Source organism: Colletotrichum karsti (assembly GCF_011947395.1).
Source record: "Colletotrichum karsti strain CkLH20 chromosome Unknown Scaffold62, whole genome shotgun sequence".
NCBI classification, from domain to species: domain Eukaryota; kingdom Fungi; phylum Ascomycota; class Sordariomycetes; order Glomerellales; family Glomerellaceae; genus Colletotrichum; species Colletotrichum karsti.
The window spans coordinates 108039-247893 of NW_024065962.1; the positions used below are offsets into that span (position 1 = coordinate 108039).

The following is a 139855-nucleotide window of genomic DNA, read 5'->3' on the forward strand; positions in this document are numbered from 1 at the left end:
AATCTCATCTGCCTCTTATGAAGAGGATGTTCGTGAACGTTGATATTTTAGCTATCGACGTTTGAGCTTCTGCCGCCCCAAACGTATTAAGCAGCTCTGTGAGAGCCTGAACACCTTTGCCCTTGTGGAGACATTGCATCGGCCCCTTCAGGGTTCGGCAGGTCACATCATTCCACATATTGACCGGGGCAGATGACGAGAATAAGCGCTGCGGCAAGGAGCGAATTGCCAGAACGCATGTCTTTCGAGGCCCGAAGGCGGGAGATTGTCAACCGTGAAGTCATGGATACTTGGCATCGATCGGCGTGGACAGCAGCTCACGGGCGGCAGGGGGTGTAAGATCAAAGTCGGGCTGCTTGAGGCAGGACGATTTCTGGCAGCCTTCAACGCGGTATTGAGTCCGCTCTCTCACGGCAACACCCCATCCTCCCAGCTTCATACCCGATTTCAGGCGAGACTTTCACGCCGCACGCTTTCGCACATGAAAATAGTAAGCCTTGGTGCATTGCGGCACGAAACCCTCAGCGTTGTGTCGAGGAACCATCAGAAAATGTGGGTTTCAAGCGGTGTTACGTAGCATGGTGTTTCGTATCCGCTGAAGTTGCTTCTGTCGGTCCGTCTGCCACTGCGCGCGCCTTGCAGGATCCGGCAGGGCCGGCGCCAAGTACCGCCGACCTCTGACAAGTCCCCAGAGTGGGCGCGTAGCTTACCTAAGGAAGCCGTTTGAGCCTCTAGCCCTCTTATTGGCTGGAGCCAGCCCAACTGTCGTTGGTCGACGGCCTCTGAGACCAACCCCTATTGGCTGACGGTTAGTCTTCGGCGGTCCGCTTTGCTTCCTCCAGAGCATCTCTGGAGTCAAGGCACCCGGTGCACGAATCGCACTTTCTCCTATCACTCATCACCATCGTCAAAGTATTCGACCCAAAACATAGGAAGATATCGATTCATGCGTGGTACCTGGGGTGACCCAGACAACAACACCATACGGACTGGAACCAGCAGAAGGGAAAGGCCGCGATCGCGGACATGCGACAAGTAGGAAAAGGAAGAACCTGTCCTTCTGCCCAAACTCACGAACCCACCGCGAAGCAGCTCTTACATACTCCGGTCTTCTAGTGGCATCACCACGAGTACCAACTATAAAAGACCGCCCCCTCTTTCTCGTACGATCATCGCAACCCAGGCCGATACGTACATCCCTTCATCGACTTACCGCCATTCTAGTCGTCTTTGAAGTGAAGGCTTGTCATCGCCACCATACGACCCAGGTGTTCAGGCGGTCCGCGTTCCGCGACATCTCGAGACGCCGCAGACTCGTCATAAGACAAACTTCACCACCCGACACCTCCAGTCATCCGTACTTCTCGACTATTGGTCCAAATACTCACCCGAAAGGTGGGAGACGCGAGAGAATCAGGATTCCCCCCCATACTCATCGCCCACGAAGACAGACGAAGTGTGACACCGAAACATCACCGAAAGAGTCATCAATGCTTACTGCAGATCTGCAGAACTCGACCCAAGAGACACACACCGCATCTTTTTAAAGAACGAGAACATAGGGTGCTAACGCTCACTACGCGACAGGCTGCAACGCCGACACCCACACCACAAACCGGGTCGCAAGTGTCTCTCAACAGACGAATTCTAACGGACTACCTACTCCATCCCTCCCAGCATCGCGACGTCTGTTGATGAGTCGTCAATGGGACGTATTTCATCTGTCGACCCAACCACTGCGACCTCTGCCAAACTTGGAGCGTATATAGGGTTCTAAGTTGGGCTCTGTTGATCGCAACAACGCAATGAAGGATTGATAGTCTCGGGCACGCATACCGCTCCGAGTTCTGAATCCTGCCTTCGAATGTCTTCGAGATCATGAGCCCTTCGAACGTCATCGAGATGATGAGCACGAAAATCGCCAACCATCTCGGGGAATTGCTGCTTATCAACGGCGTATACGTCAAGATCGTCAGAAACGGACAGAGACAGTGCCTCTACGAAGCGGCTCAAGAACATACGTTTCTGCGCAATACAATGCAGTTACCCTTGTTGTTCTAGCTCGCCATGCCCAACGAGTACACATTGATCCATTGACGAACTTCAGCAGATTTCTGGGACCGATTGACTCAAAAGACTCAGGATCACGTCTTTTATGCTGAGATCACCGGCCATCAGGTCTCTCGTCTTCATCGCCCCCGCCGCCACCCCACCCTCATCGGCGCCCTCAGGGACACCGGTCCCATCGCTCGCGACCCCTCCAGCGACGACGAACACCAATACGTCTGCAAATACTCGAATGACGACAATGGTGTCTAGAGAAACAGACCTCCCCGCGCCAACGTCCTCCGCTCCAGTCTACACACCTCCGGAGTAGTCGAACGATGCGAGACAAACAAACGCAATATGCCGTGCAATACGTCGCTCAATACGTCGCGCAAACCTTCGCAGCAACCCTTGTTGGTTTGGTCAATATCTCGCCATACCCAACGAGTGCACATTTAAATATTCAGGGGATGCGAGACGATACATCCCAACCCATGAAGGAGGTGGCGAGGGCATGACCGGTGCAATTGCAGTCCCGAAACTCGACTCTCTTCAGCTCTCATATAAGAAACTCACGATAATTCAGCAAGCCCGCTCCATGAACTACCACAACGATGACCCGTGCGAGACCAAGCTTCTCAGCGGCTGGCGTGGAGGAATGTAAACTCCGTCCCTACAGCTCTGCTGCTAGATACCAAGGTGTCTGCAACCAGACACGCTCTTCTGTGGCGACAACCACCCTCATCAACCGCGTCAACAACTCCTGCGGTATTCCAGAACAATACGTGAAAGACAAGACCTACCGCGGACAAGGCCGAGCAGCGAGATACGTCTCCAACCGTGATCGATGCCGACGAGGGCATTACAACGGACGTTGAGCACCCCCGGGCGGACCGAAAAGGTGCCGTCGAAAACTGGCTTCTAGTCTATCAATCACTCCGCCGACGAGAGACAGGCAAAATACGCACGATACCAAGCTGACCGAGCCACCCGAGACACCTCCTTGGATTACGCCTTCTTCCTTGCATGGCAAGAAGGAGTTGAAGCACTGAACGATGCTGAGGACGACGCTGCCGAAGTTGAGCGATATTTGGCATCATATCAACGAAATTTCTAACGGACCCTCTGATGAATACGCTAAAGACGCTGACGATGACGAGAGCTGTGAGACCGCTCTCCAAGTTACGCACTTCTTGCAGGACCAGGCCTTTCACCACTCCATCACAGGCCTAGTCCATCACAGACTTAGTCCATCACATGGCTGGACCCCTTCAGAGAGTACCTACATCCCATGTGTCTGTGACCTATCAACTGTTCTCGCTCGACGACTTTTTATACTGACGGCCAGATATCGGTGCCGCAGGAGTGTCAACAGGAGGCGAAAAGTCCTCCAACGACTAGTGCCCAATATTCGAAATACGGCAGGAGCTGCTCAAGTCCGCTTCGGTCCAGCAATGACTCCTCTCTCGTCCAGCGGCAGTGCTCATACCCTGTTGGGAGTATGAGAAGTCGACATCCGCGCCGGCCATCTCCCGGGCTCCCGAGCGGGAGACTCGATCCTCCGAAGAAACAATGCCGGACCGACCTCGCCGTCGCCGAGGCCGGCCCCGGAGAAACCCTGGCTCAGAGAACGAGTGTCGGAGCGGCGCAGCAATATGAAGCACACGCCTGGAATAGGAAGCAAATGTGACACTTCATGACATCTTCCCTGATATTCCCACGCTGAGATGTCGAAGAGAACGGAGCATGGAGAAGAAGTGTCCCGTTTTCCAACATCATATTGAAACCAATACACACGTCCTGCTTTCCGATGCCAAAGTTTCTCTTCGTGATAACGGGCACCTGTGTCCGTAGTTCAACAGGACAGCAGACGTCTTGGGGAGTGCGATTGTTGAACTGCCACTTCCAAACATAGCACGAATCTCAGACAGCCCGAGCCAGATTCGATTGGTTCGCTAACCAGACATAGAATTACCGGCTCTACGAGGCTTCTGGTGCTGCAGAAGGGAGACTTGGCGAACGTAGAGAGAAGTCCGTCGTCCGAAATATTTCTTCTTCTGTAGGAGTGGTATCGTTGGTTCGATATGTGTCCATGGAATCTTCCGATTTCTTCCTGTACGTCTCATTTATCACAGCTGATCAAATTCGTCACGACAGAATGGCGATGTATCTGACGCGCCAGGGGGGAAGGATTCTCGGGTAACTTCGTGTTGTCTCGGGGTGAACTTCGCGACGCTTTCTCCGCTGCAGCCCATTTCAATGGAATGATCGAGGACCCAGCCGAGTCACCGGCGGCTTGCGGAAGGCAACTTGCCGCCGCAAAACAAAGCACTCCCAACCCTAGACTCAAGTCGCTCCCAGAGAGAACGCGGGACTGAGAGGTGACGGAGGGTATCGGCCACCTACTGATAAACACCGTCGAGGAGAAGCCGATACACAGTCCAGGTCGCCGCGGGGCGTGAACCACAAAGAATGGGTTTCGACATGGACGTTGTCATTAAGATCCTGAGCTGGTTGTAGTGTGTTGGGCATGAAAGCCAGCGCGGGACTGCTATTGTACGCTGCAGACCTCCCCGCGTGCGGCGGATGTGTGTCCGTATTCCTGGTCCGCCAAGTTCCCGCAGCCTTCTCATCGCATCTGCTGTTCCCGCTGCCTCGGGTCCGTCGAGACTTCCGCACTCCATGTCATGCGCCGACTGCGCTCATGTCCTTCTCGGGGGACGACTCTCCCATATCCGCCTTGCTGTGCCGACTGTGACAGACTCTCTCGTCACATCTTCCGCCATGTCCAAATTACTCCCGCCCCGTTCTGCGACTCGCGCGCGCTCTTCTTTGCGGCGGACGCGTCTGAAGTTTCCTCCGTTTCTTCCGCCTTGCGCCCATTTTGTCCGCGCCCTTCTGTTCTTCGCTTAGCCCGGGCGTCAACGAGTCTGAGCCCCGTAGAAACATGTGATCGGCGCCTCGGTCGGGGGAGGGGGTCCCCTGGTGCCGGTCGAGACGGCGGAAGGAGTTGCCCTTGATTTCTGCCTAGAAGACACCCAGATGCTGCTCAAGGGCTGAGAACCTTCGTGATGATGGTCGAGAGGCGAGAGACGCCGTGATTTCTTGCGCGGTGCCGCCAAAGGAGTGCACGGAGGGGCTGCCGCTGAGATCGAGGACCGCGTCGTACAACAGTCACGGACAGACTGGGCATTTGTGGCACAAATGCGGGCACCGGTCGGTCCTCAGCCTGCTGCAGCTTGGGATACATGCGGTATCCTGTGTTGGGAGTTAGTGACTTGATGAACTCTTGGGCACTTAAGGGAAACATCTTTGGGGAATACTTATGGGGTGTTGAATATCATGTCTGACGATTGGCTGCCCAGGTTGGCAACTCGTTGACCCCTTGGCGGAAAGCCTCATGTCGCAAGGCTGCAGGGGAAATTTCCCCCGTGACGGCTTTTGCCGGTAGCCGTTTGCAGTCCGCTCCTACCGGTCGGCGCCGAATTAGCCGAATTGAGCCCGTTTGCCGGGAGAGCAGGAGCGAAAGTTCTGCACTTGCCAATCAAACGGTGGTACATCCGGCAACGGAAGAGAGAGATGAGAAGCGAGACGTGCGTATTTCGGTACCTGTCTATAAGGGTGGCTGCATTGTATTGCGCGGCGTATTGCATTTGTTCGGTACCTGTCTACGGGAGGCAGGGAAAAGCAAGTGGAAGGAAGAAGTTGGCAGTAGCTCAAGGCAGCGAGACGAACTTTGTGGTGTGCTGTGTTTTGGCGGGTTCGTGATGAAGGTAACGTGCCTGTTCACCACCAGACAGAGATCAACGTAGCAAGAGGCTTCCCCGTTCGCAGGGGCACAAGGAAACATCTAACAAGGTTCATAGTCAAAATAATGCAGCTGCACTGCAAGGGAAACACAGATGAGAGTCTCACAAGATACACCAGGTTGAAGGCCTGCAACTGGGTGATACCGCTGGAGACATCCGAGTCGACGAGGGTCTCACGACAGCCTCCCAAATCCATGTTAGTAAGGGTATGAACGGCGATGCATGAGGAGGTCGGACAGGCGGCGAGAGTTGAGCAAATAATCTTAGATTGGTTGAGAACATCATCCTCAGCATCAACAGACCCCGGGTTTGCTACTTTTGCGCTTCCTTCCAACGCCGGTATTTGCAAGAGTTCTGGAATTCCCAACGACACCCATGAGATGTTCGAAGAGACCTCGTCGACGCGAGGGACTGCGTCATTACCGTATAGGGCGGGTGTGGCAGTGTCTGAGGCTTGATATGCATTACCCACAGTCTATCATCAAGCAGCACCAAGGAAAGGGGCCGACCAGCAAACCAACCACAGCAAGCCAGCCTTTCAGCGCCAAAAACCACCCGTGAATGCCTTTCTACGAAACGATGATCAGGTCAGCTAGCTCGACCCGGGATATTGTGCTTCGCATGGTCATCGACCATTGCATGAGAAGGGACAAATTGGAGACGGCGCCCGCAACGTGTGAACTAGATGGGATCTGGAAAGGAAAAGCCAGCGTGTTTGGTTCTTCTTGTGAAGCATCAACCTCATCGTATGAGCTGTCACGGTGGGAAGTTACCTCTTGTAGCGCAGCAGACCGGCATTTCATGGGGAGGGAAAATCACTGTGAAGTAGGAAGGGTACATGCAGAAAGGCCATGTCTATCTGCGCCGTAGTAGAAGAGGTTCTTAATGAACATGATGTGCCTGCAGTCGTTCTACGGAATGGTAGATCTTGGAACGAAGCAAGCAGAGATCATTGAGAATCATGACGATCATATCCATAAGGCACAACGTGATGCGTTGCGGACGCTTGAGAAGGATCACGTTCGCGAGCGGGCGGTTCTCCAGAGTTAGGTGTCCATGACATAGTCTCGGTTGATTATCTTACGATAGGAGCCATATATCACTTTCTTCTTCCACCCCTAGCAACAGATATTGCCCCTCATCCATGTCAAGCCAATCTTTATGCGGAAGCGGATCTCAGTCAACCGTCTTCCTAGTCTGAACAGCCCCCGAAAACTGAATATGAGCGACACACTGCCGGGTCACAGTAGAAGGACTTGACTGTCAAAGCCCTCAAACGTACTGAAGCCTTCAAGGGAACCATATATCATTCTCTCAAGTATGCAAGATTCCAGTCATCCGGGGGTGGGGAGGGGCGAAATGTTTTCATTGTCTTGCAGCTGACCCTCTCCGGCTTGACTTAGTGGCATCGTCGTGGGTTTCATGGAGACATAATGTCTTCTTAAAGGACATTCTATTCGCGTCCGTAGCTCCCATGGGTACTCCAGACAACTTCATGCTGTGCCAGCCCTCCCCGCCAATGCCGTCGTCGTCCACATGCTACCAGGAGGCATAAATAGCCTCGCGCATGGTCTCTAGAATCTCGACTACGTCGGCCGTTAGAGTCGCAGTCCGCCCGGAAACGAGGATGACCTCTTCCCATGGCGTTGGTGGATCCCGGCCCGTGATCGCAACATCGATATCGCCAATCCGGAAGATCACATTCCGGACGGAGCAACTATGAGACGCTGAATAAGACGGATGGCATTGGGCACGGACAACAAAGCCTGCCGGAGATTCCAACGTGAAGCTCATGTTCCCGATAACTCGCCACATGACGATGTCAGAGACGCCGGATGGGTTCTGATTGTAGTACGAGACAGGTTGGATGCTCGCGAGTACACATATCGACGGCCGCGTTGAAGACCGAGACCTTGGTGGGATCTGAGACGGTCTCCCGGTTTCTTGCGAACAGGAAACGCCGAGGAAGTCAGCACAGCAGCCTAAGGCTAGAAAGAGCGTATTGTCGGTAACGGGGTGGCGGGGTCGCCTGTTGAGGGATAGATTCCGAGAACGAGATTGCGCACACCGAAGAAGACACCGAGGAAACGGAGACGATGTTGAACAATAAATACATGAACAAGAGAAGCGCCGAAAGTGCTCGAGTGAAGAGAATGGGAGACAGAGGAGTTGTAGAATAAAACGACGAAGTCGTAGAATGTTAGACACCTACGTCGCTTCGGTGAGAACGAGGCGAATGGGCCTTGACGTGCCTCGTTTTGGGGAGGATGGGTACTACTTGACACTTTCCGTCATCGTCTCGATTGGGTCTATGGAACTTGGTGACGTGATATTGTGGGTGACTAATGGACTTACTGCGGGTTGATCTCCAGTTAGAACCTCGCTACATCACGATGTGGAAGGTGGCCGAGAGGTTTAGATTGTTGACAAATATTCGGCGGTGACATCACCACGGTTGGTACGTATTGAAAGGCTCCTTGATGGTGCCAGTCATCATACAGATGCAAGTCAATACACCGCGAGGGTGGAAGAAGACACGTGTGGGGGAGAATCAGACAGTTACCGTAAGGGATTTCGTAGCAGCATCAAAATGGGTGAAGAGGAATGATAGAGCGCGTGACATGGCAACGTGAGGGGACATGACCGTCAAAGTGTCCTGTTCCATGGCACGCACAGCTTTTTCATCTCCTTGCCGGAAGCATATTTGAGAGTAACATGATCAAGACGAATTGACGTGGAGATGACAACCGATTCTCTCCTTACTCAACTGTACATCCTGTCTTCATTCTTCGGTCCGCGTAACCGGGTCCTAGCAATGGTGACCACAGGGCTGAAATCTTTTCTCGCCGTCCATGGCCCCCGACCGGCTTGTGTACGAACGCAACATCAGTCTCGTCACTGGCCTTATCCTCCGTCTTATTCTCGGCTCCTTGTTGGCCTCCTTCGCCGCCACGTCCTAGACCTCCTCCGTGATCTCCTTCTTGACCTCCTTCTTGACCTCCTTCTTGACCTCCTTCTTGCTTTCTTTCGACATTGAGGAACCTTTCCTGTCAGCGTTTGGGTGGGCCGCTGCTCTCTGGCCCCCTATAGCTCTTCGGTCCTTTGACGACAACTTTATTGCATGCCGATGTGTCAATAGACCGATTCCAACGCGGACTTCTCCATCCGATGATCTGAACTCTTGTTGAAGATGGAATGAATCGACGGTTCCCCCGCTCCAATGAACAGATCGAGAATGCATGGTTTCAGGACCAAAACAGGAGCCTTGGTAGTCTTCTTGCCACGGATCTCCAGGCCAGACGCTGGTAATCGTACTTCGCCCCCATTGCCACGTTTCCTCTTGCTTCCGGAGCCAGAGTCACTCGTCGTAATGCGGTGCTCTGTCACCTGTCTCTTGGTTACTAATTGCTCCAAAAAGTCTTGCCCTCAGTAGTCCTCCAACAAGGACACATCAACCAAGAGATCAGCCAGGAGACTCACCAGTTATTCAATGCAAACCCCAGTAGATATCCCATGAAGTCCGGCACTTTACTGCAAGTAGCCATCATGCGCCTTGTCTCCAGAGACCTTTTGCAGTTGTTCAATCTGAAAGGTCGTATTTGGAGAAGGTACCGCCGATCGTTGCCTGTAGCTCGCCTCTGTCGTGGAGAAACAAGATTGGCGAGCATTCAAAGCTGCTCCCAGTCGAAGAAGGTAGGTTCGAAATTGCTCCTCGAAAACGGGCTCGGTTGGTCGGCGACCACTGCTCTGAGCCCCGGAAGTTGGCAAGAGTCTCGAGCTTCCCCACCCAGCATGCCAGATACTGCAGCTGATGCCGACGAGTAGGAAGGACTTGAGATGCGAGGATTCCGGACAGGCGTAGAATAATCCGGTGTATGGGTTAGCAAGAGAAACCGCTTAATTTGCAGACCAGAAAACGCACCCTTGGTCGACAATGTTGGAGAATGCGAGTTTCGGGTAAGTCGGACATGACTCCAAAAGAGACGGGCATTGGCGCCAAGTGTGACATGCAATTCTGGCAATGAGGTGTCTCGAGGGCGGTTCAAATCTCGTTGCATGGGCCTGGGGCTTCGTGTCCAGAAGTGCGCCGCAGCGACTGCCTTGGAAGCCTCTCAAGAAAGTCTCTCCCTCGGGACTTCTGGACCACAACTCTCATTGCGTGCGGCAATTCCCTTTTCAAGGAGGGAACAAGCTTGCCGCGGATGCGTACGTCTGTCGGGCCATTGTTGACAACGGCATCGGCGAGACCTTCTCAACAAACGCTTGCTTGAGGGTCCCCAGTGGCATATCTCTCGCCAGTTCGACCTTGACCGTGCAGGCGTCGATGTCGAAACAACAAGAAAGCAGGTGCTGTGGGACCAGATGCGCGTTGTCGCCCTAACCCGCCTCCGAAAGCTTCGGCACACTGAATTCTCTGCCTCGCCAGCTACATGGGCATGTCATGCGGAACAGTTGTAGTAGTCTTGAGCGAGGCGGATCGTCAGCCGACTGCGGCGTGCGGCTGGTGGTATTGTTGGCGGACGTGGGTGCTGATGGTCAGGTTGTTGCGCCTGCCGCGGTGGAAGCGGAAGTGGAGGGATGAGCTTCTGATGTGCCGGGAAGTTGCCGACATTCGAATTGCGGAGACAATGCGGTCGGCGCAGTATCGTGAGAAGAAGGTGCAGATGTTTCCCGGTTCGATTGCTCACGCCTGTCGTTGAGTGATTGGGCGGTCATGTTACATCCAGCGGCACAGGAGTCCGCTGTGCAGATGCGTGAGCTGGGGTGACCGACAGACGGCTTCATGCCCAGTTCGTTCTTCTTCCAAGAGCAGCCTTCCCACGCCCGAGATCATTCGAGAACAGGTGGCGTTTTGAAGTCCCAAGTTGCGCCGACTCGCCAGTTTGTCTCCCCCTCGGTGCTCTGTGCTGGTGAATAACAGTCTTGATCCCGCCCTTCTAGATCGAAACTGTGTCGATCTCCAGCCATGTCCTTCCCTTGTTCGAATGTTCTCGCCGTGTGTTAAACGGTGACCAAGACAGTTTCCAGCTTTCGTTGACCTGGCGGAGCGACTCATTGCAGGCAGTGTCAGGAGATAAGGCCATGATCATGTTAGAAAATTGGCTTCGCTGCGTCGGCGTTGGTTTTGGAGTTCAGAATCGTGTCCTTGGTTGCAATGGAGTATAGCGGACAACCGAGATTGGCCAGTGGTGTGCCGAATGGCGTTGTTCATGGCATGGCGAAGTCTGTGCATCATCGCGGCGGAGGGTTGCAACCTGCTTCTAGAGAAGCTCAAGGTAAGCAGCACCTTCGCCCGTAGTTTCGGCAGGCCTGTGTACTCGGCATTCCAGTTTGACTCAGCCTCTACCACGGCTAGTGAAGCTCTCGATTGCTGCGGAAGCACAAGCATCTTGACCGCGATGCCGCCTGATGGTGGTTGCTTCGTTGCACTCCGCTTCCCAGGTTCCGTCACAGAAAGGGGAAAGGGTGGATTGAAGTGACGACGACGATTCAACGAGGTTGAAGATGGGCAGTTTCCCGAGTTGATCCCCTGGACAAGATCAAGGGGTTTGCGTTGTTTGTGTGCCAAAACGGCAGGATTGACGCAGAGAACAATGAGGCATGAGTCCCGCGAAGGCATCATCGGCGTAGTGTTCCCCACAAGAAATCGTAGTGTCTGGCACGTTCGGTGACGGCTTCCCATACTCCACCCGATCACCGTCCGGGACGGCTCGTCGTGTCCTGCGGCACCAGTACAAGATCGTATTACCCGTAGCCCAGCGCAGAACCATCGTACAGTGTGCCCCATAGTCCACACTAGGTTCGTCCGCTTGCCCACCTCCCAAAACGGGGTTGCTCATGTCCTGCCGAACATGCGTCCGGGAGCGATGGCAGCGCTGAACGTAGAGAGACCAACAAAGGCCTGTGGCAGTCAGGGACGCCTCCGGTTCTTGACAAATTGCACAAATCCTTGTTCGAGTTGAATGTGAAGTACGTCTCAAGCCGCGGTCGTGCGCGCGAGCTCAGACGGTTGAGCTGTTGGATGATGTTCCCCGTAGATATGTGGTATCGAGAAGATGTCTGCCGTTTTGACGCCGAGACGAGGAGGATGGGGTTTGCTCCAGGACAGACGAGGAGGTCGGGGTCCTCTTCACCAAGAATGCTGAGACCGAGGACACCACAAATGTTGGTTACGACGACGGTAACGACAACGGCGCGGACGGCGCGGACGATGGCGAGGGCGAGGATGAGGGCGAGGACAATGAGAATAATAAAGAAAAGGATGTCGACGAAGTTGCTGACGGTGACGCCGACGATGCTACCAACAGGGCGGCATCGAGAATATCCCGAGGATCTCTTGCCCCTTGCGAACGAGACCTGGGTCACTTTTCCTCTGTCAGCACCATTCGACGACGAGGATCGGGGATCATACTTGTTCTGTTGCGGGCAACTTGCCGTCGCCTAGTCAACGACTGCCAAAGCCACCTAGCTGACCTCCACCGACAACGCCAGCTGGCTGGACGCAAAGTCGGCCTTGTCTTTCCGGGAGACTAGAATCGAGTGCAGAGAGGAACCATCTGAGTTGCTGCGTGGAAGGTTGGCGGCTTCATCGCGTCAGGCTCGGGTCATGTCCGACATTGGAGGCTCGGTAGAGGTTCGGCGGTGCTCAGGATCTTGTCGTGGTAAGATAGAAGATCGGTAACTGGATGGTGGGCTTCGTCTTAAGGGTAGCGACAGCGGCGTGGTGGTCGTTGGGGTTGGGGACGATGTCACCGCGGTACAGCAAGGAAGTGGCCATGTACTTGCCGTGGCGGGGGGCGTGGTTGACTGTCTGTTGTTGGGCTCGAAGCAAGATATGAGAATCCCCGGTGTGGTTGGCCTCGGCGGCGACCTCGGCGGCAGAGATCGTAGGGGCGTAGGCGTCGAGAGAGAAGTGAATGCGAGGGTGGGGGACCAGATCGGATTGGAGGCAGGGAAATATTATGGATTGTTCTGCTTTAGACAGTGTATCTCGTTGAAGTGGGATGTGCGATCGTGGTCTAGTCCAAGGAAGGGTTAGCGAGGGGCTGCGTTCGGCGGCGGGATTTCAATTTTCAGTGCTGGAGTAGAGTAGAGGTATGACGCCTACAACCTTGGTTCTGGAACGACGGCGTCGATAGAGAGTCGCACATCTCTTGGCAGGCCTTGCCGTGTCAAGCCGGAACTTTGGACGGCGCTGGAGAGAGCAAAAAACGCAGGCGTTTGAGGATGACGGATGGCGTCGGGAAAGACTTCCGGTATTTTGTGTTCGTTGTGTCGTTGCTGCGAGGCGACGCGAAGAAAATCTGCCCAGTGTGGTAAGAGTGAGAGCTGAGGTTGCCGGAACGTTGGAAACAGGGCTGCAAGTCGGAGAAAGCTCCCAGGAAGGCAGGAGCTCGATGACTACCTGAGGGGCTATTTCACTGTTTGGGGTGATTCAGTTACGCAGAAGCGGCCCGGAAGCTAAAGTCAGCTATTTGCATAATTCCAGGAATCGTACGGCAGTTCCCGAGGGGCACTGCCTCAAAGATCGACTTTGGGGACTACGCGCACCGTGGCAGAATCGCCTTTTGTTGATGCAGCCCACATGGCTACCGCTCTGCGTAGCTCTGGCCCAAAAGGCGACGTGCGCGCGCTTGGGAGTCGTAGGAGGCAGTTGCAGTGGGCGGTCGCAGTGGGCACCTCAGCGAAAAGAAAAATCCATGACCGCAAGACGGGACCCAGCTGCCGTGACCTCGTTGCGAGGTCACAGCTCCTAGGTTCCTAGGCACCTCGGTACCTCCAGATTGCGTGACCTGAAAATCAGGTCACAGCTGGGAGTATATGGTCCGTGCGCGTCCGTGGGAGCCTTAGTCAGCTTTTTTCTAGCCAATGGTCAAGCTTGAATTTCAGCGTCTATACCTTATTAGGCCCATCACGCATAAGAACGGTCATGGGAGGTGTGCATGACCGCTAAAGCAATGGCAGAGGGTGTGACCACTAAAAATGGTCACAGAAGGTCCAGCGTCCATGACCGCCAAAATCGAATTATCGAATTTTGAGCCAGTGCCCCTCGCGAACTCCCGTAGAATCCCCCGATGCAGGAGCGGACAAATTCACTTAAGCATCTCGGGCAGAGCTGAGCAGCACGCATCTTGTGAATACGCCAGCGAAATTTACGTGCCGCCCGACGTCTCATGCGGGATGCAGCGGCGGAGAAGGCAGAGCTGCAATTCCAGGGTGCAGTTCGTTGCGCGGGAGGGGAGGCTTCTCGATCCTCCGTTGTGGCCACGCGATCGACGTTACTTGCACCTCACGAACTTGGGATACTTTCCTTCCCGGGAATTCATATTCCCCAAGAACGTGAATGCCATCATTTACAGCGTGCTGAATCATGTTCAAATGAATATTGAGGTTCTTATCGGCCTTGACCTGGTCGCGTTGGTGCCGGCCCACTCGCTTTTCAATCAGAGGCGTCGTGAATGTGAGCTTCCACCAGCCTCGCTTCGAATTGAATGGCTGCCACATCTGTTCAACGTGGTAATTGACTCATGCTGAAGGAGACTGAAAGCCAACGGCGAGACGTGTGAGCTTCAAGCAATTCCAAAAGAACCATAAAGATACCCTCTTTTACAATCTCGCGACCTGGAGAGCCTCACATCTTCATCATGAACAGAGTTTGACGGCTGGCGTGCCGTCTCGTCAACTTGATCGCCTACCCTCCCAGCATTCCATGCCCTCTTGGCATCGTGTTCCCGTCTAAACATCCCGTTCTCCGTGAGCCGACTTTCCATCTCTTCCTAATCTTATGATCGATAATGCTGCTGCGGCGGGTTGCGGCATAAGGCGCCGATTGCCCGAACAGACGAAGGATACTGAGGTCGCCCCCACCCAAGTCAAGGTCGGCTAAACCAAGGGCAGGTCGGCCTAACCTACGGTCGACCAAGCTCACCTGAGATAACCTAGGTCGACCAAACCCAAGGTCGACCAAATTTAAGGTCGACCTGAATAAGGCCAAGGTCGACCCAAATAAACCTAAGGTCGACCCTGTTCGAGATCGGTGATGGTCGTGTTCGACTGGCAACAGGTGAGGACAAAAGCGCAAGACGAAAAGGGATCGATTCGAGGCATTATTCCGGAGACGGAGCGAGTCCCGGAATTCAACCATTTCTGCTCGTACACGGCCACGACTTCAGGAGGGAGCCGAGTCCTGCGACATCGACCTCCATATCCTCCAAGCCCGCAATGTGCAAAGGCTGCCAGGCAGTCACGTCAAACTTTATATTAAGATGTGAACAATATGCATTGCTGCTCTTCTATCCGCGAGTCCCATCTCACACGAGAATCGCAGTCCCGGAATTTCCGCACGTCATGACAAGGTGCTCGCCTGAGGATCTTGTCGGAATCATCACCTTCCTTTCAAAAAGCTTTACGAAAAGCAAGATGAGGTGAAGGTCATCCCAGGACACGGTTCCACGTCTCATACATAAGCTTCTCTTTTCGCTTGCCGTGCTTCACTGGAACAGCTGGTATTTGAGAGGAGGACCGATACAGTTCAGGATATTCATGTGCAACTCACTCCAACGTCAAACTCGGTCGGTTTTTTTCAGGATAGCTACCAGTCAGATGATGAGATGAAGGCCGTATTGTGGGTTTTGAGAAGCAAGTTGGAAAGACCGAGCAGAATTGGCATAGAGTCCACGCTTCTCTGAGCGGGCCCGGAATGAAAGCTACCCAGGCGGACTTCAACGCCCGTAAAAGGGGGAGCAGGGTTCAGGAATATCTTCCCAACCTTAGAGTCAGCTATATCGAGAACAACAGGGAGCTGGCTTCACAGTTTGCAACTTCCACGATTCCGTGATTCCCAATGCGTGGATGTGGATATTCCCGTGTCTTTCCGGCTTTTGTTGAGAATACAACCGACTGCCATCAAAACCCACTGGATTCAACGACAGCTTGCCAAATGTGGTAGATGTACCTATGGAAATGAAACGGGCTGTCAATAACATGCCTTCGGCGCGTCTGGCGATGTGAGATCTCGGTGAGCAAACCAGCAAAGGCAGGATGCGCGGCTCCACAGAACTATTTGATACTTCACACAGCCTCAATCAATGGATCAAATGCGTTCGAACCGGCCTTCCAGTCAATCGAGGTGGAAGTCGATAACATACTCTAACGACGTAAGTGCAAGGACCGTAGTACATGGAGTGAAGAGTTCCGTCCGATGAGAGGCTCCCTGGGGGTTTCCTTGACCGATATCGAATTTTGTGATGGGCTCAGTTATGGATAATATGGGTCTGGAACGGTGCCATTCATACTCCGGTCTGGACTCAAGTTTGATTTCTGACGCTCGAAACATTGCGCAGTGTCAACTCCCGGCACTTGATGTGGTGTTTAGGTCAGCGTTGCCGTAAGTGCAATCAAGTTAATTTTGACCCACAAAATTGCTATTGATAAGATTTTTCTTGGAGTTTTTAGTTATTTAGGTAACTTATAAATAGGTTAATTTAAGTTACTATATAAAAATATGTGACCTATATAATGAAGCTATTTATAATATACCTAGCAATCTAAAGCTGTTATTTAGTAGTATAACCCCCCTTTTTATCTAGTTTTTTAACAGCTAGAGCCTCTCTATAGTATCCAGCTTCATCCTCATCCTCTACGACGTGAGGGTTAACTTTATAGTACTAAAAGCCCTCTTATAGTTAGCCGCTATTGCCAGCACGGTGAAGACGTTAATTGCAAGCCGGGAGAGCGCCGGGAAGGTCTCTAAATGGTCCAACTACCACCAGACGGGATTAGAGGTCTTCTCTAGAGGTTGATGGAGGTATAGATTGAGCTCATCCATCCGGGGTAGGGTCTACTGGCGCCAGCTATTAACCCACTACTGGAAGTGAGTGTCATCATCATCCCAAGCCTCATAGTCAACGGCAGGGCTAGTAGGGCTGGGGATACCCTCTTCCGCGCCATACTAATAATACTACTTATTAAAGTACTCTATGAGGGTGTTCTAAGCCTTCTCGACCCATCCCTCTTAGTGGTCACCACTCCATACGTCTCATAAATAGGAGATCCCAAATGCGGGATAGAGGATAATCGCACTAGAAAGCAGTAGGGAGTCCCCTAACCTATTATAGTAGTAAAAGAGCTTCTACCACAACTGCTCAATACTACTATAGAGGAAGGTTTACTACTGCTCGTCAAGAGAGTCAAATTGCAAGGCTACCTAAGAGACTAGAGATGCCCAGTCTTTACGTACGTAATTAGGGAGGGCTTATTAGTTATACTAACTACATTGAGGTCGTCCTAAATAGGTTTATAATAGCTGCAACTCCTCAAAAGGATTATTAGGAGAGATTGTGGAGTTATAGTAAGTCTTCTAGTTGATGAGGTGTAAAAGGAGGTATTCCAAGCCCATCGTGACCTCCCAAAGTCAACTATGCCTATCACCAACCCCCCAGCCCTTATACCTCTTTGTCTAATAATAAAAAGGCTCTAGGATCATACCTATCTCAGCAAGAACCTTCTAGTCGTTAGAAGACAATAGATCCGCTTCTAGGATATGCTTTTTAACGTTATTATTATTATTATTTAATAGTATAAAAGACTAGATCTTATTCTTCTTCTTTATAGCCCTCTTAATTATAAGGTACGTACTGTTCTAGCGAGTGTCGTTATTCAGGATAAGCTGGGCCTCATGAGACGACTTAGAGAAGATCTAGAAGTCAGCAGAGTCGCTATTAATCTCAGCTATAGCCTTCCGGTACCGTTTAGTCCGTTGCAGAGAGGCCCAGACGTACTTAATAATGTTCCGGAGCCAGCCAATAGGCCCAAGCCTCCACCAGAGGTCAAGATTATCATCATAATAGTTAATAAGCCAGTAGTAGTTAGATTTGGCCTCAAGAGTCTCCTTATTGGCGCCAAATAAAAAGGCCTGGGCTGTGAGGTTGAGTATATAGCTATAGCACCTCATACGCCGGGCCTCCACATCCTCCTCCGTTATTGCGGGATATATATCCCAGTAGAAGACCTAGAGGCAGGTATTATTATTAGTTGCGTTATTAGAGATAGTTACTCCAATCCGGTCCTAGATCCTATATTGGTTAATAACGTTAAGGAGGGTCTCTAAGAGGGTATTACTACTATAGTCTCTATAGTGTTAAGAGAAGCCTAAGAGGTATAACTATAACGTGCTAGTAATATCAATAAAATAATATATAACCCCTATAAAGGCGTAAATATTAGGCAATAACTATAGATTAAATGAAAGGTGTATTTTGGATGCTGCTGAGTGGAGCTCCGACTTTACGAGGGCCTCTCCGCGCTGCTAGAAGTTGTGGAGATAGTCCTAAATAGACGTACAACTCTATAGGACCTCTCTAGCGACCTCTATACTATGGTATTATAGGATCTATTGGAGGAAGGTATTCTCAAAGTGGGCAAAAGGGAGGTTAGTAGAGATAATAGAGGCGACGTAGAGATCCCGTAGAGTTATGATCTTACCCTTAGGGATATTGCTATTATTAAGCTATACCCTCTTATATAGAGGAGGGTCTAATAGGGTTATTAAGGAGTTAGCGTTAGAATCCTTATCTAAGAGGGTAGAGATCCTATAAATACAATAGCTACTTTAGCCTCATTAGAGTGGACTTTATATTAGTAAGAAGCTTAGGATAATATACTACATTAAGTGCTCTAGGGCGGTAGAAGTAGTAGCGGCGCTAAATACCTTAGGGGTCCCTCTAGTATTGTATTGTTGGCAACTCTAATAGGAGGCTGCGGCCTAGCCCTGAATAACCTTAATGAGGAAGTCGCTATGCTCTTGAATCTAGCTGGATTGACCCTAGCCTCTCCACTACGTCAAGTGCTACTTAAGGATATACCTCTTACTACTAACAATAATAATAGGTAGGTTATTAATTATAGGATTTAGAGGGATAATAGTAGTAAGGGCTATCTCAATCTATATAGAGATCCACTAGCGCGGGGCGCCTAAGATTGCATACGCGTTAGCAGTAGAGGAGGAGGCAATAGTAGTAGTAGATATTATAAAGTTTAGTAAGGTAATAGGGGTAAATAATAAGTAAGATATATAATAATATAAAACTTTTATAATTCACGTTTAATCGCAACGTTAAATACACTATTTAAATTGCCGTAATTACATCTACCTATTACTAACGTTTCAGAAAAATAAGCCTTTATCTAGTATAGTGAGGGTGGTCTGAATAACCTTAATAGTATATATGATGATAGTGAGGTTAGTAATAGTAGTATGTTTTAGTAGCTGGGCATGCCTAAATAAATAGGGTAGGGGCTAATCTATAGCCTCCTATTAGCTAGATCTATATATATATAAGACATCAAAGTATTCAATAATTCTGAGGGAGGAGGGATTGCTTAATTAGGAAGTAGTAATGGTATCACTTTAGTTGATTAACTTATATTGTTTGTTGAATAGTTTGTACTTATGGCAACGCTGGTTTAGGTATATGCCGAGGCGTTTGCGGGGGATGGACCGATCCGGCGTCCGGGTGGATCGAAGCTCATCTCCACTCGGTCTAACCGCCCGTATCCCGCCCCCGGCCGTTTGCCCCACCCGAACCCGGGAATCAAGACTGAATTCATCAAAATGAATGGTCCCACCCAGATTCTAGAAGCTCGACTGGGGAAAGGGGCCTACGGTCGTAATGCTAGGCTTGCTTTGGCATCTCTGCTGTTGCATTTCCATGAAATGCGTGAACACGCCGTAATCGGGGCCTTCGGAGGTGAATCCGTTGGGCACTGGAACAAGAAAAATGCAAGATGACCTTAACCTGGCGCCATAACCAACTCGGCCACCCTTCCAATCGGATTATTGGGCACTGGAAGCTCCGAACAATTGTAGGATCTCACTACAACGGAATTCCACATGCATGGAGGACTAACTCATCGGCCAATCTTGAAGAGGACCAATGGCAGTCCTTACTGAAGAAGACAAAAGCAGTGGATGTCCAGGCGCCCGGTCGTGGCAAAAAAAAAAAAAAAGAAAAGAGAAAAAAAAAGGGCCGCTCTGCTGCGTGGTCCCCCAGCCCAAAAAAGCGGTCTCTCATTTTGACGACCGAGCGCGGGACGAGATTGGCCAAACATCCTACAGGGCAAACAACATACCATGCCCGTCTCCAAGTGATCAAAAACCTTTTCGTCTCCGCGGTTTAGCATCTGCAGAAGAGCAAATTTGGAAATTCCTCGACACCTCAGACGTGAGGAAAAGGCGAGATCAAATTCGGCGGAACCACATTTGCTTGATGCACGATTCCAGGCGCCTTCTGCAAACATCTGGGATGGAGGACGGCATACCCTGCCATCACAGGCAGGGGAGACAGCAAGATCTCATCAGGGGGACGGACTCCACCATCTTCTTGACCGCGCCATGGTGATTCTTTGAGCTATCCTGGTGTGATTGGCACGTTTTACCAATCACAGTCGGACTGTGATGACGGCCGGAGGACTGCATGATGGTGGGTGAGTCCATCCTCTCGGCAAAACGGAATCTTCGAATCTGGAGCTTGTCTCGGGATGTTTTCCGGCTGGACCCAGAGTGACGAGACCTGAGGCTAGGGAGGTGTTTGTCGAAATGCCAAGCTTGCGTCTTTCAACTTCCGCGACCGCTACTTGTCTCGAAACTGGAGGGCAGCCACGCGGCCTGCTTTCCACGCCCTTTCGCTGTCTTGATGAGATGTTTGCGTCTCGGATGGCTTGTGGATATTGATTCAGGCTGACGCCACGGACTGACAAGCGACCAGGGAAGCCCGTCAGGTAGATGTTGGACAATTTGGCCAAGCGTGCATCGAGCGGGTTATGCATGCATCAATTGCCGTCCTCATTGGATCAGATCTCGGTCGAGATAGATCGATCGAATCTGGGTCCTGGACACGATCCCGCATAGTCACGTCACTGGGAGGCACCCGAAACATGAGAATACTGCCACTTCTTTCTGGGGTCGCGTCCTCTCTGGCCGCTTCAAGCACTGCCGCTGGCCACCAGAAATAATCTCACGACCATCGGCTGTCGGGCGATTGAAGTTGATACGGATGGCGAGTTCATGTTGGGCTTGATTGCCTGGTCGACTTGTCTCTGGCGTGCGGCGTGAGTCGCTGACATGCGGCACGGGCGGGGATCGCCGGCACCAGTATCCGTACCGCCTCATCTTGCTGCTATCCGGGCTGGGCATGGCATCGGCCTGCGTCCCGAAGACTTTGCTTGCACAGCCAAGAAAGCAAACATGCCGAATCGCTTACTCAAAGCGGTATGCCGGGCGTCGGGCGAAGTACGGGTATGCGAGTTTCTGGACGGGAGGTGACGGTTGGTTAATTTCCAGGTTGCGCAGCGCGGTCGGGCCAAGCCAACCGTTAGTGCACCGTTCAGCCGCACCAACAGAACGAGACACTCACGCAACCTTTGACGGCATCGCAAAAGTACTCTTACGATGTCGCCATGGTCAGTCGTATCCTTATTGGGACGCGCGCGTGATGCCGAGCATGCAAACAACCGTGTTTTCCTTTCCCCTTTTCTTCTTTGTTGGCGCGGTTGGTCGGTGAAGCGGTTGAATGCGCAGATGAATTGCCGCTCCAGAGGGCGGGATGAGACAGCGGGATGAGAGAGCTCTGCCACCGCCACCGCAACCCAGCTAACAAACAAACTTGTGCTTGCCCATACTTGATCCGCATCGGCAGCCGTCTCACTTCTCCTGGTTGTTTGTCGATTGCTCTCGCATTCGCTGCGTTTCGTTGCTCGGCGTACTGCGATTGTCGCGCACTCGCGCTGCATCCAGTGACGGCGCTTCTGCTTACGGCCGACCACTGCCCCGAGCCCCAGTTAGACATCGCCTCCGTCCTTCCGTATTACAATATCTACGTGCATTGAACAGTTCCGAACCCTAACAGCATGTTTCCTCAGCCGTAATTCAAACCCGATTGAGTCGCATCCATGGGAAGCTGCCTACCTCACTCCTGGGCACCAAGGGCCGGCTGAGGTGGATGTGAATCTCGTGAAAAAAAAATGGTCTGCTGGATTTCAGAGGTGCGGGATGGGTACATTTCGGCTGAATTTTTCCAGCCAATGGATAAGCCCCGATAGCACCGCACACAAGGGTCCGTGCTTATCTCCGGCGGTAATGATGGGAGCCCGGCAATAGTGAATTACCTATAGCGAGTGGTCCGCTGATGTGACCACTGTACGACAGCGCACACTGCCTAAAGCGTGGGGTTGAGCCGTTCTGCGCCCTTGAAGGCTTCAACCTGGAACTTGGAAGTTTCGAGGACCAGTGAAGCGCGCCACCTCAGCCATGAGATGGGTTTCATACATTGTGTTGCAGCGGCTTAGCCGTGCTTCCCTTCATCAAAAGTCGCTTTATTACTGCTGGTGCATACCGACTTTCTGGACATGCGGCTTGTCTGGTCCTAGTCGGCCGCATGTTCCGTATCCCCTCTTGACCGAGACGCCGGAGCGGCCTCCGGACACGGCCTTGTTGAGTCGAGTGCCTCACTCATGAAAGGATATCATTCACCATCAATTTCTCCCATGACGCCTGGCCCTCTCCTTAATAGACATTGCTATTGACGAGAAATGGGTTCCTCGGTCATTGCCTTGATTGCCCACGATTGATTGAGTTGTAGCGAGCCCGGTGCCGGGTCATTCTGAAGGGCCGGGGCCAGCTCGAACGAAAACTTCGCGTCACCGGCGAAAGCTGTCTTCTTCCACTACCGAAGTTCATGCAATGCTCTCCGATACGATCATCACAATCATCACAGTAGTGGCAACCTTAAGAGAAGGATGATGATCTCGCCACGCAATATCACTACCCCTCCTGTCGCCGCCGCCGCGTTTCTCGCCGTACACATACGCCCATCGGCCAGCAGAATCCGTGTTTCGTCTTTCTTTCAAGATCTTGGCATCTATTAATGACGGTCATGGACATTGGAGCCGCGATTCTGTCCATCAACAGGCCCATAATCCACCGCGAGATTCCCGGTACCGCAGCCCTCGACCACGGTCTCTCACCACACATGTTTCTCACCACCCAAGTCATCGACCGCCAGCGATCGTTATCTCTCGCCAAACACCTCTCATTCTCAGGTATCCACGCTATTACTCCGATTGGTTTTTTAAATGTGATTTTACACGGACTTGATACTTCTCTCCCGTATCTGCGGTTTACTTGGGATTTGTTCACATAAAAGCTCCCGACATCTTCTACTACGTGAGAGTAAACGCGCAATATATCCAAAGAATTTATCTTTTGACCACCATCTCTCGTCCGTTGTCGAAGCTTTCGCATTCCCTTCATCATATCGATGCAGCACCCCTCTCACGTCTACGAAAGATCTCACACAGATTCCATTCCTGCCAACTATCGGCATGGCGGCCATTTGCCAGAAAAGTTCACTCTTCACGTTCGCCGTCTTATGAAACCTGAAGACCGAAAGGAACGGCACGAATAATGCTCATGTATCTGTTGACAACCCGTCAACCGAAGACAGGACATCGAGCACGCCTTGAGCAGCAGGCACACAAGGTGTGGCTTCCTAATGTGACGTCTTGTGACATGAATCGGACGAGAGCACTTCGATCTGGAACGTAAACTGCCATGTATTGGACTCTAGAGAAGAGCTGGGACAACATCGATCCAGTTCGTTTATTATGTAGCCATGTCTCTCACGTGGAGCTGGTAGTCAGAAGCGTCAAGTCGACATAATTCAACACAAACTTTGCAGCCCAGCTCAAGCGAGGAGGGACACATGCAGGAAAAGTCCTCTGCATCATAAGATAAACTCACAAAACCAACATCAGATACAATCTTCCCTCACGTTTGCAAGGTTGTTGAAAAGTGATGCGCCAAACGAGCCGTGAGGAGCGCGATCTTGCACTAAAGGTGGCCCTGGCCGGTGCCACACCCTCGCTCGAACCAAAGATACCCTACCCGGCACCAGTGACACATATGTCTCCCTTTGCTGGAATGCAGACAAGATCTTTCCCGCGACCGTCTTGGCCAAGACAATGCCGGAAATGCCGGAAGTGGGTTCTCGGAAAGACTGCCCACAAAATGGCGCTGTCAACGCATCGTCGTCTCGTCTGGTGAAGGGATGGCCAACTACGAGTTCGCATCTCGCGTGAGGCTGTCTTTCATTCAGTGTGCATAACAAGGTCAACTTGAACATCTTATTACTCCGTTGCAATACGGCCAAGCTATCGGTGCCACACTTGCGAAAGGTGCACGGCTCTGTCGCATCGAGGGTGGCAGCATCCGACCCCGGCAGACTTGGTCCTTCTATCCAATGCGCCCGAATTGCCACGCGCCTCGCGACATGTTACGAATACATCATGAGTGAGCAGGCAGTAGATACATCATGGTAAAACCTCCCCATCCCAGTACTTGGAAGCTTCGACAAAACGCGTTCATGGTGTCATCGTGATTCAAACGCCTCGATGTGTGTCGGATGTCTCGTGGCAGCCCCTCATTACGCCGTGAGCAAGGCGTCTGCAGCGTTCCAGACATGATTTGCCTCGAACCTTTCTCTGCTGTCGACGGAATCGCTTGGTTGTATGTCGGCTGTGAAGCCGGGCTCCGATGGCTCGTTGAGATGCCTCGGACCTGCGCCGCATTGTCACCATGTCCAAGGGGGTCTCTTGAGGATAAGCACCTTTATCGGATAAGACGGCGCGATGTATGGATCAACAACAGCTTCGAAGATGCCAAGGGTATTCCGGTTAAACGACATGATTATTGACTGGCATGACGAGAGACGGTTAGCGTGCGACCTGAGTTGTGAGGCAGTCCTTAATGTGTGGAGAAACGAGGCGGGAATTCACAGCAGCTTCAGAACAACGCGACTTGTTGATAGATGGTTTGAGGGTGATGAAGGCGAGTAGATGAATGGATTTACCCCCACCGACTGAGTTTTTGGAAGTTTGGGTTTCCGAAAGCGTTGGCGGTCTCCTGGAGTGGTTGTTGATGATGTTGTTAATTGAGTAGTTGGACTTGATGTTGCCGAACGTTTCCCGCCAGTAGTAGCTGCAATTGACGAGACTTCCTCAAGGACTTGCGGATCCCGTAGGTCGCGGTGGGCGAGGTCGCGTTCCGGACTCGGTCATGTCGCTGGAGTCGCCGTTGGAGGAAAGGTACTTGCAAGCTACTTCGAAGCCAGTGTAGGTATGGAAGAGTGCTGAGCTGGCGCTTTGTCGTCGAAGCGGACGCGGGGTATAAAAGTGTGCAGCATAATTGGGGAGATGAGAAAACGCTGGGAGATCCTTGGATGACCAAGGCAAGGGTGGTGATGTGGTGATTCTTGCGGTTGTGTAGGAGTCGGGTGGTCGATACCTTCGGGAGGGAGCTGAGGATGCAGTAAATGTCAGTCAAGACACCCCCCTTATTCCCAATTAATTAGCCTGGACTCACCATAGATTATTGATTTTTTTAGGAGCACCCATCACTTGGAGAACCGTCAATTCATCTACGCCGGCGATGATGTAGGTAAGGCGATTTTGATGATTATCGTTATCGTTATCGCGATACCGATAACGATAGCAATAACGGTCACCTCGACTTCACCGTTTTCCCTTCCAGCCAATGAGCAGCTCGGATGGCTGAGGTCCGGGTCATGCCTGCCGTCGGCGTCAACGCCCGTCCGTCCCGTCATTTACATGACCGATCCCGAGATTCAATTCACCATGACAACCGCGCCCAGAAACGTAACTCAATTCGCCAAATAAGCGAGGCGCGTCTCGTCGTTCAAAAAATAAACTGCAGGTCTCCGGTAATCCAACTCTTCTCCATCCAAAATCACCATCTGCAACCCACCGTCAAGTCAACGTAATGTCACAGCTCACCCTCTGCGAGGCCGAGTGCTAATGTTCCCAATAGGATGGGCAGAAAGCTTTCTGAAAAGAAGCAGGTCCAGCTGGCGAACGCCAGGCAGTCCCGGCGCCTCAAGGCTACAGCCCGCCAGAGAGCGGCTGAAGGTGAGTATCCTGGTCTAACGTCGAGATTGAAAGCTAACCTGACCAACAGCTCACACGCCTCCCGTCCAAAGCCCCGAGGGAACACGAACCGGCCCACAGCCTGCAGTCCCGCTCCCTGTTACAGCCGCCCCCGCCCGCAGGTTCATCCCGGGACTGGTCCAGATGGATTCCAACGCCTCTAGGACCATGGCAACGAAGCGCGTACCGAACTTCGACGGCGCCGATGGTTTACTGTAGAGCTGGGACCAGGCGGCCGAAGAGTGGATTGGGAGCGCGTTTCGCGGAGAAGGCTAGAGTGCGACAAAATCTGCGGGAAATGGAGGAGGCTTGGGGGAAGGCCCCAGCTAATGTGGCCCTCGATATGATAGTCGGAGAGAAAGAGAACTCGACGTGCCGCTGCGACGCTGGATCTCGGATCTTGGCTCCGAACTTCTGACTACGGAAACATCCCATCCGGTGCGAACGTCGTGACGCGGGTTGAGTATGGATGGAGGAAGCACCTGACATGCTGTTCCAAAACTCTTTTAAGTTACTGAGAAGTCGTGAACTGCGTCGAATTGGGGTGTGAAGATGGACTTGTACATGTTGTCGTCAAACCCCGTTCAATCGGGATTGCCATGCCTGCGTGAACATTCACATGTCTCCGTCATATGTACGTCCCGATCAGTCCAAGCCGTCCGTTGCATCGTGACCTTGGACAACTTCGAGCGCGGCCATTGTGCAAGTCAAAGCCGCATCCCGCTGAAGCCCGGATGATGCATGGTGGAGTCACCAGACTGAAGTCTCCTCAAGCAGTTACGCCGAAGTCCACGCCACGATCCCCGATGTTCGTACGGCCAGGCATGGCCGTACGCCGCCGGAGATACCATGTGGCGCAATTCTACCCAACCTTGTGCGGTACGGCTTCGGGCCTGCCATTCTGTTTCGATGCGACATGATCCGGCGGATGAAAATCCATAGCAATTCGGCGATGGCACATAGGATCGTTTCTGAGACTCTCAGAGACCACATCTCATAGACAGTCACAAATTCACGTTGTAGTTCATGTCATCGGGGAAGTCGTTGCATCTGCTTTGGCAAAGCCGGCTGGTAATGGATCAGGTAAGAAAGGCGCACCAGCCGAGAGAACTCCCACCAAACACGCACATCTGTCTGGGTTATGGTTGAAGCAATACGACGCCGTATATTTACGACGGTTCGCTGGATCGCGCTCGCGCTCGTGGCCGTCATATTCTCGTCATCTCCTCGTCATCTTCTCGTGATATCCCCGTCATGTCCTCGTTATCTCCACGTCATCTTCTCGTGATCTCCCCGTTATGTTCTCGTCATCTCCTCGTCATCTTCTCGTCCTCTTCTCGGCATCTTCTCGTTCTCTCGCTGACGGCGGTCCGCTTGTCTGGACCCGAGGCGTGCGATCATGCCTTGATTCTCGGCCAGACTCAAAACAAACAACGGGCGGTGGCGATGGTGCTGTCCGACGCGGACTTCTCGGGGGCGGGCTCCGGAGTTCACTTGAAAGACGCACGCGGCCGGCTGGCGCCGGAGGAGGTCATCTGCAGCGGCGGCAGGTTTTGGTCTTGCATGCCGAGGCGAACTCGCTTAGATGAGCGGCAAGACCCAGGATTTGTCTGGTTGTCATCATTATCATCTTCTTCATTACTGGCGGTCTAGCCTGCTCCGGGCTTTGCTTGGGTGGTTGGGAACCGGCCGACTTGCAAAGGCCTGCGTTGAAAGCAGTATCACGTACATCGGCCGGGAAGAGAATGGTGACGAATGACGGTCTGACAGGCCGCGCTTCAGAGGTTAGCGGCAAAAGAAGAGTCACGGATTCAAACTGGGAGGCAAACACTTACGGATACAGTTGGTGCTCTCTTGTTTTCCCCATGACACGATGACACGGAGCAGGCACCATAAATCAGCAGACAGACAGGCAAGCCCACTTACACCATCCACGAGAGAGCAGCCAGATTCATGTGACGACGACGCCTTCTTTCGGAGCATCTACCGATATCCTTAAGAAAGGAAAGATCAAGTCACTGAGGAAGTACTACTGCTTCCCGTGCATGGCCAGATGACTCAAGATATTCCTGACGCCAACATCTTTTCTAGCAACTGATGACAACTTGGGTAAACACCTCGGAGGTTTGACGTGGTGAGGATGCTGAAGTATCTTCCTGGCCTTGGTGTCAAACATCATTCCACCGACGAATACGCACAATCCGATCCGATTGGGCTTCCGGTACCTCTCGCGCATTTGAGTCTGCTGTATGCCCAGTTGTCACGCCGACATCGAGGCCTTCGACGCGTCCGTTCAAGACAACAGAGAGAGGTAGGTGCCGTAGATGGAGATCCGAATGGCGCATGAAAGATGTTCGGTTTTGGACACTGACAGAGGCGGCCAGTGTGACTCTGATGCAAACATTCGAACGTGAAGAACGTGGATGAAGGTCCCAGTTGTTATTGAAAATGGTGGCGACGCTTTTGCGTTGATGAGAATCTGGGATGTTCAAAGGAAGCAGTTGTGACGGTGCCTTGGATGCCCGTCCTTCAGCCTCAGCCTCAGCCTCACCCTCTCCGCCATGTCAAAAGTTCTCGCGAGGTTATGGCGCCGTTGTTCCTTCCCCGAGCATCAGTTTCCTCTTCCTCGAATGAATGGATCCATCTAGGCAAGCGCCAACTGAGTGTTTTCGGGCAACTGCAATCGATGCAGCGCTCTTTCCTCTTCTAACTCGGTTCCACATCGCGGCAAACCCGGCGACTACCTTCTGTCAGACTATCCCCCGCTAAACCAAAATCTTTTCCACAACAACCACCCCAATCTTGCCAATTTAATGCTCACGTACTTCTCACTCTCTTCACAACTGCAACTTACGTCGCATCAAAACTCCGGTCTCAAAGGGAACGACTACCACAAGCGATCCGTTACGCTCTAAAATGGCCAATACCAAGTCTGCCGTGATGGACTCCTCGTCGGCATCGCCCTCCGAAGTGCCTGCGCGACCCGATACAGTGGTCGATTCGAAGCCAACCGCAACAGGCTCCTCTTCAGCTGCCTCCGAAAACGACCAGCCAAAGCCAGAGGAGGTGGTATTCAAGGGTCCCATGATCGACCTCGTTATCAGGATCCGCGATCTTGCCCACCGGAATCCCAACGACGCGCTCGCCATCAGCGGCCTGGAGTCTCTGGCCCGTGGAATTCAGTCCCTTCAAGATGAAGCTGACAGGTGCGAGAAGAAGCCGAACTCCGACTCTCCGCTTTCGAGCCGGGATGGAACGAACTAAATCCTGAACATATCGGGTAAGCTCACGCTAAAGAGTCATGGATTCGGTCATCGCTAATTTGTGTTCGGTCCCATAGGAAAGACGACGGATGCCTCATGCGTCGGCGGCGACATTCAACTACATGAACCAATCTGAAGTCGAGAAACTCCAAAGTTATACACCTGCATGTTGTGGTTGGAGCAGGTTTTGCATTGTCTATGGCGTGAAGGAGATGGCCGGAATTATCGGAGGGAACCAGGGCACTCGGTTGGGTCAATGCCCGACACCATTCGACGCCGTGAGACCTCGAAGCCCTACATACATATGTGCTGGTTGGAGCCAGTTCGATGATTTCCCCGGTATGAGGGAGATGCTGCGCATGACAGGAGGAGCCCACGGAGCTCTTTGGCTACCCTGGGTTGGCTTTGGTGGACGTTGTTGCGTGAAACAAGCCTTTTCTTGTTGAAACGCGCGATCGACACTCTTTTACTAGAAGCGCTTTCGACATCGGTCAGTGGAGACTCGGGATTCTTCATCAGAGTTTATGGTATCACCTCTAGATATTAACAAGAAACGCAAGTTCAAATAACTTTTCATTGTGCTTAGCAAGGGCCTGGCATTGGAAAACGCACGAAAATCGCACTGACGAATAACGTGCCGCTCAACCGGTCAACTCAATTTGAGGCACAACTTGACAGGCGGGGTGACGTGAGGCTAAGTCGCGGTGTAGGCCCAGTCCCTTTCCTGAAGTTGGTTTCATCTTTTGAAAAAGCCTAGCTTCGATTCAAGTGTAGGCGACATTTTTCCAGCCGACGAGGCGGGGCTGAAGCCGACCCGTGACCGGCCCGGGCCCGGAGTGCGCGGGGCCGAAAATGGGTCACTAACTGAGCTGTTGCGCTAGCCTAGAGGAAGCATTCTCGGCAGACTTTACGATCGTCACGTCAACCCTCATGCCCTCTGCACCATGATCGCCTTGAGGTAGGACGGCGCAAAGCAGCAGGTGCTCCTGGCTGGGAAGCGAGCGCACAAACCTCGGTGCTGGACGAGGGCAAGCTAGGAGGGAAACCAATGTATATCCGGCTTTACGAGAGACGTGTCTCGTCGGCAAGATGGGAGGAAAAGTGCGATTTGGGCGGGCTACTTCGAGGTAAGGAAGCTTCTAGGCGACAAGATGGAGGAAGTCTTCGCGAGGGAGGTCCATCTGCGCTTTTTCTTGCAGCCCGGCTGATACCAGAGCTACAGGAACGGGGAGCGTTGGCATTCATCTCGACGAGTCACCTCCATACAAATCAGCACTCGTTTCCATGGACTGCGACCAAGTCCCGACGAATTGACATGGGTGTAGACGATCGCCGGCGGGTCAAACAAGAAAGCACTTGAGCGAAAACATTCAAGACGTATTGGACCTCTTGTCATCTCTCCCACACACATCACCACTGCAGAACCAAACATCCCCCCAGCTATGTTCCTAGACAGAGAGCACCTGCAGCCAATGAGCATCACCAAGCTCGCGAAAATGCCCCTCACTCGCCCATCGCCTCATGACCTCCGACGCCTCCTCCTTCGCCGCTTCGAACGACCTCCTCGCCCGCTCCCGCTCCGCTCGGAGCAACCGCACACGCTCCAGCAGCTGCCCAACAGGCTCGGCGGCCCCTTGTCCCAAATCACCCTGCGCGTTATGGAGGGTGGCGAGCATCATGTCCAACGCAGCCGCGTCGGCGCCCGCGGGCAGCAGCTCGCGAAGTACGGTGGCGTAGAGGGGGATTCTGGCCTCGGGGTCTCGGATGGCGTTCAGGGCTGTGTCGACGAGGTCGCTGCACGCGGCCATGTGTGCGGTAGACCTGTTTGTGAGCGAACGCCGGCGGCTCATCATATCTTGAAGTGCAAGGCCCAGAGGTTTGTTGTTCATTGCGGGTGCTGGGCGTGGCCGTACCGGCGGCTGGGAGGGTGGTTGTTGTGGTGCCGGCGGGATGTTCTGGACGACTCGGCCGGGGATGTCTGCGGGCGGCTGTATGCGAGGCGGTAGGCTGTGGCGGAGTCGGTGGCGGACGTCTCTCTGCGGCAATCCCGGGGCCGGGACCGGCAGGTTAACCGGTGGATGTTGTGAGGCCGGCTGGTCGTTGAAGAGGCTTCCGTTGAGGCCCTGTGGCGGCGGTCGTGGGCGGGGCGGCAGGCTGCGGCGGAACTGGTTCGTCACGGCTCTGAACGGTAGCTGTGAGTGCCGCAGGCCGTGGCGGATGTCTGCGCCGGCGATGTCTCCGGGCGCCGAGACCGGAGAGACCGGCAGACTAATCGGCCGACCACGAGGACCTTCACGCTCGGAAACACCCGCAGGTGCCCTCGCCGGAGAGACCGGCGGAGTGACGGGAGGGGATACAGGTGGCGCTCGTCTCGGCGGCGTTGCAGGGTCTCGCGGACGAGGCAAGGCGTTTCCCCCTCCGTTGGCGCCGCCATCGCCTCTGCCATTGCCGCCGTGGTCCTCACCCTGTCCGCCACCCGGTGCATGGACGTGCACGATGCCATCGCCGCCGTTGCCAGCACATTGACAGCCCTCGCAAACAGTCCTGAGAAGTGTTCGGCGGAGCTCCTCGGGCCAAGTGTACACCGACCTTCGCAGGTCCGCGTCGAAGCGCCTCTTGAACCCGTTCTGGGCATTGTTGATGAGTTTTCCGAGGTGGTACTTGAGGGAGGAGGCGATTTTGCCCTCGATCGCGGGCCACTCGGTCTGCTGGAACCAGTCGACGTCGACGTTGAGCAACTGCGCCAGCTCACGGAGCTTGCTCGGGGACCTGACGACGAGTTCGTCGAAGCCGTTCCTGGCGAGGAAGTAGTTGATCACGACCTTGTCCTGCGCACGCCAGGTGACCTGGTTGCGATCGCCGATGTTCTTCAAGACGAGGTCGCCGATGACCTTGCCGCGGAATAGGTAGCTCATCCGATCCTGCGCCGGTGTCAGTCAGTCAGTCTCCTGTCGTGCGTGTTAGTGTGGGGGTTGATTGCTCACGTGCGGCTCGACGCCCGGCGGACAGCGCGGTTCCGAGAGGTGTTGATCCATGATGGCAGCCAACACAAGAAGGCGAGATGTCGAACACGACCGCCGTGTTACAAGATGGAGGAAGAAGGCAAAACCCTAAGTAACCCTAAGTAACCCTAACCCTAAGGCACAGTCTGCAGACCCGAGGTCCCCGAGAAGGGACGGCTCGAGATGTTCTGTTGATGCTCTTGGCGCCGTTGGGTCGGAGCCGTGGGAGCAGCTGCGGGATTCGGAGTCAGTTCAGGTTGTGCTCGACGAGACGAGTGGAGAGGAGGGCTAGTGGTCTTCTCACCCTGAAGAGGCACGCTCTGCGAACTCGAGGTCCTGTAGGGGACCTGGGGCAGGATGTGCCGCTGATGCTGGCATTGTTGGTTGTTCAAGTTGAACGGCGACCGACTTGGGACCGGGCGAAAGGGCGCGGGCTGTTCGTGCTGGCGGTACTCCATCGACCGCTGCCGCCGGTACTGATCAAACGCCTCGCTGTACTTCTCCATCTTGTCCTGAAGGAGATCGGAGCGGACACCGCTTACGCTCTCGGGCAACTGGGAGTCTGCGACGCTCGAGAGATCGGTCGCGTGGAGAGCGGGGTTTCTGTCTTCGTCAAAGTTTTGCAGCCACGCGTCGTAGGCTGGTGCGAACGAAGGGTCGATGGCAGCATTTCCGGGGTAAATTCGTCGAGAAAGCAGTGCGTTGAAGTAGCCCTCATCGCTGTCGAACTGGCTGCGGAAGATGGGGTCGTCGGCGTTGGAGCTCATGGCTGCTGGCGATGGCGGTGACTGTCGTTTGTCGATGTCTTTTTTCTTCTTTTTGGTGTTGTTGAACGGTGAAGTTGGCTGGCGAGGAAAGCGCGAGAGACCGGTTCAGTCCAAGGGAAGCTGCATGGAACAGGTAAGCCAACATAAGACAGGACAAGATGAGCATTGAGCGGGGGCTTTACCTTACGCGAGCTGTTTTGGGTCTTCCCTCCGTTTGATCCGTTTGATGCCCGCGACGGTTCATCCGAACCCTCCATGCGCGCTCGTCGCCGTCGGAGGAGGAGGTGCTCCCCTCTGGACCCGTTCGACCCAGTTATCGACGGGTAGAGACTGTAGGGCATGTGTGCGAGAGGTTCGTGATGCAGAACAGCTCATGCACTCAAGCGGTTGTCCACGTCTGCGGCATCATCGTTCGCAGAAGTGGGTTCATCGAGACGAACCACGCCGACGCCCAGAGGAGAGAGGGAGGGCTCTATATCAGGGACGGACCGTCCGCGTCGTGGTTCCTCTGCTCTCTGCATCCGTCCACGTTCCCGCTGCTCTTGCTGCGAACCACTGCCACGCATCGGTGCCTTGCCTCCAAGCTCCTGCGAACGCAACCCACATCATACACGCGGATGCCCTCATGGCTCCTCTAGGACGTAAGTGCGCACAACTTCCCGAGATTAAAGGACCTTCACTGACATTTGCCCTTCAGCCATGAGATGAGGTCTCTTCCGGCGTTGCTGGTTCGACCGACGGGATGACGGGATCGCGAGAGGGAGAGGAAGACGCCAACCCACAAACAAACAAGCAAACAAACATCACCACCACCACCACCCATCCGCCTTGGCATGCCTCATCCGCCATGTGCACTCCGTCTTCTTCTCCCTCGCACGTCGCGTCTCTCAATCACACACACACACACGCACCGCAACCTCCGACGCCTCGCTCGCTGCCCCCATGCCACCACCACCAAGACCGCCACCACGACAGATGTCCCTCGTCCATCCAGTCCTGCACCACTACTCTTGCCGGACTTCGTTTGATCCCTGCGGGCGCGCGGTGGGGATCAGATGGAGCCTGGCGGAGTCTTCGTGGCAGGAGCTGTTGGAACGAGACGCGACCGTCGTGGTGCGCCGCGTCCGTGGGGGCGTTGCTGAGTGATGCGTCGTTGTTGCGTCGAGCTCGGTACTGACACTCTGGTGTCTGGGTGGATGCAATCTGGATTTGGGAGGGGGGAATGATGGTCATGATCGGGTGTTGTTTGATTGTATGTATTACCGGTGTCCGTCGGGTTGACGCGGCTTCGGGAAGGGTCTGGCCAGCCCTTCTCGATGCCTGCTGATCCTCGCCACGGATTTGTATCTGGTGTGGTTGGGATGAGAGCGTCGGAGTCGAGTTTTCAACGTCGAAGTCGAGGGTTCAATGTTCGAAGGCGATGTCCCTTACCCCTTCATGAGAAAAAAAACCAAAAACCCAAAAGAAAAAACCAAACCTCCACCACCACAAAGGGGTCAAGGGACATCGCCAAGGGTGATTACGGTATGATTTGTTTGTCGCGCGTGACGGGTAGCTGCATGATGCAAAGGGGGTTGCGGCCGCTTTGCAAAATTTTCTCAGGTCACGGTCTAGACAGCAGAAACCGGGTGCCTGCATAAGACATTCACAAGTCTTCGTCATTCATAACTCTTACGGATCAAGTCATCCATCCTCCCCGCGTGTCGCCGTGCGCAAAAGTGTTCCCTCCCGTGTTTGCATCGTTGCGTTTAGGTCATCCCCTTCAGCCACCTTCGATAACGCGTACTGAAAGTCCATCAAGTCCCGCATCCACGGGTGTTGACGCAGCACCTCTTCGGCGTCAACGTCCTCGTCCTTCTCGAAGACTACCGGCGTGCGCGTCGGAAACGGAGGGAACGCGGACGACAGATGAGCGACCCCGTCCGCCAGCCTCGCAGCCGCTTCGACGGGGTCCATCGTATAGCTCGTATACGACACCTGGAGGGTGACCGTCTGGGGCGTCCCCGCCGCCGCGGGAGAGGCGCCCTCAACAGCCACGTCCCAGGCTGATGGTTCCATACCCTTGTTCAAGGCGCCGAGGTACTTCCACAAGTCCCTCCCGAGCGTGCACGCGCTGACGTGGCCCAGCGCTGCCCGTGCGAGTGCGCGCTCAAAGTCTTCCAGGCTGTCCAAGATGACGGACAGCTTGACTGCGTTCGAGTCGATGGTTGCTATGTATTTATCCATGGCGGAGCTGGACGGAGCATCTCCCATACCGAGGCTGTCCCGGAATATGCGTCTCATCCGGTACATCGGCGAATCGGTGTGGGTCGCCGTCGCCCGTGCCTGTGGAGACACGGTCGGCATTGGAGTGGGGTGCGCGGAGGCTCGGCTGTCCGGGTGGAGCCGCCGCAGTCCCGGAGCGAGCCCGTGTTTCTGCAGCAAAACGGCGAGCCGCCGAAAGTCCGCCCTCATCTCAAACATGTGCCGCGCGACGGAGACAATACTGTCCTCGACCCCAAGTTTGTGGTTCGTGATTTCGGGACACGAGTCGATCGGATGCCCGTCGAGACCGCCTTTGACGCTCCATCCGGGATCTCGCATCGTCTCGGCGCGCCGGCGGGTGTGCCGATCGGCCCAGTCGCCCAGGTACTCTCTGGCCCTCTCGGTCACGTCGTCTGGCACGTCGGTGGTGTAGGCCGGCAGCAGCGCGCGAAAGCTCTCCTCGCAGGCAAAGTGCCACCCGCGAACCCCGTGTGCATCCCACTCGCAGAACTTGCACGACCGGACCCAGTCTGCGTCTTCCAGGGTTTTGTACACCCAGGCCACCCGCCGAGTCCCCGAATCGGGATCGATTCCGTTGTGAGTGCGCCGCAACGCGTTGAGCGTCTTGTTGGGCCAGTCGTGGAGCGTCTCGGCGCCGACGGAACGCCAGTGGGACTTCATGATCGTGGAGTGCCAGATGAGGGAGCTGCACGCCATCTCGGCCTCCTCGTCGCGGTGGCCTTTCTGGATGCTCGTGATGTGGATCGTGGTCTGGCAGAGGGCTTCGATGAGGGAGGAAACTTCGTGGAAGTCCGGGTCTCGTTCGACCTTTGCGTAAGAGAGGAGGTCTTGGACCGACGAGATGCGGAGGTGCTCGAGCTGGAGGATTTGACGGTGTAATGCGAGGGAGACGTTCTTCGCCGAGACATTGTGACGGAAAACGAACTCTGGTGATGACTGTGGTGGTCGAAGCCACGGCGTGAAGCACGGCGTGAAGCACAGCGCGGCCATCCCCAATCCCACCAGAAGCATCATCCCCATCCCACAGAAGAATATCGAACCGTATAGCGACCCCAAGCGTTGTGACAGAGACAATACTGCAGGTCCCTCATTCCCATCTGGTGACGCCTCTCGATCCGAGATGGAAGCGTCATCTTCCTCCTCCATCTCTGGTCCCCACGGCGTGGTCAAGTCCATGATGGCCCCCAGCTCGTGGATATAACATGGCGGCGTCGGGGTCGGATACACCAGCGACGTCTTGAAGCATGTCGTGTCGTTCGATCGAAAGTGGAGGGAGATGGGCTGCGCATCATCGGGGGCGAAGTCGTCGTGAAAGCAGAGCTCTAGTGACTGCAGGCGGCTGTCGTTTTCGGAGGCCTCGGAGCCTCGGCGGTGCGATCGCGGTGCGTATGGGACTTTGAGGGAGAGGCGGAGCATGGTGAAGCCGTCTTGCGGATGGTCGCATGGCTCGGCGCATGTTCGTATCAGATGTGACTCCATGCTGGCAGTGTCCGGCGAGGTGAGGCGCGCTTTAGACTCGGGATGCCGTCAGTGGACATGCGTTCGCGAGGTTCAGTTGATTGAGAAGGCAAACAAAGGATTGCACGTGCGTGCCAAATCCGGAAGCGCAAGGGTGCCACGGAAACGACTGAATACAATCATCGCCAAGAGCGGCTCGTTTATTCTGTTTGTTTGCTCGCAAGTTTGCTAGCTGCCCCCTTCTTCTCCATGAAACACGGGAAGGCATTGAGAAAACACATCAATTGACAGTACTAATAATAAATTACCAAAATTCAAAGCGTGAGTCAAGTCGAGAACGTGACTGAAGTCCAGAACGTGACTCTAGTCTCCTTGACCTCCTTCATCGACGTGTCCGGGATGTTCCGCACGGTATCGTGCATCCACTGCCTCGAATTCCGGGACTTCTCGACCATCTTGCCGACTTCGCTCAGCCGCACATTGACAAGCTGCTTCCTGGCCTCCTCGACGCCATCGGGACCGAACAGCGCGCGCAGCCAGCCCAGGAACCCCGAGGTTCTGGCCGGTTCCTCGGCGGCCGGTCGCTGGCGCATGTCCTGGAGGAGACGCGCTGCCTGCGCCGACTCCGTCTCGAACTGGCGCGTCTCGTTCGCTGTGACGAGTACGTTGTGAACTCGTATCGTGTTGAGCGACGGGTGGATCTGGTCCCAGATGGAACTCCAGGCCATCGGACCGGTGAGACTCCCCTCGTTCCGGGATCCGACGTTGTCACCGCCGCCCGCCAGCACGTCCCAAACTATGCTCACGCTCTTGGGCACGTTCCTCGGCTGTACCGCTCCGATGGGGATCTTGCTGAGGTAGTCCATGCAGTTTTCGAAGTCTCTGAATTCGGGCGCGAGACCCTTGGGGATGAACACCACGGGCAGAGCCGGGGTGAAGGCCGGTGCTGGCGAGACCGATGCGGTCATGGTGAGGACGGTGTTCGTGCCGAGGGGTTTGGCATGGATTTTGCTCGTGGTCCAGACGGCCCAGGAAGTGATGGTTCTTGTGATGCCCTGCCCTAGAGACAGGACGAAGGATAATGGGATTGCTAGGTTGGATGCGTCCCAGAGATGGACTGCGATTCCGAACAAGGCGGCCAACACAACGAGGACGATGACGACGATGATGAGAGCCCACTTGATCGGTCGCCAAATAAAGCACAGAACAGGACTGCTGACTCCATGCACGTAGATCCAGACGACGCGAACGCATCCCCCCATCAATCCGGCAACGTGCCAGACTTCACACAAGTTCGATGCTACCGTCTCGGCTGTCCAACTCCAACCGTCGCTCACGCGGCGCCGGATCTCGGAGAAAGCGGGAAACGACCAAGATGAAGCCACTTCGTCGCGGCCCCGGGCCGTTTGGTCGACGGTGCGCGTCGCCGGGGGGACTGTCTGTCGATGCTGCGGCTGCGGGGAGGGGGTTGGGCGGTTCTCGGCAGCGTTCGGCGCGGACGAGATGGCGGGTGAGTTGTTTGCATTCAGGAGGCGAGGCATCGAAACGCCCCTGCGATTCAGTTCCTGCTGCAACCTGAACGCTCGCTCAAATCTATCCGCCATGGTGTGAGGTTGGTGGTCTGGCTGAGATAAGACCTTGAACGAAGAGGTAAGGAGAGTCCAGAGGATATGCGAAGCTGCAGTATGAGTTGAAATCTCTTGATACTTATGGATCACAAGTCCGGAGTCATCAAATACTTAGGAACCTCGGTACGAATTATCTGGAAGCAGGTGCTGTCACATATCATGTCACACTTTGGTGGCTTTTCTGGCTATCTGGCGACAACACTGGGCCAAAGAGAACAATATGGGAACGATGCGTCAACCCATCACAGCACTCCCCGCTTCAAAGACCATCCGGCTAGAGACGAAACTGACAAAAAGGGTCGAGACTTGGCCTGAAACGACGCCCTCACGCGGCCACTTCCGGACGTGCCAGTACCTTCTGCCATTTTCGCATATATCCTCGCCGGCCCGCGGGAGCCAAGTTGGAATCCAAATCCCATCCCACAACGTCGAGACCGAGATGAAGACGACCAGCATGCTTTCACGGCGACGCAGCACCGGAAAGACCTACATCATCGTGGCAATCGCTCTGACGATATTCCTCCGCGTTCTCCATTTGTACTTCTTCTCTTCCACGGACAACCCGAAACATCTTCCAGCCTCCTCAGACCACATGAACACGATCTACCAAGAAGAGATCAACCAAGAGGTCGACAACATCTGCTCCGCCCTCGACTCGCTCTACAACCTCTACGGCCGCCGTCCCACGTCCTTCCAAGATCCCTTCACGTTCCTCAAGCTCGACCCCCGCGCGCCGCCCTTCCACCCGCCCGAGTTGTCGGCGCACCCCGGCGCGGCAAACCACGCCGAGGCGCACAGGGCGGTGACGCTCGCCATCGCGCGGATGAGGAACTCCGTCTGGGCGAGGCACGCCAGCGGAGACCCCCGGGCGGCCGTCGTGCTGGACGTGACGTTCGACATTGCTCACGCTCTCGAGGACGACGCGACGCGGATCCGGTATCTCGTGGACGTGGAGCCCAAGTTCAGCAAGATGGCGAGATATCCGGACGGGAAGTGGCGCGTTGCAAATGAGTTCTGTGGGGAGTTCTGGCGCCGGGTGGGATGGCGGTGAGGCGCGTTTGCGTTGGGGGAAAGTTGCAACAGTCAGTGCTTTGACATTGGCGGGGATGGAGAGAAAGGTCTTGGTCGATTGTCCGTTTGAAGTATGAGTGGCTATTGGTAGAGATAGAGACTTGCCGCAAATGGGTCGAGCTTTGGTAGTTTCGAGAATTGTCGATTGGTATCTGGCAGAACTTCAGCAACCAGTGTCTCGGATACGTGAAAACCATTCGCTCGGCTCGGCTTGATCTGACCAGCATGAACAGGAAGTGGTCTGAAGTGGTCTTGGTCCATGAAAGAACTCCAAGACTCCCGAGACATTGTCGAGTGTCACAAATGACATGCCTCCCGGTCGCCTGCCGAAAGCTCGCACCATGAAGCCGTACATAAGCATCCCAACATCAGAATACCAAACAAGGCAGACGTCTCCACGGAGACGTCCCCGTATCACCACGGCTGAGGCCTGAGATTCGATTCCCTTGACGTCTCATACTCGCATGCCATGCCAGAGACGCCAAAACGGCAGGCCAGCAACCGGAGAAGAAACGATCGCCTACCTCTCCGCACCGTTGTTGCGAAGTTCAGTACGTGAAGTCCCTGACGAGTGCGACGGAAAGCTAACGTCGGGTGGGACAGGCAGCATCGACCGGCTGGCGTCCGAGCACAAACGCGAGATGGCCTCCAAGCTGCCAACCGTTGACAAGGAGGCGGTCGCGCGAGAGATCTACCGATTCCGGAACCTTCTCCTCGAACACGACGAGCAGAGCATGAAGCTGGCGGTCATCGACGAAGTTGACCCGGGCCATGAGTATCTCAAATATCTCGGCTGGGATGTAGAGGTGGCCGGCGAGGAGGGCTGGAAGAAGTCTTGGAACGCCCACCCGGAGAGCGTAGGGCAATTTGGGACGTATATGCGTGGGACGGTCAAGAGATGGAGGGACACTTGGGTTGAGGCACAGGCGGAGGAGAGGCAGGATGCTCAGGGCCAGGTGACAAACACACCCGGAGAGAACGATCAAGGGGCTGACGGATCACAGGATGCTGGAGCTCAAGACCAGGATGCTGAAGGTCAAGATCAGGATGCGGCCACTGAGGAAGTCGAGATTAGCGACCGACTCTCTCACATGGACTTGCAGAGTGAGGAGCAGCAGCGAACGAACCAAGTCCCAAGTCGAACGGTTACCGCAGAGGCCGCTACACCGGGGCCGTCGCATGCCGAGGAAGATGCGGAGACGCCGCCACGTAGACAGTACTCGGAACAGGAGAAGCGGGAGTTTTGGGATTGGTATCGGAACGTTTTGCGACACAACCATCCGAAAGCGAGGGATGAACAGGAGCATCAGGGTGGAGCGTCTTCTGGTTGATAATCGGAACTCCCGGCCACGGACGATCTCGACTTATGTCTAGGCAACATAGCAAGAATCTAGGCTTTTCTCGCGGCATGCACCAGATGATGTTCTCAGCTGTGTACTTTTCGGGGAAAGCGGACGTGGTTCCCAATTTCCCAGCGACGTTGCCGCTCGCTGTGAAGGAAGTTTGAACCAGCCCAGTGCTGGACACTGGTAGGCAGAGGTATTCGCGCAGGGGGCAGTCAACATCGGCAATATGGACTGCTTGGATGACTAGTTGCACCTTGTAAGCCCGGTGGTGCATCAACTCCATGCGGACGGCACCGTTGCCGAGGAAAGTTCAAGCTGCGCCGGCGAGTGCGTCGTTCTTGAAGGGTGGGGTCTGAGATGATGGCAACGTGTCTTCAGGGAGTTTAAGTTTTCCCTCTTTGCCTTCGGAGAGGCCGGGAGTGTTGTGGCTGCAGACAATGTAGACGAGACGACAGGGGCGTCTTTGGTTTGCGGCGACGAGGGACCCTCGAGAACTCAACGGCACACTCAGTCGTGTATTGTAGTGGACTTTTGCGGGGGGAAGCGGCCATGGGACGGGGCGGACGGCGTAGAGATGGAGGATGCTCGCGCATGGTTCACGGAGTTGGCTGTGTTGGCAGCAGGGCATCGTGAAAGACGGCGATGACTCGATCCCTGGGCCAGACGCTCTGGTGTCGCAAGGGCTGGAGTTGGGACGACCTGCTGGCGAAGGACGGTGAACGTCCAGGCAGAGAGGTGTATCGCAAAATCGGCATGGTGCTAACATCGAAGACAACCACGACGTTCTCGGAATCAGACGTGTACCGAGAGTGCGTTGCCGTTGTCCATGGGAGGAAGATGGCGTCCAGAAGTAAACCGCTCATCCAGTTGCACAAGCCGAGAGGTTGTCGGAGAAGCATTCGAAAACGCCCGGCGAGGTCTAGAACTTGGTTGAGCCCGTGCTGGCGTACATGCGTGAGACCTTGTCCATCGCCCTCCAAGAAGTCCGCTAGGATGGAGCTCCGTTCATCGGTGGCCCTATGGTTGCAGAGCGCTTGTGTTCCAGTCTTGCGGTGTAAGATGGCACTATCGATCGTGGATTCGGCAGGTGCATCTCCGGAATCGCAGACAGTGAAGGGTGGACATGCTGGTTGAGGCCAGGTTGTTACCGACGACGCGATGCGACGCAGCTTCAGGTCACGGACGTCGGCCGTGATATTCTTGAACTTGGACTCGTAGTCGTCCACGCAACGTCGCGGCCAGTCATCGGCATTACAGACGTGATTGCATGCCGCTCCTCGGCGCCCCTGATGACATTTGCGTTCGATGTTGACGACGGCATGGCTTGCATCTGAGTGCGGCAACCGGGTCGCAATGACACCGAGTCTTGTCGGAGGTAGGGAAGGGTAAACGTTGGGCGCTCGTCGCGACGAAGTGCAGAAGCCGAGTTCTCGTTCATTGACCTGCCCAACTGGACCGGAAGCCAGCAACACTTTGATGGCCTGGAGGTAAGATCGAACCAATTGGACGCGATCGGGTCATCAGGTACAGTACTCGTGTAGCAAAGGCGATAGGTATGAGGTCGTGGGTTGGGGCCGCGCATGAACTGGTTCTGGTATGTATTGATTCGGGACGAGGGGACGGCCGAGGGCCACGGACGTGCTGAGCACTTGCGTATCGATTCGAGCCAGTGGAGGGTTTCGTGGATGTGAAGGACGCTGCGAACAAGACGGGTTAGCAATTGACATGACAATGGAGGGAGTGCGCAATGCCAACGTGCCTGGGGTATCAGACAAGCGAACGTAACAGTTTGGTGAGTTGGTGCTAGGAAGGATGGCCAAATGTAGAGATCTTGGTGCTGCAGTGGGCACGATGACGCAAGGTTTCGAGGTCGAGCAAGGCCGAAGGCCAGGCCGCAGCGTGGGGTTCCAGCTGGGTCGACGACGAGGTAATTGAGGTGCAGAACAAAGGGTGCAATCGCGAACGGAGAATCCGGCATCAATTCGTGGGCGTGGAATGGGCGGCGGACAGCGAAGCGATGGCGGTCATGTCGTGGATTGGTTATTGACGGGAAGCATTGAGCTTGCTTGAGACGGCAGGCGCCGAGGTATGACCAGTAAACTTGGTCATGGCAGGCGCCCAGCTGTGACCAGAAAAATTGGTCACGGCAGGTGACCTTACTAAGCGTGGCTTACTAAGCATTGCTTCCTCGACCAGCAGCACGGACACAAGCTGCCAACTGCCGATAGACCAATTGACGATGTACCAATTGACGATGTACCAACTGACGATGTACCAACTGACGATGTACCAACTGACGATGTACCAACTGACGATGTACCAACTGCCTGTGTTCTGGTTTGATTAAATTTCTAGGTGGCATTTTTCAACTAAAAAATAAAAATGAAAATGGAAATGGAAATCAAACCAAACCAAACCAATTGGCATTTTTCAACCGTTTGCCCCGGGTGCTGGACCTCAGGCCGGAGGTAGGTACTATGTGTATCTACCTACCTGCGATATTTCCAAAATCCCCGAGGTAGGCACCTCAGGTCGACGGTGTCGAGGTTGTTCTGGCTGGGCGAGCAGGGCTTACATAAGCAGCTGGAGCAGGCAGCACCCCCGGGCCTGGGCCACTCCACTCTCAGGTGAGTTCCAGCTGTTTTTTTTTCTGGTTTTTTTTTTCCCGACCTACGCACGTACATGAATGAGCCACCCTTACGTGAGCTGGCTTTTTCTTTTTACCAGAACGCTCAGGTCCACGGGCTCCCACAGCTAGCTAACCTAAGGTACCATTTATATGGAACTTTTGCCAGGTCACTTCAATGGGTTGCAATGTCGGGTCCCTCCGAACCGTGCCCTTCTCCAACGCCGCAAGCCGCCGCATCGCCAGGTTCCATCCTCAGAACCCCAGCTTCCGCAGCAAATACTCCGTCGACTCCTCGAAAACGCGCCTCTATTCGATCATCCCCGATTTCTCTCATGCTGAAAGATGGCACCGTTTCCGATCGGCTGTCCTCGCTAGGTTCCGCCGACTCCCTCTACTGCCCCTCAGCGAGGGCAGGCTCATTTCGACATCGAGTCGCCAATGCAAGCCAACTTCTGCATCTCTCTTTCGCCGCACCGTCTTCCGTCTTCTCCGTTCAGCCTCTCGCACAGGGCAACGTGCGCCGGTGATGTGCTCGACACGAAGGACCTCGGTCCTGCACAAAACGACATGAGTTCCACGAAGCCGATGCCCCGGCCACCGCCCCCGTCGAAACCTCGTTCCGCGGATGCAACCGAATCCCGATGATACCACTCTCGACCTCGAGCCAACCCCAGAGGCTCCACGAACACACTCCTCTCTGACGGCTCGTCTCACGGCAGAGTCCGAGGCCAGCTGCGTCACCTTCGCCAGCCAGCCAGACGTCGCTCCAGACATCTTCGGAAACGTCTCCGGAAAGAAAAGTGCAAACGAATCCTCGGAAACACTCCAACCTCATGGCCGTCGAGAACTCCATCGTATACATGGGCTTTGACGGGCCGGTTGCGCCCTCTCCCAAGCTCTACAATCTCCTCAGCCGCGATGAGGCTCTGGGAAGGGGTTCTGGGATCACCGCGCGTACCCACGAGGTTGGTGACCTTTCCAGATCATGTTTCGCGTCAAGCTAATCACTCCCGACACAGGCATCTCTTCCGACCGAAGTCTCGACGAAACTCGACGAATCACCAGTTCCGATGGGTTCGAGACGACACGTTTCCTCGCGACCCGGCCGCTTGCCATCCGGCCACCCGTTACCCGATATCACCGCGCCCCCCTCCAACGAGACGAACTGGGTCCGACCGCATCAATTTCATACGCCTCGGGAGACTTGGTTGAGGCGTATGATGCGGAGACGGTCCATCATGGAGAAAGACAGTGGAACACCGCGATTCACCGACCGTTGCTACACAACGCGCTCGAACACATTCAAGGCATCGGCGGATACGACTGGTAGGCTCATGATCATCTCGCCGCGGGGGCATGGCTGACAGCGAGCAGCACATCGGCGCAGATCCACACTACGAGATCCGACAACTCCGTCAGTCATAACAGGAAGGTTGGCTTTTGTGTTTACGCCAGGGAAACCTGCTTGGATCTCGACGCGGCGGTCCTAGCTTCGGCCACGAAATCGATCAATTTTGCCGACTATCCCGGTCCTCTTCGGAGACCGATCGACCTCTGTCGAGACGAAGATTGCCAGCCACGGGTGGGCCAATGCCGTGAATCGGATTGCGGTCTGGTTAATCGCTCAGTGGGATTCGTTGTATGACCTAGTTACGCCTTCGAGTCGTCTGCTCGTGCGCCCATGTCCTGCGGCGGCGGCGGAGAGACTGAGGCCTCTCCCTGGCATTGTGGTGCAAGGCCGCGAATGGCGGCTCGTTGCCGTCACGAGCAAGGCCGACGGTGTTCCCGAACCTTGGACCAAGACGCTGATGGGATCGACTATTACCATGCAGGGCGTCTACCAGATCCCAGCTGTGCTTCAACTGCTTCGGCGATGGATCGAGACCGAGTGCTGGCTGTGGTCCAAGACGGCCGTTCTCAAGCAAACGTGACTTTATGGCGCTGTCCTTCGTGATGACGCCCTTTGGTGATGATGTTGGTGGTGGAGCAAATGACTTGATCTCGATGTGCGTCTCGTGGCTGTGGTTCCGAACAGTCGACTGCTATCGCATCGTGACCTCAACCTCAACGCTGCCAAAGGGGTTCCGCCGCTGCTCCAAGATCTTCTCGTGAGGTCCTTGCATCAGGGCCTTTCCATCTCCACCTTCACCGCCAACATCTTCTCGCGCCGACCGAAGGCGCTCAATTCGCCTCCGCCAACCCACCTTGGCGACCTTCCAACGTATTTCCCCAGTTCGTGACTCTCGAGACCACACCCAGATGCTGCGTCTGCGTCAGAAAAGCACGCATAGCCGATCCCGGCCGCAACATGAGGTGTACCCGTCGACTTTTCAATCGGTGACCCCATCCAGACGGCTGCATCCAGCTAGTTTCTTCCAACCTACGGACGCAGCTACGTGTTGAGTCCCTCCCTTCCAGGCGCGTCAGTATCTGCGTGAACAGTGTTCCAACGAGCTTTCTCTAGCATGCGCACCACCTGTCGAACAACTGTCCAAAGCCTCCCACACAAACTTGGGGCGCTGGACGTCTTGAGGGATAAGAAGGTGCTCCAAGTCTTCCTCGCCGACTCGTCTGCTCTGTACCTCGCCTGCAGGTTTCCCAATCTCCATTGTGACCTCGACTCTAGTGGCAACGCATATTACTCGTCGCGCATGCCTCGCTGACAGCCAACATCTCCTCTCCCTCCAACCTGATGTCTAGTGATCCCTCTCTCATGTGGAACTCTCCTGAAGGCTGACCAGCAACTTCACGAGATGATGCCGACTGTACCAGCATAGTACGTGCTGGCCAAATGTTATGCATGGAAGCGAGAGTCGGGTGAAGGCTCAACTGCCTCGTCCAACGTTGCCAGACCCTTATTCGATTCATACGACGACTGTATACACTCTGACGGAGGAACCCTGGGCTTCCACCGTCCTCGAATTGCGCATCTGCCTGGGTGATCATACAACAACCACAACAGCGGACAACCCAAACCCATCTACGTGCTACAAGAGGAGGGTGAAAGATGGCGCATCGCCAGCCAGGAGGTTGCAGGAGCATTGGTCTGAAGTCGTCGTGGCGGAGGGCCAGGCCTTTGCGCTAGACTGCCTCGTTCAACCTTCCATGCCCCAAGATCTCGTTCCGCAACCCGAATGACAGTCGTCGTGGGCGTTCCAGCCGGATGCGGAGCAACCTCCAACTTCCAGTCGTTGATCTCACAATCCAACGATGCGATCTCCTCGCCACCATCCCGTCATCACTGCGCGACGTAGCCTGCGATCGCTCTCGTATGCCCTCCCTCCCTTCCACCATGCCCAGGACCCCAAATAAACGAACATCGGATCCTACGCTCGTTTTTCTCGAGATGATGATGCCGTCCTATACCGATCGAGCTGTTCCATGCATGAGCCTCGGAGATACTCGAGACCTGCGCAGAGAGCCCAGCTGTGTTTCCCCCTCTTGACTCACGGACAGAGTCACCTCACCGTACGTTTGGAATGACGCCCCGCTGGTCCCGGTCGGCAACGCGTCGTCGTCGCCGTAGTCTGCTTCCTGGCGCGGCGGTGGCCTTGTCCTTCTTCCCCCTCGTGCGCATGCGCACGTCTCTGCGCACCAGTTTGCCCTCCATCCACAGTCGTCGCAGTACAGCTTCCAAGTTGGATGATGCTCGTGGCCGGGACGGGAAGGCGTCCTCGATCTTCACCAGACACAGGGTGGTCGTCAGGGAAGCCAGCTCTTTCTCGATGTTCATCTGGACCAAGCGCTTGTCTGGTGCTGGCTGGGGATTGTCTGTGGATGCACTCGGGCTGACGATGGGGAGATTCGGGTTGGTCTGCGTGCGCTGCATGCCGGAGGATCGTTTCTCGGAGGGCCTCTGGGTTGTATAGAAGGTTTAGAGGCTGACTTGCTCGACACCTGGAGTGAAGCTGGTTAGCGGGAGATTGCTGGTTGTTTTTATCATGTCTGGGTCATACCGACACGTCTTTTACTACTTCGGATACTGAATGTGAAGTAAAAGACCAAGAACAGCTTGCAACATAGGAAATGGAAGCGATCCACGACGTTAGACTCGAGAAAGATGATGAAGGAACTTGGTGCCGGGCAACCTTCGAGAACGGGTCGGTGCTTGCTCAGCGGGTCGGACGAGGTTGGTACTTATGTCTGCCTCGCCTAGCCTTCGAGATGGAAAGGTATTGTGCGGCCTCTCGAGTTCGGGAGCCCATGTTCATTGTGTACTTGATCATGTTGGCGTCGAGCGTGTTGGTGTTGGCGTTGGCGCTGACGGTGGCGCTGATGTTGGTGGTGATGTTTGCCTGCCATCCTTGCGAGTCGAAGTTTCAGCGGCTCAAGTTGGCCTTGGATCTTCCTGATGGGGTCCGTTGTGGAGGTCGCCGCGTGTTGTGAAAGACTGTTGGTTCGTGGGTCTTGCTGGAGCCGGGATTGAAGTTGAATGAGGGAGAATGTTTGCTTCCAATGCGACTGGTGTCAATTAATCTTGCTGGAAGGAGCGAACGTGCTTGGTTCGAGGGAAGGATCGGCTTCCTGGAAAGGGGGTCGTTATCTCGAAGGAGTGCATAACCCAGTTGTAAAGAGGAAAGAGAAAATATAAACAGTCCATTCACACGGATGCAAGACCAGTCACAATGTTTCGACGTTGGTAACGGTGCAGCGATTCCTCTAGCGCTGAGATAATGAGATTCGGAAAACTGCTCCTTCTGCGGGCAGGGTACTCGAACGCTCCTCGAGGGGTGCATCCAGTCACCACCAACAAGAACAATCACCACCAACAACGGCACCCCAGATGAGGCCACGAAAGGGTCAGGATGTGATGTGGAGTTGGTGGCCCGTTGGTGACTTGATCAACAAACAAAATCCCCTCCGATTCCGCGACTACCAGGCGCCAGAAGATGCCTCCAACACAACCTAAATTAATGATATGAACCCCACATATTGGGGGCCCCCGCGGCATCTCGCAATCAATGACGCGGGTCTGGGTTCATTTGCGCGTGATATGTTCCGGATGATTGTTGGGACATGAGTATCCAAACTGGCAAACGCAATGCCGTTGACGTCGTAAAGCGGACGAATCAGTATTGACGTTGTTGGTTGCGGTTCGTTTGACGGCCACTGAGAAGCCTGCAGTGTACCCGCGCGCGATTCTGCGCCGCATCACCCCGGTCGGTCTCATATCGTCTGGGTTCTCGGGCACTCAGACGATTCCAACTGATTGCAATAATTTAGAAATGTCACAATTGCCAGGCCGTCCCATACATCACCGCCACCTCGCGGTCTCGGCAATCTACGCACAGCTGATTCTGAGGCAGTCGCCTTATTTTTGTCCACGTCTCCTCGCTGCATTTTCAAGAGTCTTTATGCTCTCTACGTAAATTTGGTGATAGTCTCACAGCTGGTGCGGGCCCAGTCTCAGAAAGCATGCCTCGCCAACACGCGACATCGGCCCCGCCCCGAACCTAGTGGGGCCGGACGCAGCATTTGCCGGACTCATGAACACGGAACGGACATCTCACTCCCTCAAGGAGAACCAAATTCGACGTTTGATATACCGCCATATTCTCTCAAGCTATTCCGCGACACTGCCTGCCACTCGGTCGCTATGCATCCAAATTACGTGATGTCGTTTTCCTTCAAGTGAACTGCGCTCAAACTTCGATCCGGACTTCAATTGGACTTCTCCCATTGAGTGTCAACTGCAGTACTTCGAGTGCGGGATATCAGCCAATCAACAGAGGGACGTGTTTTTTTCGAGCCAATGGCAAATTTTGTGGTTGAGGTAAAGTGGGTCTTTATTGGAGAATACTGGAGCCGGCTTGTATCGCAGTCCAGCGGCCTTTGAGATCTCAACTTTTCTCGACCTTGTTCTTGCTCGCCTCTGACGTCGACCAGACCCCTGAATCCGAGCGATGTCCTTCATAATTCTTGAACGTCGCGCGACGGTCTAAATCTGCTCGAATCCAAGCTTCTTTGGGCCTTAGTTAATTGTGAATGTTGATCGCGACCGCGGTTGGAATCCAGACGCTTTTCTCAAATTATCGACCTGCCCGATGATCTTGAGACGTTGAAAGCTGGACCGCAGACTTCCCCAACTTCGACGTCTTGCACTATTATAACCATCCTCGAGATCCTGTGACATGCCTGCTGTTTCCAGCCCTCCTCAAACGACCTTATTGGCATCCCCTGTGGCCTCGTTCCAACCCTACCCCAATTAAAGGTCCCGGCAACGCTGCCTCTGAGCCGCGCAAGATCACCTTCTACGAGCACCTCAAGATTAGTGAGGCCGATGAAGACGGCGATCACGACGATGGCGAAGTCATCCACGCGCCAAATCTCACCACGTCTGACCCTGCCTTGAACTTCGGCTTCGACACCATGGTCGCAGCGCAGACTTCGGCAACCATCACTCCATCTAAACAGATGCTACATACCATATCTAATGTAAAACATTGTCGGCTAGCAAAATTCCTCTCACCACTCACAGACAAGGCACGTAACAGGCTTTGGTTTGTCGGTTCTCCCCCTCGTGCTCTATCTTGTGGGAGCCAGACGATCTGAGCTCACGTCTACCTCTATATCTTATTCTACCCTGCAACATAGATATCTTGAATTTGGGCAACAAATTCGTTCGTACCAAAGTTCGCCACAGGAGGATACTCCTCGCTATTTCAGAGATTTTGACCAAGTCCAAGAACAAGGCGTTTCAACGGTCACCAGTGCTATTTCGGTTTCTCTCGCAGTTGGAAACTCTGCGTTGCACATCTCTGCGCCACAGCGCAAATCTCGAGACCGGAACAAGACGCAAACAGCCAGAGTTCAAGACTGTGGAAGTGTGCACCGGCATAACTAGAGAGAAGAGCTCGTGACTCGTTGACCTGTTCACCCGCACTCACCAGTCCTCAGCAACGCGTCGCCACGAAGGCTTATCTATTGCGTCGGGAAACGCTCAGCGAGAGTCCTCCTACATTGATTCTCTAGGGAACACCGCAATTGGAATACCAGGGCGCAGTTCCCGTCAGCGAGATACCCAAGTCTTAGGCGAGACCGTCTTCGACTTCGACACAGGCCCCAGCTGCCGAAGTTGACTTCCTGGTAGTGCAGCTTGAAGAAGACGACGCTGATGCCGACGGTGTAAACGGGCTATTCAAGGATATGTGGCCCCGACCAGCTTGGAAGATGCGGGATGCCGGCGCGGTTGTGTCGGAAGTCTAGGCCATCATCTCGGCCGTCATCAGCATCAAGGGAATCAGCATCAAGGGAGAAGGACAAATATTTAGTTAAGGAGGTTGAGTATAAACTGCATGCACATTATCCCCAATTAAATCGCTCACTTAATAGGAAACACGAGTTTCGAGAATCGAACATTATGCAGTCTCTCATTCAGGTCTGAATTTCTCACAAAGTCGCTTGAACCAAAACCTAGATCACAATGGATACTGCCGTATATCTCGGTTGATTTGCAAACCACACATTTTTATTACCAAGCTACCGTTCTATAGTTGTGTGTGGGCAAACTCACCACTATTGCTTCAGCCGGCAGGCCGTCCCCTAGAAACGACACCTCCCGACGCCTCCCGGCCCGGCCCGGACCCGGCGCCCGCCGGAGAAGTCACGCAGGAAAACTCCCCGGTCACAAAACAGCCGAACTCAATGCATCGTCATCGGTCCACCGTTCTCAAGGCAACGTTTTCAAGCCACCGCTAAATCTTCTCAACCCTGAACCACAGAGACACAAAAAGTTGTTATCCCTGCACGGGGATGCGGGAGCAAGAATGTCTAAGCTCGTATCAGACGAGTAGAGACCACTTCTCCGAGGTGCCAAAACAGGACTTGGATTCATGAGCTCCTCACATAGCCCGCTCCGTGCCGCGCGCCCGAAGACGCGCCTCCTCGCCAGCATGACTAGAGCGACCACTCCAGTCCCCTCTGTCGGTGCAATCCCTACCAACCCTCTCCAGACAGCTCCAACAAGAAGCCCTCCTCCACCAGGAGCTTCGTTTTCAACGTCGCAGAGACTTTCAACGGATTCAACTCTTTTCATTTTGTCACGATCAGCATCCCGCCACGACCAACAACCACAACAGACGCAACCATGACGCCAGAACAAGTCCCAAAGTAAGCTCCGTGATATGCGCGGGCAACGCCGCCAATGGGTTTCGTCGTGAGTGAGCAGAGGAACAACGCTGGCAGCCGTGAGCCTCTGCTATTCCGGTCGTATTTACGGCAGTAGTTGACTTCGGTCGCGACGGCATGCATACGTCGGATCTTCCAATGGGTGTACATACCCTTAAGAGTAACCCCCTCGCACCTCTTCTTCTCAACACATACACAACGTTTTTTGTCGACTTACGCACGCCTTTTACCACGCCTTCGGATGAGAAACACGGCGTGCGCGATGCGTGTAGCATATCGCGCAGCCCTGACGGACCTCAATAGTTCAGCGTTGCCTCAACATGTCTGATCAGGGTCGGGGAATGGCCATAGAGGAAGAGAAGCGGCGAGGTGAGTTCAATACTGATGGGCCCCGGAAACTGCGTTGGAGACGAGTTGCGGGCTTGACACGAGTTTACCTTCGTTACTAGACTTACAGAACCCGGTACTCCCATCCGCCACCAACGGAGATCGTGAGTCTACAGACGCTGTCTTCATCACGACAAGCAGCGACTTTTCGTTCCTTTCCCGGTCAGTACGAGTATCAACCACGAAACGAGGAAGGTGAGTTGCCTTTAATCCGAGCCGTGTGCGGGAAGTAAGGTCATCGCGAGGTTTTTCGTAACTCGCGATGACCTCATTTTTTCTGAGCCGCGGGATCACTCACATGCGGACCGCCCTGCCCCGCCCCCGGGCCCAGCCGACGTGGTGCTGGGAGCCCCCGGCCATTTGGTGCAGTGGCCTGCAGGGAATTCCGCGGGGAAGGTCCCTGTGGTGAGCGACCAAAAGCTCGTCGCTCAAAAACTAAAATGACAATGGAATGGCAAAACAGGGCGATTACGTCGCATGGGAAGAGGAAACAAAACCTGGATGGCTCGTGTGCTGAGAATTGTTGCTGAGAATTGCTGCGCTGTGGCAGGTGACATTCCGACACCTTCCCGTACTAGTTGTATGCCATGCCGGTGTGCGTAGCCTATGCTGGAGTGCATGCTAAAAAAAAACGAGAAAGTTTTTTTTTCCCTCAAGTGCATGGCCTAAGCTTGGGTGCATGGCATATGCTGGAGTGGCCTATGCTTGGGTGTGTGGCCTAAGCTTTAGTGCATAGCTTATGCCTGAATGGGCCCATGCTCAAGTGCATAGCTGAAGCTTAAGTGCATGACCCATGCTGGAGGGCATGCAAAAAAAAGAAAGAAAAAAGGGAAAAGTGCATAGCCTATGCTTGCCAGTATGCCAGCATGCCAGCCGCCAGCAACCACAAACAATTCCACATGTGCACCACTGTGCAACATTGGCTGAGCTGGTGAACCCAGACAACCAAGCCCAAACCACCCATCATCCACATCCACAAGAGCTCCCTTCAGCGACACTGGCGAGCAACCTTGACTTCAAGATTTTTTTTTTGTGGTTGACCCTCATGAACGGGTTGATTTTCCTGCTCATCTGCTCGCAGAAGCAGGAAAGCATACATTCTCCCTCCTCGCACAGACCGCCAAATTCTTTTGGTGAAGTCAATCAAGTAAAGCCAGTTTGACTGCCTTCCAGGAAGAACTAAACACCAACGTCAATCGTGAAGGGCATTTGCACAGTTATATAATAGACACCAACATCGGCGTGGTTGGACCTCAGCAGGTGATTGTGGAAAGTCGCGGATGTCTATGCACCAGCGTGTTTGGCTTCTCCCACCCAGCTCCAGGGGTCACCCACATAGTCAAATCTAAGGACATCTTCGGCCGAGGGGTACGATCCACGCTTTTTCCTCAAGACCGTCCATCAGATTTTCCCCCAAAACTGCGCAATCAATTCGCCCGTCACTGCCGTGTTCTTGAAAGCTCAGGTTGTCCCTGGTGAATGCGCCATGTTTGCATGGGGGATTGTTCACAGAAACAGCGGGTGGTGCTTGGCAAAACCCTCGTTCAACGTGTCTCGAGGTGGTGGATGTTCCCTGTCTGAAGCCCGAAGGGTCCCACTTGCATGTTGAAAGCTCCCCTAGACATATAGATACCTTATGTTTCGCCCTTCCAATCATCACGGCCAATGGTCCCAAAAGTCACATGGATAGTTTTGAGCGACATGCGCGAGGAGGTCTAAAGGTCAAGCTTTCAAGTGGCAGGGCCTTGGTGGTTGCACACGCTAAGTCGAGACTCCAGATTCGGTCAGCTCCCACGGCACGACAGCACACCAAGTCTATTTTATTTAGATCACACGTGAGAAAAAGGTGCTGATCACTAGAGTTCGGGCAGGAATCTCCAAGGGGGACATAAGAAGTGGTGTGATGTTGGAGAACATGCATCGGCTGCAGCAAATGTTACCAGGAAGTAAGAGTAAGAAGGCTTGCGGGAACATGAGGACGAGCGGATCGCTGAGTCTCTGCCTCGGCAACTGGATTTGGGCGACGGTGCACATCACAGGGCATCAGGTCGCACTAGTAGCTCAGTTAACGGCGAGGGAAAAGCGACTGCAAGATCAGAAATCGACCGAGGCGTCTCGTTCGTGCTCGGGTCGGTGGTACCAAGTTCCGCAGACCAAAGCACATGTGCTTGCTGCTACGGTGTTGACAGCGACGGTATCGTGAGGAAGATTCGCTGAGGCGTGTAGGAAGGGCTTCTACTGCTGACGGGCATCACGTTCGCCCTCAATGCATTGCAGTACTTGGCGTAAAACACCTTCGACAACATGAGGGCGGCCGACATGAATTCGCCCAAGCCGCAGCTCTTCACTGTCAAACCAGACAAGTTTGACTCTTGACAGCTCCCGTTTTCCCAGTAGCGACAGCCGTTGCTGACATCGACGCCCGTGTTGCTTTGCGTCTCTGATGATCGCCGCGCCAGGTTCAATGTCGATTGGCATTGACCTCGGCAGGCTCTGCTTCTGCAACCGGTAGGGTCATCCCGAGAAGGGCTCCGCAAGAGGGCGAACGCCTTCATAGCCCCGCAGGGAATGGAGGTGTGGCTGTTTGTGGAACGGTTTGCGTTGACTGGTGACATTTGGCCTTGAAGGGAGCATGTTGAAGAGGAGTAGGGAAGAGCAGCAGTATTCTTCATTAAGCAGATGGGTTCGACATCGGGATTGGGTGTTGGCCAACTGTTGTGGGAGGCCGGCGGACGTCTGCGTAGAAGGCGGACGGCTTGCAGGAGGAAAAAGATCAAGAAAGCGACGGCGGAATCATCACCATGGGCGCCACGATGGTCCTGCCATTGGAGGTCGCGGATTGCGTCGCTACGCAGGTATCTCGGCTTCGTCTGAGGGCATCGGCGCGGCGCGGCGCGCCTGGAATCGGTCTTTGGAATCGAGCTCGGTCTTCTCGGTACGGTGCGCGAATGAAGTCTGCAGCAGAGGCAAGGTAAGTGACGGAAACCAGCGCGAGGAAACCAGCGTCGGAACAGGTGATTCTGGTAACGTAGCAAGCGAGGGGCTCGGCGACAGGACCGGACGTTCTGTGGGCGGTGGGTTCGGTTCCCAGCTGGGAGCGGCAAAAGGGTTCTTTGGTGGAATACAGTCGGCAAAGAAGGTCGTCAGAAAAGACGGTCGCTGTGCTGTCTCTTTGCTGGCAGTCAAGGGTGGGGAGAGACCGAAGGAGGATGCCGGCCGAGAGAAAAAAAAAAAAAAAACGCAAGCAGGCGAGACGTGTGGTGTTGAAAGTAGCCAGGGCGATAGCGATGGTTGGAGTTGGCAATATTGTTTGTTGGTGGTTGATGCAGCTTTCAGATGTTGGCCAAGGATGCGTGGCTGGGAGAACGCGTTCGAGCCGGCGTGACGGGAGTCCAGGCCACTTGCGCCCCGCCAGCCGTTTTCGCGGGGAAGGCCAGATGTCGCGTCGCACCCTTCAGTGACTGTACCTTTGCGGCGAATTGAACACTCCTCCCTGATGGTGTGTTTTCTTACTATCTACTGAGAAAAAAAAAAAGTACTGCATCCAATTAAATTATGCTCCAAGCAGCATAATTACTCCTGCAATCCTTTCTGGTGTGTCGGGCAGCTCCCTTGAGAAGCAGGAGCGGACAATGTTATTCGACCCACCTCAACACCCAGAACGCGCTCCAGTGACGTAGTGTTCTGGCTATTTTTTTGCCAGGACGGTCCATTAGGTAAGGTAGGTACCTACCTTATGGATGGTGCCTACCTTAGGTACCCCAGGTAGGCGTCAGCACATACTGCCCCGCTGTTTCTCCAAATTCAAGGGCGCTCGAATTTTTTCATTGGCCCAAATCTTCTTGGCTGACGGTTCATTGGTTCGACCCCGCAGAGTACTTAATTGACGCCCGCTGCCGGTCAATGGGATAGGTACCTACGAAATCAAACGAAAAAGACTCCCTGAATTTCCTTAAGCTCATCGCTCTGCATCACCCAACAACAAGCCTCTACAACCCAAGAACTCGGATGCCATGGACATCGTCGAGATCCACGTCGTCAGCCTCGACCGACCTACGAAAATGCTCTCGGCTCACTCACACGATACACGCATGCCATGAAGCCCCGATATTCCTGAGCAGCGCTCACCACGACCGCCAAGCACTGCTCCTCGAACATGCTTTGACTTCCGAAACCTCGTCCCGCAGTCGGGCCAGCTTCTCCTCGTCGTCACGCACCGGGCGTGCGCCATCACCCCGAGACAACCCAGCCTCGCCATATCTTCTGCGCGCTCGAAAGCTGCTGCCAGCTTGTTGATTTCGACATCTTGACCCTCTCGGGCAGCAACATTTCCTGTGGCATCGTGGTCAACACCAGCCACCCCACCGTACCTCGCCCCGACGAGCTTCTGATACTTGGTCAGCACGTCCACCTGCGCGCAGATCCCAGACTGCGCCTGGGTGATGGACATGCCCGCGGCGTCCGACAGCATCCTATTCTCCAACAGCCTCCACCGCGCGCTCCGCTCCTCGTCCAGCTACACACCCAGCGCCTCCGAGTCCGTAGTGACACGGTCGGCCTGTCACAACCTCTGGCCCGACAAGAACGCCCGCAGCCGGCCTCCCGGTCTCGCAGCTGCGCACACGCCTCCGCCGATGCCGCGAATCGCTCCAGGTGGCGGTCTGCCCAGTCCAGGCGGTCAAAGAAGGCCGTAATGGCGTCGGTCATATCCGAGATGACGGACTGAGCTACGGCGCAGTCTGCGAGCGACGACGCCATGGACGCGACAGCGGCGTTGCTGCACCCGAAGACGACACCATCGATGGTCGGTAATTCATGCGCATCGTTGGAGGCATGGAAGAGGACGTCCTGCAGAACTCAAAGCGGCAGTTTATAACGGTACTCGGCGCGGACGACGAGTTCGACAGGAGTCTCAGGCATGCTGCTGCTCCCTCGACGATTTACAAGGAGGGTGCTGTTCCAGGCGTTCTTGAAGATGGCGGTGCCGGAGAACGTAGCCCTTGCGAAACTGCGGATCCAGGCGTCGACCGTGTACACGAGGAAGACGACGGACAAGACGATGATGATGGCGAAGAGGCACCAGAGCCTGCAGGCCACATCATTGAGCCTCGGCGTGCGGATGCCGCGACGACGATGAGGACATGGACTTTGAGCCGCCGGAGTGGGATCGGCGGCTTGAGGACGGTGATGCTGGCCATGTGCTGGCGGGCTGAGGACGCACGGATTTGGGTTTCCTTTGGAAGCAGCCTTCGAAGTAGGCCGCCGAGTTCTCGAAGCCTACCTGGTCTGGCTGGTCAGGCTCTATGTCAGATACGCTCGATTCAGTGGTTGTATGCAGGTGTTCGCGACGGCGATCAGTGGAAGGGCTTGTGGATGACATGAAAGGTTTGACCTGATCTCGACCTTTGGCACTCGAGGTGATGTTGACTTTACACAGGCAATGTTATGCTGGGGTAGCTGGCATCTGGAGGGAGACACATTCGAGTCTAGGTCACCAAGCAAAACACAAGAATCAGCACGGCGTTCACTTCAACACGCGGAGACCCCTTCGTGGGTGGCCTGCCCGGCCGCCATCCCTACGCATCGCGAGAAGTGACAAGGCAACGTGCAAGAGTGAGCCTCAGATCGTTCATGCAGGTACCCGCTACCGCCGCCGACCCAGGCCCGGGGGACTACAGTGGCCCGTCCACGGCCTTGATATGGTGCTCCGGAGCGCATGGAGCTCGGCGCGGGCGCGGAGGAGGTGGCGATAGAGTCGAGTAGTTCGAGAAGGGCGTTGCGCCGCGGGGAGAAACAGGTAGTCAACAGTCGGAGTGACATTCGTCTGGCCTCGAATGTGGCCGGCACTGCAAGGGAATTTGTCAGGATCGGACGAGCAGCGCGCGAGGAACCGGGGGAGGGGGGCTCACATGGCATCAGACGTGCCCAGGAGGATGCTGATCCTCGCAAGGAAGGGCAGGATGATCTGCTGTTCAACGTGCTTGGCAGCGTTGAGGTGCTCCAGCAAACGCGTGATCGGCTCGGCCGACTTGACGTGGTCTTCTTCAAAGTCGGAAACGGCGCCGAGCACTGGATGAGCGATCCTGTTGGGAGTTTCGTTGCGGCTAAGGTCCGCCAGCGCAGCCTAAGATGCCGCGAGTGTCCCCCGCAGGCTTTCGAGGAAGCGGGCGGTACTGGCCTGCTGCAGGTCGTCCATCAGCCGCGTAGCCTTGACGAGGTCCGCGTGAGCAGCGTCGCGGGACTTGACGACGTTTCGGCCGGGAACGCATGCCTGGCGCCAGCGATGGTCTCTGGCGAGAGCTCCCGCCGCCGCTGGGTGGTGCGGGCGGTGGCGCATGCATCTCGCGGCGTAGATTGTCGAGGACACTGGGAGGAAACCAGGAGGGTGTGGGTGTCGAACTGTCGGATGGGGGCGTAGGCGTGACAGGCACGGCCAGGGAGGACACGACGGCGAGGTAGTTGTCGAGGGCGAACTCGTAGGAGGCAACGTATTGTATGAAACGTGGCTCTCGGGCGACTATTGTTGTCATGGCAAGACCGGGCCGCCATACGGGTACGCCGTCGCGCGAGACGAGGACGAAAGGGTAGTGGCAGAGCGAGGCTACCAGCACTGCCAGGTTGATGTAGTAGAGCAGGATCCACGAGAACGGCTGGGGAGCAGCAGCAGGTGGAGGCGACGGCGGAGGAGGGGAAGCGGACCTGGGCGTCAGGTCGATCGGTTCTTGGAGAGTAATGACGTTCGATGGGTGCGAAGAGGTGTTGTCGTCGCCGTCGCCGTATCTCTCCCACGTTATGTGACTGTTGTCAGATGATCGTAGTCGTCGGCATCGTTGTTGTCGCGGTCTTGACGAGCAGCCCAATCGAGGCAATTGTTGGGATGAAGGTCGCGCTTGCAGGAGTTATCGGGGTCATCGTCCTCGCCTCGTCGTCTTCGTTGTCGTCGCCGCCGCCGCACTCTCTTTATTCTGGTCTCGCCAATGCGGGGGAGAGGATGAAGGAGATATTCGTCAAGCGCCGGGTGCGCGGCCGCCATGGCTCAAGGAAGCGTAGCTCGAGCACCTGGACATCTTGAGGAGCGGGACCGAGGCGGAGTTGCAAGCAAAGGGCAGACGTCGACGGCAATGTGTGGTCGGACTCGGGGCTTCATGGGCGATGTTGCTGCATCTTGGACGCGGTTAGAAGACAGAGCAAAAAGCCGCAGAAGGAAGCAGAGACAAACCTACAAACGGACGCATATCAGGGACACGTAGTGAGGTCAGGATGCACGGAAGGGGTTCGTTTGCAACCGATGACGATCAAAAGCGGTGACAATGGTATCCAGTGCGCCGAGGGAGGGTTCGCAAAAAAGCTGATTTGGCTGAAAAAAGCAGTGAATTGCCTCGCTCTGAGCGGGGGAGAAAAAAAAAAAAAAGGCGCGGTGATGCAAGGGATCCGCGCGAATTCTGACCGAGGGAGACGGGACCACCCGACGTCACATGATGAAAGGTGGGGCAGATCTAAAAGCCGAATTTCCTTAACTCCGACGGGAGGTCCCTCAGTTACGCCACGTGACATGACATATTCCGGGACAGTCGGAGAAATAAATTTTACTGACGCTGAAACCTGGAAACCCCATCGCGCTTGATGCATTGAACCTTATTATGCAGCTTTGGGGGGATGCACTTAGAGGGGCAATCACTATACATGGGTTGTCCAGCCCGACCGAGTCCAAGCTTGGTCTTTTTTCTTTTTTTGGGTTTTTTTTCCCTTGGGACTGAGTCCATGCACCACGAGTCAACGCACTCAGATGGACACCACTCGATAATCAACCATCGTCAATCGCCCGATTACCCAGCGGCGAGCATCGTTGACCACCAGCTGAGGATTCCGCTGCATACGATCCTTCAACGGGTACACCCAGTCGCTGTGGTCGTCGCCGAGACACCGCGCCCGGTACGCATCCTCGAGCCGCCTCTCCACCACCCCGAATGCCTCCAGCGCGTCGTCGAAGTTGCCCAGCATTTCCAAGATGCTGTCCTGCACCCAGGGTGATTCCTGATCCGAACCGTACTTTGCCGCCAGAACGCTGCACGTCAGGTGGATGATCAGGTCCCGCACTGCCTGCAGCTCGCTCCCGCAAGTCTCGATGCGGCTCTTAGCCTCAGCAGCCGCCACCAGGTCCAGCTCGGGCTGGGGCCCATGGTCGTGACCCCCGTCGCGGTTCTCCCGGTCATTGCCATCGTCGCGGTCGTCGTCACCGTTGTCATCTTCGCTGCCCCCCTGGTGGTTGTTCCCCCCGCCGTCGTTCCCGTCGTCGTCGCCATCACCCGGGTTCGGCATGAGGAGAAGCTTCCGGGCGCTCTTTTCGGTCCGGTTGCATGGGCGGGATGCATCCCAGTCGTCGCGAAGCCAGGCGCGGACGTACTTGCTCATGTATGGGTCCTCGACGAGCCTGATGGCATTCACCGACTCTATCTCCCTCATCCTCGCCTCCATCGATCTGACCACACGTTGGTATACCTGCCGCTCAAAGTCTTTGCCGTCCGAGTCGTTATTGTCGTCAACGAGATGGAGAGCCCATTCGAGATACCCCCAGTCCCTCGTCCGGACCTGGCCGGGCTGAGCACAATGTGCTGGTACATGGACCGCGAGCAGCCAAAGGCCAACCGGAACGGCGGCGGCTTGTCCGTCTTGAACTGGGCGAGTGGCTGTCCACAGCAGGTCTGCAGGGGCATATGGTCAGGCAAGACGCACACACGACATGGGATGCGATACCTTGGAGTTCTTCGCAGAACATAGGGATAGGGCGACAACGTCTAGCCAGCAGCGAACGAGGTCGGAAAGGGCGGCCTGGCATGGATGGAAAGACAAGGCGCACGGCAATGAGGCAGACGGTCAACCCTACCCCTCAAACACCCCGACATCGATGTCGAGCAAACGGCCAGGCCATGCAGGGTACGAACTGGAAGTCGGACAGAGAGAGAGACATGCTCCTCTAGTCCGTCTGCCGCCCCCTCCTCCGTCTTCAACCTCAACTCACATCCACCAACACACCGACAAACGCACCACGAACGCGCGCCTGCAGAACACGCAGGCCTCCAACGAGGCCCTCTTCGCGTCAGTCCCAGCCCAGCGCGCCGAGATCGAGGCGCTCATCGCGCAGCTCGAGGGCCACGTCGACGGCGCGAACGGCATGCTCGCGGACGTGGCGCCCCTCAGAATCCGTCGGCCGTTTCTTCCCACAACGCCACGTCCCGGAATCCAAGCGAGTGCACCTTCGACTCGGCAGAGATCCGGGACCTGCTCGCACAGGTTCGAAACGAGACCATCTCCGAGCGCGACAAGGAGAGACTTCTGCTAGGTGCCCAGACGCTCTGGCATCGCGAACAACGGCGGCGGCAGCAGCAACGAGAACAAGATGGAGATTACACACAGTATCAGCAAGCGTCTCCTAGCCGCCGACCGCCGCCTGCGCTCATCGCCTTTTGCCCACAGCTTACAACACGTCAGCTCGACTTCATCAAGAACACGTATCGCGCCTATGACAACCAGCCCAGTAAGCCTTCTTCCTCATAGTTTCCACCCGCAGACGTATAGCTGACTTCTCAGTCCTTACAAACTATATTTCAATAGCCGGCCCCCCCGTTCCCCGGAATTCGATTCCTCCTCAGACGCCTCCGCGAATTCTCGACCTGAACCTTGATCCACTAGTCGCCCGACTCGCCCGAGACAACGACGGGCAGACGAGCACGTCCTTCACGACGCCGTCGCGGCCGCGCCCGCCATCGGCCACATCGACCCAGCGCCCCAGGCGTCGCAGCGAGGGTACCAACCCAGTGGACGAACATGGATACGGTCCCGGCAGGCAGAAGAGGAGGCCGTCGGAGCGAGCGAACGATGGCATCTTCCGCAGCAACGAGGACTTCCTGCGACACCACAGCGCGTACGAGGCGGGCATTCGCATGGCTTCCGAGACTGCTTCGCCGCGGATACTACGAACAGCGCAGCAAAGGTGGACGTGGAGTGTGAACGAAGGTGGAGGGAAAGAGGAATGGGAGAGGAATCCAAACCCGGCCGCGACACGCCTTCCTCGTCGCGTGTGGGAGGCCTTGCATACCAAGAGAAGTAGACAGAGGTCGCGCGAGAAATCCAGAGTATTGCCCGCTGTTTGTTCGTCATTTCACAAGCCGTCCACCAGACCGCGTTCCCGAATGCCCCAAGCTCTTCCACAAAGCAGCTGAAGGAAACCTGGATCTGGCGTGACTTGAAAAGACGGTTGGTGTGCGCCCAGAAGAGAACTCGGAACGAATGCCTTTTAGCAAACGCAAATACATCCTTCTACTGACCGCCCCAAGCTCGAGCCTTGACGCACAGCGACGATACGATGTTTGGTTTTCTGTTTCAATTCCTCTGTCGTTTCCTGATTCGATTCCTGCTTCCCACGGTTGTCGCAGCGCTGGTGGTGTTCCATTTATCGGCGTCATGTCCTCAACCCGCGATCCCGTCATCGAATCAGCCCAAGTCCAGCGACGTGCAAGGTCCGTCTCCCCATCTCCCCCTCCCCCCCACTCTCGGACTCAATCAGCTGACAATGGACCACCCAGCAATCACCCGGAAAGCCTGCGCGACTCACTTCGCCTTCCTCAACGCCAACCCCGGAACTCTCACGCCTGCCCCCCTCTACGAGTACCCAGGGTTCCGCGCAGCGGGCGACGGGAACGCGAACATCTCGCTCGCCGCCTTCCGCGCCGCCCGCACCGCGTCGACGGCATCGACGGTGCGGTCGAGGGGACCAGCACCATCATCAAGGCGGCAAGCCTGCTCATGACGGAACGGGAGCGCAGCGTCCACAACAACGTCTTCATGCCGGCCCTGCGCGGCGACCGGGACGACGAGGGGGACCGGGCGGAGAGGGTGACGGCCGGGCTGACCGCCATCTCCTGGTGGAACGTACGAGGAGCAGAGTAAGATATTGATGATGGACATGTCGGTATGGAGCTGCCAGGGGGGACGGCTGTCTATTGCGCCTGGGTTGGACTATGTTCGTCAACGATGGAGGGCTCGCCATGTCTCGGCCTGCAGTCAGGGTCTTCTTTGTTCAGGGAGACACGAGAAACGACAGGCGAGTTGCACCTTTCGAAGAGAGCCTTGTCTACTGATGCAGTGATGCGCAATAGCCAAGCGGCTCTCTTCCTCTCCAACACTCATCTCCCCGCATCTGCCAGCCCGTTTGTCTTCCTCATCTTCTCTCTTGCCCTCACTCCCACACGCTGACATCAACCGCCACAGAAGCCCACTACGTCGCAACTACGTCCCCAAGATGAGGAGCAGACGCAAGACGAGCGGCAGACCCAAGACGCGGGCAACCCATCGCAGCCCCGGCCGCCGCCGATCCCCAACAAGAAGCCCGCCTGGCACGAGGCGCAGGTGCGCAACGCGCGACATTTCCAGCACTTCTTCTACGAGGAAGCCCGCCGCGACACCAGGAAGTTCGCCCCGCCGTCCGACCTCGCAGCCGCCGCCAACATCCAGCCGTACTACTCGGACCTCCAGGACAATGAGGAGCGGAGGCTGGCCAGCTGGAAGAAGGACCCGGCACCGCTGAAGCGCATCTTCGCGCACCAGAGCTGGAAGGACGCGCTGAAGCGGAGCGGCATGGACCCGACATCTAGAAAGGACCCCGGCAACAGAATCGACGGCGGCAACGAGGGAATCGACAACGGCCCTGGCAACGGCATAAAAAACGGCCCTGGCATGGGAAGTGATGACGGCCCTGGGATAGGATTCGATCATGGCCCCGGCAACGCAACCAACAACGGCCGCCCCTTCAGCGAAGAGGGCCTCGTCAACAACCTTGCTGCCCAGGTCCGCGTCGATGACTCCGCCGACGCCCAGAATCGGAATCGCTTTGACAACTACCTCCGGCCCCGAGGACCCCCGCATGAAGCTGCCCTCGACAGCTTCCGACGCCCCGTCAGCTCCGGACAAGCATCACCGTACATGACAGCAGGAAGCCTTTGCGAGTGGCTCGCAGGCCGGCTGCTCTCGAGCTCAAAGACGAAGAAGATGACGGAGGCTATCGGAACAGGGCAGGGGCAGAAACCAGGTCCGGGCCGCGCAGAATCGGCGCTTCGAACGGTGGTGGAACACGCTGTCCCCCGAGCAGCGGCGGCGATTGAGGAGGAGAGCATGCAGGCTGTGCCCGGCAGAGACGGCGGCGGGCGGCGCCAGCCAGGGTGGCGCGGGATAGGGTATGCGATCTGCTGTTGGTAGACTCAATGGTATGATATTCCAGAGTGGTCTCCGGTAGGCGTTTATCAACATGCTGTCTGCGTCGGCTCTTGACATCCTTTCCTTCGCCATGTCAGCGGTGCCGAAGAGCTGTCTAACTCTAGAAAGCCTTATGGTGATGGAACAGCTGAAAGTCTCGGTTCTCGGTGTCAGCTTGGCATTGGCATTGCCTCGCGCGCCGATCCGCCTTGCTTCCGCGATAGTCGACCTGGTCCCGAGAGTATACCGGCCTCGGAGGCGGCGCGGCGCGGGGCCGGTGGTGCGGGACTGACTGCTGGCGTGGCCGGCAGTGTCAATCTCGACCAGGGGCTGGGCCTTGCGCCCGTCAATTGCGCTGTCAACTGCGCCCGAGAAGTACGCCTTGGAAACATGATGGATAGTCTTTTCCGGTCTTTGGTCCCCAGGTTCTTTGCACACAGCGCCGCCTCTTTTTTTCTCCCGGAAAGGCCGATTCCCGACAGCGCGACGACACCGACGATATTGATATCAAGTCTTCTTGATCTCGACCATCAAAATCAAGCCATACCTGCGTCGAGACTTTCTCGCTAACGCCGGCTGGCCATACATGTGCGCTTGAAGGACATCAAGCACCTACACGCCTCGGTAGGTGCCTCTTCCAGAAGCATGAGTCCGGGCAGGCTTGAAGAGAAAGGGAAAGAAAGTCGACAACCCCAGGGAGAGCTCATATCGGGGCTTCTATCAGGAAGCAATCCTCAGCGTCCACCTGGACGATGGTCTTGAGGATCAGGACATGAAACACGCGTCTAGTCACTCAGGATGTCGCCATTCCTCGGGACGGAATCTTGTTTGGGTCGCTGATGGGCTAGGATTTTGAGCAGTCGTGCACATTCACGCCAAACCTGGTCTATGAAAGAGCTATCAGTTCACCTTCTCAACAAGCCATCCTCGCAGACAACCGACCTTCAAGTCTTGACGTCTCTTCGGGCCAAACATCGCCACGCGAGCTTCTTTAAATCCCACGACGATTCTCCCGCGACACGATCAGGAATCACGATGCGATACCACGATTGAGTACCCCGATCTGACATCACGATTTGATTGGGCATATCCACTAGAACTATCCAGTTCCTTTCCCCGAACCGACCGGTGCCTGTGATCGACATTTGGCCACGAGGATCATTCGACGAACCCCGCCATCTCTGAAAGATTGCCTTGACGAGAGATCTTTGGTGCTTCCTTCGGGGGCCCAGAAGAGGCTGGCCGGGCCTACTTACGATGGCGGCATCCTCATGCGCCGCGCCAAAGAACATGGTTCAGCAGACGAGGAGGTTGTCGGCTTGGTTTGAACATGTGTGTCATGATGACGGCTTGTGCTGATAGCCGCCGCAGGACGACAGAACGACTTTCCTCTCCGCCACTGGGACGATGAGTCTCGGAGCATCTCGAAAAGAGGTCCGACACCGTGATGCCGGAGCCGTGATTCTGGCCTAGCTCTCCGCTGCAAGCTACTTCGGGGCGTGCATAGGCACGAGGCCAGAGTCTAACGGTCGACTCCATCACCCATCCCCTTCGCGCCGCCGTCAGCAAGGTTGTGCGACAAACAACCTCGAGTCATCCCGTACTCGAACCGGCAGTTCCCTCCGGTCGCGTCTCCCAGCGGCAACGACCAAGAAACGTGGCCACATTCAATCCGAAGCGCCGTTTGCATCCCGGGTTCTGACCACCACGATCGCTCAACGGATCAAACGATCCTCAGCAACACCGTCGGCATGCTCCTTCGCCGCTCTCCCTTCCTCGCCCTCCTCTTCCACGATCCGGCGCCCGCCGCCCTGACCCCGAACCGCACGCATACTTGACGATACATCGACCGACTATGGGACCGTCTGGAGGAGGAGGAAGCCGACGCAAGCACGTATCGGCCTGTTGCAGCGGCGATTGCTCGGGGCGCAGCGACGGGAGGCGGGACGCAAGGTGCAGAGAGCTCCGGCGCGTGAGGATGAGGAGGACCCGATACGCTGGTTACACCGACCAATGCGAGGATGAAGACGATGGCGACGGCGGACGAGGTCGCAGGCGGGTGGGTGCCGTACACCGTCCGTCCCGACAAGACGCTCGAAGCGGCCCCGTCCAACAGCGTCATCATGGCGGTCGTTGTAGTAGTTCTTCTGTAGATAGACAGTGGGCTTGTTCGTGGCATCGCAGGCCATTTGCAGCGTACGGGCGTCGGCGAGGTTTGTCTGTATCTGCGGTCCGGTTTCTGATTCCGGGCGTGCGTGTCGTTCGGAGCGCGAAACCTCCCTCGTCTGTTGCTTCATCCGCGACATCGTCTTCACCTTGGCGCGGCGGTTCGCCGTGTTATATCACCCGCTCTTGATGCCGTCCTTCTCGCATTCCGATCCTCCAGGCACGGAACGTCCATCGCCGCGGAGAGGATCGCGGAAGAGGCCGATGCGCTCTCGGACGCACCAGAACTGCTGCGTCCGAAGCAAACCCGCCTTTCTCAAGGCGCTGGCTGGCCGCCCAAAATCTCCGCACGCGCGGCCGTCCACCTCGGCTGATGAGGTGGCAGCCCACCTTCCATGTCATCGTGTCGGACTGAGACATGGCGCGAACGAGGCCAGGACTGGTCAACACCTCCGAAGTGATACATGCTGCGAACACTCCCATCCGCGAGTGCTCATGCTTTGACCGACTGGACTCCAGCAGTTCTAGGGTTGGAAGGGTCGTGGTGTAACTTGCGTGCATCCCTGTGACGATATGTTTCCCGGGTTGAGGGCGTGGGATGATTCTCAGGTGATCTCTCGGTGGATCGGAAGCCAGATGATACTGAAGCGAGGTTGGGCAGATTGATATTTCTCTCCGGGCTCCGGTGACGGCGGCGATGAATCTAGAGGCACAGAATCAAGCAAGAGGTTCACTCACAACATTGGTGGATTGTCGCGTAAGCAGCGCAAAGACAGATTGTATTCATACTCCAGGAGCACCTATGCTAATTATGATCATACGAGACGTGCGGCTTCCCATATCATAGCCTCCTCCTCCTGGCTATTGAGCGCCTTGATGATTTCGTCCTCCTTTGCTTCCAACGCTTCTACCAGCCCGGCCAGGACAGCGCGCGACTTCTGTAACAGTTCTTGTTGCAGCTTCAATCGTGTGACTTCCACCTCTCGTGCCGCCTCTTTCTGAAGCTCGAACATTTGTGCCGTGGTGGAATCGAGCATGCTCTTGGTCTCGTCGTACAGGATCGAAGCAACCTTGACCGCCGGCTCTACTTCAACCAGGGTGGTACTGGATAATATGATGTCGTTGTGGACCTTCTGAAGCATGAGTTCCCGCCTTTCGTCATGCCATCGCTTCACCTGGGAAGTCCAATCTCGAAATGCTTCGGCCGACGGGCCGTCGCAGGTGGGCTGGTGTACGGGGATGTCTTGCGCGGGTGGTAGTGGAAGCACATGTGCCCAATCGCCAGGTTGGCCGAGAGCTGCGGCCATAAACTGCCTCCACAACGGGGAATGGACCTCGCTCGGCAGGTCTTCGCCGACAATGATGTAGAGAGCCGTGGCGAAGACATAAACCCCATAATCGTCTGTGTTCTGTTGTCGCGGCCCTGCCATAGACTTGAAGATACGATTTGATGACACCGGAGCGTTCGGAAAGTAACACTGGAAGAACCGTTCAGTGCGTTTTCGGGCAAACCTCGTGTTGTTGCCCGACGGTAACGAGTCATAGAGTGACGCGGCGCACGGCTGACTGTCCCTTAGTGTAACCGAAACCAGAAACTAATGGCTCTGGTAATACATAGGGAGCAAAATGAGCGTCGTGGATTCGGACTCAATCGTGGCGACCACGTTGCGCAGGGCTTCGCAGTTTGGCTTGTCCAGATTGGCCACCGCCGAAAAATCAAGCAAGGCCACCCACTCCAGTCCTCTCGTCATGGCAGTAAGTGCGTCATTCAGCCAATCCCCTCTTATCCATGCGGATGCTTTTGTTATCGGGTGCGGATTGTCGATGTCTAGGTGTTTGGGCTCGATTGACATTTTGGGTCGTTTGGTTGATATTGCTGCTAGGAGGATGGTTAGAATATAGTCCAACGGGTGGCCGAGCTGGGTATTGACCAGTCAAGAATAACTCACATGCATCAGACCGGCTACGCGGCCTTTTGATGGTGACGTTCGACAGATCCGCCATCGCTGCGGCCTTGACACTCTCGTTGACGTCGATGGTGTCGTCCGAGCCACTCCAGCCCACGTCTTCGTACGACGACGGCGAGTGTTGAAGAGGGCCTTGGAATGGTTTCGCGTGCACATTCGAAATGTTGACCTGCGAAGACAAAGAGGAGCTCCCGTCGATTGTATTCGAGCGGGGACTTGAATCACCTTCCGAGACGTGGCAACCAAACGGCTCTGGCAAACCAAACCACGGTCTGCTGGCTGGTGACGGAAGCGACGGGGGGTCCAACGGAGGGGCGACGGCGTCGACAAATCCAATATCAGGAGCGTCCAAACTCTGGTCCAAGAGGTCCTCAGGGGCGTCTCTTACGTGGTCGTGATCGTCGTCGCCACGGTTGTGCTGGGCTCTTGCGTGCTCGTCGTCGTCACCACCACCAAAGTCCTGCTCGTACTCGTCGTCACTGTGATGGTCTCCGTGCCCGCCCGTTGCGTGCTGCTCGTCGTCGTCACCACCAGTGTGCTGCTCCTGATCGTCGTCGCGACTGCTGTCCTGCTTGTCGCCGTACTCCTCGTTACTGGTGGCGCTCGGCGTTTGGTCGTCTTGCCTTGTCTTGGCTTTGCGTGTCTTTGCGTGGGGGTGGCACTTGGGTTGTACTCCCTGTCGAACTAGGACGGCTGCGATGTCGGATAAAATAACGCCACTCTTGTGGACGTGGATCCCTGGGCGGTCCTTTGGATCTAGCTGGCGTCGTGCGTCCGCTTCTTGTCGGAGCTCGTCGATCGCGTCCGTCCAGCAGAGGGAAGCTGCTAGCTTGCGCAGCTCTTCCCAGAAGCCGCGGCCGTGACACCAGCCTAGGTAGAAGAGGACCAGACTAGGCTCGACGCCCTACGTTGAGCAGGCCCTTCGCAGTGTGCCTACAAAACGATGGTGGATTTTGCAAATCGCGGAGTGGCCGATGCAGTGGATGAGGACCTCGGCGATGTGGTCTGGGAGCCCGTCCCGGAAGTGCAAAAAGTCGATGTCGGAAGCGATACTCTTCTCGAATTCAATGAGGGAGAGTACGACGTCGTCGTGAACGGAAATGAGGTCGTGAAGAGTTGGCAGCCTGTTGATGAAAGACTCGATTTTCGCGTCCAGGCTTTCCTGACCTTCGTGTTCTGCCCGAACTGAAGACATGCCTTGTGTGGGAGTGTGTTGGATTAAAAGAGAGCTGCGGCTGGGGACATGGCTTCCAATTTGAAAGGATGGTCTTGAGGTCGGAAATGGTGATGGTGGACGGGGGTGGCAGAAATAGGAGGCCAGCAGCGCCTGCGTCAGCTCTCGGTGGCTTCTTAAGCGATTGACGATGTTGAAGACGACGGGGGAGAGTTTGCGCGATTGACGAGATTAAAGACGATGGGGGAGAGCTTGTGCGATTGACGAGGTTAAAAACGACAGGAGAGAGTTCGCGCGATTGACGAGGTTAAAGACGACGGGAGAGAGTTCGCGCAATTGATGAGGTTGAAGACGACGGGAGCGCATCCACGCGATTGACGAGGTTGAAGACGGCGGGAAGGCGTTCGCGCCGAGTCACACAGGTCAGGTGTGTCCATGGTCCAGCAGTGGGAAGTGCCCTGGCACCAGCGAGAGTGGAGGCTGAGTGCGGGGAAGCGCACCTTCCACCTTAAGTACCTCTGAGTCTACAAATGCAATACGCCGCGCAATACAATGCAGCCACCCTTATAATCTAGCTATCAATATTATCTCACTATACCTAATAAGTATATATTTAATATTTAATATTCTAAAAGAATAAAACTCTATCCTAATAAGCTTTATAGCGTATATAGTGGCGTATAAATGGCCTCACTCAAGGTCGCAGGGGGCAAGACCTTGATGAGGAATGCTGGTCTATAAGAGACCAGTACCTCTGAGTCTAGGTAGGTGGGTAAGGTAAGGTACCTTACACTGAGGTGGGTGAGGTGAGGTACTAGGGTAGGGGTCTGTTTGTGTCTGTAGTAGGTAAGAAGAAAAAAAGAGTGACGTCTCCTCTGGCTGAGTAAGCTACTTATGCCCCCCGGGTCTGTGCGCTGGCCGGCCCCACTGGTGGCAGGTACCTTCCTCCACTGGGCGTTTTCTGGTGGGCAGGAACGACCACGCTGCACCGGCTTGGCCTCGTGGTTTTAAGTGGACAGGACGGGAGCGCCCGCTGAAAGGCACTTGACGACGAAGGGGAAATAAAAAAAAACGAGGGTCGCCAGCAGCACCTGATGATTACATAATAACGGCGTTCTGGCTTCTTTTCCCCGCCAGCCTGAACACTGAGGTAATTACGTCACTGGAGCGCTCTTGCACTTTTTTCTCCCTTTTTTTCCTCTTTCTTTTCGCCCAGCTCCCCCTCCTGGCGTTTACCATCCCCGATCTGCCGGTGATGGAGAACACCATCGGCGTGTGGGGGCCCGGCGCGTCAGCAGTTGCGGCGAGCCGATCACAACGTTCCCATGCCGGATGATCGACAAATGATGGACCACAAAGGGAAAAAGACGAGGAAATTTGATCTATTCCAACAGCATCCCGAAATTCCACTGGGGCATCATAAAACACAAACGACTATGCCCATGCCAGGCACCAAACCACCTTCATTGCAACCCAACCCGAAATCCTCCATCTCCCGTGTGTCCCATCCATCTTGATGCCAGTTACAGTGGCTTCTCTCGGTATTGCATGTGGTGGACGGAGAGCGGTCTCACACCGGCCGGAAGTTGCGGGCTTTGTCTTGCTTCTTCAGATGTAGTTCTCGGGCTCTGAGGCAGGCGTCGCGCAGACTCTCGAAAGGGATCTCGACATGCACGATTCTAGGTGGGTTCAATCAGCAAGCCTGTGGGGTGGAACACATAGGGGCAGGGAGACATGATGTACTCGTCGCTGTGGCACTCGAACGGAATGGGGCGATTCAGCCGGGCTGGCACGTCGGTATCGGCCGATAGGAAGTCGGAGGCAAACAGACGGAGAGGGCTGTGCCCCGCGGCGGCGGTTGCATCGGCGAAATCGAACAGCGTCAGGCTCTGGACCTCGCGTAGAACCGGCCGGCCACCAGCTGCCATGTCCGTCGCAAATAGGTAGACGCGGATGGACGAGATGTTGGGGTACTGGACGTCGAGGATGAGAACCGTCCGGATGTCGCCGTTCGTTTGCTTCACGTACTTCTCTGCCTGGTTCTCGGGGTCCTTGGGCGACTGGTTGTACCAGATTTCGACAATAAAAGGGGGAATCGGGGTGGCAGCCATATTGCGACGAACTGGTTGTCGCGATCCCTCCTGAGCTTATTAGGAACGGCAATTGTGACGGCGTTGTCGCACCAGACTTGTCGAAGGCGTCGTGAGAGGGTATAAAGGAGTTCGTTCTGCTCGGCCTCGTGGCGATGCTGATGCTCGCAGTGCTTCTCGGTGCTGACGTTGTTGTCCTGGCCCAACTGTGACCCGTATGCGGTAGCAGGAGCAGCTGCGGCGGTGGCGGCAGTGACGGCGTCAGCAAGCTGCTGGGGAGCGCTCTCGAGGAGGGTTCCGATGGCACGATTGCACTAGTTGTGTATGGTGGTCCCGACCATCATGACATGGGCGGACTCGGTGACGAAGTCGTAGAAGAAGCGGGCAACCCGGACGTGGGCGAGGAGCAGCTCGAGGCGGTCGAGGGCATCGGGGGCGAGGCGGAAGGAGGCGGAAGGCGGGAAAGACGACCAAGTATCAGGGTTCTACAGGCAACAGAGGGATTCGAGGCCGGCTTTGAGGTTCTCAGAGGTATTAAGCTGAGAAAAAGTATAGATATTATAAGCTATAAAAAAAAATAAAAACTTATATTAAGTAATACCTTAGGGAATAACTTTCTATATAGAATATAATATAAATATATATATTTAGTATTTAATATAATAAGGGTTTATAAAGCCTATAGATATATATAAGCCCTCTTAGCTAACTTTTTAATCTATATAGTTATAAATAGCTTTAACTATTAAGGTTATAATAACTTTAAAGGGTATTTCTAATAACTATAAATATTAAAAGATTAATAAAGTCTCTTTAATTTCTATTTTATATTATTAAAATATTAATTATATACTTTACTTTAAATAACTATAGCTTCTATATATTAACATATTATATTTAATATACTTAATAAATTAAATTAATATATTATATTATTATAAAAGGTTTTTAAAGTACTTAATAATATTAAAAAGATTATTAAAAAGATAAATAACTTAATAGCTATTAAGCTATTCTAAAAAAGAACTCTATTTAAGACCTTTAAGCTTAACCCTTTAAACTTAAAAGATATAAAGCTTATTAAGCTTATAATATTTATATTTAAACTTTATAAATATTATATTATAAAGGCTAATTAAATTAAAAAATAATAATAAAAAAATATCCTTAATATATATAGAGATATATATATAGATATTCTTATATATAAGCTATCTTTTAGCTTAAATAAATAACATCTTTTATATAATATATATTAACTTAATAATATTAAAAAGTATATAATAAAAATAATTAAGCTAATAAAAATAATAGAGAATAAGCTAAAGTAGAGGGGATAATAGGGTTTAGAGGGGCTAAAAGGGTATATATCTATATAATACTACTTAATTTAGATAACTTAATAGTATACTTAATAAGGTAGCACCTCCTTATTAAGGGTATTACTAATTAAGTTCGTTTTAAATAACAGCTAGAAGCAGTACAGCTCGTTAATCCCTCGGGGCGTTCCTTCATTTTTCTGCCGTTATAAACCTTTCTTATCGCAGTTAACAACCAACACTAGAAGGTCTAAGGCAGAGGATCTTCGGGAAGTTGACTTGCGTTTGCGATACTCTCTGTGACGTAGTGCGAGCTATCCTTTGTTGAGATGATTTACAAGCGCCGCATCCACAAATGCGCTAGTGATGGTACAGAGACAGCACTGCGGGAAGGATATGCGGCCAGAGCCGGACCAAGCGGCCGCGAATTCACCGTATGCGGCGTGAGCGGCGTTCTTGGGTCCCCGTCTTAAGCGGCCTTCCCTTGACTCCGCAATCCTAGGCCCTTCTGACAAGTGTTGATCCGCTGAGGAACGAGCCAGTTATGCCCACCATTTTCGAATTTCATGCATACTCCGGTGCTGGGAAGGCAACCCGTGCTGTCGTGGTTGGCTTGGTCTGGCTGACTGAGGAGACTGAGTCATTTCTTGCTGACGTTAACTATATCCAACGGTCCGGTACGGATCTGATTTCTCAAACAAAACCTGAGGAGGGTATCGCTAGACATGAATGCATGCAAATCAGTAGAGACGCATTTCGTCAATGGCGTGCAAGTCATCTTCTCATATAAACCTGAAGCCAGCCTCGGAGAACCTGTATGGGGCTCTTCCTTATTCCTTGCATGTGTGGCCACATACGAGAAGGCATCAGGCCGGCCTCTTGAACGACGTCCATCACTGGAATCGTCAAGGTACTTGAGAATGCGACTTGAGGTAACACCCTTGCAGCAAAATTAAGTCCAAAAGTAGATTCTCAGTTCAGTACGCGGCAACGGCTGCTTGTTCCTTGGCCGCAGGTGTCTGAGGCGCCCCCAAGTCCCTCAAACACATCCAGAAGGGTGTCTCTGACACAATGCCCAGCCCATGAGGCACAGGACTACAAAAGCGGCCGCATTTACGGAGCTGAAAGAGCCGTTTCAGACAAGAACACCGCATGAAATAACACATCGCAAGTCCACGCAGCCATATGTGGCTCACCAAAGCTCATGGTCAGCTAGTAGGCCCTTGATCTGGCAAAAGAAAGCTGTCGGGGTAAGGCTATGTCTTACGAACGGTGTCAACTTGTTCGCAGGGCTGTTCTGACTAACTCTCCCCTTTAGGTAAATTGACGTGGAAGAATATGCAAATAAACGCTCTATGGCGCTTTACTTGCTTCCTTTTGACGACAGCAGTATCGAGGCTCTTACGCAGCCTCATAGAAGCACGTGTATCTCGTCCGGGGGCCATCATCAGCTTCAACGGCTGTTCTCCAGGAGCCTTTATCTCACAACAGCGCATCGGGAGCGGACCACAGAATGCTCTTCCAGGGACCGCGCCGACATGCGCATTTTGAGATAGAGCGAAATTGTACGGCCAGGCTTCAAGCGTGAAGGTTGCTCGTGTACGACGTGCCACGAGTGAAGAATGTCGGTCGCGCTGCGGCAGGGCTTCAGAAGATAGAGGTGGAAAGCTTATACGTCCCTCCTTTCGCAAAGCTTCGCGGTCGAATTCCCTATCATGCCATTGTGTGTGCCATGCATCGATCTGCCGGGTGCCTCGAAAGCCAGAGCAGGCTAGTCGCCCGGGGCTTTTCGTCTCTTGGAAGGAAACTCGTACTCTGAGCTCAAGTAATATTGTCAGGCCGGTGGAACTTGAACCCCGTCATCATTTCTCCTCTATATCTTCTCATCTTTCATGAGACGCTATCAGCTCCTGGTGTTAGTCTCAACAATCCGCTACGTCGCGCGACTCAAGAACCCATCTTGCCGTCCGCGTCGACAACCATGTGACATCGGCGCCCAGCGATGCTGGTCAACATCTGGCACGACACGCTTTTGGTCGTCATCGGGACTGAATGACATGGCTCATGTTTGCTCGGTCCCAAACTCTGCTAGCCTGCCGGAAGAAACAGTCGTGTTCGATGACGGACGTGATCATTAATGCCGGGTATGCCACGTATTATCGGTGGCTCCGTGTAGGGCTCACTCGAACTAAAGTCATGAGTCGTCTGGAGAACAGACACTGGCGGGGCCGTTGCGAATAGATCCGTTACAAGCTGAAAGTATATTTGGTATTGGTAATGCCCTGGCTTTCTCGCACCGAGGAGACGTTTTGCGGCTTCAAGATCCGGAAACGCTCGTACGATGTTACTGATTTCTTCGTATTCAAGCCCAGTCCGTTCGTAAGAGAGGCGAACTGGAAGGGTGTGGTCTCATCTGCCCTCCTGCGAGGCTCTGCAAATATATCTTTTCTCTTGACGTCCGCCGGCAGTTCTCGGAACTCTCGAAAGGCAGCAAGCCATAGAAGAAGGCATCCGAGGTCAACACGAGTCGCCGCATCTCCTTAGATAATCCTGTATATTGTTTGCAACAGCTGCACCGTGTATTGGTCAGTCTGCTGATCTGAAACTTCGAACATCTCATCCGGACGGATCGAGACCCGGACTTTGGAGTCAAAACCTCTCAGCCCCTTCATGCAGTCCACAGCAGTGCTGAAGAGCTTTCAAACCTTAGAGAAAGAAAGACCACAGTATTAGGAGTGTTTCGAGACGTGGCAGATTCAGGCCCACATCTCGTTTCACCAACATTGCCGAAAGTCTCCGAGGATATAACCGCTTTTGAGATCACTCGGGAGCTCGTCGTGGTCTTTATTAAACGCTCATGGCCGATGCCTGTGACCGCTCTATTGTTGGTCGATCAACAGGCCGCATAGCCTGGGGTTGCTGGCGCATATCTCAGTCCAGACCCGGAATGTATGTTCCAAGTAGTGTAAGTTAGAATACCTCTGATCTGCCTCTGCAAGCCCGTCATCGTGGGCTACCTCTTCACATCTCATCCATATTGACTCGTGAACCACAGTAAGTCGACAGCCCCAGCCATAGTCTTTCAAAGAAGGGGTTTCCGTCGCCGTGGTGTTCTTGTTATCTGGGAATCTTGCAAGACTCTCCATCAGCCTGCTTCGGGTACTCGTACTTCGACGAAACGCGTGGTCACATCAACGCTCAGGTCTGAGTAGTAACGGCAGCTGACTCCGTCTCATGATCTGCCTACGAACGTATCGTCTGGATAAAGATCAACCATCCAATGTATGTTCGTCTCGTGAAACATTTCGACAGCTGCCTTGATAAGATCTGACCCCTGGAGACATTTCTGCCGTATTTCGAGTGGAAGCCCAAGAACCGAATGTAGCAGAAGAACATCGCTTTGGAGGCTTGATGTGGAGATCTCTCTGCTTGCTGTGTGTCGGGATTCAAATCGGATTGACAAGCTACAACCGTGGTGTGATTCCAACACTCTACTTGTCGACATCCGCGCCTTTCACGGTATAACCTCTCGAGTGGTTCGGGAACGGGACTTCAAACACGGTTCGCTGTCCTCAACGCTGGCTTGAATGACGATGTACTGAACCAGCGGTACTGTAGAACTTAGTGAACTGTGTTAAAAAGAACCGTGGAAATATCTGCATAACAGATGATTGTCGCCTCAGCCCCCTCAGATTTACGTTTGCTTTTCTTTCCGTAATCAAGCATTGCACAGGAGTATCTCAAACATCTCAAACATCTTAAACATCATTGTCTTTCATGCTTTCTTTCAATGTCGACCTGAACCTGAATTCGGCATTCACATACAGATTAGTGGTCTCGGTTCGTTCCTCGGACGTGGCGCTAAAGGTTGTGTCTCTGTTCCAACGCTGAGACCCTGACTGAGGGCCGCATCTAAAGTCAGACCCCCAGCTCTCAACACAGGAACGCTTACACCTTTTACATTATGCCTGTTGCCATTCATCAGGACGACCCGACATGCCAGCCGGCTGATTTCTCAACTGCGAGAACTTGTGTCAGAGATCGTCGAGACCCTCCTGTATGAAACGAACAGCTATTATCGACGTTGTGAAGACCATCTCGATCCGAACTACGTCCAGAATGATGATCACATGAATGTTTGAGAAATAGTCTCTCCCTCAATCTCCCAAAGGTGAAGCAAGCAAATGATTTTGGTATTGCCACCCTATATTTTTCTCTTCGTAACTCGCGATGTCCACACCTTTTCCTTGTCAACCTAGAGCGCACGAAAACCCCCAAGGAAGAAGGAAGAAAGAAAGGAATTTGGTGAAGTTAGCAAATGACCTGAAACTGAAGTCGCGTTTTATTTGACTTCCTGGAAAACGGGTACCTTAGTTAGTGAAGCAAGCCTGGCTTCAAAGCGACGTGTCTAAGACGAGGAACCGCAGCCTCAACGTGCTGGCATCCTCTCGACGAGTTACTAAGCAATAGGTTCAGAGGAACATACCTCTTGGAGGGTTATGACACCAGAGGGTCTCCTCGGCAACGCTGTCACAACCACATCAGACCTAGGGAAATGGTCGGTGTAAACTACCAAACGACGTAAGGTATTTCGAAGTTTTGAAGGCACTCGAAGTGTCTGAAAGCGCACCCATAAATTTGCTGTCTCCTGTTTCCTCAAGCTTTTCCTCTCCCATCATCTCAGATCTCAGAACCAAAGAAATCAAGCCTACTCTCCTCATCGCACAGCTCTATAATCCATGACCGGTCAGTTGCCAACTACTCTAGCGATCACATACCTTGGAGAGTAGACGGCCGGACGAGGAATGCAGATACTAACCTATTTTTATTCTCCAACAACTCAGGAGATTTCCAAGGATAGGGACGACTAGTACCAAGAAATAATATTGATAGTTGACGACTTGGTGTACAATGTACTCAGATCCGTGTCGCTCCGATGAAAAAGCCCTCTCTGAAGAGCAAGATGCTAAAAGCTAGCTTGCGGCCCAGCCTCACCAGAGCCGACGAGGCGGTTCCACGCCTTCCACATCACAGACTGCGCAAGCGGAGAGGACCAACCCAGCAGCACGTCCTGCCAGCTTCGAAATGACGCCTACGATGTTGCCCTCAAGCATGCCAAGGGATGGTCTTCCCCAGCTCCCTCCAAGCCCCGTGAACTGGTTTGCCTCAAGTGCATCAGAAACTGCTCTGTCGAAGCCAGCAGAACCAACTTCCCGAATCTCATCTCACCAGAGACATAGTTTGGGTTTACGCTCGCTAATATACCCCCCAGCTCCTACGTGGTAATGCGACTATTCGAGACACAGGGCTTTGGAAAGGGATGGAAAATGAGAGAATTCGATGATTAGTGCTGCAAGATAGCATTGAGGACTCATAATGAAGTTTAGCGGTTAGGTTGCATTGGATGTTTTAGTTGTTTTCATGTTGGGGTCCCGGTTTGGATCTCGGCTTGGGTCACAGGTCTGATCCTCAATGCAGTTCATGACCATTCATCGTTTAGGGAACCCATGACTACGAAAACCGAAACCGAACCCAGGCTGCAATCACTGATGCAAAAACCTCCAGAGTCCAGGAAGGTGATCAGTCCAGTGGTCCAAGTTCAGCGGCAGGCTTCAGCGGCCCTCGCCAACCGTCCTTGAGTCATCATCGATACCCACTCTCGGATCATCTTTCTTCTCAAGTCGAAATGAAGCCAGATATCAAATTAGCGAGTCCAACAAAGCGCAGTCATAGTAGAATCGAATCAGTGAGGCTGAACGATTGATGCAGGCGAGAAGGCGGAAGAGAAGTGATGGAGAAGACAGTCAAAGGCGAGTGCGTGTTAACGGAAGAAGAGCGGACGTCGGCCCAGCGATACAAACGTTGCAAGCTCAGGAGTAAGCTCAGAGTATTTACCCAACACCACAGTCGCAGGAGGTAGCGTCGTCGAACACATGAAAGTCTCTTCTAGTTAGTGCCTTGAGCCGTCGGCAGGTGATATATCTCCATCTCCGCCGGGCATGGAGTGCAACATTTCTCATGTGCCTTGAGTTCAAAAGTTGGGTGGCGCGGCAAAGCTGCAACAGCAGCAACTCATATTAAAAGTAAATAAATAGCAGTATAACAAAGATCATAGACATAGACATGGCCACCATGATGAAAAGAGTAGGCTAATCTCGAGCGGCAAGCTGTCCTTTGTTCGACTGCTACATGACCGCGGTCCCTGCCAAATCCACGTGGATATGCAGGCAGTATGCACCACGTTGTAGTACTGCATCCAAATCCTGTTGATTGGAAAGCCGTAATACGCACAGCGCTAAGCTGGTCGCTGCTCAAGTGTCCATAGACGCCAGGTTAAAGCCCTGGATCCAGTCGCCATCAGCGCCCAGTCCCATCCCTCGACATCGCATACGAGCTGTTTCTGATCACATGTGCTGAATCCGCATCTCGGAAATCTCGCTTGACATTTAAGTCGTGGACCTGATTCAAAGATGTGTTGGTTTGGATCGGTTGGCCTGGGGTTCGAACGCCTCGCACAAAGAGGTATGAGATACCAGAAAACCAGGGATACCAACATGAAGCTTGAGGTTAGACCGATAACATGTTCCTCCATTGATGCTTATGAAAGAACGGAATAGAGCCGGTGCCCGTTATCGACAGAGTAGTTTGAAGCATTCCTGAGTAGTTTGCATCACTGCCTCGACCTTACGAGTTCCCTGAGCACATCTTGTGAATCCAGTACAGCGACAATTTCGCATCCTTGATTTGATGGCGGGAGAAGTCGTCGCACCCAATTAGGACTAGAACATTTCCCCTTTATGTTGACTGAGGTGAACGAAAGCTTGAAGCTTCTTCTTAATAACTGCGACTTCATTCCAACTTGATAGAATGAAGAACAGGAAAGTTGATTGGACGTTACCCGCGTAATAGATAACCTTAGCGAGCATGACTTCTCCCCATAACCTTTTTTCACGTTCACTCTAAATGAACAGCATCTCTAGTGAGAGCACTCTGCAGATTGGTAATGGTGGGTGTCACAGAGAAGCCGACACAAAAAAAGTTGGAAGAGCAGACGCCAGATATTTGAATCGAAACAAGCAAAGGCGCCTCTCTTGTTAGTAAGTATAAAGGAATACAGGACCCTCTATGAAGCCATTTACAATGCCCTTAAGGCAGATAGACATGCGACAAAAGCAAATGAGCGCCGTTAAGGCATGTAGTCATCATCCTCGTCGTTCTCCTCAGCGGCGGCAGCCAGTTCCATCAAGTAGCTGGTGGTGGCGTCTCTGGCAACTCGAGCGGCCCGGGCCTTCTGCGCAGACGTGAAAACATTGCGGGCGCGCTGCAGCCTCCGTGAAACGGCATTGGACGCCAGGGCACCAGCATCGCGGGCGACCCTGCGAGCATCGACATCCATGACAGGCTGACGGCGGCGGCAACGGGGATGTGGCGGAGCAGGGGGAGGCGTCGCGGCATCGGCGGCATCGGCATTGAGCTGGTCGAGGAAAGCCTGCTCCAGCTGGCGGAGCCGTTCAACAATATCGACGGCAGCGGGAGGACTCGGGTGCTGCTCTTCCCCCTGAGGCAGCTGCTGCGGCTGCGCATTATTGTCAAAGTACATGCCCTCATCCACCGGATAATGCTGCTGTTGCTGAGCTTGCTGTTGCTGCGCTTGCTCCTGGTCTGCTTCGAGCTCGAGAACCAAGGTGGGGAGCATATCGTTGAAGACAGCAAGCAAGTCTTTGCCATCCTCCTCCTCCAAAGGCACAACCGCGTCTTGCACTAGAAGCACCGAAGCTCTAAGGCGTTCTCGAGGGCGATGATCTTGCGGGCGGCCCTGAGCGGGAGAAGAGGCCCGCTAAGCCTGCTGCCCCTGTTGCTGTTCCTCGCTCGCGGCATCGTCTGCAGGCTGGTATCTGATGTCGAATGCGCCTGGGGAACTCTCCCTTGCGGACAGCTGCACATCGCCCCGCTGGGCAAGGCGTAGGGCGGTCATGAACCCTTCAGCGGTATGGCTCCTGCCCGCCTGCTGGTGAGGAACGAGGTCCTCGAACCGGACGTTGCGGCCTGGCCCTGCGGCGTCGTCATCGTCGGCTTCGGCGAGCTTCCGTCGGCGCATCGTTTCGAAGACGCGATGAAGAACCGAGCATCATCCTCGTCGTTGAACCCCTCATCACCGGAGTTGTCCGCACGCTGGGCGTCGCTGTCGGCCTCGGACCTGCGATCCGGGCTATTGGGAGGAAAAAGAGTGTGCATCTCGTCGGCGGAAAGCGGAGGCGCAGCAGAGACGAGGCCGCGGTGGTAGTCGACTTGGCTCTCGCTGGAGTGGTTGTCGCTCTCGTCATCGCCAACGTTATTGGTGACCTCTCCATGCTCGCTCTCGTTCCCAACGCCATCCGCATCCAGGTCGATGGAAATGACTTGGTCGTTCTCCTCGAGCACAACTTGCCGCTGCTCGTCCCCTTGTTGCGGTGACTGAAGAGGCTGCCGGTGTTGCTGGGCTGGCGGTGGAGTATCCTGCTGCTGCTGTTGCGCGAGCGGGACGAGGTCCTGTGGTAAATACACCGCAGCATGGGCGGAGGTCTGCGGCTGGGCATGCGGATAATATTGTATCAGGTTCTAAGAGTGAATATTAGCTACAGTCTTACACACCGCCGATAGTGAAGGGTCAAGGGAATGGTTGAATATATCGTGGAACCGAAATCGTGAAGAAGGCCGTGTTCATACCGGGATTCCAGCTCCTCTTCCTCTTCCAACTCCACCAACATCGCCACCAGGGGCAACAGGAACACCTCCTCCATTCATTTGGGCCAGGAAATTGGCGGAAACACCAAAGAGATACAGAAGAAAGATCGAGGGAATGGAGCGACCACGCGGGGGTGGAGCTGCGTCGACGATGATCCGGGGTAGGTAAGGCAACCCAAAAAGAGGGCGATTCGCGGGAACATAGCGGTGAGAACGACAAAGAAAGAAAGAATAACATAGACAATGGCCGAGCGGCCTAGAAAACCGACAAAAAGCGAAACGAACACAGGTCCGACAACGGTTGAGGGCGACGGCGGCAGGAAATCAACACTTATCTGGACACAAAGAAGAACGGGAAACGAGGAAACACACGGCGGAGCGGCCACGCATTTTTCCCGGAATCGACCTTTTGTGCGGTCGGGTCCGAGATAATCCGTAGCCACATAAGTGCATTCTGCTTTGCTGCACATGGGAGGGAGGCGGGCGGCGGTCTTCTTCCTTTCGAGACATCCAATTGACCCCAAGTATGGCGAGCATTCTAACAGAGTCAAGAAGGATAAGTATTTCTGCATTTTTCCAGCACCGTATTTTAAATACACTCGAGCACGAGATTAACTCTGCTTTTTGAAGTCGGTGGATTTCAACGCAGGTCCCCCAGATAACAACAATGAAGAGTGGTAGGTCGAGGTGCAGCCAGGTGTCCGAATGGGTACCACGATACCAGAGACTTGAATTCTCTCGACAGAACAAAGTGACACGTCAGAGAGCTCATACGCTCCCTGATGGACCATTCAAAGTGAAGATGAAAGGTACCCGACGGCCTGGAACTTCCGTTTGGCGTTATGTCTTTCCACCTGTCCAGCTCCACCGCTTCCGCCATTCCAACAGCCAAGAAACAACACTGATCGCATCACCTCGTGCATCAGAGTAGCCACAGATGTCTACAACACCACTCAGATCGAGGCGTGGGGTATCTAGCGGCCCAAAACCTCCGTACAAGGTCGTGTCGTGGTCTTCCCATTTCCTCAGCCATTCCGAGGGCCGATGATTCAAAGCGGGTTCGTGGCGCGCAGAGACTACCATCTCCGAAATAATCTGGCAACTGGCTGCACATTTATGGATCCACCCCGGTCTCGAGTAGCACGTCAACAACTCCTTCCCGGGTCCTCTCGCCGTTCTCATGGAGTGCGTGGTGCAGTGGTAGAAAGCGGGCGACATCAGGGCGAGCAGTAGCGTCTCGGACGGACATTCGGTGGTTGCTCGAAAGCGAACCGAGAGTTCGAAGCATTCCGTTGGCCGCCATGACGCAAGGGGCGGATGACATGTAGGAATTCGTGGGTGACTCTGCCCATGTTGCCATCGACAGGGTTCGCGCGAGGAGAACCCGTACCGTAGCTTCGTGCCCATGGGCAATTGCGAGGTGTAGGGGAGTGGCCACCGAGGCGTCGTCGGGCTCCACAACATTGTGATCATTGTGATTGTCCTGGAGGAACATGTGCCGCGGCAGACATATACACGGGTACATGGCGATGGCGTCGATCGAAGTGCCGGCATCGGCGGGCAACCAGGTGACCATATGGACGTGGCCATCTGGTTTGAAATATGTAGCGCCGTGGTTGTGGCCGGCAGGAATGCGACGAAGTTCTCTTCCTGCAATCCCCGTGTGTTGTTGGCGGGTAGCGCCTGCAACCAAAATGTGAGCATCGATGGCGCCCCCAAGCGCGTGTGGTTGTACGTCGGTAGACTCCTGTGGAAAAGGACGCGGAGATGAGTCGGACAACGAGAGAGGCGATGGTATATCTCGAGAACGTCGAGGTGACCTCGCGAAGCGGCCCAAAGCACAACAGGTTCAGCGGTAGACGTGGTTGGCACCAGACGCGGGAGCGGTGGCCGCGACCAGGATAGAACCGGGTTGGGTGCAACGTGTGTGTCGTCTTCCAGTGCGGCGGCACGATACAATGTTGGTTGTACAAGGTGGGCAAGGAGCCTGTCTATCTGCGAGAGACATAATAGGGTAGGGTTCGTCGGATGGTTCTCGGCGAGATGGAGGAGCAGATCGATCGGAAGTGGGGAACCTGCTGGCAGAACCATTAGCTTGAGATACGGCGAAGGAGGGAGGACGACCTACACTGCTACCGTGGCCGTCGCCATGGTTGTGATTGCAGCCGCTCTCGTGGCCGTCGCGGTCGACGCGATGGTCACCAGATTCATGGGAATAGTCGGCGGCCCTGTTTGCGGGTATGACCATCATGTGGCTGGCTTCGGTGTATGGGCGGCGGGACATGGATGGACGCTTGGAATCGCGCTGCTCGTCCGCGAAGAATGGGTTCGGGCACTGGAGGAGAGTCGCGCTGGAAGTCCGTCCTTGCTTTTTGCGTGGGTGCTTTTCTGCGGGTTGTGTCAAACACAGGCGCCATCGCCTTTGTCACCTGGCTTGCGGCGAGACTCAACACAGGGTGTTTGGCATCGTGAAAGGGGAGGGCGAGCTCGAGGCGTAATACGTCGACGAAGAAATCAATTTCGTGATTTGAAGTGGTTTGCGCGGTCGGCAATCCACTCCCATACTTTGGGTGACGTCCGGTGCGGCTCAGTTCGATGCGTTTGCTGCGGTGGGATGTGTTTCTGTGAAGGAGCAAATTCACGGTGCTGACCAGATGCGATTCCAATTGAGGTGGCAAAAGGTACGTGCCCTGGGCCCAACTTGCCCGGACCTCAGTGCTGGACGTGCAGAATGTGAAATTTTAAACTCTGCATTACGTACTACCTGAGTCTGGGTCGACCTTAGCTTTGTTTGGGTCGACCTTTTGGCTTTTGGTCGACCTTACCTAGGTTTAGCCGACCCCGCTACAGAATCTTGGTCGACCTTAGGTTTTTTCAGGTCGACCTTTTGAGTTTTAGTCGACCCAGTTAAGGTAGATTTTGGTCGACTACAGACTTTTAGTCGACCTAATCGTGGTTTAGCCGACCCCGCTCTAGACTTGGTCGACCTTAGGTCGGGTTTAACAGGTCGAACTCAGGTTTGGCGGACCTTGGGTTTGGCCGGCCTTGGATTTACCTTTGGTTCATGTCGACCTTAGTTTGAGCAAACTCAACTTCGCAAACTGCAAGCGAAAGAGGGACTTGGCCGGTGCCGTGACGCTGGGTGTTTGCTGTGAGTGTGGCTGTGTTGTCGCCTGGATCTGGAGATTTGAGCACCACCTTAGTCAAATTGGTCTAGACTTCGACTTTGGTAAGACTTCGATTTTGGGTGTGCTTCCACTGTTTTTCACATCCGGAACAAAATCTGAGGATCAAGCCCGCTGGGCCCAAAACGGCGGGGTGTGGCGCACCTTCACGAGCCACCTCACCGTCGCGCCGTGCGCCTGCAGTGCACCTCACTTCGGGCCACGATTGGATTCCGCCCGGGAGCCTCGCTGGTGCCAACGCCACGGCCCTGACAGGTGCAGGTGGCAGATAACAAGGTTCCACAACCTGTAGATGTTGGTATAACTAGATAAGTGATCAAGCATAGAGTCATACTGAAGTTCATATCCGTTTGCCGCAACGAAGACTACTCGGCACAGGGAAGCTCTGCAGTGTCGCCTCCTGAGAGAGTCACGGTTGGAGGTTGCTGCGCACTCCCGATTGCATCCGACATGGGTGCTGCCTCGTGAAGGTGCAGCGTCAGGTAATCGTTGTGGAGAAAGCGATGGTTAATTTCCTCGCCGTTACTTGCGTCGTATCGTGTCACGCTTCCATCTTCGCGGAAAGAGATAATGTCTTTGCCGAGGTAGGAAGATCTTGGTGGGTATTTCCGAGTCAACTTCGGCCTCGCTGCTGACAAGAGAGTTGTTTATACAAGCAGGACAAACAATTGTCCTTTAGAGTAGCGGAGGGAGTAGAGATACTGCGATGTGCTCGGAAGGAGATCTACGTTGGAACATTGCACAAACGGGACGGGAGAGAGGGAAATGACTAGAGAGCTCGAAATTGTGGCACGTCCATTGGTAGCCGAGGATGGCCATCGAGGCGTAGGGGCTTGTTGACCGGGGAAATTGCATGGGCGAGCTGTATATGTTGTCGCCCGCAAAGTTGGCGCGGAAACTGGTGAAGCCGCTGGAGTGTTGTTGAGGCTTGAGAGCGACCGTTCACTATTATATCGAGGGCTCCAGGGCTCCAGCTGCCGAGCTCCATGTTCTTCGTCGGTGTCTTCGAGCGTACCGTCGCTGTTGACGAGAACTTCGGCAGAACTCCTCCAAGCTCGCCCAGGCTGACGCGGTGACCGCTCGCGGTGGCGTCAAGGATCTGATGCATCAGTGTCGGCGGCTTAAAGCCCTACTCTGGATGGAAACTCTGCCGGAGTGGTCAAATCCGTTGTTGCTATTGCTGGAAGATCTCGTTATGGATTCTGTGGGCGGTACACTTGGAAGTAAAGACCCGCGTCTTGACCTCTGGTGTAAATGGAGGAACGGCATATGCTTGATACGTCTTGGAGCGCTTTCCCGGGCGGTGTTCCTAACGACTGAAATCAGGCGGGTTGCTTATCGCCAAAGACTGGCACTAACGACGGTATGAGTAGGCCGCTATAATGCCGCCTTTAGTACTGCTCTATAGTAAGCTCTGCGTTGCTGTGGGAGAGAGCAGCGGCGGAGGTTCCTTGGTTAACGGGTGGTGAGGTCGCGCAATCGTACTTAGTGGGCAAGAAGCTGACTTGTAAGTTCTTTGTCGAGGAGGAGGCCTTGGAAGTTGACGTCGAAGAGAGTGGGCGACTGGTAAGCGAGAAGGAGGAGGTTAAGGAGGAGGAGGAGAAAAAGGGGGAGGAGGAGGAGGAGGAGGAGGAGGAGGAGGAGGAGGAAGAGGAGGAGAACCAGAAGAATAAGGAGAAGAAAGGCGAGGAGGGCAAGGATGAGGTGGAAAGAAAACTCCCTCCTACGTCAAAATCGCCAAGGTCCACGAAGAAGTTCATGCCGTCGTCGAGGCCAAACAAACGGACCATTGCGTCGTGGCGGGGTGGTGTGGTGGTGGCTGGTGCTCAAGCTGGTTGTGGCGCGGGAGCGTTCTGGCGAAAAAATTGCCAGATCACCCAAGGTTGGCCCGTGCGCCTGCGCTACCAGCCGGGCAGTTCCATCCAATCTCGCCATCCACGTTCTCCGACGAAACCCTCCACCCTCCAAGACTTCAATAGCCGCCTCTGCAGCATTTCAAAGGCTTGCATTGAGCCATACCGCGTCATCCAGTTCCTCCATCATCGCCATGCGACATGGTTTACCGTCGGTCCATCTGCCTCTGCGCGCGCCTGGCAGGATCCGGCGAGGCCGGCGTCCCTTCCGCTGAACTCCGATGTATCAACTCCCGTCGTCTGCCAGCCCATACGATCCTTCTGGTCACTTCAACAAGACCACACTGTCATTACGCTTGAATACGGCCAAATAGAGCAGCTTTCGGAGCACAACATTTACCAAAGCAGCAAGGTAAGTCCCCGCGTCCTCCACTTCTCGTCCTCCGCACTGTCGCATCCCCTAATAATGCGTCCATCGCTGACCATTTGTTTGATAGAAATCTCGAGAAGTATCCTCAGCCTAGCCAAACAGGCCCGTCTCGTCTACCGTTCCAGCAAGCCTACCCGACGGCGACCGGTCCTCTTATCCAACCACTCGTAAACCTTCGACGTTTTCCCTTCCGATTGCGATTTCGAGCGCCCACGGCAACGGTCTTTACAGTCCTAGACCCGACAAATATCGAGGACCAAGCTCGGGGGATGGATGGGGAAGGATGGCGTCACAACCCGCCATCCAGAATACCAGACCCAAGGTCCAAGGGAGCAGCCTGTGACATACACGTTGAACGATGGTCTGTATCGGTCACTGGGTCGTCCATCGTCTTCGATACTGGGTGCGTTTGAGCCCGCAAACTCGACAAATCCGCGACTGCAGTCCTGCTCTTCCACGAATCCTCGACTCTACGAATCCCAGAAGCAGGTGGGAACAGGAACACTGGAAGAGTATTCAGAGAGCGATGCTTGAGTCTCTCGATCATCTAGGAGACGTTTGGCGTGTCAAGGCTCGATCGAGTAGAGGTACGTTAAATAGCATGGATAACAAGGACATTTGGAAGATTGCGCTTCTAACGAACACAGGCTAGCGCATCGGGCTGTGGCTATCCATAGTGTCATCCGCAACAAACATCGACGCGTCCTTCGAACACTGCTCAACGAGAACTTGCAGGCGACAGACAGACTTGTTCCCCCGAAGTTGCGGCTCCTGTTTGATATTGTCCTCCAGATCAATACCCATGGGCATCATGATCCAGGATGCCGTGGAACAGGCATTGCTCCCGTGGTCCAAAACTGCCTCGACCTCGATCCGGACATTGCGCCGCGCACCGCGGACGAGGCCTCCGACTCGTCACTTGCCCCCCAGGCTGCGCGACGTGCCTTTCCCGTCCCGCGGCCCCGGCGTCGCCGTCGTCGACAGGAAATCCGACTTCCGCCTCAAGAACGGCCTCTGGAAGATGAACGGCTTGGGCTTCAGCGCCGTGCGCAACCGCGCCCTGGCCGAGGTACCGCTCGACAACGTCGAGATCTAGGAGCCCGAGAACTCGGTGGGTGGTGGGGGGCAGAGGGGGAAGACAGGGTCGCCTACGTCGCGTGGAAGATGTTTGCAATTGTGTTCGCGCCTGGAGTCCTGCAGGCGGACGGGAATGCGAGGGATCTGGGCTGGCGGGTCTCGAACGCGGGGAAGATGCTCTCGGTATACAGTTTGTCGCGAGAGGAAGACGAGACGACGACGCCGTCATGAATTTGCTGGGAGGGCTGTTTCAAAGCCAGCTAGGAGAACATCGGTCGTCGGGTAAAACGTTCCCACGGCTGGGGATGCGATGGTAACGGAGGTCGGAGATGTATCATTGGGAAAAGAAAGACAGGGTATCACAAATTGGCTGGCCGTACGTTCGAAACACAAGATGCCAAAGTCAACGCGCTGTTTCCAAAAGAGCAAGCGTTCGCAGCAATATGATGGCCACCTATCGAGGGTTGCTGGTTGATTCGAAGGCAGCATTGGAGAACAACACTTTGTCCTTGAACTGGTTGCTCTTCTGGATCAGATACAAGAGACACGATGGGCAAGTGTCAAGACAGTCGTCTCTGCAAGACTATCACGAGGAACATGTGCTCAATATCGGTTCCCCCAAACACGCCACTGTTGACGAAGCTCTCTTGCCTTCGCCTTCTTCGGTTTGGAAAGTTCCGTCTCTTCTGTGTTCGCACGTTCAAGACTGGTAAGTGTTGATTCACTCTTGCAATGTTTGTGCGTTCTCAATAGGCCGTCATAAGGCGGCGCTGTTAATGCCATTGGATATTTCTATGGTCGAGGAACATCTCTACCTCACTAGATGAAAAAGGCTGCAACTTGAAAACTCCTTTGCCCCAAATCTAACAACCTCTTGTGGTGGCTTCTCCCGTCCTCGTAACATCCGATCCTCTTGATATGGCTCTGCTTGCCCTCCGTCCGGTGTTGCCCTCATCGTTCTCGTCACTACGAGGAAACGGCTTCCCCTTCGTCTTGCTGGTTGATGGCGGCGTTGGAAGCGGGCTCATCTTCGCTGTGGGAGGATTCTTCATATGATGGGAACCATGCTTTGTAAGGATCCGGGTCTGAGATGTTGCCATCAATGGATGACATGTCGACGTTGTTGGTTTCTGGATCATCGTCGTTGACATCTGACATGGAAACCTCTTCCCCAGCGGACGAAGTGGCGATGCTCGACAGAAGCTGAGATCTTGTGGCGTAGTTGGTCATTGAATCTTCCTCCGTGACCCATCCCAGACTGCTGGAAGGAACCCCGTCATCATAAGCGCTTGCGCTCGTGGATAGATTGTGATCCGGGTCGGGAGCGCGTGGAGCAATGCGGGATATCTCGGTGGCGGCGCGGTCTTCGGAGTGCTGCTGGCCACCCCACAAGCGAGCGACTTCTTGAGCCATTCTGAGATCACGAAGTGCCACGATGTCTCTGCCAGAGTGTCGCGAGAACATGTCAGCGGTGGCGAAGATCTTCGAAATGTAGTCTTGACTTGTCGCCCGCAGAAGCTTCACAGCCAGGGTGGTGATCTCGATTGACGTGCGGGCCCCGAACATGCGATCAATCTCTTCTTCAGCAAAGCTCGAGATTGCATCCAGGGACAGGACGTCCCTCTCGTCTTCATGCTCAGCTGAGTCGTCTGTCATGGCGTCATCGGAACATTCGTCATTGCAAGCTTCGTCATCAGAAGCTGCGTTTTGGCTGGAGGCATCGTTATGGTCGGGGGCGGGGTCGTCGGTTGAATCGTCGGCGGACAGCTCGGCACAGTTCTCAGCATAGGCCTCGGAACTGGCTGCTTGGGAAGGCGGGTCTTGTTGGTGTTTGTCGAACATGACGACCGAGGAGGATGTGTCCATTATGTATACCCTGGTGGTCTAGCGATTGACGGAGAGAAAGGGAGGGTGAAACCGGGGGGATGACCGTTACGGGAACGCAAAAAGAACAAAGGCAGAAGGGTTGCGAGACAGTTCTCTTGGTAGATGTGGGTAACTGTCATGAAGACACCTTATCTTGACGTGAAGAGAAAAAAACAAGATGCATTCCAGTGTCCGGGGAAGCTGTGGTTGGCAGAACTGGCTCCTGCCCATCGGGCAGAATGGGGCCCATTCCAGGCAGACCCAATGGCCTTCTCGGTCCGCAGGCAGGCACTGCTCCCTGGGCCTGCCGCCAGTCTCGTGGTGAGTGGAGGAGCCTTCCCTTCCGGTCGTGAGCCTGAGAATCCGTCGTATGCCTCCTTCCGGGTTGTCTGTCAATCCAGAACGGGAGGGTGCGCAAGCAGAAATGGAATGATGGAGAAATGGAAGGAACGTGAAGTTGGGGGGGTGCACAGTCGGTCCCCGAGCTGCTACAAAACCAGCCCGCCTCTGATGTCCCCTCCAGTTTTCCTTTCTTCCAAACATCTCACCTTTTGCCATTGATACCCTCCGAAACCGGCACACCAGATGACGCTTGTAAAAGCCATCGATGGATTCAGGTCCCGAGACAAAGTCGACTCTGCGAAGCATGACCTCGACATGCAGGGTAGCTCGCAAGAAGACAAATCACTTCACTGGCTACGAGTTCGGACTCCACTCGCCAATGGGAAAAGACAAGCTACTTCTCAATTCCTTCAGCACGCAGCAAGCTGCCAGCTGAAAGCCCTGAAGAGAGGTAAGCACGGGCGATGCACAGAAGACGTTCACTCATTGACAACAGTACCTAGTGATGGTGACTGGGTCTCACCAAAAGTCCTGCCCTCCGACGTCAGGCCTTGCTTGGAGGAGCTGGCGGAGTCGAGAACGTCGCCAAAATAAGAACTAGGCGGAAGAAGCGCAGAAGAAAGGATGATAACGACTCCCAGAGCCAGGACGGGGTGGAAAGGGGAGGTCGACCAAAAGGTTGGACGTCTTTTCACGGGAGACGGTGACAGATGGAAGGGTGGTTGGGCGGAACGGAATTACAGCACTATTGGGTTGGTCTCAAATTCTGGATGTATAGGAAATTGGGCGGAACGGAATTACAGCACTACTGGCTTGGTCTCGCTTCCGCCTTGAGTTCTGCGATGAAGGTTCCCAGAGCCAGGACGCGGAGGCAACTGGCGATAAGGATCAAAAGGTTGGACGTCTTTTCACTGGAGATGGTGACAGACCGGACAGTGGCACTTCATGTTTTGCTCCAATATCGTTGGCGCCTACCTTACCTGTGAATACGGTAGAAATGGAAACTACTTCTTGCCTGGAATGTCTGAGATGCCTGCGGACCTAGGAAGGTAGGCAGGCACCCACCTGCCTTGACACGTCCGTGGTACTGGCCGACCTGTCTATGCGACTGCCTCGCGCAGAGGAAATTTCTCCCTGACAGCTTCCACTCCAGGTTGTAAGCTTGATTGGTTGATGAATAGGTGCGGTGGGGCCCGAACTCGACGTGCTTCCAGGTTTTTCTGCTCCACGTCTGCCTTGCTTTTCCCTCTCTTCTCTACTTCAGATTTTCCTCGACTTTTCCCTCTCCTCTCCAACGTCAACCCTTTTCCTGCAGCTCGACTCACGTTCTGGCTCTTACTGCTGCGATCATCCGTTCTCCAAGCCCGTCGATTTGCTCGCTCCCTGGGAGTCTTCCATCATCTGCGCCGCCCTCAATTGACCTGTTTCCTTTCATCTTGCTTCGGCGAGTCAATCACCACTTCGGGACCAAGCGGGCGTATTTCATCCCAAGAGGCCGCCTACTACTCCTACCTCTGCCCTCAAGATCTCGACTCGCCCCGTCCTACCAACCAGGCCGGCAAGTCCAGTCTATTTCATTACGTCCATACACCCGTCTAACCATTCACATCAGGTACAGCCGACCAACACCATGCCTCGACTTGCCGCCCTGGAGCCCAAGCCGCGCAAGCCGCAGTAATCACCCGAGAAGCACGCGGGCATTGCTATCATCTCCAAGCTGACGAGGCTCTCCTCGCCACGATCACTCGGGCCCCTACTCAAGGCGTGACATGGGTCCCCGACGCGGCCACGGAGCTCCCTCAACGCTAGTTCCAGACAATGTTCACTCGCCGGAACCCAAAAGACGAGCGCCTCCACTACATCGTCATACATTCACCCACCAACCAACCCCCCAACGCGTACAAGTCTGCCTGGAAACGTTTGACCAAGGGTCTACTTTCTTCGACGGCAAAGATCAAGCACCAGCAGAGCACGGTATGAACTCATCCTGGGTTTCTGCCAGCATCAACTGACTCTCCTAGGCCATGCAACATTATGGGTTTCCCAAGACTCTCAAGCAGAGCTGGTGACGGCGGACGCAGCTGCACCAAAGCTGTCAGTCCCGACTCATGACGATGCTGTCTCTTGCCTACCCAAAGCACTGAAGGCCCAAAGTCCATACACGCGGTCATGAACCGAAAGATTCAACGCGGAAGACGCCTAAGAGGCCGTCATCTGGCATCGGCTGGACATTGACGAGAAGATGCTTGGAGCGCTCCAGAAGGTCTCCGGCCCGGAGGTGCTCAACAAGCTTTCAAGAGACCGCCGTGACCCTTCTAGGCGTATCAGGAACAATACAAGCCACATGAAAACGCTATGTGGCATGATGGCAAGCCACAGGTTTGCCCTGGCACTCTCGGCTGGCACCTAGGCGTATCAGGAACAATAGGTCCGCGAAACGGATTGCCCGGTCCACTTGGCAGGTCAGATTGGAGAAGAACGACGGCCGGATGCAAGCCATATGAAGGTCCTCGTTCTTCTCCAGTCTGACTACCAAGTGGAATGTGCAACGGCAAGCCACAGGTTCGCCCTGGCGGTCTTGACCGGGTACCTGGCTCCGGCACAACTCGCCCTCGCCCCGACATTCAGCGTGCTGGTAGCGTGGCTGTGAACACTATGGACAATGTTACAATGTGTACTCGTTTGGTCTGGCGAGCCAGAATAATGAGGGTTGGTGACTGCATTGTATTGCGTAGGAGATTGCATTAGATGGACAATGTTACGGGCAAAGACGAGTGGAATGGCTATAAGACTGGCAGCAAAACGCCCAAAGGGGAGGAGATGTCTCGGGGCAAGAAGGAACGCCTATACCAAACTTATCCTGTCTTGTAACTACTGGCATTGTATGCTTGTTTCTGCCTATAGCGGGCTTGACTTATGAATTGAGACCGCCCTTCTATATGCACCCTCTTCAGTATGCACCACTGTCATGAGGCCCACAACCTGAGCGACATTTGGGACTCACATGTTGGAATGCGGTGATCATCAAAGAGCTCCCGGCGACAACGACATAAACAAAACACGTGTGAGGTCGGGCCGCCGATCGCTTCGGTCCGGGCCGAGCTTCAACGAGCTGCTGGACATTTCCATGGATCTGGAGGGGGCCATACGCAGGCGCCAATGGTTTACCGGCTTCGGGATGGACTCTTTATGGGGAATTCGTACGACGTACGAAGTCGGAAACTCTTTACTCAAAGCGAAAGGTGCTTACACGGCTTGTCCGGCGACGGGGTGCCCATAGATTTCATCAGATGTCCCGCGATAAACGACACGGAGTCGGCAATGCCCATGGGAAAACCGCATTGATTGGTCGGCAGACGTTAGTGGAAGGATCTGCTCTCCGAGGTTACGATATCCCTCGCTTGTATGTCAAATTTCCATGTGATCTCCGGGGCATCAACACCCCCTCCTGAATCTGAGAGGAGGTCTTGATCCTCATTGAGGCTGGCGACATCTTCGCTGCCATTGTTCAGACAGCGATGAAGATAGATGATGCGGCGCTGCACAGTTCTTGGTCGGGTGGTGCTTTTCGCGGGGCCCGGCGTTTCCATAAGGTGGATCATCGTGTCATCAGTCGTGAGATAGATGGTCACGGCTTGAATGTGCGATAGCTGTGGAAAGGCCCGGCAACCGTCGGAATATCGGCAGAAAGAGCTTGAAGCCGTTGGATGTAATGGAACCTTTGGCACGACAGTGGACTCGGAGAATTCCGTGGCGTCTGCAACGAACACTCACGAGTCTCGTCGAAGTTCATCTCACCATTCTCGTTTATGCTCCTCTTTATACGCCAGCGTTGACGGGAAGCCTGCTCCGGTGCAGGTTTGGGCCTTTCTGTCTCAGTGATACCGTTCTTATAATATCTCAAGAAGCAATTTGCTCTCTTCTCAAGTTGAACCTTAGCGAACTTGTAACATCACGGTCAATGGAAGAAACGACACAAAGTAAGGAGGCCTTGCCGTACCAATGAGAAGCAGTGACGGGCCGGAGCAGAACGGAATGGGTTATATCTACGAGAATCTTGATGTCTGGGCAGGAAGTCTGTTGGATGCAGAAGAGAGAAATACGTTTCATCTCGGATGAGGCAACCAAGCAAATGCCTGCGCAATACGATGTAGCTACCTGCCACTTGCTCACCGTACCCAACACGGAGCCAACTTTATGCCGCTCCCGTGTCTTCGCCCCAGGGCGTTTTGGGCTTCTACCACGATGAGCTGAGGCATTGATACACTTCTTTAACTTGATGGATAAACTTCCACACGGAGGTGACGTGACGTAAGTGATGAAACCCTTACCTATGCGGTGATCTCGAATAAGGCAAGCATCAAGACCTAACGTGTCGATTCCTCCGTTGAGGAAGCCAGTGTGTAGGAGAGACGGTAAGTTATGAACTGAGGCCTCAGAAGATATTGGGCTTTAAATGCCAGTTCCTCTCCGCAAGCGCAGTGGACTGGCTCGCTGAAGTCCCGGGCACATTGTCTCCCTAATATGTATAAACAAGAGACGTCTCCGAAGGTCGTAATTGAAGTCAGAGAAAGTGATAAAGAGCTGGATCAAACAAGGCCGGGAAAGTCCGCTGGATTGGTTCAGTTGGTGATGTTTAGGGTAGTGGCGATCAGGCCTCCGAACTCATGCGTGGCTTGCGTTCAGGTTCATGGGAAGCCGCCCTGGGATAGGATTGTTCTTGGCCCCGTTGGTTCTGCGAGTATGTCGTCGGCAACCTTCGCTTTGACATGCCGAAGCTGCGAAGCGTGAGAAAAGCCTGTATGCTGTTGTATGTAGGTTATGCGGAACACCAAGCTGAACTCCGATCTGCCGTGTCATCGGTGGTCGCCTCTCAGCAGCATCTTGAATCAAGCGTCAGCTTCTTTCGCCAGCGTACACCAGTGTTTGCCTCGGGGAAGTTCTCTGTGGCTTGACTCAGTCATCCGGCCAAAGACGTCTTGGAGACGTAAGTGGCAAAGACGCTGTTGGTGAATGCGAGTCGTCACGGACAGTCACGCAAGGAGAGGTCGGGGTCAGGAGGCTGTCTCAAGTCACTCTCCCTGTCGAGGAACAACGGTGTTTCCTCCCAGCTGGGATGTTCCGTCAACAATAAGGCAGCCGCAAGTGGTACGCATACTGCAATGGTATGAGAGGGAAAAGTCTCGGGATCAAACCCAACGCTGGTCCCGGAACAGCATCGGTGGATAATTATAGAGAGAGAAACGACGTGTGAAAGAGAAGATGGGGACTACGTACCCAAATTGTGTCCCTGTTGACCCCGCTGCCGTAAGAGTGATGGAAAAGTATCATAGTGACCAGGAATACGTTGATTCACGGGGTTGGATTCCCGCAATGGCAGAAGACCCAATCGGTCATCGGTTGAGGCCTTTGAGACATTCAACCAGCAACTTCAGCTCGAGCCTCCAGATAAAGAAGAGCGTCTACAATCATCATCGTTATCGTGACCTTCAAGTCTGCCTTAAGTATCCCCCGCCCCAAACAACTGTATATAGAGATGGTATATATACATTTGGGTTTCCTCAAAAAAAGTCTTTCTTAAAGGCAATGTATTCACTCACTTGCTCGCTTGCCAGAATGGCATTTCGTTGACCAGCATTTTTCATTGGTGAAAACGTCTGAGTCAGACTTGTATCTGACATCCCGGGAATTGCCAGTCTTCATTAAAGAACGGAGGTGCGCGGCGGTGGAAGAGGGGCCGAGGTCAGGCCGTTTCTCGGGGCAATCGTGGACTGGCACAAGCCGCATCGCGCATGGCGAGGAAGTAGACTGTCGTGCGTTACCAATTTGGTCATCGCCTTGGAAAATCTCATGTTTATTCGATGGAATTTGCATGAACAGAACGTAAGTATTCGTTTGTATCTTGCTTGCTTGGTCGATGGATGTTGGACCCATTTCATCCTGACGACCAGCCTTGCCAGGGAGGCAGTGGGAAGCACGCGGCGGGCCTCCTGGGGATATCCTCCTAGGGATATGTTTGAATCCCGGATCAATTAAGAGATCAACCTCACCAGACAATTGTCTGAGGTAAAGACGATCAGGTACCAACAGGCTGGGCTACTCGAGCGACCAACGACAAGATCTCAGTCCCAGTTCCCAGCTTAGAGACTGACTGAGGTATCGTCGTCTCATGAGCGGAGCATAAGATCAAGTTCACGTAATCATGTACACCTGCATCTGGGAAGCGCCAACTAAGTCATTTTCAACTACGTGGTCACCTCCGGACCTCAATAGCCTTCCCTGAACCTGGGCGGCCACCTTCAACTGAGGTGAGCAGCGCTGAAAAATCCATGTCGAGCTGGGTTGCCACAAAGCGAGTATGAGAGATCCTTTCTCACTTTGGGTCAATCGCCGGCGCACATGCAGCATGAGTCTCATGTTGGTGGTCAGTGTCGCAGTATTTATGCTATTCCAAGTGAGATGACACGAAGTCTCTCTCTCTCTCTCTCTTTTTTTCGGCAACTCGAGATAACTTCTTCAACGTGTCACCTTTTATATGAGGTGGTTACCTTTGTTTGGTTGGGGTGGGGGTGCCTGCCAAAGTCGCCTTCGCTGCCACTCAACCTGGGCAGCCGTGACCTGGTTGGTGGGTCACTTTTCGGCTGGGTACCTCCAGCGGGCTGGTATGTTATTTTTACGCGGGACATCACTTCCTTTCGGGTGGCGCCAACAGACCCAGATCTCGGTCGCGGCAATAGTAGGTAGGCCCGGGCCTTGAGTATTTTGAGGCTGGTCCGCGGCTGCCGAGGGTACGTCTGTCAATTAACCAGCTTCTCACCAACAGAAACAACTCTCGGCGGCTGAAACTTTGGCTCTTTCTAACCTCTCAGTAGACACAATCTTTTTTCGAGACCGGCCGCGCCTCTCTTGATCAGCCTCGATGTACGGTCGGCTGCGGCCGTACCGCGTCGCTGACCTAATGTGTCTCCCGTGACCCACTATGGCGGTCACAGCAGCGTCGCGCACCGTTTCCTCAAACGCGCCTCCATAACCCCGCCCTTACGGTCATGCCGCCTACCGTAATCACACCGCGTTTCGCACCGTTTCCCAAACGGGCCTCCCGTGACCCACCATTGTGGTCACAGCACCTACCGTATCACACCGCGTTGCGCGCCGTTTGCGAGTGCGGTGCGCCTCCAGGCTTGACCGCGTCCTGATCCCACAAAGCGACGACCACGGCGTCCTACTGTCGAGCAAGCATGCACCCAAGCTCGCACTCCCTCCCGCCCCTCGAATCTCAAATACGTGCCAGTCGAGCGGAAACACGGCAGAACGCAATACTAGAGGCGCCATTCCGAAAAGGCGATGAACGGATAACCCGAGCTGCTCCTTGCTCGCCATTCCACATCGAATTTGTACGGCCGTTCCCCCGCCCCCGAACCTGATGCTTTTCATGTTGACCGACCCAAGCCAGGCCTTCGGCGAAAGCCGCGCTGTCGAACCATGCTTTCGCCCCTTCGAATCCGTCTGCAACGCAGCTGAGACGACTCTGGCAGCTTCGTTAGCGAATGCAGGGAAGAGGTGTATTCTACAAATCGCCGTTTTGGCAATGCATCGCTTGGTTTCTATCTACGTCTCGGAGAAGAGGCGCTCCACGTACGATCTCGAAGTTTGTGGATGGTCTGCCTCGTCATCTTTGTCAGCCCACAATATTCACCTCTCGACATGCCCAAGGCCGTCTCTTCCAAGCCTCCTTTCCACAGGTGAACAGCAAGTAACCTACACCTTCGATGTAACTTGCGAACAACCAACTGCGTTATCTACGTGCAGTTCCAGAGAAGGAGTCTACGCACCGAAGCAAGGAAAGGGTTTCGAAGATTCTCAACGTCTGCAGGTGTTTCGAAAGCAAGGAGGCGCAGAAATCCCCCAACCCTACCGGTATTTGCTTCTTTGCTCGAAGTCGAAAGGCAAATTTGTCTGGCCCATCACCACTGTCGGGCAAATCACCGGGGAGAATCGATCTGTCAGATATCTCCGGATGAACCTTATGGAAAAGCAACGTCACATCGCGTCTGTTGATTGTCTCTACCTCGAATGCTTCGCCCATGGAAAAGGCGATGAAACCATCCACGTTCTGCGGCGGTCTACCGTCCGGTTCCAAGTCCCACTTCTTCTTGAATCGCACTCTTCCCGTCTTGAAGTCCGCGGCGCAGGACAGATCTTAGCCGTCTCGGGCTCTCGGACCATTGCGGGAATCATGTAGAAGCAACAGGTCTGCTTCTTTCTCCGCCCATTCAATCTGGGCATCATCAGTCCACGAAGTTTACTGTCTCAGGCACGATGTGCTAGTAGGACTTTGCCGCCAGCTTGGACAGGGGCAGGCGAGGTCCACGGTCCCAACGGTTGATACCAAAGCAGACATACGAGCATCCGGTTCGTGCAATGGCCAGCTTCTAGTGAAAAGGAAGCCTTCGCCTCCGGCATGGAGAACGTCGAGAGGGCCCTCGGCTTTGGCTGGATCGATTTGGTCCCATATGTCTTGTAATCACCAAGAGTGAAGCCCGCAGGTTTTTCCGCAACACACTGACTTCTGGAACCTCGGCAAAACGAATTCCAGAACGCATTGTCACTCCTAAGCATTTGCTGTCCACATCAGTATCGATCAGTGAGGGCTCCATCTCTCATGAGTCGGATCTAGCCGGGAACGAGGTGATTAGGGTGGTCAAGAAGAAAGAAGTTGCCCGACAACTCCGGGTGTTTAGCACACTGCCCAGGATGCCTTGTGTCATGACGCGTGTGATGCCTTGGGTCATTACACCTGCAATGCCTTGGGTCATGGCGCCTATGATGGCTTGAACCAAGGCTTGGCTGTCGTATCTCGACGACTGGCAGATGCACGCAAGACAGCCTGCCAGGTTTGGTGCGGCTCCCGTTTCATGTTGCCGTCAGCTCCCGTAGACATGTTCTCTCCCATCTTCATCCCCTGATTTTGATGGAATGACTGACCGCCACGCCATCAGAGTCCCTTCAAATAAGTGCCCTTCTACAGGCTTCCAGTCAGACAGACGAATAACCAATCCATCTATGAAAACTCAATCATCAAATGAAAAGCTCGCAACTCGACAATATGTCTGATCACCCTGCTCCAACGTCCTATCATCCTTCCCACTAGTAACGTCATCTATCTCCCTTTGCTTCTCTCTCGCCTCCTAACTGATGGCTATAGCCTGCAATACGTTACTGAGCTTTTAGATTGGAAGTTTGGGCTGCCGGCATTGTTCCCTTTTGACACTTGTCTCCCTTCACCATTGCAGGCTTGCTACCCTATTGTATTCTTCCTCGATAATCCTCTGCAGCCCTTCCCTACTTTCAAGCGTCCAAGCTCTAGCCTTCGTACTTTGCCTTCCTATTGTAGACTTGCTACTTTTTTATCTTCTCTCCTGTATCCTCGACATTAAACGTATGTGTCAACTATCTCGGCTTATAGACCATCTGCGCCAACAAATGCGGGACACGTAGCACACTTCCCTTGGAAAGCAAGCTTAACTCTGCTAACGCCGCCAACCAATCGCCTCAGGCCCGCAAGATCTCGCTATGGCGGGTGCTTAGGAACACCGAGGGCGTACCGCAATTCACAAAATCTGCAACGCGTAGCGGACTGATCCGGTGTAAGGACAGGCTCTTCTGGAAAGAGACCTCAAGAGAGACAGGAGGGCACAGCGCCGCTGGTCGGGGGTGCTAGGTACACCAATCATGATAGTACAGCGGTGACGACCTCACATGATGCACGGTTTGGACACGTCGACGCCCAGCACAGCTCTTTACGCACAGCACCAGCCCGTTCGTGACGAACGCCTAGATGTTGATGAGGTCGAGGATCGAGTCTAAACTGGGCTAACATGTTATCATCAATCTTATGTCTCCGGGTTTGCGGACAAGCGCTTCACGCTCTGAAGAGACCTTGGAGTAGCTTGTGGCGCCTCGTCAGAGCTGTGCGGAATGCACCGTCCGCTGTCATCGCACCGTGGAGCAGAGAATCGACAAGAGCAGCGACAATGGGCTTGTCCTACCATGGATAACTACGAATGTTTATCCTTCATGTTGCGAAGAGCTCACCCTCGCGGTTTGAGATTCCGTACGATTTTCATCCGTTGACGAATGAGGATTACGGCCTGCGCTGGTCTACCTGGGCTATTCTCATCTGCTTGTCCTGATTCTCAACCCCTCCCACGTTACGGTTGGTGGTTGTTCATGATCGAACTTGACGACTTCCGTCGGTGACTTCCGCCCAATGGAGACAGCGCTTAGAGTTTCGAAGTCGAATTCAGTTAGTTACTAACTCTTGTGAATATCCTGGAATATCTCAAGGCGGGTCGAGTTGATCCTCGACCCAGCGACGAGAGCACGCATCGGCGAGGCACCTCTATACTTCGATTTGTGCTGGAATGTCTTTCAATGGCCATGGAATTTCTCACGATGGCGGTCCTTGCTTGACGAGTTGCCAACCGTACCCTCCTTACGATCGCCGGTCATCCGGTCCAGCTGTACCATAACCGACTCCTTAGCTTGGACCACCGCCGATGCTTTACTCTCAACTCTGGCGAAAATCGACATCGAGAGGTCTGTGAGATATATTTGATACTTCCTCGGGCAGGTAGATATATCGAAATTGCCAACTTAATATCTCGTCTACATCAGAGCCTTCAAAGTCTGCTATGTTAAGCAACTGGGCCATATCCAGGGCTAAAGCATCGAGACCCTCAGTCCATATGGATATGAGGGTGCATACTAACTGCGTTTCTTCCCTCTCTTGATTCGAAGAGCGTCATCCGTGATTCATGAAACTTCTTCAGGCACGTCACTGCATTAACCTCTGCATCCCGTCCCACATCCCCATGGCCCAGAAAATGTAAAGCTGTAGGCGATCTGTTAAGCGCTGCTGCAGACGCCCTGCCTCTCAAGAATCCGCCGATATCTTGAGCTACCAGCTCATCTCCCTTCCTGTATGGAAAATCTGTCCCCGATCGTTCAAGATACGCTTGGTAATCATGTCCGAGTGCTATATCCCATTATGCCTGCTGCGCAATACGCCTGCTAGACCATGGTCGTCCGGGTAGAGCTCGCGCGCTTCTAAGACTTTCGGCGTGATAAATGGTTCCCCGTCGATGGATGAAACATAAACATGGTTTTCGATGGTCAGCCGTAGCTAAAGGCGGGGTACAAAAAGGGCAGCGGTTGGGAGTTTCCAGTTCTTCATATCCAGCCACAAAGTTCCCACGGGTTGGTAAACTTTTTGATCGTCGTCAGTGACGCCTGCGACAGTCGAGACAAGACCAACGAGGTGAATGACTGGGACTAACCCGGATTCGCCATTGTATGTGCCCCCCTGGGTCGTGAAACCGCACCGAATAAAGCTCAGCACGGCCGACTTATACTACATGTAGAATCCTGATGTAGATGGAGCAGATGATGGAGGTCAAGGGGGGTGTTGGATGCATAAACCCCAGAGGGGCCACTTCACGAAAATAAAAATACATATAAATCATCCTATTTAGATTGCCGTTACCATAAGAGGTGGGCTAATCAAGTTGGATGGATCAATACTCAAGAAGACGATCTTAACCTAGGATAACAGTAGGTCTATCTACACCGACTTCTTCTTCAAGATGCTCACAACCAGAAAGGACTTAAAGTCACATGTTGTCAAAACGATTTCAAAACACGAATCTCAAAAAGGTGTTCTCCAAAAGTATGATGTATTAGACGTGTTCACAAACCCTCTGAAGCCAGTATGCTTGATAAAACAATGCTGACGATAATTCACATGTGGTGCCGGTGTTTTGCGTTAAAGAAAGCAAGACACCGAAGATATATTGTCAAGAAGGCATGGGCATCGTGAGTTTGGTTCAAGAATATGAAACTTCCGTCTGGCGAGTATGAGGACCTTCCAGACGGATTCAGAAGATACAAGGCCGTAACAGTGCCTACTACCATTGCGATGGAGCTAGATGCCGCCGAAAAAAAACATAAGCTATTATCGAAGTCTGAGGCGATTGGTACACAAGAGAACAAAAGCCTCCACGTTCAGGCCTGCAGCATCCACGAACTACATGTTGTAAGATCCCAGCCTTCACAAGACTCTTAACTAGACACACCACACTGCTGGGATCGAAGATGAATACTAGCCTAGGAACACCATTATATTAGCAGGCAAGGTGAGCTCAACGTCATTAACACTCTACTTAGGCTGGAATACTTCTCAGACCTTCAGCAGCCATACTTACGGGTGAAGGAGGGTATATGAACATAAAGAATCTTTATCAACAGGTTCCATTAGCCCTCGTAGAAAATCGCACCCCAAAAGAGCCATATAGACAAAGGATCTTACGGAGGAGTTGCGTTGGTGACTTGGCGGGCGTTCCTCTGATAGAGTCTCAACTCAGGAACAACGTGTCTGCGGGCGCCGAGGTATGCAGCTCTCTTATCAATTCTCCTGAACCTTCATCCATTCGAGCCTGGCTTGCATAGTTGTGGAAGCGCGGGACGCGTTCTGGAAGATGTACAATGAAGTGACGGGCAGTTGGATGCGTGTACCAGAGCTCAGAGCAGAACTTATTTTCCGGCATCCATAGCCAGTACATCCAAGGAAGGGCGTGTATAGATGCGGTGACAGTATTCTTGTCGGACGGAGTCTTGCGGTGGGTTTCAACGACATGATCGCTTTTGGGATCCACATTCTTCACGTAACTTTCGGACATCGGCGGCAAATGCATAAATCCTGCCCTCATGTTTTAGGCAGTGTGGCAGTAATTGCCAACATGAGGAGAGCTAGACGAGAAGGCAAAATCGGTGGCAATGGACTATCGTTAAGCATTTGCAAGATTTAACAACCTGATGAAGCGGGACGTGAACATCTGTCCTCGACCTTTGCAGAGTACTATGTACTCTTCTGTTGATACCGACCGGAAGAACAAGGTTTCTTCTGGCAACCCGAGAGTTATCACATGCTGGCAAGGTAACAAAATCATCGGTGTGCTATCCCCCCGTCATCCAGGACGCTGGAAACGTTGCTGGAACTGCCCTCCATCAGCGGCAGGCGCGTTGTATTTACTCCATCCCGGCTTGAGCTGTCAAGCCAGACCTGCCATCTCTTCGTGTCACTGCCATCCTCAGATATGCGGTTGCGCCGATCTACAAATTCATAGCCGATTACGCTTTGTGGTCTTGGAGGCCATGGGTCACTCCGGAAACGGTTGTCTTTCTATCGCCACAATTTCCCTGCTGGCTGTGATCATGGATTTTCATCGTCGACGGTATAGGTCTCGTTGTTTGGAGTCGGAGCCTGGTCTTTGTCGTTTGCAGTCCTCGTAGTCTAGTTCTGAGAGCGATCGATATTGGTACAGAGCAATTTCGACGGACAGACATGTAGTAGGTGACGGTTGGAGTAGCTGGTCAACCGTGTGGCAGATCGGAACGGCGAAAGATCCCTTGATTTTACTTATCGGCACTTCAGGAGTGCAAAGATCTTCCCGGCTCTCGAAGAAGTGTAACTTCAACCACATCATTTACTTGAGAACATAGTAGTGGAAAGTTTGCAAGAAAATGCCGCAGAGTTGCGGAAGCTGGCCATGAGATTGGTTTACATGGCTTTTGCCATGAGAAACCCAATGCAATGACGATCAAACAACAGACAGCCTTGATGGATATGTGATACAATCTTTTTGAAGCGTTCCGCGGCAGTACGCAACCACGTGGCATTGTAGCACTCCGGTGGATATGTTCTTCTTGTGTCAGTGACCTCAAAGTTGCTTCTGATGTGTGGCGTCCTTTTGGCCTATGAAGAGAAAGAAATGTCGTGCATGCAAGTGATGGTCCTCTTCACTTAAGGCCTCTAATATGCAAGCTCCTGAGTACCTGAGTCTACTGACACATCCTTAGCATTGGACTCCAATGTGCTCACCACGCAACCCAATTTTGACTTCAGACTTAATTGTCGTCTTTCGGCAGGATAATTCCATCAGGTATGCCTGTCCGAGCAGTTGCCGTTCACCTGTACGATTTGGCTATTGAGGTATTCCATTATTATCACTAAAAGCACGACATTGGAAATGTCACGGTCATCAGCGGGTCTCTATGCTGCTGTATTACTTTCACAGTTCTCCTCAAGAATGCTACATCTCTTCACTATCTGGACGTCCGATTCGATAACGAGAGTCCTGACCGAGACTTCCCGTTTCATCCGCTCTCACATGTAATCATTCTCGACGAAAAGACTCGCGAATGAAGGCTCGGATTGGATAAAAGACGCGATAGGAGTGAGCGTATCTGAAGCAAAACTGTTTATTCTCACCTTCGACTGATCTTCTTGTGCCTCGTTTGCCTGTTGTGCGTAATGTAAGTGGTTACCACCTTGAGCGCGTTGTATGCGCATGATTCTGAGCTCCCTTGACCTGACGGACATGAAACTGACATTGATCAGCATTCCAGACCAGCTATCGTGAGCTTGGGTTAACTTTGCCAGCAAAGGCTTGGACGCCGTGGTCATTAAATAGCATCGTGAGACATTGTTACTGTATCAGAAATCCCGATCTTGATCGATTGCATCTTCGTGCTCGTACGAGTCATTCCTAAATTCGTCTGCCTTGACTATTTCACTTCTCTGAATCTGCACGAGCAATCACATCCGTACTTACACGGCAATGGGGCGATCCGTCAAGCCCAGTTTGGACGCTTGATAGATGGCAATGCCTGTGAAACCGCAAATTAGTCCAAGGCGGAGGTCTCGTGCCGCTCGAAGTATCCGTGCTGCGCGTCGCAAATCTTGGCTGGCAATGCTAGTTTATGTTCATTGAAAAAGAGAAATGTAAATTCGCCCAACAAAGTCTTCCTCTTCCTCGACCCTACCCGTGGACTGACAGCGTCAAGAGCGCCGTGCGGGCGCACCCACAGCAGTTATACAGTCAAAGTGAATTTTCCCATCACCTGAACTAGATCGTCAAAACATGTGTGGCAATTTGATAAACTCGCCGTGTCACACCTCGACGTCAACGGAGTGGTGACATTCAGGCAGCTTTATTCGGCGCTTGCAGGCGGTGTGCCCATCGCCCTTCTTCACGTGCAATGGTCTCCAAGCACTTCCAGGCCCAATGTGCTTAACTTCCACGAGGTGATCTCAGTGTCTTATTCTCCGGGAAGTGGCTCATGCATGAAGGTCTTGAGCTCGTAGGCTGGACAGACTGAGCGAAGTGATCCGTCGATTCCAAGTTCGAGTTACAGAAAGGCTGGCACGGATCGGGCTGAGATCTTGACTCTGAGGTGAATGTAAGGCCTGGCTCTGCTTCGATTCACCACGGGTTCGCGATCTCGTATGCGGAATTCGCCCCCTATTCCAAGGTACAGGTCTTTTACGACAAATCGAACGAGTTGATGCCATTTTCTGAGTTCAATCCACTATCTAGAACGTGTCCTAGGACCATGACATGTGAACGGCCTCAGAAAAAGGTGAGGTCATCGCGAGTCACGAAGAGAAAAGGAAGTGAGCACATCGCGAGCTACGAAAAGAGAAACAAACTCGTATCAAGAAACACCTTGGGGAATAGCCTTCCACATAGGACAAAGAAGCTCTCTCACCTTCGTTACCTTCAGGAGTCACAACCAGGCCGATTCGCGTTGTTTCCACCCCGTGAGGCCTTGGCCCAGTGTGGTCAATAAGCTGGAGCCTTCAGTCGAGGTGCGATCTTTGAGACCTCTCAGCTTGGGAACACACCTGGTATGTACGTTCTGTGGCGACGAAAACTCACAAAGGCCCTCGAAGTGCCCAAAGCCCCAGGAGACAACAGGATCTCAGACAGCACTCCCACATTCCAAGTCTCTCTCTTCTCACGAAAGTTTGTATCGTTATCTAGAATACCGAAGGTACTCTGGCAGCTTTTGAGGATCTGCCCGGGCGTACACGCGTAGCAGGCAATTGAACGCTCCAAAGTATCCGCGAAGAAAAACTGTTTGGGAGCGGAATTACGACCTCTGAGAAGCCGAATCCTCACTACAGCCATATTGCCCTCGTCCATTCTTACGTCACATTCGTCACAGAGGCGTGCTGTCGGTGTTGGCTGGACGGGAACATATCGAAATGAGGAAAGGAGGACAGACTGAACCTCCTCAAGCGCAAGCAAAACATGAGAAGACTGATAGTATCACCATCAAAGCCGGCGACTGTGGAAGAGATGGATGGGGAGACAAGCACTACCCGACGGGAGATGAGGTCTCAAGTGGCCAAGTCTTCCATTACAAGTGCGGTTGTCGTAATTATTGCTTCAGAGGCTGTGATCTGGAGTACGGGGTGTGAGTGAGAATATTAAGACTCCGTGCTCTGCGCTGCAAAGCATGCGTTGCCGAGAACCTGAGATTGTACGGACAGCCATGAGCAAGGAAGGTGATGTGATCTTGCTCCAGCTTGGTGTCGTCGAGTCGGATTTGTTGGTGAGATGATGGTGTTGAGACTCCAACGCAGTTCCCCGAAAGCGGGTCGGGCGCCTACGTCGAGGATCCGGGTTGGATCCAGATGCTACTCTGACGGATTAATGCTGCCCGCTAGCAGAAGAGACGGCAGAAAGGTCGGAGGGCAGGACGTCGGCTATGACCAAGCGTGAACTGGTTGTGACTCAAATTGTGACAGTGACTGAGCTGCTGCTTTCCGTCAAGCACACTCTTGCGCCTCCTGAACTCCTTCCAAAGAAAGACGACAACGTCGACCCTCCCGCGCGCATGATCGCCAGCAGCTGATGCTGATGCTAATGTCGTGGCATTGTAGCTCTCCTAAGCTGCGCCATGTGCCTGCAGTTCGCTCCACCTCGCACACCTTGCCCGGTACTCGCGGGTTCGATACCTACCGTCCGTGAAGAACTCGTCTCCGTCTCGCAGCGAGTGCTCTTCGACCATATCCTACATTGCAGTACTACCGGTCCCCAGACCAGGTACTTTCCAACAGTCTCGCCCTCTCAAGATGTATCCAGCGAGATCCATGACGTTTCTGTCGAGCAACAAATCCATTCCCGACCCAAGAACGCCCAAATCACGGGCCAAGTTAGACCTCAGCTTGAGCTGCACGCTTCATGAGCTTCGACCACAACTCGCCAAGAGTTTCCCTCTGCCCATCACAAAACATACGAGTCCGAGATCCCCCCTCTCCTGTCTTTCCTCTCAAGCTTCTTTTGTCCCGATTCCCTGCGGCTCCATTCGAAACGAGCGAACAATGCAGCCCGAGTGCTTGTCATGGCTCCAAGTCGTTCCAGAAGTATAAGGGACTTGATATGCCGGCTGGATGGCCTAGCTGGAGATGCCGCCCAACTACTCTCCCGTGTGCTGCACCATCAAGTGCTCAAATCCGAGCGCTTTGCTGAGGATGAACTCGACCCGGCGCGGGAGGGAAGAGAGGCAGCCGCAATGTGCCATCAACTCGAGCCACGGGTGGGGCTCCAGTGTCCGTAACGGTGAGGGAACGCCGGATGTTAGATGCCTCCGTCACGATGGTGCTGACCGTTGTTGAGCATTCCAAACGTCACGAAGCTGCTTCACTCTGAGTGGTATGGAGAGGTCTTGCGTAGTGCTGGTCTGTCTGCATGCGTTGTTCTGTTTGACGCTGGAGACGGGACACATCGTCCCACGTTGCAGACCGTATATTCACCCTATTATAGGTCGGGCGGGGCTTCTTACCCGTCTTCTTCCTGTTCTACCACCGCAACGCTTGTGTCCTCTGGAAGTCCAGGAACCAATTCGTCTTCTCCGCTCTCGTTCCCCCTCTCATGCTCGCTGTCTGTTGACCTTTGGCCGCTACCGGCGGCGGCAGTGGCGAAGCGCTCCAAGATAGACCTGGTGGCCACCTCGGCGTCTTGGGTGATGGCACCTCTCCGGGCGGAGGCGAAGAATTCGACAGCGCGTGTGATACGCCTGGAAGTGGAGGAGCCGGTACTACGAAAGACTTGATTGACCGCAATCTCTAGAGACGAGTATGACTGGGGGCGGGGGCGAGGACGGGGGAATGGGACATCCACGTCTTCAAAATCGGAGCAGCCGGGCAACCGAGCTCATCCGGGAGGTCTCGATCGTCGTTACTTGAGGAGACGCTGGAAGCAGGGCAATCGAGGCAAAGGTTGTCGTTGTCGTCGTTCCCGTCGTTGCCGTCGTCAGCGATGGGAGGAGGGATTGAGGTGCGAGGTCCCCAGTCAGGCGACCGTGTCCGGGTTAGATCATCATCCCCGTGGAGTATCTCGTCGATCTTGCGTCGATGTGGGTGAAAGGAGAACCGGCCCAAATTTCTTGCCCAGGCTCGGAAACGTCCGAAGACTTGACGTCCGGGGTGTAATCTCCGTCTAGCTGGCGTAGCCAGAACTGCCCACGGCACGCATCGGCCTCCTCGTCCATCATGCGCTGCATGCCCTCGTCATCGATAGGGAGAATAATTAGCTCGGCTCCGCCCATACGCTCTCGAGCCAGAAGCTCGTCAGCATTACCGAGAACTCCGTCGTCTTCCGCGAAGTCGTCCACACTCCCGTCTTCTCCCAGGCGTTCTAAGCGCGCGACTTCATCTGCTTTGAGGGATAGGAGGATGCCTCTCAACTCATCATCTTTCTGGTGGGGGTGGCGGATCTCTGCGAGACGGGCGACAAGCTTGGCGGCGAAGGGAAGCGGGCATGCAGGGACTGGGGCCGGCGACAACGGGAAAGGGCGAGATAGTCCGCGAAGAGCCTCATCCAGGGCTTGGCAATGATATCTACCCGGTCGGCTCATTCGTGTGCGAATGTAGGGGCAGCGAAGAAGGGAGCCCGGGCCAATGGAGGCGGCTGTGATGGCTCGAAGAAGTTTGCCGTGCGACTCGAACAACATGGCGGGCGATAAAAACGTTGCCAGTTATTCGTGGTCGAAGCATCCCGGCTGGGAGTGCGTTTAGATGCCTATTCCACAGGTATGGGAGCCAAGCTGTGCCATAAACGCCGGCCACAGTTCGGATGAAGGCCGGCATCTTCTTTGGCAAAGACGAAAGAAGGTTGCTGGGCGGGACGAGCTCGTTGAGGGCGCAGATGCCCTTAGACCACAGCTCGACTAGTTCTCGGAGATGAAGGGCGGCTAGCTCGTCGGCGTGGCTCGTCACACGCGACCTTCACAGCTCCGTTCCGAAAAGTCAAGCATGGGCCTCGGAGATTGGTGAGCAGGTGAGCCGAAGCTCGCGGTGCATCGGCGGGCTGTGGTTCGCGGCCTGGTAGCACGGTTTCTTGGACGCAGTGCCGAACGCACGCACGCAGCTGTAGACGTCTGACGGTACGGAAGAATATCGACGAATGCCTACTGCCTGTTAGCGCGCGGTCCCAGAGTTTGTAGTAGCTAAGGTCTCAGGTCATACCAGCGAATGTAGGCATAATGCATGGAACTAGATCCTTTGACACAACATGGATCTCAACCGAAAGACACCTACCGGCGCGGGAGGGAGGGTTGCCGTCGTTGATTGTCGTTTGAGAGGTCCGGACAGCGGAAGAAGCCTGGGGAAGGAGGCGAACGAGGGGGCGGGAGGAGGTGTGGTGTGATACAGACAGAAAACGCAAGAAAATAGCGCGAAATAATAGAATATAGTTATCTTCCCAAAGCGAGCAAATCTCTTCTGAGGGAAAAGAAAAGATCTTTGGAGCGGAAGCTTCCTCCTTCACATCTGGAAATCCGACACTGGACACAATCATTGGTCGAGGGGTTTTTCCGGCACTAGGTTTCGGCGCCGGAACATCTTCGTCGGAAAATCCAGACAGCCTCGCCCCAACCCTACTCCAGGCTCATGAAGTGGGTGCCTTAGTCGGTGACCTTTGCGTCGACGTTCAAGAATCCGACTCCTGCGGACACTACCTCGCACGCCCGAGTCCCGGACCATTGCCCGCCCTAGAGCTACCGTTAGATTCGCAGTTCGAGCTGCGATCAAGTCCCTTTTTCACCTTTACATCCCAAGATCCTCACGTCAACGAGCGGCATGGCTCCGAGTATGCGGCGAGCGTTCGAGCCAAAGAAGTTGCCTTGCTGCTCTGGACATTTCAGCCCAACTTATGATGATCGAAGGCCGACTAAGACATTGCTTGATACAACTGCAAGAGGTTGGGCGGTCGAGTTGGACATGGATCCAGAGACCATGGGACGCATCCCTACATCTTTCTTGGGGCCATCAGTTTATTCCTTTTGTCTTGGTACCTTTCACGGTCAACGCTGACGACCTGGTTAACCATATTATTGCGTCCTCCAAAGCCAACCATGCCGCCCTGTTCCCTGCCGACCGGTTCGGCATGCTGCCCAACGCGATCGTTTCGGTCTGCTCGCACATACCCATGCTGGTCTTATCCCCCCCCGCAAGCACCCTTCCCTTATCTCTACTCTCCAACTCGACCCCTCGCAGATTCAAGACGGAGATCTGCTACTAAGACTCATAACCGTATCTCTGAGACTTGAATAAGACCCCTCACCTCTTCCAATTTACCATCCCAAAAGAGGTTGGGCCGGTTCTGAATGTAGGGATATTGAAGTTGCCCAATGCGATGCTACCATGTGATGGATGGAAAATGCCACTTCGACTTCATTTCCCATCTCGGAGTCTTTGACATTACCACACGGGCTCACCAGACCTTTGGGCATGCGGCCATCCTTACCGTTCTCGAGAGCCTGGTCGCCGCCTTGAAATGGAGGGTTGTCGTGTCTATCAACGACAAAGACGCCACCATGCTTGCTCAGCATGTCGATTGATCTACCGAAAACGCCATTCACTCCGTTTGCCGTTCTTTGATTATTAATGACCTTGAACACGGAGGCGAGCTCGATGTCTGGAGGTATTCCCTCAAGATATTGGCGCGTAAAACTCCAATTCAACCAAATAAATGGAGTCTTCTGCTAATAATGTTCACGGACTGGAAAGGCAAGAAAGGTAATGGCATAATAACCCGTGGCAGTACGGCACCGTCGAGTGAGGAAGGGTGCTATAAGAGCTAGCAGTATTAGCAAGACAATGAGCATTGGCTTTGCTACGGTCTTGCTGCCATGAAAGACATGATGAAAACTTGATGAAGAAAGGTGTGACTGCGAAGCAAAGTGAGGATACAGCTTCGGATGAAATTTAGACCGACTTCATTCTGATTTGAGGATAAATGAGATTCTTTACTTTACGCCTTGACTTAATAATCAAAGCACGATGGGCTAAGCGTTCCTGTATTGCCAAAGCCTTGACGAACTTTCCGATGCTGCTTTCTTCATCATATGATTTCAGTCTCAAGGGCATCGGGTATTGCAAGGAAACGTTCTAGATATAACATGGGAGAATCATGTACCGATGAACAGCTAAGATCCCGATCTGTTTTCGTCTTTCCCAAAGCTGAACTCCGTCGACAACCCTGTAGCAAGATCCCACGCTTGGAAGCCTTGCCGCTCCATGTCCCACTGCCATGGCAAGTCATTCAGTGCCACGGATTCAATACCATCTGACTTCGAAATACGACCTCCCAGCCTGGGTCAAGTGTTCCTACTCGTCTGCTCGAGCGCAAATGGCCTCCTCTAGCAGACAGGCTGGTTGATATGGCACCAATATCGCGGCCAGAACAGGCGAGACCTTCGACAAGTCGCAATACACTTCGAATCGGCAGTCAAGCGGCGGGAGGCTCTGCAAAAGGAGATATGGAATGCATTCAAGACATTTATCGGCAGAGACTCTGATGAGAACCTTTGATGAGTTTTGCGAATATTCCGAGGAGGCTTGTTTTGCTACATGGGTATCGCAATGGAAAAGCCGGATGGTCTACTTGCCCCTTGCACCGCCAACACGTTCGCCTCCGCGCTGGAATTGGCGGGCTCTCGTATCATCCTCTCGCACCTCGATTTATCTTGGCTGTTGTGAGAAGTCTCAAGGAAAACAGATCCCAACAGAGATAGCCATGGATTTGAGGTTGTCTGAGATCCCTAAATTGTGATATTATGATTTCAATTACCTTCATGGCTGACGCATATATTATCCAGTGGTTGTTCCCAATGTCTAAACCACGGATATTCGAGACCAAGCAAAAGTCCAAACAGTGCACATCGTAGTCACACACATATACTGTCCATGTTCGATCGTATCCTATCCTTCATGCTCGTAAAATCTTTCCACACCGTGTTCAGGGGTATCATTACGTGACGTCAAGCCCACCGCTGTCTAAAGAATACGACTTTGGTTCCGCTGACATCAACGAAAACCTGGACATCGATCGAAGGCCCAACGTACAGATCAGGTATGATCAAGAGCATGAGCTCAAAAAAATGCTCAACTACGGTGGTGCACGCAGTGGCATCTTTATGCTGCCCTGCGGAGCCAGAAAGACGTTAGGAGGCATAACTGTAGCCTGCACCATGAGTGTGAAGCCATGGAGAAAGCAACCCAGGAAATGGCCCGACATCAGTCCTGGTGACCTCGACACATCGCAATGCTATACGCAATAACCAAGTCATCCACGACAGTGTTCAGCGCCCCCACCGGCTGTAAATCTTCATACGCGTACTAAGAATCTGGATACAACCAACTCTCTGATGGGTTTCTTCACGTTCTTGAGAGATGTCCGAATGAAAACTGTTGTCTCATCAACTTTCTCTGCTCTGGACGAGCGCCAATACTCATACAAATTCAAATCCCGGGCTGATGTCCGGCAGATTTCACTACTATCCAGGATGAATATTACGGCGAGACCTTGACTCCTATGCATAGTTAACTATCGAATGTAGCTAGAACTATAATTCATTTGCCTAAGAAACTTTCTTCAGCGACATCAACAACTGCATCAACTACAACACTAAATACGAAATCAACTAAGACAGCAGCTCGAGAGAGCTTTTGGGTTGTCTTTGCTTCGCCCTGCACCACATTCGCATTCATAGACAATACGCTGAGAGCGTCGTTGGCCTTGACGACCCACTCAAAGCGTAAGAGTACGCCTCCTCCTGCGCGGTCAAGGACGAGCGCTAAAGGAGATGCTGAAAGCTCCAATGTCCGGATTACTCGCCGGGCCGTAGACTGTTGCACAAAATGTCCACTTACTGATAGGATTGCCGTTGCTATCGTGATACTCCAACCCTAGGCGAAAGTGATGGGCCGGTCTTAAGCTCCATCAGGTACATGCCAGTCGGTTAGTTTACGAATCTCGTGGCGGGCATGCTTGATGGACGATGCAAAGCAGCCTTCGACTTGTGCACGTTTGAGGTTGGTTCATGTTTGAATGGAGCGTATTTGAGACGTAGATTGTCCACCCGTCGATGAGTCCGTGGTCTTCATGCTTCAACGGCGCTACAATTGCCTTCCACCTAGCAGGGCACCAAGGTTGTTCGGTCTTAATAGTACAACTTGTGTCCCCACTCCGACACAGCAAGCCAACGGCCGCCCTCAAGGCCTTGTATTCCGATTCGATCTTCCAGTCGGTGAGTGTACGTAACGTGCCTTGGTTTCTCATTCTATAGGTACCGTCACTGTACAACCCATCAAGTGCCCAGCGCAAGCAAAGACTGAATTCGCGAGGGAAGTGGGCGTCGGTGTCCGATATGAACAGCGAAGGAAGAAAGAGGACAGGTTATCAGAGTTATATCGAACATCAGCGGCTTCGAACTCTTCAGCCGGCGAACCAATGGACCTATCCATAGTTCGAGAACCGCGTTTACTTGTCTGGATCAGGGTAAGCAGAAGAGTCGGAAGCCGGAGCAAGCGGTAGATTCGGCGGAGACCTGGAGGCTTATGCAGCGGTGTTCGTCGTTTTGGTGGATGGCGAAGTCTTCACATGGCATCCTCAATTCTTTGGCATGTCTAATGAATCGTTATCATTTTTACTCGGGCATCGTAGTTTGAACCAGATTATAAGGGTGGCTGCATTGTATTGCGCGGCATATTGTATTTGTTGAAACAGCTTCAATGCGTTGAAATTGGTACTGCCAACAGCCTAGCCTTGCACGTTTGGAGTTATTTAGCAACATCATCGTGTCTAACACCAGCAGTAATAAGGGGATCGTGGTAAAAGGCTCTCTCGAAAGAGGACTATCAGAACTTTCGCCATACCAAGGTACGAGTATTCAGCCTTATGTGGACGATGAAAATAATCTTCCACCCTTTTTCTAGAGCCAAATTGCTTCTGGTCAACCGCTCTCCGCCGTCCAAGCAAACTTCGATGTCTATTACTGCTGCTCCTTCAACCCCCAGTTCACCATCCAGACCGAATATTCTCTCCTCAGCAGCTTTCGGACATTGCTGGAACTGACGGCCCAATTGCTGGCACTCCAAAGACTCGCGTGGGTCATGTCTGCGCTCACGTCGTAAAGCTGTACCTTGGGCAGTTGAAAGGTGACATGAAGGTAGCACTGACGGCGGCGGAAGTCGAGCGCGGATGCTGACTGGACCTGAAATTACGTTTCCGCAGTCATTCAGATAACAAAAAAGACGACAGTCGAATTTGCCGTCTATAACCGCTGCGGGGGCTTCATGGGCTTCATGGAGGGGTTCGCAAACGATGCGGAACTTCTGATAAAACTCCTGTCAACATGAGAGTCTGATCATCCGGAGCCCTGTGGGAAGATCAAGACCCAGACTTCACTGATGTTCTCAACGAGACCAATAGTCAAATCACCTTCAAAAGATGCTCTTGTGAGGAATAGTTTGGAGAACCGGGTAAAGCACTTGTGTAACATGATGTGCTGGGACTTCGGAATGGTCACTTGAATTATTCTGGACGACGGAGTGCGCAAAAGTCTCCCCTACCGCATTCTGAGAAGACTGACCGAGTTTAGTTCTCGGAAACCGTGGGCGACGTGACATGAATTTTGAAAGAAGGCAATGTTGTGACGGGCCAAAAACAAGACAAAGTCTGACACAAAAGAATGTTGCTGTCGGCTCATCCGTCTTTCGAACACAATGTCACCTCTATCCACGCAAAACATTGACAAACACATTCTTCTTGGAACTTTCTGCGTGGTTAGTGTCAGTTAACCAACCGCCTCATAACATAGGATGGATTGTATTTCGTAAAACGTGAGCTGTCTCTGGAAAGTGTTTCAAGCGATGACACATCGGTCTGAACCATGGAACCGCTCTTTGATACGTCAAGCCAGTTCATCAGCGATGACAGCCCGGAATTTCATCATTCCAGAGCCTCAAAACAAGTCGTTGATCACGATATTGGGCGCGGAGACTCACAAGTAGCAATGGTCGTCTTGCGTTTCGAGCCAGCCGGACAGGTCATATTGAATGCCTTCAGAGCCAATGCCGCAGCGTCGATGAGCACACATGCCGCAACAAAGCTGAAACGAAAATCGCTCGCTTGACAGCCTCAATTTCAGTATATTTCACCTGTTGCTGGAATTTTGATCTTACTGAGAGAGGAACATATGAAAGCTACGAAAGGCGTCTTGTTGCTGACGTACTACCTTACGCCTGTATATCCTGCTATCAACTCTTTGATTTGTAGGTGGTTCAGGTGAAAACACGGCCGACAAATCCAAACGTAAATCGACGACCGGCATCCTTAGCTCCAGACCTTCTGCTAGAAGTATTGTTGGGTAACCACTTCAAAAGATGTAGCAAGTTCTTACATCGCTGACACGGCCGGGCCAAACCCTCACGTCCGTACTGAGACCAACGTCATCATCCCAGGCTCCGCAGCAATGTCAATTCCTTTGCCGTGTTCATGATAGCCGCAGGTATCGGAGCTGCAGGTCTTCGACCGGAGCTGCAGCAAGCTCAAGAATATCAACCGACTCGAATCGCTCACAAGAATGCCGGAGATCTACTCCGTGCTACCTCTATCACTTGTGACGACACCTCCACATGCTCATCTCGTGACGTGCTTCACCGCCTCTTCGGCCTTCTGCTTTTTATTCTGGAACTCACGTTCAGGCTTTTCGGTCTTCCAGCCATGTAGGTTGCCTCTATTATTTTCAGATGCATCATGGTCTTTGATCTCCATTTCCTGGTTGTGCACATTGTTTAAATAGAATTGCACGGTGCTGGTGACGACCTGGTGGCTTGGCCTCTATTCTCGCTTGTGAAGCGTGGGTTCAACGCCTTCGAGAACTATATGTGAGTTCCGACTATATACAAATGGGCGATGGGTGAATGAAGAGTTTCTAGAACAACAGTTTTCTCTTTCCCAGCAATGTCAGTGTGAAGCCGCATCAAGGTAGGACGCGATTTAATGAATATCTCGCGGTCCCCTACTTGCAAAACTTGCTGCTACAGCCGTCTCAGTCTCCTATAGACCATCTTTGCATTTGGATGGCGAAAGAACCAGTTCTATGTGTAGTCCTCATGCCAAAGAGGAACTGGGCAGCGGTATGAGCGAAACCTCGAAGGCCAACCAGTTTCGATAGGTTTGAGCCGTCGCCTTATCTATTCTAGCAATGCGGCTCTCGCTCTATGCGCCATCTGTTGCTTACCTAGAAGCACTTACCTGTCGCCATGTTGCTGAAGATAATATCGCCAGTGTCCATCAAGCCGTCAAATGAATAGAAAAAAACAAATAGCTTGATAATATTGCAACTTCCGCAAAAGCTGGTGATGATTCATAGCCTGAAGCAATGCGTCTAGCGGACACAAGAGATGATACGCGACTGCCCGCCGCCATGGTCAGGTCATCAAGATTATCGATCACCTATCGTCTGTTGCCAACGAACGTTTCAACATGATCTTAGAATCTCACTGATGATGGCTTCAGGAGTTCCTGAAGCGTCCAGCCTCTACTGGGCCTCTCGCTGGACGGCGCGTGAAACTCGGTGGAGGCGGAAGGAAGTCGATATGCTCTTGGAAAAACGTTGCGAAATCAATTTATTCCAAGAGACCTTCTATAGTTTCGCGTATACAATACTGGTTTGCGAACTGGGAAATAGCGCGGCTTTTGCAGACAAACCAAACCTTCACCAGCTGAATGCCTTCACTATTCGATTTCCAATTCGCCCCTCAAAATTTCGACTGTGAATTACATGAACGTGGTCGAATCGATGAGATCTTCTTGTCTTTCGAGGAAGAATTCTAGACCATGTTGCAGAACATCAAATATCTTCAGCCATCCGCTCGTTCACCTTTACAAACACTCAAGACTTACCATAGCCAGGTCAATCCTGCTAACTCAGTTGAGTTCGATGGACAGTATCTGTAAGGTTGTGGGCAAACCATCTGAGTTGCAGTGGGCATTTCAACCCTCACCGGTCAAAACGTCAAGATCACAGACATCTGAGGCCAAAATCTGAGAAGTGGAAGACGCAGGGCATGGCCTTGCCTGCGGAAGCTGGGTTGCTTATGCCTGCAACACCGAAGTCGAAGTAGCCGGGGCAGGAAGAAATATTTGGTGTTCCAACCCCAAGCCGTCACAGGCGGCTTGTCACATGCGTTCGAAGCCCGCCGGAGACGTGTCGTGCTCTCTGAAACTTTTGAACCCCATGACGACCACCATTGATAAGACTGTGAAATGGGGTGGCAAGTCCCCGATCGCTGGTGAGCGAAGCATATCGCAATGTGTATCACTTATCCGCATGAGGTTCTTCCGCAAGAGGCTAAGACAGGCAGGGTCCAGTCGTCGAGAAAGGAGCATAAAGTATACGGGTCTACAGGGCTGCTTAGAGACCCTTTTCTGAAAAGACGGTATTGGAACTCTTCATGGTCGGTTGATTACACCTTTTTTGAAGATTGAACGTTAAATGTGTACTCATTGCATACGGCGAGATGTTGACCACCATAATAAGGGTGGCTGTATTGCAGTCCGGCCCATATTGCATTGTTTGTTGTATCCACATATGTCAAGAGTAGTACCAAGTGCGGCTATCATGTTTCGCATGGACTAGGGTGGACTTTGGAGTTCAGAGGGAAGCGCGAGTGTCCGTTAATACACCTGGTGCTTATGCTCAATACTCAAGCACTAACTCTTCTTCACACTTGTATGAATAGCGAACACTGAGTGGGTTTGGGTCCGGAACGCATCGGTCACCTAGATTTGCTCTTAGGCTTGCTCCATATACTGAAGCTGCTGATGAGCCGCGAAGGCACTTTCAAGATTCAAAGGCCGACCAACATATGCCGAACTAACATCCCGTAGGAACATAGCGCTCGAGGCTCCACCAAAAGCTGTATGTGAAACAAGAAGCTGGGGATGTACAACCGCTGATGCCAAGCGAGTCTCACCAGGAATCATACGTACGACTGTGTCTATAAGTCTCACAAGCGTCGCGTAGACTGGCGAGATCAAGAGCAGGTAGGTGGTGATGGGCACCGTCAGTCGGCCGAGGTCCACGACCATAATTCTTCCAAATCGAGACTTATCAGACGATCTGCACTCGGAACACTAACTTCCCGGATTCGGGAGTCTGGGACTGGGCCCCCGCGAGCAGGATCTGGTTCCAAGGTGTACTGTATGCTAGAATGGTTGCGATACTGGCTTGTTGTGTACTCTAATATTTCTTCAATCGAGCCCGTCTAGTATTTTCACGGGCGACTTTCGATCGCAAAGAAATCTTGCATAATGGGTACGGTAGCCGATGGTAGATCTGTGTCAAAAGCCTTTCGTCACATTTTCTCAGCAGTGATTCTTTGACGACAGCCAAGATGAGTACGTATTGGAAAGGATGAGTGCGTGTCAGAGGGGGCAATAGGGTAACTAATAAGAGGGAAACACTCATTTGCTCAAACGTGTGTGTCGAACGAGGTCGCCGTAGTTCAGTGTTGCAAGAGACGAAATGCTTCTGTATGCAAGGTTTGTGGTAGACGCACTAGATGCCTATGTAAGTGTGGAGGGATGGCTGCGTGTTTCAGGGTGCTGAGAAAGGGTGAAGTGGTTAGGCAATCATAGTGGAATCTCATAAGGAGTCATCAAGTCCGAGGGCTAAACGCCTTCAGATATATTTCAAAGTCGGCAAGGCCTCCTTCCACGCGTCCAAAGGTAGCTGTGGCTGATTCACGCGTGGATTCCGCTCACGTTATCCCCATAGGTACGAGTTGTTAACCCGCGGAACATGTCTCAGGACACCATATGTACGTGATGTTGAGTAGACCTTTGCGTTCAGGGAATGGACAAAAAACACTGAGTCAAGGCCGGACAACATGCCTGAGCCAACACCAGGACATCTTTATTTCCAGGAGGGACAATCTAGCCTGGCAGATAATAAAGTAAACACCCAAAGACGACGCCCTTTTCGAGCTTATATATATGGATCAAGTATGTATTGATTCACCATACTGCAGGCCGATAGGGTACCGCTCATGCCCCAGTTCTCCCTAGTCGGGGCATCCACCTCACGGGCCGCAATAAGATCACCCACTGGCGTCGATCAAAGTTTCATATTGACTTTCCAACCGTCCTCGACCAGTTCTCATACATCTTCTCGTTTTTTCCTTGTGTCTGCCCGAGGTATGCCATGTGCGTTTCTTCAAGGTCCACTGAAGACGGGGTTGCTGTTCTCCCCCGGCTCCAGGGTAGCCTCGGACAACTGAGGCAGGTTGTTGAGTCAGTTTCCAGTGGCAGCAGTGCGGCGTGACGGCCCCATGGTTCAACCCCTTTTCCGTCGCTCGTAGTAGCGGTTCACGGGTGCTTGTCGTTTTCATCGGGCGTTGTGTCTCCAGGCCAGTCATTTGGAGCCTCTCCGTCCTCGGGCGCCTCTCATGGTGCGGTCCTACACCAAGGGTCAAGACAAATCTCTCACTCGTCAGGATTAAAGAGTTCCATAGCCATTGCAATAGTGGTCTCACGGCTGCAGCAGAGAGTGAGGTGGTGACCAGTCCAAAGTTCCAACGCATGACTTTCTCGCCCTAGGCAATGACGTCGAGGTGAAGAGCATCCCGTGCAGAAACGAAGTTTAGGATGACCTGGACGCATGAAAGCCAGCGTGTCGGGGTCCTTGGACGCATATCGGCGGAACATAATCGAGTGAACTGCGTGCACTTGGCCGGAGTATGGCGCTGCTGCCAGGTGATGACTTGTTGTCTAACCCCATCCGCGATTGTCCGCGCGTTTCGTGGTCTGAATGAGCATGTCATCCTGGTCTGACCGTGCGATAGCAGGGAGACGCGACGCCCGATGCCATTATGGTGTCCCGACACAGTCTACGTTTGTATGAGATTATCCGGATATGGACGTTTAAGTAGCTGAGGTATTGATACGCTGCAGCCTTTGGCTCATTCAGACGCCTGCCGGTGTAGAGGTTGTCCTGTGCCTTGACGAGGGCCGTTCGGAACGGTAAGCGTCGGGGACGGGAGCAGATCGGGGTCAGGAGGAACTGTGGTTGATTGTCGCGCCAACGCAGGGGATGAGATGGAAGTACGGGCAAGTACGGTGTCCTGTTGCACCGGAACAGTCGCTCGAGTGCGTCAAGCCGAGCAAAGATGGATACGTGACAATGTAGACCGCCCTTAAGCACACGCCTGGTCGGAGGTTGCGGAGTACCAGTATCGCGGAACCGTGTTCAAACATGTTTGTCGTGAAAACTGTTGCCTGTGGGGGCGACGTCGTGTCTCTCAATTCGCCGAGGGGTTTGGGACAAATGTGACATCGACAGCTGGAAGGGTCACGTAGGTGAATATCTGCGCCAGTTCGGGTTGTTCTGGAAAGATATGCATCAACGGCTATCGAAATATTGGAAACTCGAAGCACCACACTTTTTCTCGCACAGTATCTTTTGGGGCTAGGCATCGGATGGTGTAACTCGCGTGGGGCTAAGGTGCAGTAGTGATAGGAAAACGTAGACTTGTGCGCGAAGCGGTGTTGAATGTAAATTGTCTCTTGCTGGATTTTCTATCAATAACGAGCTCAGTATGAGTCTTCGAGGTCAAGTCAGGAACAGCTTTGATCCGCTTCGGCTTTGCTGTGTTGGGGCTGGCCAGCGTTCGGCCGGTCCAAAGGCGATCTTGGTCTTGTGGGGGCAGAACGTACCGGACCAGGGTTTGTCGTCCAAGTCTAGTTTGCAAGCGGGGGACTTGTTGTGTAAGGGCTAATTGCAAGGTAGGTTTGCTGATCGACGTAGTCCTTTCTTTTGGCGCCAGATACATGCGGTTTAGGTTCGTCTCGATTCGTTCATCTGTTGGAGCTCAGTGCACCACTTCATCGGTTCCCAGTCGGCACCGACCCGGCAGTGTGGGTCTCGGGTCTGGGCCCTTCCGTCTTTCCGCCTGCAGGTGGGGTAACTTTGGCCAATGTGGGGCCGATGGCATGGTGTTCGGCGTGATTCCCCCGGACCCCTCCCAGATGCGCCGGTCAACCCGCTCCGCATATACAAACCTCGGAGCAAGAAGATTTGAGCCCCAATACCTAGTATAAACTGCCTTCTTAAGATACTCGCAATGCCCTCGAAAAGGCTTCTGCCACGCTGACAGGCGCGGTAACAAAGATTAAGAATTACTATTACCGCGGCGTACTCACTTAAGCATGTAGAGGAAAACTTGAAAGACCGCGACACGTGGTACCCAAACACATAACGCGAATGTTGTTCCAGAGGGACTACTAAGCAGGTCAAAAGCGCGAAGCTGCCAAGATGCAGAAAGTCCACCGCCCAAAGCAGACTTAGACAGCAACAATCATTTCTGCGCGGAGACGGTTCAACTCTGCTATCTTCAAACTCTATCTGACCAGCAATCATGATTACAACGTTACATGTTTCTTCCCCCTTATCGAACAGTTCAGATGGTAGTCGTCATTGCAAGGGGCCAAGACTCTTCCCATAAGCCAGGCTAAGGAACTGGTGCAGATGGCGGCCGCAAGCACGACGTTACCCACACATATATTGCCCTAGATCAAGGTTGATGTCATTAATGGCCAACTATTGTAGGACTATTATCAATGCAATGGGCGGGACTTGACGGCAGGAGCGGCTCAGTTAGCTGTTAGAGGGGATTCACATTATACCACTGGTTATCATGAGGCAGTGCAAAGAGGAAGGACAAACCAAAGTATATATCACCAGGCTAAGATAGTATTAGAAAGCAATAGGAAGAATATTTAAAGTCTAGTGCAAGGAGGATATTCCGTTCAGCAATAATAGGTCGTTAGGTATTCCTTTTACAGGTACGGCCATCTAGTTAAGTTGGACACCATATTTACAAAGCCGCCGACAGTGTAGGGAATACATCATGCTAGATATGGAGTCGTAGTTGAAAACAATTAAGATGTGCGATCCCACATGTTTTGACGCTGATTGATGTAACACATAGTGTGAGCTTTATATAGAAACCGTCCGTTAATAGTAAGATAATAGTCTTGTCAACGCTAAAGGAAGGATATCTTTAGTTGAGACCACACTTAAATCGCCTAGCTATATGCTTTGCTATTTCCTTATTTACTCTCTTTTCTTCTTGCTTTGCCTCGGTCTTTTCTACCCCCTTTAGCTTAGGTGCCGTTTGCCCGGATGCTGTTTGCACGGATACTGTTTGCCCGGATGCCGTTTGCTCGGATGCCGTTTGCTCGGGTGCCGTTTGCTTAGGTGCTGTTTGCTCGGATAGCGTTTGCGCAAATGTCGTTTGCTCGGGTACCGTTTGATCGGTCTCCGTTTGCACGGGTTCCGCTTGCTCGGGGGCCACGTTCACCAGCTCCATCTGGCATAGCCCCGCAGAGCTTCAATCCCACGCTGGCAGGCGGTATTCGGAATCGAGATGCACGCCATGATGAGTGCCGGAACCACGCATTGTCATCTGACCCCCCCGGGTAGAGAGAGACATCGACACGGTCAAGGTGGGCCAGTTTGATACAACGAACCTCTTTGTGGGAAATTATCCCTGCTAAATGTTGTCGCGCGCGTTGATTCAGACTAAGCAAGGGGCTTGAAGGGATTACACTGACTCGCTGTCTACTGTTCTAGACCATTATCATTAAAGTTCGTTATATGCAACCCAGCTTCTAACTGAAGACGTTATTGTGGTTATGGTCCAACTCACGTAATGCGTCACCTAGTAAGAGCTGGACAATCAGCACGGTCATAGACTAGTACGGGCAATAGCATATGTTCATTATTGAGTAGTAAAGAGACAGAAACCCTACCGCCATGGAGCCATTTCAGTTCATATGCTGACGGGAATTTACCTCCTTAGCTGGAAGTAAATAAGTTTTGTAGGGAGAAGAGGACCACCCACAGGACGAAGTTTTGTCTATATCGTACTGTTAGTAAGCTTCTGCTGGTACAAAATGCGTTTCTACTAATATAGAATGAAGTTGTTGCTTCTATTTGTGGGGGAAAGTTGAGCTATTTACTAAATATAGACGACCCAAAAAGATATCTCGCCAGATTCAGACTGATACACTCCCATCCAACCTGCAGACATGTCTAAGTATTTTCTATGTTGACCTGAATAACAATTGAGTCACGTCATCTCATGCTATCGTTTAGACATTATGCTAGAATTCTTCGGAGATTCGAAAGGGGCATACACCAGCTCAGCTTGGCGCTCTCTCAACTTGGACCGAAGGCGACGAGCCACTCGCATATCCAGCCGCTTGATTGCATACAAAGTAAGCACAGGTTGATGCGGCATGTTGCCTGCATTACGGAACGTCATAGAGCTGGGCCCGGCCAAGCCGCCGCTGTGGTTGGAGGCGAATCTACAACACAGTCAATTCAGACGCTGAAGTCTAGTAGTGATGGAAACTGAAGCACAAAAGACATCTAACCGAGCACGTCGAAACTCCAAACACAATCGCACTGCATATCCACAATAACCAGTTTCAATTTGATGAATCTTACTGTTTGCTGAACACGGCGGCAACGACGTTATGATCCGGGACGGGTTTTGAGGCAAAACGCATCGCCGTGGCCCCACATTCACAAAACTCAGCGCCGTTGGTCGCCGGATCCGCAGCAGAGATATTCGCAGGGAATCTGGCACGATTTCGAAGCAAGTTGTCGGGCCAATCCCTGATTATCGACGTGGATGCGAAGACATCTACCTCGCCGGTGCCGTCTAAGGACCACCTGCGAAGTACCGTGACCCTTGGCTGAGTCCTGATCCGGCTGCGTAGGTGCACCGTACTCATTACCATGCCCCAATCCTCCGCCTGCCATGCTGCTCCTTGTATTTCTTAGCCAATCCGCCTGCTACAGCTAGAGCATGATATTCGTGGCGGCTATGTCGGGCCGTCTCGATATCCCTCAAAGCTTACTTTCGCACCATCATACCTGGAGAAGTTCTTTCTTGGCATTCGCTTGCTCGTGCCATTGCCATGCGTCTCTGACCAACATGCTGCGACTTCTACTACTGCTCCCAGTTTTGAGATACCGCTGCAGGCCGCCTCCCTTGCCAGGCAGGATTATGTTATCCGTTGGACTTTTGAGCGCTGTTTGGCCCTGGACGTCGACCCTGAGACTCAGCTTCGATGCATATGCCTCTCGTCACAAGAATACACATGTGCTCATGGAAGACTCGCCTGCCACCCACCTCACTCTTATCCTCGGCCAAACGTCCACAGTCAAGCTTCTGATGCAAAGAGTGCTATCTGGGATCGCTCTTTTGACCTCTCCGCCGGCGTTAAGGTACTACGTAATACCGCTGCGAATGGTATGTTCGATATGTTGAACTGGCTTGCATGTTCGCCAGGCACATCTTATACCCCCGGCTAACACCTAGGGGCCGATTCGGCGTGGCCTTACAGGTTACGGTTCTGCGAGTCCGAGCGAGATCTAAACCCAATTCAGCCCCGGCATCTCGAGTCTGTGGAGAGTGGTGGAAACCTTTTCTTCGGCAAGGACGCTGCAGAGGGCATCTAGCATTGCTTCAGCCTGGTCTCCGCGATTGTTTCGATATCGGTCCACTCCGAAGGAAGGTCGGCGAGGACCCCTCGCCGGTTCACACCACTCGACGGGTAGTCGGTGAATCGCTTTGCTGACTGGTGACCGACGTCAGTATGAGTCAAGCATGAAAGCCACAATAAAGCGAAGCGTGAACCGCTGTACTTGTATGTATACACAGAACTCAAAAAACGGATGAGGGAAGGGGAAAACCTATTTGGGGGTCGAATTGCCTTTACGTAGGACTAGCTGCCGGCTCCGGATCACAGCTCGAGCGCTAAAAGTGAAGGTATGTCGGCCTCATAGTTCGTTCATCAAGGGGTCACACAGTATTACAGTCACAGGAAGAGCCTTTTGGCATTCGCGAATACCCGATGAGAGTCCGCTACCGTCTGGGTTGCGGGCATGGCTTTGACTGAGTCACTCAACAAGTAGGGAGGGAAGTTAAGCGCTTCAGTCAAGGCTCCGCTCAGTGGGTAGGAAGTCAAAAGAGAGACAACAAAGAAGATTTGGGTACCGTCTATACAGAAGGGTGAAAACGAGGGCTTGCCACTCAATTTCCAAGCGGTTGCCGCTCGACATGAGCGTGAGAGCAATTAATTTCGTTGACACATGTCCTAGCACTCATACTCTCTGTTCGTTGTGGGCTTTCTGACCAGTGTGGTGCATCCCACGATTCACATATCAGGTCGACTCATTCAGCCTGAGAAAGATGGGAGCGAAATCCACAACGAGGTAGTGGAGACTTTCACCTTGTAGTGAGCTTGGGTCCGTCCTGTGAGTAACCTGAAAGGTGATGATGTGCCACCCTCCGATTCTCGAGCTCCATTGAATATTTTCCACACTCGGCATAGCTTGTCAGCTTCAGGTGCCCCGCCACACCTGGCTCATCTGTGTTATGTGACTCCCAAAGAAGTGATAACATCGTCACACGTGGTTTCAATGACAAGATCAACGCGCTCGACCTGATATATCTAGCGTCCACCAGATGTCTATGTCTAACCTTTCAGGTTGCAGTAGTGTTAGCAGAGTTGATTGAATCAATCATCTTTCCATACAAGCGTGCTTGTCACCCCAAAACGGGCAAATAGGACGGCTTCCCGGACACAACACCCTTTTCAGACCAGATTTAAAGGTTGGAATCGTCCACATTGCGGAGAGTGTATTCACCGTCAGTGACAGGGTTAATGCTTCTGAAGATCTCTCTATCCGAGTCAAAAGTCAATTCTTGTGTGTGATAAGGCTTTTGATGCAAAGTGAGATGGAGGTTGATGATTACCCGTCCGACGGCTGGTACCCTCTATAGTTGAGAAAGACTTGTACCTTGACTTCGGTCTTCCCAGGGCTGTGATCCTCATACACGCCGATTGAAACGATGCCCGAGAAATCGTGGTTCTCCGATACAACTCCTGAAGTATCAGTATGGACGTCCTCTGACAGCGGTTCTCTCTGGCCGTTGGACTCTACACCTTTGATTGTACAATCACTGTTCAGTCTACGGTTAATCTTGAGATCCTTCTTTACGTGGAATTTCTTCAATCAAGAATCAGCTGACTCTCCGAGCGTGACCGATCAATGAGGCATCTATTGTCTATCTACCTCGCCGGCTAGGGCTCGATAGCCTTCGACGTCATGGAGAGCATCGACGCTCTTCGTATTCAATCTAAAACACCCTCTTTGCATGGAAAAAGATGCCAACAGAAACGTTTAGAAAGAGCTGGTTCTCAGTTAGCATCGTCGTTCAGAGCCGCCGCAATCGAGACCTTAGATACCTGCCCGGCGTTAATGATTCCCAGTGATCAAAAGTTGTCATCGTTGAGGTAAGATCAATATCGCCAGAAACCTCCAACGCTGCTGCGACTAAACCGACAATGACTCCGTATCCAGTTGTATAGTTGAAGCCGCCGGGAGAACGGACATGAGGCACGAGACAGGGGAAAGTCGATTCATTCGCTTTGTTGTGACTAATTGCAGCAGCGCGTTTCAAGTCCATCCAGATAAGATGTTGATGAGGTCATTGTGACTCGCTCTAGTTCGATGATAAATGTAGTGACGACAACAGGTCCGATAGATTGGGTAGCAGCTTGGATCGTATCATCAGTGGTCGAGTAGATGCTGTGACAAGTCGCCTTATCATGTCACTCTGTTTCCCACGGAGGCTTTTCCATGTCCAACAACTAGCTAACATCATGCAAGGTAGGATAAGTAGCAATGACACCTTGTCGAAGGGAGGCAAAAGATGCCAGCCAAATCCTCCATGGTATCGTCGAGAGCCTGAGGGTCATGAGACGAGATCTACTCCAGAATATCCGCTAGTTACTTCGAAGGAGAATGCCATAGTTTTCGAGAACGGACGGACTTCGAAGAACGATGTCACGATCATGAAAACAACAGGAAGACAGGCTTTTACAACCTTGAAGTCTTCAGAGGCGGGAAAGGGCTTCATGCTCAAAATGCTGCTGAGCAGCTTTGCCTTTGACCGCATTCAGCAGGCAACATAGTGTCTCGGATCTGTCTGTACAGATCTTGTGTTCACCAGCGGTAATGTCTATGGAATGCAATGGGAACCATTCTACGAGGAATACTCGAGCAAAGAAGGAGAGATTTGCAACGGCGTCATGTCGCTGGAATTAGCGGCTGAGCGGGAAGCTCCGGAAATCTTGCTCGACATCGCGAATATGGCTTTTGGTCAATTGAATTACCCGCGGCAAAACGAAGAGGTATGTTCTCCCAAGCCCGCGATGAAACGTCAACACCTAAAACAGCACACCAGCTGTATGTCAGTTTCAGATTTGATGTACCTAGAGATCGGGTGTCTGGCCGTGCGGGGACAGTATCCAGCGGCTCGGCCCCACATGTTACGGACACCGGAGACTTTAGAGGGCCTCGGACTCCCGTCGGCGTACGGCGAGCATCCGCGGGGTCTGTTGCATGCGCCGCTCAACTTTCTAGATAAAATTGAAAACTTGTCTATTTTGTGAAAACAAATAATTACAAGGACTACTTTGCCCACCAATATTCATTGATCAGACGGGCCAAAGGATCATGGGAATTGCCTGTCGTCACTGGTGCACCTTCTGCAGCCATGAATATGTCAAAGAACCTGCACTCGCCCATCAGTAGTACCCAGTCCTAAGATGACATGGTTACTCGGCCACGATACCCTGGAGGACATTGGCAAGAGCCATTGGGCCATGGGTGGGTGTAGATCTGACTGCCTCCACCTTTACTTCAATACACCCCGGCCGGGCTAATATCATAAACGTGCGCTCTCAACACCGCTTTTGGCAGCACACCTGTCTCCACCGCCATCATGGCTTCCAACGAAATCGGGACAGCCTCAAACCTGCTGCCATTAGCATTGCAACTCACGGCGCCAAGGTATTATCTAGGGATGTTATCATTCACCCGGGTACCTTGCACGGCACCTTCGCAAGAGAGATCAATGAACTGAGCATAGGAAACTTGTGACAGAAAGACGCTCTCCACTTGCCCACCACGTTGCAGCAAAAGCCCCGGAACCGAAACCAATATACACAAATCCACTTTTTCTCGTTTGACATGCCGCCAGGGAGGTCGGATGTTAATATCAATGTTCCTTTGTCGCTGCAGCAATGTCCTCCAACACAGGTTCCATATGGCCTCTCAGATGAGAGAGGTCTGTCCGAAGCTCTTGATTTCACGTAACTTTTGACAAACGACCCGAGCGATAGACACGTTCCAACGTTGACCATTCTCCGTTCTCATGAAACCGTCGTCCACTAGAAAGGCATGACGGCACCAACTCATCCGCAATCGGCGCAGCCTCTTCTCATTGAAAAGGTTGTCCAGGGGACTCCAGTCAAACTGAAACGCTGGATAAAGCTTCCTCGGTGCAGTTTGGCAGAGACAGTCTTCTCCAGAAAGAACGTGGCGAAGTTCTACGCCCATGCCAGTGCAAAAGTAAAGACTTTCCCCAAAGTCACCAAGCAATATTTCAGTAGATACATCTCCAAAACAATCTAATCATTCATTGAACGGGCGATCGGGCATTGAATAGGCTCGTAGGGTGGCGTCCCAAAGTCAACAGGACTGCCTCCTGGTTAGTTCTCTTTGTATATCAACTCGGGATAAACAACGAATGCAGTTCTCTGAGCAATATAATGCAGCCACCCCTATCTGTTGCACGTTTAACGACGCGCACTGATGCATTGACAATCCTAAACGCTCCAAACAGAAGCTTATCGGCAAGGAGATTCATTGGAAGTGAGACGACAGTCATGGCCAGAAAAGAAACATTGCGGGAGGGAATGGAGAAAACTACCCTTTATAAAGAACCTGCATATAAGCGCTGAGCCAGACCTGTCCAATAGACGCCGTCCGTATTGCCACATCCCAATGTCTTATCCTCCCCGCTGTCCTATACCAACACCATTCATGAGGTCCCCTGCGTACTCGGAAATGACAGACTCTCACGAATCCCTGATGATATCCGGGAGTCTTTCCTCGCAGATACGAGACTCCCCCCTTCTTGTGGACGAGGTGAACATGCTTCTACAGCTATCCAGTGGTCCAGGACATTTTCACGATTGGAACACTGTGCATCAACACATTTAACCCGCCATACTCATAACGAGGACTTTCAAAGATGTCTGTGGCATCAAGTCCCGTGGACGGGCAGACACATCTAGTGACTTTCGCGATGTAGAGTTTACTGAAGGGGTGGTCGAGTTTCTGGCCGAACCCGCTTTCTTTCATGGAACTTGATGGAAAGCCGACTAAGAAACCCCCTACTTGAGCCAGACACGGTCAGAGGAATGGGGACCGGCCGGAAACTTTATTTCTTTCATCGAACACAAGTGCGAGAACGGCCACTGTACAGTTTGACAGCTGATATATTATTTTGTTGTCCTTGTTTCGCGGTGTAGAAACGCTGCAAAAGCCATCCTCATCAAATTCTTTGAAAGTCAGATCGCGGATTGATTCCTTTGGTAGCAGAGGCTAAACACCAAGTCCGTCCATCTCTGGAAGCCGTAACTATGAGGTATTCCGGAAGCTGTTGAGTTGCGGCCCAGGTCTTGCGAGTTACTTCCAGACGCTGGGTGATGGTCGAGTTCAGCCGCCACATGCTTCGAGGTGGAGGAGAAGAATAATCGCAAGAGGCAGTCCTTATTGGCAGCAGGTCCGCCAGATCCAGAAATTCCATCGTCCTTGAGCTTACACAACGGAGTTGTCAGAAGACTCATATGCTCCGGCGCGAGACTGCTGAGCCGAGATTTACCGCTACGTGCCGCCGAGCTCTCGGAAGCTGCCAGCAAGGGTTTCTACCGTACAGTGGACAAAGTGGACAAAGCTTTAAGAGACATCGCACGCAGATCTCTGTTCCCACCTTTGGGCCCGACATTGAGTGTGCCCAGTCAGTCAGTAACACCTTGCAAAAGTACTGGTCCTGCTCTTAACGTGGAGAAAGCCATGCCATCGGGCTCCGTGACCCCATCTTGCGGCGAGATAAACGAAGTAGAAGCCTTGGAGATGCCAAAGGATGGGCTAAACCAATTGGACTATGGTCCACTGTTATTTGACTGGTTTCAAGACATGGAGGAGCTTTAGGTTATGAGTTGATGTTGAATGCCATGCGAATAACGTTAAGCTTAGACTCCTTTACGGCAGTCATGTGCCACGACTTGTGGAGGTCAAAATTGTCTGTTATCTCTCAAAGGCCAGGGCACACTGAACATCGCGGGGCGAGGCTGAAGCTATGGGAACTTGGGAGAAAAGCCGGGATATGTGGTTGACGATCCCAGCATTCCGAGTACTAAGCCGTGGGGAAAGCTTCACATGAGAGAATCTACACATGGCAGTCTGGAAGCTTTCAAGAAACACCTATTAACTTTAAACATTCAATATTAATATCCATAAGTAGTTTTATTTATTACGTATGTACATGATGTTCAAATCCTGTGAAACGCTCACAATTAACCTTGATGTCCATAATACCTGCAATCCCTTCAACATGATCGACTTCCATCACGGTGAATTCAGTGTTATGACTTCAGATGTGCACGAACTTGATGATCTGTTATGTACATCGATACCTTTCGTCGCGCTTTTGCACTTGAAAGAGGCCGAAGTACTCGAATTCTTATGCAAGAGCAGCACTGTTGGTGCCGTCCTCCGATGTGTCTTAGACAACAGCCCTGTTGAATGTACTATTTTCAATTGCCACAACAACATTCACACTAGTTTGTACGAAGCCGGAAGTTGTCTGTTTCACCGGAAAACCACACCGCTGCAGAGCCGAGGAGTACAATGAAAAAAGTGCTTGGATTCCGGCCACCCAAGCATGGCCTTCCGGTGTCCGTGTCTCGTGGAGCCGCTGCCGTATTTGCAACCGAGGACTGTGTGAGGAAACTGCGTCCCCTTCTATCTGTTGTGTTGCCTCGGACCTGCATGACTTCAACGACATTCGCTCTCTAGAGAACGTCTAAGCTGCTGCCGGGAACTTCAAGGCCCTTGGAAGAATTTTCACCCACAGTCCGTCGAGTTTCACTTCCTAGCACTTCACATGAATCCTGACCTTTTCATAGCCTTTATCCACGAGACTTCCCATTCTCCCACACTGTTATAAGACGCCGTGCGCGGAGGGGAGACGGACAAGTGCTAGAAGCCGGAGTGGATCTTCACATTACAGCATCAAGTAAGAATGGAAATGATGCGGATACTGCGCGTGTGTTTCCTGAGCATGGTGCGTTCCACCGCATACCAAGATATCAGCGGCATGGGCTTCATACCGCCGTTTATCACGGCTACGGTGATTATTTCACAAATTCAACTTTCTGTGTAATAACATTCGGCCACTCTCATTATTTTCTCTCGCTATATCCAACCAGTTCACTTACGGGATTTTTAACGTATCCAGTCATCGAGTAACAACGACGGCAAAAATCATGAAGACGGTCACACCGGCTTTACTCCCACCTGTAGTTGTTTGCCCGTTTGGGGAGAAGAATGATAGGTAAATTCAAAAGTGGTATACTGTAATAAATCAACTGTTCTGCCTCCTGCAAGGCGCGCACTCCAAGTAACTCTCTCTATGTTGACTGATATACCCACCGTGTCCGCCTTGAGACGAGTGGTTTTGACGTCTAAAACTTGGTGACGAATGCTTGATTCCAGTCCAGCCCTCCGCGGAAGCAGAAGCTTCCCCAACACCTTCTCTATACATTTCTGTGACCTCTAGACTGGTCTTAATTCTTTGATTTCCCACCTCATGAATACTGGCTTCTGATCCGATATGTGTCGCGGTACGTCTGATCTGCGGAAAATGCTTCCTTGAATTTTCCAGGAATCACCTGTACGACCTCGGGCATTTGTCATGAAATTCAAAAGAAATTTTGCTTGACCCCAAGGTAGTTCGAAGCAGACTCCTTCATGAACGATCTGAAAGAAAGAGTTTGACATCGGCGAAGTGACGATGATTCATGTCCTCCTCGCAAGTAGTTTTGATTGGGAACAAGACCGGGCTGAAGTAGGCTTCTGATTTTGGTCTAAGTGGTTCGACTTCCGATGCGACAGGTGTGATCAGTAGTAAACCCCCTGGATGTGTGATCCGAAGTCTGAGGAGGGCCCGGACTTCTTGCGAGTACGCTTGGGGGCCCGTCAAGAGTTTTCTATCCTCTCTGCTCCTGCCGTTTCTTCCAGTGGGAATATTGTATTCTTGATGGCTAAGCTGTGAACTGCTATACTGCATTTGCCTTAAAGAGTTTGCGAGGTTATAGCTTTTCGCTCCGAAGCTTCAAGTATGTCTTTGTTGAGAATGTTGACGACTCTTTTCTTGCTGTATTAGCAAGGTAGATCAGGCCATTTAGCTGTGGAATGGTCCCTTGTGTGAACTCCCTTCTATGGCCTTGACGCTCGTACCATCACGTTCCTATTCGACAAAGGATCGGAACCGGTAGACTGTGACGGTATTATCAGCGTGCCTTACTATGTCAGTTGAGGCATCAGGCTGACTCGAAACAACAGACAAGGTAATTCGGTATTTGACGGGTTTCAAACGAGAAGGATGTTTATTCATAAATATTGGCCGAAGCATGAAACATTTGGATTTGAATGAAAATGAATAGAGTATGCTCGTTGGTCTGGGGCCTAAATCTCACGAGACCTCCGGACCAGGATCTACGGATCACGGTCAACTCGGAACGGTTATTTGACGAACCCGGAACCCGGCTCCTGTCTCGGCAACCAATATTTCGGGACGGTCCGTTTGCGGCGGGATCTCGGACCTTCAGACTTTTGCTTAGCGCCTGCAGTATCGTGCTTGCGTGATCCTGGGTAAATCGGCTAATCAATTCAGTTAACGAGAATACCGACCGAGTCTCAGGCTAGGCACCGGTCCGGCTGACGTCCAGGTTATAAAAGTAAAGGAATAAGACAACGTGGCAGTAAATTGCGGCGAGAAAGGAAAGGCGAGCGTTTCGGCGACTCCAGTTACCTGAAATCTTGACAAACAGCCCTGCGTTATGAATTGCCTTTTCGCACGGTCGGGATATCACTCTGAAGCCACGGAAACAGACGAAGAATCCGAGTCGGTGCGTGATAAGATGGGGTGGCGAACGGGATCTGGCGCTTGCTGGAGAGCAAATCAAAATTCCCTCATGGGCTATGTGTCCCCCTTGCTCGAGAACCTGTCATGTTGGCTGTGCACTAGGCTTGACTGAACCGTGTTGAGTTCGTCACTGTTGTGACGTTTAACGACGCATGTTTATACACTATTCAGTCTGTCATTATTACCTCTATTTATCTCTTAGCTTAAAAGAAATAAGGATATTATAAGCTAAAAAAAAAAAAAAACTTATATTAAGCTATATAATAGAATAACTTTCTAAATAATATAATATAAATATAATACTTAATACTTAATATAATAAGCGTTTATAAGCCCTATAGATATATAAAAGCCTTTTTAGCTAAATTTCTAGCTTATTTAGTTATAAATAGCTTTAATTATTAAAGTTATAATAACTTTAAAGAGTATTTCTAATAAATATAAATTACTAAAAGATTAATAAAGCTCCCCTTAATAACTTAAAGAATTTTTATTTTTATTAATATCTTTAGTTATATATATATTATATTAAGAGACTTTTAGTAATTGAATAATTAATATAATATTTTAAATTCTAATTAACTTAAAAGCTATTATAAAATATATTATATTTCTTATTAATAAGTTTTAAAAAGCTTTTAAGCTTTAATATATTAAATATATAAAAAATAATATTAAAAAAATAACTTAAATAATAAAGTAATATAAATACTCTAAAAGCTTAAATTTATACTTTTAAAATTAATTTTAAATAATTTCCTAAATAGTATATAAAGCTTATAATATTTATATTTAAATTTAATTAATATTTTAACTTAATAATAATAAAATTAAAAAAACAAACTTTAAGATATTCTTTATATATATATAAATATATAAGTAAACCTCTAAAAAAGTATTTATTTAAAATAACTTTTATTTAATAAAGAAAGTTTAATTACTATATATAAAAGATTTAATAATAAGAATATAAAGAAAATAATCTAATTAATAAGATATATAGAGGAGATAAATATATAAGATAATAAGGGTCTAGAGGAGCTAGGAGGGTATATATCTATATAATACTACTCTATAAGGGGATATAGTTATATACTTAATAAGGTAGACCTCCTTATTAAGGGCCTTATCTCTTAGCTCTTAAATCGCTTTATTATTTTCTTTATAATAATTAATTATAAGTTATAGATGAGAATATTCTAGAGCATATGCTATGCACGTACAATTTAGATGAAATAACGATCATTTGCTTTTATTTATGTGTCTCGAATGCAACCACTAAGTTCTGAAGGCCGCCGAACTGCTGGTCTGGAATGTAAGAAAGCCCACAAGCGGCTGGTTTCCGGGCCTGCTATGGCGTCTCGAAAGCAGCTCTCCAGCTCGTGGGCCCCGAATGCGAGAATCGCCCGAAGAATCTGCTTCGGCTTGCGCCACCCGCAAACGCGGGATCGCTTTCATCTGCGTCGCCGCCTTCCATTCCAGCGCCGACCCCACGAGACCAACTAAAGGGTCTCGGATAGAGAACCTTTTGGATGTAATCTGAGTAGCGCTTCATTTACAAATAGACCTATAGCTGCTGCCAAAGTGACCCGTAGTGATTGCATGTTTCGAATCGAGGTCCGCCTGCGTGGTACGTAGCGTACCCTGTCTTGCTTCTCGTCAACTAATTACATCTAGAGGGCTTATGGCCTAATGGTAGGGCGTCCGCTTTGCACTCATATGAATGTATGATGCTGCGGAAGATCCTGGGTTCGATCCCCAGTGAGTCCATTTCCTTTTTGTTTGTTGACCTGTCTTTGTCAGCTCTGCTTCCTGGAATCATCTCAAGGCGGAGGTTGCCTCCAGGCCCAATGAAACCCGCACAAGCCGACTGTTTTGCCGTCTATCTTTCGTCCATTCATAGTTCTGTGAAATCGCCAGATGTCGCCGCCTTGCTCTTTGTCAATAAGAGAGATGACCGATGGTTGATATCGCGCGCATTTGGTGGTCAGTGGTGCAGGCGAAAAGCGATGCTGTAGAATGGGATTGGCGTCATGGTTTGTCCGCGGTCCATTCGGTTGTCAATGCTCAGGGTGGGCTTCTGACGTGCAGATGAGCCTTCACGCTTCCGGGTACCGAGCACGATATCATGCAGAAGATGCCGGCTCGTCAGCTTTCTGCCCTGTGTGGACCACACCATGCAGTTGCTGGGGAGAGATACGACGAGAAACAAGTTGGTGCGCAAGGAAGCCTTGTGTTGTGATTCGGTAGCCTCAACATTCTAGTCTCTTGACAGGTTGCTCACTTCGTATGTGTCGTGACTCCTCCACAAGGTGATTGGATTGGTACCTGTACTGGCGATGGCCAGCTCAGAGACAGACGGCTGAATCCCGGCATCGATTCGGCCACCGCTGATCCGTCAACATTTGGTCATCGCACCGAAGACGTTTGGTCAACGTGTATCTTTATCGCCATCTGACCGGTCCAAAGACACCAATTCGTGTTCTGTATCTCTTTGCTGGCGGTGGTTAATGTCTCTGCTCGATATCTCTGGCTTGTTGCTCATGGAAACGATGGAGACAAGGATAAGGACGAGGTGGGCAAGGCTAACCACGGGAGCCTATGTCGTCAGGCAAGTCACCAATTTCAAACCCAATCATGAAGATGTCAGCAGAGTGCTGCTCCGAGGTCCGGGAGCCGTGGCTTTCATCTCCCCAGAGGTTTCCCAAGAGACCAAGAAAAGACAAAGTCAAATGCGGGGATGGGGATGGTGGGGACGGGAATAAACTTGTTCAAGCTTGTGCCTTGGAGAGACAAGAAGAATGCACCGACTGTAGCGGCTTCCGCCCTTGTAGCCTTCCTGGCGCTAAGGTGGTTCAAGGTGGCAGCCCTCTCGAGACGCAACCCAGATGTGCCTGAGGTGGATCCATCTGAGATGATTCGCATCGGTTGCGGCGTCAGTGAGTGCTTGTGAGGCCGGGGGAAAAGTCCCGGTGCGCTAGTGCTGCCTCTCAGGCAGTTCCGATACACTCCCGGCGCCAACCGGAGTTGAACCGGGAAAGGTGTGTGCGGACCCGGAGGACCTTGGACAGCACTCCCATGAGCCAAATGACAATTAAAAATCGAGGCCTCTCTTTTCTTGTGTACCGAAGCGTGGAGGCGTAGGTGATGTGTGTGGTGGATGACATCACCAGGAGCGAACTGGCGAAAAAAACGCCAGAACGCTCCAGTAACGTAGTGCTGTGGCGGGGAAAGAACGCCACCGTAAGGTACCGTACCGCCTTTCCAGATCCATGGTACGGAGGCCTTGCGCGCCACAAACGGTCAACCCGTGACTTCCCCCAGTCAACTTCCCTTCTCCATATCACGTGTGGTCTGACCAATCCGTCGCGCTGGAAAGATTGAGGTCATCGCGAGCCACGGACAAAGAAAAGTCATGTCGCGCCAGGAGATGACAGGACGCCTCTGCACCACAACCGACAACGCCATCTCTGCAATAGGCCTGCCGTGACCCAGGACCAGGGTCACGGCTGCCTGCTGGCGCCACCGCCACCAAAACCCGTTTTCGCCACTGCCAACTACCTGCACTGCCTTCCGACGCCTTGGGCCGGGTGGTTTTTTCTGCCGCCGAGGTCGCCAGGGCAGACCGGCTGCCTTAAAGCGGGTAGTCAGTGGCAGGCACGGGCCGACCCAGCCTGTCTGGGATGTTCAGATTTTCTTCCGGAATGCCATTCTGCAGTACCTTGCCTTCTTTTCATTTTCCTCGCCTCCTTGCTCCTAGCCCTCCCGCTGAGGCCTCGCCACCCGGTTGTGCGGGCTGTCGCCATGTCGCGATCAGATTACATTCCATGAACCTCCCAAGGACATCGCGACGTCGCCACCATTCATCGACGCTGCGGAAGACCACAGTCCATCTTCGTTATCGACCTCTCCTGACGGTTCACGGATGCGACTACAGGTACGATGGGACAACCCGCCGAGGCTGACGAACCCTCCCTCGATGGCATTGCGAGACACCTTTTTCCCGACCGACGAACAGCAGCCGGCTGCATTTGCACAAGAACACTACTCGCCTCTCCAATACAAACTACTCGACACGTCAAACATTGATCCTGTTCCTTCTCGCAATTTCCATCTTCCGAAGTCGACCCGCCCAGTGTTGATCGATCTCTTGCCGCACAGGCACTTCATCTTGTCCCCCAAGACCAAGCCGAAGGTCGCAAGCGCTTGCCGGTCGTGGGCATGAGTCCAAACCATCTGCGGTGCATCGAACTCGACTACTTCCCGCTTATTTATTCACTGTTCGACACATTCGAGAAGCCGTTAAACCATTGCAACTGGGACGAGTCGCGAAAGCTACCCATCAGAGGGCATCGATCCTACGACGCGCAGGACGCGCCCCGCAAGCAGCACAGAGCGTCACTTTCAACGGCGTTAACCTAAGGCCGTTGGCATCATCCGCAATGACTACCGCGCCAAGCTGAACGAAACCCCACCCCGGCCAAAAAGCCGGTCTTCCAAGACTCAAACACCCCCGTCGCTTCACTACGTCGCAATGCAACTTCCGGTCTCCGCGAAGCCCAAAGTCTCTGCAGAACACAAGCAACAAGCCCGGGGACAAATATACAATACCGTCAGCCTGCCCTGAATCACCATCACCCATCCAGCAGAAGTTGCGGCATCCGGTATCCGAGGAGGCTGAGGCCAAAGGTCCCAGTCCCACATCTGGTGCCACCTTTACGAGATTTGCAGACAACTTCGGTCCAATCAATGACACCGACGCAGTTGTCTGGTCGGATTCATACAAATCAAGACGAACCGTGTATACTGCAAAACCACGACTCGTTCTACGATGGCCAGGAAAGCGGCGGCAAAGGTCGGCGTCGGCACACGCGAATGTTCGGACTCGGTGTCTTGTCAGGACGCGGATCGTCTTCGGCTGCAGGCACCAACCAAAACCCCAAGTCCTCCACCGTGTCAACGAAACGGGCTGCACCTGGGAGAAACGAACACTGCCTAGACTTCGCCACCGAGGACTACCATCTCGTGTTCGAAGACGACGAATGAATACGCAGCGACCTAGTCAATGTCCCTTTGCAGGAACTGCTTCTCCAAGTCCCGTATCCCGCCGTTCTTGGAGTCGTCCTCCCTGTCGTGGTCCTCCGATGACCGCTTGATGCTGCCTTCGAAGAGCGCACGACCGGTTGCATCACTGGCCTTCCTGGCCCGCCTCTCGGCGGTCTTCTTGTCCAAGCGGTGCCTTTACTACTTGGTGAAAGCCTTGGGTGTAATGGGTGGCTGCATTGTATTGCGCGGCACATTGCATTTGCCTTCGGACTCAGGAAGTCCTCGAGGGTCAGAGTCTGAGAAGGTGACTTGTTCAGGCCTGCAGGGAGCTTTGCGCTATTTAGAGTGCTCGTCCACAATGCTTGGGTTGGAGGGGTACAGTCCAGCCAACTGAGTCGTCGAGAGCTTCCTGGCTTGCGAACGGGTGTTCCTGGTATGCAAGCTGAAGATTGTGCATCGGGCAGTGCTGGTCATCCAGAAGTACGGTACACAAACGGCTTCAATCAATTCGACACTACTTTGACGGGCCGGTGTGGCATTGCATCTTGGGGGTGTTGCTAGGAAGTAACGTCACGGACTGGAATTCGATGATTCAAGCGGCAGACAACACATTATTGCTCGCAAACAATCCCCCGTCGGTAGCAAATGCCGATTCGTCGTGTCGTCAAGAGCTCAAACACACCTGCACAAGACCCAAGACCCAGTACGACGCTTTGATTGGGTCTCCGTGGAGCCGGCTCGACGTCTCTTCGAGGGGGATATCTCACCTGCTCGATCTCGCGTGGGTGTGACTGCCATCACTGCCATCAATTTCTCGTCAAGTGTCAGCTCGTGACGCTCAGAGGTGAGAGAATTCGGGGGATGCAATGGCTCAACTGGGAGACGTACATGCTTCACGAGCTTGGAAATGGGTTGAACCGGGTGATGAACCGGCACTGGATCAGGAATGCGACTTTGCTTGGATACTGCTACGTAGGAAATTTGAATCTCGTTCGTGTGGTCGATGTTGAAATTGGAAACGCAGTCGAAAGCCTTTTGGCTTCGGGTCAATCCGAGGTCTCGTGGCATCCGTTCATGTCCAGTGGCGTCTCCCAGCGGCAGTGTCCAAAACCTCCCAAACAAAGCGTGCCACACATCGCGCAGCGGTAGCCCATAGGATGACCTTGTCTGCCCTCGTCTAAGTGACATGGTGAAAGGTATCGTCAAGCATATCACAAGCAATCTCTGGCCGA

The 139855-nt window shown here is 53.0% G+C and overlaps 21 protein-coding genes across 21 annotated transcripts; 8 read left to right on the forward strand and 13 right to left on the reverse strand.

Annotated features, from left to right (window-relative positions):
• Positions 1-8811: 8811 nt before the first annotated feature.
• CkaCkLH20_12608 (uncharacterized protein) lies at positions 8812-12792 on the reverse strand (the record flags this gene model as incomplete). The annotated part of the gene is made up of 4 exons (XM_038895321.1): positions 8812-8875; positions 11791-12272; positions 12330-12420; positions 12539-12792. 4 exons carry the CDS (start codon positions 12790-12792, stop codon positions 8812-8814), a joined length of 891 nt encoding a protein of 296 aa, XP_038739362.1.
• A 12946-nt stretch (positions 12793-25738) lies between these two features.
• CkaCkLH20_12609 (uncharacterized protein) lies at positions 25739-26072 on the forward strand (the record flags this gene model as incomplete). Its single annotated transcript, XM_038895322.1, has 2 exons — positions 25739-25835; positions 25885-26072. 2 exons carry the CDS (start codon positions 25739-25741, stop codon positions 26070-26072), a joined length of 285 nt encoding a protein of 94 aa, XP_038739363.1.
• A 2697-nt stretch (positions 26073-28769) lies between these two features.
• On the forward strand, positions 28770-29117 carry CkaCkLH20_12610 (uncharacterized protein; the record flags this gene model as incomplete). Its single annotated transcript, XM_038895323.1, has 1 exon — positions 28770-29117. The coding sequence occupies one exon, from the start codon at positions 28770-28772 to the stop codon at positions 29115-29117; it is 348 nt and encodes a 115-aa protein (XP_038739364.1).
• Positions 29118-30564: 1447 nt separating this feature from the next.
• On the reverse strand, positions 30565-32151 carry CkaCkLH20_12611 (uncharacterized protein; the record flags this gene model as incomplete). Its single annotated transcript, XM_038895324.1, has 2 exons — positions 30565-32037; positions 32101-32151. 2 exons carry the CDS (start codon positions 32149-32151, stop codon positions 30565-30567), a joined length of 1524 nt encoding a protein of 507 aa, XP_038739365.1.
• A 101-nt stretch (positions 32152-32252) lies between these two features.
• Positions 32253-32885, reverse strand: CkaCkLH20_12612 (uncharacterized protein; the record flags this gene model as incomplete). The annotated part of the gene is made up of 1 exon (XM_038895325.1): positions 32253-32885. The coding sequence occupies one exon, from the start codon at positions 32883-32885 to the stop codon at positions 32253-32255; it is 633 nt and encodes a 210-aa protein (XP_038739366.1).
• A 1683-nt stretch (positions 32886-34568) lies between these two features.
• CkaCkLH20_12613 (uncharacterized protein) lies at positions 34569-36566 on the reverse strand (the record flags this gene model as incomplete). Its single annotated transcript, XM_038895326.1, has 1 exon — positions 34569-36566. The coding sequence occupies one exon, from the start codon at positions 36564-36566 to the stop codon at positions 34569-34571; it is 1998 nt and encodes a 665-aa protein (XP_038739367.1).
• Positions 36567-36934: 368 nt separating this feature from the next.
• On the reverse strand, positions 36935-38212 carry CkaCkLH20_12614 (uncharacterized protein; the record flags this gene model as incomplete). Its single annotated transcript, XM_038895327.1, has 1 exon — positions 36935-38212. One exon carries the CDS (start codon positions 38210-38212, stop codon positions 36935-36937), a length of 1278 nt encoding a protein of 425 aa, XP_038739368.1.
• Positions 38213-38675: 463 nt separating this feature from the next.
• On the forward strand, positions 38676-39287 carry CkaCkLH20_12615 (uncharacterized protein; the record flags this gene model as incomplete). The annotated part of the gene is made up of 1 exon (XM_038895328.1): positions 38676-39287. The coding sequence occupies one exon, from the start codon at positions 38676-38678 to the stop codon at positions 39285-39287; it is 612 nt and encodes a 203-aa protein (XP_038739369.1).
• A 489-nt stretch (positions 39288-39776) lies between these two features.
• CkaCkLH20_12616 (uncharacterized protein) lies at positions 39777-40638 on the forward strand (the record flags this gene model as incomplete). The annotated part of the gene is made up of 2 exons (XM_038895329.1): positions 39777-39858; positions 39911-40638. The coding sequence occupies 2 exons, from the start codon at positions 39777-39779 to the stop codon at positions 40636-40638; spliced, it is 810 nt and encodes a 269-aa protein (XP_038739370.1).
• Positions 40639-41249: 611 nt separating this feature from the next.
• CkaCkLH20_12617 (uncharacterized protein) lies at positions 41250-42155 on the reverse strand (the record flags this gene model as incomplete). Its single annotated transcript, XM_038895330.1, has 1 exon — positions 41250-42155. One exon carries the CDS (start codon positions 42153-42155, stop codon positions 41250-41252), a length of 906 nt encoding a protein of 301 aa, XP_038739371.1.
• A 1960-nt stretch (positions 42156-44115) lies between these two features.
• On the forward strand, positions 44116-45213 carry CkaCkLH20_12618 (uncharacterized protein; the record flags this gene model as incomplete). Its single annotated transcript, XM_038895331.1, has 4 exons — positions 44116-44218; positions 44302-44608; positions 44657-44714; positions 44773-45213. 4 exons carry the CDS (start codon positions 44116-44118, stop codon positions 45211-45213), a joined length of 909 nt encoding a protein of 302 aa, XP_038739372.1.
• A 1532-nt stretch (positions 45214-46745) lies between these two features.
• Positions 46746-47111, reverse strand: CkaCkLH20_12619 (uncharacterized protein; the record flags this gene model as incomplete). Its single annotated transcript, XM_038895332.1, has 1 exon — positions 46746-47111. One exon carries the CDS (start codon positions 47109-47111, stop codon positions 46746-46748), a length of 366 nt encoding a protein of 121 aa, XP_038739373.1.
• A 283-nt stretch (positions 47112-47394) lies between these two features.
• CkaCkLH20_12620 (uncharacterized protein) lies at positions 47395-60271 on the reverse strand (the record flags this gene model as incomplete). The annotated part of the gene is made up of 9 exons (XM_038895333.1): positions 47395-47577; positions 55877-55955; positions 56014-56268; positions 56421-56644; positions 56693-56882; positions 57487-57642; positions 57706-57865; positions 58062-58578; positions 59594-60271. 9 exons carry the CDS (start codon positions 60269-60271, stop codon positions 47395-47397), a joined length of 2442 nt encoding a protein of 813 aa, XP_038739374.1.
• Positions 60272-60343: 72 nt separating this feature from the next.
• On the forward strand, positions 60344-65883 carry CkaCkLH20_12621 (uncharacterized protein; the record flags this gene model as incomplete). The annotated part of the gene is made up of 8 exons (XM_038895334.1): positions 60344-60513; positions 60581-60999; positions 61065-61331; positions 61409-61798; positions 62380-62557; positions 62620-62725; positions 63065-64026; positions 65724-65883. The coding sequence occupies 8 exons, from the start codon at positions 60344-60346 to the stop codon at positions 65881-65883; spliced, it is 2652 nt and encodes an 883-aa protein (XP_038739375.1).
• A 1143-nt stretch (positions 65884-67026) lies between these two features.
• On the reverse strand, positions 67027-69373 carry CkaCkLH20_12622 (uncharacterized protein; the record flags this gene model as incomplete). Its single annotated transcript, XM_038895335.1, has 4 exons — positions 67027-67777; positions 67826-68090; positions 68161-69073; positions 69116-69373. 4 exons carry the CDS (start codon positions 69371-69373, stop codon positions 67027-67029), a joined length of 2187 nt encoding a protein of 728 aa, XP_038739376.1.
• A 1549-nt stretch (positions 69374-70922) lies between these two features.
• On the reverse strand, positions 70923-71463 carry CkaCkLH20_12623 (uncharacterized protein; the record flags this gene model as incomplete). The annotated part of the gene is made up of 2 exons (XM_038895336.1): positions 70923-71031; positions 71087-71463. 2 exons carry the CDS (start codon positions 71461-71463, stop codon positions 70923-70925), a joined length of 486 nt encoding a protein of 161 aa, XP_038739377.1.
• An 8484-nt stretch (positions 71464-79947) lies between these two features.
• Positions 79948-83061, reverse strand: CkaCkLH20_12624 (uncharacterized protein; the record flags this gene model as incomplete). Its single annotated transcript, XM_038895337.1, has 3 exons — positions 79948-80522; positions 80741-81359; positions 82876-83061. 3 exons carry the CDS (start codon positions 83059-83061, stop codon positions 79948-79950), a joined length of 1380 nt encoding a protein of 459 aa, XP_038739378.1.
• A 573-nt stretch (positions 83062-83634) lies between these two features.
• On the forward strand, positions 83635-88049 carry CkaCkLH20_12625 (uncharacterized protein; the record flags this gene model as incomplete). The annotated part of the gene is made up of 3 exons (XM_038895338.1): positions 83635-83842; positions 86160-86935; positions 87774-88049. 3 exons carry the CDS (start codon positions 83635-83637, stop codon positions 88047-88049), a joined length of 1260 nt encoding a protein of 419 aa, XP_038739379.1.
• A 947-nt stretch (positions 88050-88996) lies between these two features.
• On the reverse strand, positions 88997-89872 carry CkaCkLH20_12626 (uncharacterized protein; the record flags this gene model as incomplete). Its single annotated transcript, XM_038895339.1, has 1 exon — positions 88997-89872. One exon carries the CDS (start codon positions 89870-89872, stop codon positions 88997-88999), a length of 876 nt encoding a protein of 291 aa, XP_038739380.1.
• Positions 89873-92056: 2184 nt separating this feature from the next.
• Positions 92057-92307, forward strand: CkaCkLH20_12627 (uncharacterized protein; the record flags this gene model as incomplete). Its single annotated transcript, XM_038895340.1, has 2 exons — positions 92057-92212; positions 92260-92307. The coding sequence occupies 2 exons, from the start codon at positions 92057-92059 to the stop codon at positions 92305-92307; spliced, it is 204 nt and encodes a 67-aa protein (XP_038739381.1).
• A 16150-nt stretch (positions 92308-108457) lies between these two features.
• Positions 108458-109003, reverse strand: CkaCkLH20_12628 (uncharacterized protein; the record flags this gene model as incomplete). The annotated part of the gene is made up of 1 exon (XM_038895341.1): positions 108458-109003. One exon carries the CDS (start codon positions 109001-109003, stop codon positions 108458-108460), a length of 546 nt encoding a protein of 181 aa, XP_038739382.1.
• Positions 109004-139855: the final 30852 nt, after the last annotated feature.